This window comes from Chrysemys picta, chromosome 24 (genome assembly GCF_011386835.1).
Source record: "Chrysemys picta bellii isolate R12L10 chromosome 24, ASM1138683v2, whole genome shotgun sequence".
Taxonomy (NCBI): Eukaryota; Metazoa; Chordata; order Testudines; family Emydidae; genus Chrysemys; species Chrysemys picta.
Window position 1 is genome coordinate 3,205,044 of NC_088814.1, and position 140,930 is coordinate 3,345,973.

Below are 140,930 nucleotides of genomic sequence, written 5' to 3' on the forward strand. Positions count from 1 at the left end.
GCCCCAGCCAAGGACTTTGCTAATGCAGGAGCCTGCTGTGCCCTCCTACTGCCCCAGATCCCACGGGGAGCTGGGCCAGGAGCCTTTGGCTACCAAAGAGCAAACCCCCTGGTACTGGAGACGCTCGTGTGTTTAAATATTAAACAGTAACTCCATTGCACGCACATGTCAAAATGCACAACCAGCAGCCCAGGCCCTGCTCCCGGATTTGCTGATGCTGCACGACATTCAGTGATGATGCCCGGGGGTCGTTATAAAGGGAATGGAGTTGGACTTTCAAAACATACCATAGACCAGTTGCACTTAAATACGTCTGCCAACAGCTTCCACACCTCTATAAATATATTAAATAGTGATAAATATTAAATAAGCCGGGCAGGGTTTGCATTGGGGCTGTGTGTGTGGATGCACCAACCAGCGGTGAAGCTCACGAATGAGAAATAAATAACCTTTAAATAGCACAGGGTGACCAGATATCCCGATTTTGTAGGGACAGGGCCAGTATTTGGGGCACCTATTACCCCCCACCCCTGTCCTGATTTTTCAAACTTGCTATCTGGTCACCCTAAAAGAGAACCATGCCCAACCTCAAACCCTGGGGAATAGTAAACGGGTTTGGGGCAGGGTTTGCCATTAACCCCGAGGGGGGGGGGCAGCTGCTGCTGATGCCTCAGTCCAATAGTTAAGAGCCTTGGTTGTTGCTTTGCAGAGTGGAGGTGGTGGGGGGAATAAGGGAGAATCTCCGGCTGGGAGACCTCCCCCGTAAAACTCCCCCTTAGATCTCAAAGTCCGGAGCCCCTCCCCAAGGCATGGGACTCCTCAGGCGCCAACCCCCGCGCCCCTTCACACCAGCGTGAGGTGGCGGAGGGCCCGCAAGGACATCTCCAGGAAGCGCTTGAAGTTGGCGAGGATGATGAATCCGCCGGCTTGTTTGTCGAAGTCGGACGAGAGGCTGGGGAGGGTGTCCTGGCCCTCGGCCTTGGGGTACGTCACCGTGTTCAGACCACCCAGATCCTCCATCTAAAGGAGCGGGAGACAGCAAGCACCATGAGCAGGAGCCCAGCGGAGCCAGCGCCTGGCGCAGCCGGGGAAGCTTGGGCCAGCTCTGAGACAACCGGGCTCTGGCTCGGGCCCTTCGTGCTGGCGAAAGGAGCCCGAAGCCTCAATCTAGGCACAGGTCAGGGCCGGCATGGGGGTGAGCGCCCCGCACCCTGGGAGGCCCCGCTGTGAGGCTGAGGGCGGGTCGCTCTCCCCGTCCCATTCAATCCTGCACAAGCGCGTCGGGCCCAGGAACGCAGCAGGGCTGTGGCAAGCAGGGATTGGCTTCACCTTTTCTGCCAGGCCCTGCCCTGGCTGGCTCCCCGCCTGAGCCACTTGATCTGGGTGAAGGCCGCCAGGATTCTGGCTGCCCCCAGGGGCCCTTACCCCCCCCCCACCGCAAGGGCCTGGTCCCACCCACCGGGGGAGCAGGAGCAAGCGGAGTGGTGTACCTGCTGCTGGATGTTAGTGGACAGGTTCGAGACGTCCAGCTGGAGGGCATCCACTAGGCTGGAGTGAGCCGGCAGGAGCTGGAGGAGGAGGGCGAGGTGGCCGTGGTAGATTTGGAGCCCGTCCCGGATCTGGCTGAAGCAGGCATCCTGTGGGCACGAGAAGGAAGGAGTTGAGAGAGGAGGCCGGAGCGGGGACGCTAGCTCTTTAGTGACCCGATTGGCATCAAGTTTCCTGTGCAGTGTCTATCCCAGTGAAACACCTTGGCTGCGGTGACTGTGCAGCACGGAAGGGGTTAACTGTAACTGAGGTGGGCCAGCTGTTCCCTCCCCCCCCCCCCGGGTCGGAGCTTCCCCTGGGGCTCCTTCCTTGCCGGGGACTCCCCTCGAGCAGGGCTGGAAAACATGACCATCGAGCTCAAGACCCTGCAAGGACCGGAGACTCCCCCGCAGCCCCGGCTGACAGATCCGTGAAGCTCAGCGGGGCAGCACGGACCTGGGCCTCTCCCTCCCTCACCGCCGGGCCGGCGCTGGGGATCACCAAGGCCGGGAAGTGCTGAGTCACTGCAGCGTTTGCCAGGGCTGTGAGGAAACCTCCCCCTCTTTCTAGCTCGCTGCCCCTGCCCGGCTATTTTGGCCTGGACTATTCTTAGGGTTGGGTTTATCAGCCAGGCCCTGGCCTGGGAAGGCTTCGGATGTAGCCGAGAGGCGTTTGGGTTCTGGGAAGCTGGCAGAGGAACAGGGTTGAAGGGGTTCCATTGTTCTTGTTTTGGAGAAGGCTGCCGTGGCTGGAGAGAAGCCAAAGCTGAGAACCAGCAGCTCATTGTAGGAGTGCTTTTCCTTCACCCCGGGCCGGGAAGCACCGCAGCGTGCTGCTCCTCACTCCTGCCCCAGGCACAGACCTGTTGCTGGAGTCAGTCCGACCCTGCGGCTGAGACCGCTGTCAGTGGGAGCAAGCTGGGGTCCTTAGGACGCAGCCCACGGATCGCTCCCGCCGCCCCGCCCCGACCTTGCTGTAGTCCCGTGCGGTCAGACTCACCACTTGGAAGGTCTTGCTGTGACACTGATCCAGCGGGGCCTGGGAAATGCCCAGTTTCTGCTTGACAAGCATCAGCTCCTCCTCGTTGCAGAGCTGGAGGGTCGTGCACTGAGGTGGGATGAGAAGAAAAGGTACACTCAGGAGGTGGGAATTATAAGCCAAGTATTGCCTCGGCGACGGCTAGCGATTGCTGTTCCGGGACCCCAGTCTAGGCCGAGAATGCGATGGCCAGGGTGGGGTCCAGACACCAGCCCCAACCCTGCAAACACTCCTGGGAGTAACTTTACCCACTGAAGTCAAATGCAAAGTTCTACACTTAGGGAGGAAAAAAAAAATCCAGTGCACAACTGCAGAATGGGGATCTAGGCAGTGGTCTGAAAAGGATCTGGGGGGTGAGTCACAGTTTGAATATGAGTCAACAGTGTGATGCTGTTACGAAAAAGGCTAATACCCTTTGAGGTGTATTAACAGGAGCATTGTATGTAAGACACGGGAGGGGACTGTCCTATTCTGCTCTGCATAAGGCTTCAGATGTATTAAGGGTTGTTATAAAGACAACAGGGATCAATTGTTCTCCGTGTCCACTGAAGATCAGGCAAGAAGTAATGGGTTTAAGCTGCAGCAAGGGAGATTTAGGTGAGATATTAGGAAAAACTTGCCAACCATCAGGGTAGCTAAGCTCTGAAACAGGCTTCCCAGGGAGGTTGTGGAATCCGCATCATTGGAGGTTTTTAAGAACAGGTTGGACCAACACCTGTCATGGATGGTCTGGGTTTGCTTGGTCCTGCCCAGAGTCCCTTCCAGCCCTGCCTTTCTCGGATTCCGTTATTCTCGCCTGCCTTTTCCCAAGCACTGTTTTTCTGTTTTCATTTTTGCATTGTCCTTTCCTTTGGCACAACCCCGGGAATAGCAGGAAAGGAGAGGGACTCCGCGCTGCACATTGGCTGGCGTGGTCGTGCGAGACCTTGGAAACTGGACCAAAGCAAACAAATCCACTGGCTATGTGAATAAGACTGGCTGCCCCACAGGGTTAAAATACTGACAAGCACGAGCTATAATCTCCAGGAAACATGCCCATTCGGATTCCCCGGGCCAGCGGGCTGGCCAGCGTCTGCCTCCCAATTTAACACCATCAGTGCGAAAAACTTTTCTGGGCCAAATCCTAAGGGCCCGATCCTGCAAACGCCTCGGTGTGGGAGTAACACTGAATAAACAGGGCTGCTCGCCTGAGGAAGGAGACCTGCAGAAGTGCATGAGGATCAGGCCAAACAAACTGCAGTCCAAAGCAGGAGGAGGATTCACCATCCTCAAATCCGCTCTCTGCCTGCATCAGGCAGGGGCAGAGTGACCAGAAGGGGAAGGCTGCAGTTTGCACTGGCTGCGTGGACAGATCCTCTACCTAGCGGCTGGGTAAATTGTCAGGCTGGTCCCTGAGAAGACACTTGTTCAGCAGCCTGCAACTCGTCTGGGAGGGATGGGTCCCTGTTTCTGGTTCTTGCTTTGAGAGAGGCGAAGACACACAGTTCCTCTTGCTCCTGTTGTGTATTTCCTGCCAGGGGTTGAAGTTTGCTACGTTTGCTGGATCAGGAGGGCCCTTGTCTGTGACCCTGCCAGCTGGAGGTAGTGGGGACCTGGTCAGGTGTCTGTCCCTGGGGAAGATCAACAAAGCTTCACGCTGCTCTACAGCCGCGGAGTGATCTCCCAATCCGTCTCGTCCTGCTGCGAAGTCCTACCGCCCAGCCCAAGGCATAGCTGCTGGGGAAGCCTGTCTGTCTGGGAGCCTGGGGCTGAGATCCTCAGCAGAGATGAAGCCTCCGGATCAGAATGTCAGGGCCCCACCCCTGAGTGCTCAGGGCCCGGCTGCTGGCATCCTCCCTTGTTACAGTTTAACCCACTGCGCAGCTCTCCCCTGAGTCCCCTCCAGCCAGGCTGCAGCCCCCCAGAATCACTGCTGAGCGAGAGACCTCCAATCGCCAGGGAGGCGGGTAGCTGCAGCTTTCTCGTCAGATGTCAAGAAGCCCCTTTGTGCAGGTCATAGATGAACCTCTGAGTGCGTTGCATGGCCCACCCCAGACCTCTGCTGCCCTCCATGCCTCTCCCCCTGGTTCGTGTCGAGCAACTCACCACAAGCTCCTGCACCTGGGCGACGTCCCCTTTGATTTTGCGGATGTATTCCAGGTCCTTCTGCAGGAATTGCTGGAAATCCTGATCCCCGGAGAACTCTGCCAGGGGAGCTGCGTGCAGCATGGTGCACCCCAAACACAGCACAGCGCTGACTAGCAATGGCAGAACAGCTGGGGGCGAAGGAAGGAGAGAGAGGAGCAGAGTCAGGCAGGTAAGTGCAGAGGAATCCAGCTGTGGCTGGAGATACAGAGCGGGAGAAGCGCCCCCTCTCTGTGTTCGGAGGAGATAGTCGGGTTAGTCCAGAAGCCCCAACTGAGGTTGGGGGCCCTGAAGGCCGGGCACTGCACGTACACCTAGTGCGAGACAGGCCATGCCCAGGAGAACTTCCAGTGGAAACTGTTCTCATGTAAGTATCACCCCAAACTGTGTTGGTTCCCCCAATCTCTGCCCAAGGAGCTTAGTCTAAAGAAACACAATCTAGGCATTAAAGCTTTTAGAGTTAACGTTAGAATGAGACTTTGATTTAAATCCCCTCTGCTTTCAGCTGCTCATAACTCAGAAATGTTTGTAGCGAGGCAAACTCACCCATAACGTGCAGTAAGTAAACCCCACCTGTTTAAAACATAATCCAACCTGTATAAAACACATGCCTCTTAAATGTTCTGCACTTGTCCCCACAGCTTTTCTTTTCCTGGTTATACATAAATAGGCAAATACACCAGGAAGAAGGAAGAAAAAAAAATTGTTTTTTGTTTGTTTAAATCAAACAACCCAAACAGTAACTGTGGAAGTTGCTGTTCCCCAAATCACACTTACCAGCCCCCTCACCTAGAATAAATCCAAGCAGTTTGCTATTAGGAAATCAGTGGCTATGGTATCTTGCTGTCGAGTGCAGGTTCGTACTTACTTTGGAGAGATCTCATTCTAAATGCGTGGAATCTTCTCAGTATCTCCTCCCCTTTTGAGTTTATGACGGTTCCCGGGAATGTGAATAAGACAGACGCAAAAGCTGCACTAGTCCCTTTCAGTTCACGAATGCTGAACCTCTCATCAATACAGGGCATTTATAGTCTTGTCAGGGAAAATTCACTCTGATGAAATAAGTGTGACAAATCGCTTGGGCAAATCATTCCTAGAATTTGTATTTTCACAGATTTGTATTTTCAAGTTTTACAAAATGTAGATTTTTAAATGGTCCCAATTGATTCTACTTGGGACCCCAATCTTAGACCACTGGACCTGTTCTCCAGCCCACTGGGGCAAGATCAATAGAAACTCATTAATTCTCATTGCTCTTTAAAGCCCAGAATGACCCCAAAGGCAGCCACTCCCCAAAAGATCAGCCGTTTCTTATTCCCCATCAGAGATGTAATTGTGAGCGAACAAGACATCTCAGTCCTGATCAAACTTTGTTATCCTTACAATAGAAGCAGCTGCTTTGTTCTCCAGCAACTTGAGTAGATTGTTTGTTAATTTAACCAAGTAATTAGGTCCTGATGAAGAGAGAGAAATCACCTTTACATTCCTCTCTCCTTGTAGCTGTGTTCACTTGCCCTCAAGTAGAACCACTAACATTCCCTCATGTGATATGTGCTTCGCCTAGGATTAAAACAGCATGTGTCTGCTTGCTGAGAGATCCTATGCCTTAAGTCTGGAGGGGCCCACACCATGGTATCTGGGCCCCAGACCGTCATGAATGATGGTGATCCTCACAGCACCGCCTAGGGAGATAGGTAAGGATCACATGGGGAAACTGAGGCACAGCAAGGCTTTAGGCCAGTTTTCCAAAGTGGTTAGTGATGGTAGATGCTCAACTCAAGACCCTAAAATTCAGGAATTGTCCTATGAAGATCTTCATAGAATCATAGAATATCAGGGTTGGAAGGGACCTCAGAAAGTCATCTAGACCAACCCCCTGCTCAAAGCAGGACCAACCCAACTACATCATCCCAGCCAGGGCTTTGTCAAGCTGGGCCTTAAAAACCTCTAAGGATGGAGATTCCACCACCTCCGTAGGCAACACATTCCAGTGCTTCACCACCCTCCTAGTGAAATAGTGTTTCCTAATATCCAACCTAAACCTCCCCCACTGCAACTTGAGACCATTGCTCCTTGTTCTGTCCTCTGCCACCACTGAGAACAGCCGAGCTCCATCCTCTTTGGAACCCCCCTTCAGGTAGTTGAAGGCTGCTATCTTGGTGTAAGGAATGTGACTGGGGTCACATGGAAAACCCGTGGCTGTCTCTGGCCTGCCTTGTCTATTTACATAACAAGCTCGTTGAGGGCAGGGACTTTCTGTGGGTGAAATTCAAGTCAGTGGGAGTCTTGCCATTGATCTCGGCGGGCCAGCGGTTCACCGTGTGTGTGCAGCACCTTGCTCTCAGCGCCGCTGGGATACAGACACCACGAGGCCTCTGAACCCCTCTTTCCAGCAGCGTTAGCTGGCTCGGGGTGGGGAATGGGCCTGGGAGGAAAGATGTGGGTGCACCACAGCGGTAGGAGCTCCAGCCCCCTTGGCAAGGTCCTGACGGGAGCGATCCTGCACCGGTCTCTGGCGATCGTTTCCCAGACTCGGGGGATCTGACGCGGGCGCTGCTTCCTAACTCCTCAGTGTTCTTTTGTTGGCAGGCTGGTGGGGAAAACACAACGCACATTTCCAGCTTGGGCTGCCTGGCCCAGTGCCAGCTGAACCAACTCCCGCCCGGCTGCGGGCAGGGGGACGATTGCTCGGAAATGGAGCTGGAGAGGGGCTTTGAGCCCAGCCCCTTGGCAAAGCGGCTGCGGCACTTAGTGGGATGGCCTGGAATGTATTGTCCTGGCTCCTTTCAATCACAAGCTCCACATTCTACCTGCCTGGGAACAAGGAAATGGGATTCTGGGCAAGTGCCAAAGTAATAAACAGTCCAACCCGCCTCACCGAATCCCAGCATGGGGATTTAAACCATCTGTCCCAGCATGACCTCTCGGAGAGGCAAAAGCTGGGGGGGGGGGAAACCAGATCCTCCTCATTCTGACCTCCCCCCCCCAGACACACTTCCCCTCTGAGGCCTTGGTCAAATCACTTCACCTTGGATAATCAGCCGGGCTCGGAATGTTCCACGGTGCCTCAGATGCCGCCCTCACTCCCCCCACGTGGATCTCTGAGCCCGGCGGGTGTAGGTCAGCCTAAGGCAACGGCCTGTGCTGAGTTACACCAGCTAATGGTTGCGAATGTAACCGTTACACCAGCTCTGAGTGCAAGCTGAGCCAGCCAGCGCCAGGCAATTGCTCTGAGAGGCATGAATCAAGCCATCCACCTCAATGGGGTGTTAACTGAACCCGAAGGACCTAACTCCTGCTTGTTGTGCTCTGAGCGGGAATTGCTGCTTTGGAAAAGGGCAAACTTAGGAACAGAGCGGGTCACACAGTGGGTCAGTATACGAGTGGATCAGTATACTTCTGGCTCCGTCAGCTCTCAACCACCAGAGCTGTTCTGAGATGGCTCCTTTAAGGGAGCTGGGTGGAGCCCCACCTGCTTCCCAGATGGTGAGAGGAAAGACCAACAAGCAGCTAACTTGAGGGAGAGCGTAAGGAGGTGGGAGGCTTGCTACACTGGCTAGGGTTCCCCCTGGGGAGGAGCAAGGCCACATGAGCTGGTTACCGGTTTGGATTTGTGTTGAGCTGAGTTTGTGTTTGAACAATCAGTGAAAGGGGCTGAAACATGGACCCTTGAGGGGGTTGGGGAGCGGGCTCACTGATGCACTGGCTGGCGGCTTTCAGGAATGTGGGGAAACTGAGGCAGGGACAGGTCTGATACCAGGTTTGAGGTGTCCCTGTTACAGAACCTGACTGACAATTCCCTACTCCGCCCACTAGACCAAATTAGTCTAGGGGGTTAGAGCAGAAGGGGTTGGGGAGTCAGGACTCCTGGGTTCTCTCACTTGCTCCGTGGCCTTGGGGTTGTGGCTCCGCCTCTCTCTGCTCCCTGGACTGGAGAGAATTTGTTACGAATGCCAATTGCTCTGAGGTTCTGCTCCAGCTCCCTCAACCGGCTGCAGGGCTGAATTCCGTTTGCTCCACAGACATTCCTGGCAGATGGTCAGCCCTGCGCAGGGGGTCAACACTGTCTGGGGCTCCGTGCGACTGGAGCCGGGCGGGAGAGCCCTCAGCTCTGCAGAGCTGGCGCCCAGGGGAATTTCACCTCATGGGAGGCAGAATCTCCCGATAGCCTCTCGTGGGAAGGCTGGTGGCAAAGTTTCCAAGCTTTCAAGAGTTCCTCCTTCCGCAGCGAGATTTCAGGCCGGGGCACAAAGCTGGGCTGTGAGGAACAGTGCCGGGTTCACAGTGGCGCCATGGAGCCGGGCCTATGCTCAGAAGGGTTCCCCGGCCTGCTCCGCTTGCACTGGGCCGAGACCCCACCAGCCTGCTCGCTGCTCTCCGCCCATTACTTGCTCCTCTCGGCCTGCCTGCCGGCCGCCTGGGGGCTCCTCTCTGCCTCCTGGCCGGACCCCTGTGCCCCCCTGGCTCCAGGCAGTCTCTGCTTCCCACCACCTGTGGGACCCCGCCTGTCTCCCCGGGCCTGAGCTGCCTGCGGCTGGTTCAGAAGCAGACACAGTCTCCGCCGAGCAGGGCTGGTGCGTGTGGCCGGGAGGCAGGGGTGGGGGAATGGGTCTCTGAAGTGTCTGGGGAGCTGTGAGGGGACGGGGAAGATCTGTGTGTGTTGGGGCACTAGGGAGTGAGAGCGGGGCTGCCCCTGCCATGCCCTTGGCCGGCCCCTCGCTGCAGGGACCGACCCCCCCGCGCCATGCTCCATTGCCCCCATGGGGACCCACAAATATATTTGGCACTGGGCCCCCAAAAGGTTAATTCGGCCCTGGTGAGGAAGAAGGGGAGAGGTAGTGACATTTCCCAGGGAGTGTTGGTCACTGAAGGCCAGGGGCGGGGTGGGATCCCATGGACTGATGTCACCTCCTTGGAAGTGGTGAAGATGGAAAATGCTGGCTCAGGGGTGAACAGCTGGGCATGGCTGGGAGTCAGCAGGCTTTTATTTTCAAGAATTAGGGCTATTAAAAAGAAAAGAGTGAGTCAGAAATAGGAAGTTATAGCTGCTGGCAGGAACTGGGCGTACGCCCAGAAACCACGGGGATAGGTACGAGAGGGCCCAGGAGTGAGCTTTGTCATGGTTACCGAGAGTGGTGGAGTTTCCACCGGGCTTGACCAATGTGTGCGGAAAACGGGGCCTTTCTTAGCGCAGCTGCCACCGGTCAGCTCCATTTTAGCTGCTCCTGTCCCCACCCTGGGCAGAGGCGCTCCTGGCTAGGCCCAAGGCTGAGTTGAGGGTGGGCTAGCCCAGTGCCATGGAGCGAGAGGAGCACTCTGCGCCCCCCGACCCCGCCGTGTGTGGGACTCTCTATTTGAAAATGGACTCCAGTCCGACCTGCCCCCAATGCCCACACGCCGACTCTGCTGTGCCCGCTGTGCATAGACACGGGGGACCCTGTCCTGCCCGCGGAGCAGCGACACAGCCTCCTGAACACGGCCCCGTGGGGCCCTCTCTGGGGAAGGGGCTGGGCCCATCCCTTTCAGCCCATTCTCTAAGGGCGTCGCTCAGCCCAGTTTGAGCTGACCCCAGTGCCGGGGCGGCTGCGTCTCTTGGAGCGATCGCTCTCTGGCTGGAGATCTCACTGCTCAGGGAGGCCCCTCTTGAGACCAGGCCAGGATGGGTCTTTGGCCTTGAGTCTGTCTCTGCTGTGAGGCACTGAGCCCACCCCAGAGGGCTGGGGTCCGGCCAACAAGTAGGATTCCCAAGGGAGAGAACGTTTGTGTGTGTCCTGGGGGGGCAGTTACGTAGAAAGCTGCAGGCTAAGGTCTTCCTGGTTCCACTGCCTGGGCCTTGCTCTTGACTTACCCTGGGGGGAGCGAGGGCAGGATGTGACCCAGCCCGGTTTGGAAATCCTGGATGCTCTTAGATTTCTCAAGCGGGAGGAGCTGGGATGAGCTTGATATGAAGAAACCACAGATATGTCCATCACACTCGGACGGGTTGGTTCATTCTCCCAGCTCGTCACTGCAAACAAATCCAGATGTGCTAGCCCTGGGCTCTACCTCAACTCCTCTGGAAAGGGAGGCAGGCTGGCGTAGTGGTTAGAGACCTCGGTTGAGTTCACAGCTGCTTGTGTGCCCTGGGACCAGCCACTTAGCCTCACTGTGCCTCAGTTCCCATCTGTGCAATGGGGACATTAGCCACACTCTGCTCCACAGGGGGGTGAGGTTACAGCTGGTAAAGACTGACAGGCTGGGGACCAGATAAATCCCTTAGCGAGCTAGAAAGTGCTGCTTTAATGGCACGGCCAGGGCAGAGTCAACCCAGACCTCTGCCCCCTGCAGACAGGCACATACCAAACTGTCCGGCTTTACAGGGACTGGTGCACTGCACAGGACCGAATTTCAGCTTCCTTCAGAAACGACCCAGCGTTGCTGTGTGCTGTTCAGCTGCAGTGCTCTACCCCAGAGCTGGCTGCATTTTAGTGGTGGGTGAGGTGAATCCTCTGAGTGTGTGAGACTTGTAAAGCAACTGAGGTCCCTTCGGGATGAAAGTCCCTGTTATCTGGCCAGCTAGGCTATACTGGTGCCCATCACCGGAGTATCTGGGCTCCCCATGTCAGATGCTGCGAGGCGGGCCCCTGGGATGTGTTTTCTGAGAGGACCCCTCCTGGGTGGAGCAACCTGCATTCAACCTGAATGGGAGGGATCCCTTCAGCACCCCTGTTCATTGAATCAACTATTGGGGCTGGAGGGGACCTCAGGAGGTATCTAGTCCCACCCCCTGCTCAGAGCAGGACCAACCCCCCAAGGGCCGTTCCTCCAAGAGTCTGACTGGGCGGGTCAAACCCAGTCCTGGAGCCCCGGCCGGGCCCGAGGGGCAGCTCTGGCTGGTCCATAGGATCTGGCTGCAGCGCTTGCTCCGTGGAGGCTGGAGCCAGCCCCTGGATCTCGCTTTTCAGACTCTTATCGGTTGGGGGCTGTCCCCGATACTGAGACCAGGAGCAGCCGCCTAGTCTGAGCTGCGGCAGAGCCCAGGCCGGAGGCCCCCCCCCTCCCGCCATTCCTGGGGTTCAGCGCATCTGTCCCCTGCCCAGGCAGGTGCCTCTCTTCTGGCCGCTCAGCTGGGCAGGGGCCCTGGACATTCCCCCCCCCCCAACAGCTGGGCTAAGAGCAGTGGGGCACAGCCCTGCACTGCCCCCCTGTGGCCATGGCCGGGATGACGCCCACCAGGTCTTCCCCCCAACACACCTTCTTGCCCCAGCTGTCCCCATTCAGGCCTTTGCTGGGGAGAGGCTTTCAACACCACCCTGCACTGAGGCCACCTGAGGCACAGACCGGACAAGGCCAAGTGGGTTTTGCAACAGCCTCAGCAAAGCCGAGCGTCCTGCTGGGGGCGGGGGGGGGGGGGGGGTTAGGAGGGTGTGGGGCTCATGCCCTGACCCGGGCAGGTTGCAGCACGGCTCCCAGCTGGGCGTCTGGCTCTGTGCACTCTGCCTGAGGCTAGCTGGCACCTGAGCAGGTCTTCCGTCGGGTGTGGGGCAAGGCCTTTAGCCCCAGGCGCAACGCGACCTTGATGAGCTGGGCTTTAAATCCACGCGGCAATGGCTGTTCTGGTTCAGCGAGACACCAGCCCCGGGACAGCGGGGGTTTTGCCAGCCTCCGTGTCCTGCTCGCCTCACCCCTGGGATGAGGCTATGGGGGCTGGGGTGGAGAACAGCAGCATTGGCTGAGAATTCCTCAGTGATACCCGAGCCAGAGCTGCAAGGCTGGGGTAGCTGGGGGCTGTGGGGCGGGAGTGAGGGGCACCCACAGAACTGTGATGGTTGGGGGGAGGAAGCCCAGGGCTGAGCTAGCAGGGAGCTGCAGAGCTGTGGGGGGAACTCAGGGCTGGCTAGCAGGGGGCTATGAGTCGGGAGTGAGGGGCACTGGTAGAGCTGTGCGGGGAGCCCAGGGTTGGGCTAGCAGGGGGCTGCAGGCCAGGAGCAGGGGGCACTGCAGAGCTGTGCGGGGAACTCAGGGCTGGCTAGCAGGGGGCTGCAGGCCAGGAGCAGGGGGCACTGCAGAGCTGTGGGGGGAACTCAGGGCTGGCTAGCAGGGGGCTGCAGGCCAGGAGCAGGGGGCACTGCAGAGCTGGGGGGGACGACTCAGGGCTGGCTAGCAGGGGGCTGCAGGCCAGGAGCAGGGGGCACTGGCAGAGCTAGGGGGAGCCTAGGGTTGGTCTAGCAGGGGGCACTGGCAGAGATGCACCGGGGGGGGGGGGGGGGGGGCTTTGCAGGATGCGCCCTCCCACTTGCCGTGTGCCGGGCTCCAGCCAGAGCCGTCCGTCCCACCATTGCGGGACGCCAATGCCTGGCCTGGCACCTGGGGCTCCGGTAGCTTTACTGCTGGCTACCGCGGGTTGTGCCCTCTGCCGGCTGGCAGCACATGTGCTGCCCTCCTGGGAGGCCAACGGCCCCTCAGACTCAGGCCCAGTCGGCAACGGCTCAGGGTTAATGGGGCTGATGAAGAGCCCACAGTCTGTGCCCAGCGGGACTCTAAGGATCGTGCCTCCGGCTTGAACCCATTGCCCAGGTGGACAGAGGCTGCAGTGGGGATCCTTCAGTGACGTGGCGCCCTCTGGTGGTGCAGTGTAGTCAGGGCACATTACTCATGCCAGAGAGGGGCCCAGAGTGCACCAGCAGCTAGCTGCCCTCCTCTCTCCCAGGTTCTAGGAATGGCTGTGCACGCTAGGTGTGCACTAAGTGCATGAATGGCTGTGCACAATAAGTGCATTAATAGCTGTGCACGCTAGGCATGCACTAAGTGCATTATTGGCACAGTGGCATGGGAGGAGCGTTCCCTCGGCAGTTTCTGACGGAGGGGGCAGGACTGGACTAGCAGGGGGCTGTGGGTGGGGATTGGGCAGATCCCCCATGTTGTGTATAAAAGGGAATCACTCCCGGACTGTCCATGGCTCTGAAACCAAACACAAATCACCCACGGAGCCACAACCCAAGCCCCAGAGTCACTCCAGCATTGGCTTCTTCTGCGAGGAACTGGGATTAGTTCACCGGGCTGGGCTTCACTGACAAGTAGGCTCAGCCTGTCTTTCCTAGCAGCCCAGTCATTTCTTCCAGGCCTTTCCCTGCATCACACCCCTGTGGCAACCTTCTTCTGTCTCTCCCAACTCAGTAGGGGGACGTGGTGGCCTGTGGTTAGAGCAGCTTGGCCCAAAAGTTGGGGACCTGTGCTGCACGTGCACCAGGCAAACTGGACTCCAGTCTGGGCCGATCCCTAGGCACGACCCCTATTGACATGTTTAGTTTCCACCGTGCAGGATCAGGGCTTGACTGACTAGCACATCCCTTCCGGGTTTCGTTCTCTGCTTACGGGACGCGAGCCCTGGCTCCCTGCACATTGGTCCTGCCAGAGGGTAAATCTCGAGAAGTGGTGCCAGGGAAACACAGAGGGGTGAGGTAGGTTAGAGAAGCCCCTCGGGCCCTGGTTTAGAGTGGTGCAAACTAGGCTGTTCTGGGTATCTTGGCCCTGTTTCAGGCCAGGCCTTTAATGAAGTCCTGTGCAGGGACAGTGCACATGCGTGGGTCTGGTGTTGCAGCACCCCCTGCTGGATACAGGCAGCAGCACCAATACCCTGGGCTGGCACATAAGAGTCCAAAGTTATTGGTATTGAAGTAATGACTACCGGCCTCAGTCTAACAGAGCCTAAAGCTGTGGGATAAAGAACCCTGATCAACAACTTCCCTCCTCTGGCACAAGGACCTCCGCCCAATAAGGATAAAGCACGTTTGTGCTGATACCAGAACTTTTGCAGGGCTGGCCTGAGAGCAGAATGAACTCCTCCATGAGGTAAGAACCATCACAAACCACCCACCTCCTGCTCCGAGCGCCTGGTGTGTTTGTCTTCTCCCACAAACCCAGGGCATTGATCCTAAAAACCTGCCAAACCAAGCCATTCTCCAGCACATGCTTCTCCTGGGGAGCAGAAGGGAGAACCACCGTGACAGATGTTAAGCAACGTGACTAATGCACAACTGGACGGCACTCATACCCTAGAGTGAGGAGCAGGTTATAAGAACTGCTATGGAACAGAACAACTCCGTGCAGTGCAGCACAACACTAGTTTTGAGGGCTGCCTGCTGCTGCCTTGAAATATTTTCTAGCAGAGACACGGCAGAGGGAGAGGATGTCTGAGAGCATCAGACCACGGCCACATACGTGGAAAACAAGGGAAAAAGTAGGACCTCACCGAAGCACTTGCTGCTCTTGTGGGCACTGCGTTCATACACAACAGAGGTCAGGTGTATTACCTACAAATGGGGCAGAGGACAGGCTGCAAAGAGCAGTTTCAGGGAGTCTTAGGTTCATCTAGTTATGTTGGCTCTTGTTCCGCAGCACACAGGTTGGCACCGCTTCACACACGAAGAAAGCCGTAGCCCCCTTAGAGGGAGGGAGAATTGCAGAAGGATCAGTGCTGCACGACACACTATGTGATATCATCTGTATGCCTGATGCCTAATTAGTGGTTGAGGTTCTCAGCCCTGTGCCACGCAGGTCAGATTAGATGGTCGTTGTGGTCCCTTCTGGCCTCAAACTCTCTGAAGAAACCTGAGGGTTACTTGATGGAGCGAGCCTTTGATCTGGCCAGAGTCAGTTTTTTACAAAATGCCTTTTCCACCACCAGGGAGCTGGTTACAATAACTAGAGCAAGGAATCCCCGACTGCCGCTCTTGGGAGGAAGGTCTGACCTCGTGAAAGGTCCCTCCCTTCTCTCACTGCATCAGCATCTGAAAGCTTCGGGATTTCCAAGCTGTTCCACCTCCCCCCGCCGTGAAACTTAAAGCCGCAAAACCACACACACGTGCGAGGTTTTTTTCCAACTTTTATTTTAAAAGTCATAATTGAAGCTTAACAAAGTCTTAACCCATTATTATTGTGAGAGCTGCGGCTCAGACATGGTCTGTGTAGCAGTAACCACCACCCACCCAGCAGCAGGTCACACACGAGGCACCCAGAAGCGGCTAAGAGGTTTGGTGACAGAGCTCAGTTGGTTTAATTCATTAACCCCTTGTATGCTTCCCACGCCGGGTGCAGCAATGACTTCCACCACAAGCAACCTTAAAAGAAGTTTTATTGGGAATTGGGAGGGTGGGTTTCCCTTAATATGCTGATCTCTTGGGTGATGGTTGTAGGGGAGCACTTCCCTCTGCAATAGGCAGAGGGCGATATAGAACCTGGGGGTGTCTCCCCTCCCCACCCCAATACGTACATGCAGAGAGTTTATAAAAGAAAGGCAGATTCTGGATTGTAGCCACCAGAGGTTGGTTTCTATCAGACAGGATATTCCCTGTGGGAAAATAAAAATAGACTGCAGTCCCCAGAGGATCATGGGAAACCGTCATCGTCATCCTCTGCCATTTCCTTCGCGAATTCCAGGTCCTGCTGCTCCCGCTCCCGGCGCTCCTGGAAGGCAAAGGCAGGGCACGTTCCTAACAGGCCAATTGCAGCCGTGGGACTGGGATGGGTCAGGGCACTGAGCTGCTCGGAGAGGCTGCCAGGTGAGCAGTGAGAGAGAGAGAGAGGGGGAAGTGATGGCCATTTATGTGAAATGAGTGAAGAGAAGGCTCTGTCCAAACCACAGCTGGCACCAAGGACTGACTGGGGCCCTAGACAGAACTCCTGGCTCGCCACAGAAAGGTTCCCACCAGGGCAGGGATGGGGGGGAGGGGTCTCAGCACAGGCTAGACAAGGGCACACAGCACTGGTAGGGAGGCATGTGTCACTCCCAGGGAGGGTTGCTAATGGGGAGCTCAACCCCCTCTCCCCACAGGCAGGAAGCCCAGAACCCAGGTGGGATCTCACCTCTGCAGACTCCAAGTCCTTGTTGTAAGACTTAGGTGGGAACCTCATGGCCTGGAAACACAAACAAAAGGGGATCAGTGAGGGACTGCCAGGGCCACAGGGCAGAGGCAAGGAACCCCCCAGGCTGTAGCAGACATTTCCAAGCACACACGGCAGCCAGGGGTCCTGCTCCTTGCTCCATCAGCAAGTTCCAGCATGGCCAGGTAGGTGGCCCGACTGACACGCTGACAGGACAGCAACCTTCAGTTGCACCTTCCAGGGCAGTGGAGCTCAGGATGTGCTCACAAAGGCAGCGCGTGTTTTGAGGCCTCGTGAGGCCAGGGAGTCAGCTCTCGCTCCCGGCAGCTGGAGCTAGAGTGCTGAGAAATTTGCCAGAGATCAGGCCCTTTCAGCAGAGGCTGTCACAGCAGTTTGGCATGAATGAGGCCTCCCAGCGCCCACGTGGGGGAACTTGCTCCTCTCCCATTTTACAGAGGCAGTTCAGTAGAGTGGCGAACAGAACCCAGGAGTCTGGTCTCCCAACCCCCAATGTAGTGCACTGTATTAGCAGGCAGAGTACAGAACAGGGGGTGTTTAGATAAGAGAACGTGGGGCGCTCATGGAGGGCAGAGGGACCATGCTTTGAACTGGTGCCCCAACAAAGGATTTGGGGGTGCAAGGGAGAGGAAGGAGAAGAGCCAACCCATCACCCCAGAGGGGCCTGGAACCTGCTGGGGGAGCTGCTGAAGGCCCGAGGTGTCTAAATCACCCTGCTGCACTCACACATCTCAGGAGAGTGGCCCCCAGGACCCCTGACCCAGCACCCGGACAATGGGCAGAGCCTGCGCTGCAGCCTAGCTACCTTGACAGACATGTTGTGGATGTCGAGGCAGAAGGAGATCCTTTGATGGAAGGCCAGCTGGGGCTCCCGTGTGGAGTAGATGTCAATCATCTCTTTGGACTGGACATAGCCTTTCTCGTGGTTAATGCTGGCTTCAATCACGCCGTCCCGGATGGCCTACAGCCCAGAAGCAACAGTCACGGCAAAGGGCCAACCTTGAAGGCTGGTGTTCGCGTGCGCAGAGTTCCCGGGGGTCAAAGCCGCGGATGGCAGTGTGAGCGCTTTGCACTCAGGAAGTGGAGACTCGCTCCCACAGGACAGCGAATTGGTCTGTCTGTTCTCTCACGCCTTGAGCCCCACATCCCTCTTCCACTCAGTGGGAGCACCTCAAGTTTTTCTTGGTGCAACATCCCTTGGTAGCGACTGCTCAAAGAAATGACAGATGTAGCGAGATGGGCAGGGATAAGGCTATGCTCTGGGTCAGAGCACCCTGGCATGAAGGGGTTAATTGGGATGCAGGAACTTGGAGCTGCTGATGGCCCAGATCCCAATAGTAAGAGGCTGGTGACAGATCCTTTTGGAGGAGCAGAGACCTGGGTCAGTAGGGCCTGAAAGATACAGGACCAACCTCTCAGGAATCTGACGGTTAGTTGTGCGGTCCCCGAGCACCGCAGGGAGAAGGGGCCAAGGGCTAGATTTCCTACACTGATCCCTGAACTGTACTTCATCCCAACGACCCACCTTGGCAACAATGAACTCAGCATCCTCCGGGCTGTCCAGCTGCAGTTTCTGAGCAATGTCCGCCAGTGCGATGCGGGAATAGGACAAGCTGATCATGCGAACACCTGGAGGTGAGAGAAGGAACAGGAGCTGGAGCGTGTCATGGGGCCACAGAGTGAGGTGGGAAGTGGGTGTGATAGCGAGAGGCCTTTTAAACCAAGAAGCACAAGGAGACTTAAATGCACATTGCTCTCCTTTGCTGCATTAAACGACAGGAGCAGCCACGGGCTAGTTAGGCCAAGACTTCGAATGCTGGAGTGTCAGCCACGACACCACCACACTGCATCGGGACAGGATGCCCTGGCCCCAACGACATGGCATTGGCAGCTTCCTACCTGTTTTAATCACATTGTGTCTCAGCCTGATGATCAGGGTATAGGTCCCATCTGCCTGAAATTTGTCCGCAAACTGATCCAGGACCTGGTTGAACTTGGCTAGGTTACCTGTCCGAACAGCTGTGGGAACATATAGGAGAGGGTTGAGAGAAAAGATCTGCTTAGGTCAGACAGTGAGAGCAGGAACAGAACCCAGGAGTCCTGTACACCCACCACTCAACAAACTCCTTCCTGACATGTAAAGGTTACAGTGAGTGGAATTTTGAGGTTAGATCCATAAATGCCAGAAATAAAACAGGAGACAGTGCCCTTTATTGATGAAATGTTAAAAACATGTTGCTCCTTCAAAGAGCAGAACATTATCTCAATTTACAATGACTTAGTGACTTCTGGAGACCAACAATTTCATAGATTCCGAGGCCAGAAGGGACCACTGTGATCATCTACTCTGACCTGTGTAACAGAAGCCAGAGAACTTCCCCAAAATACTTCCTTTTTAACTCGAGCATGTCTTTAAAAAAAATCCAGTCTTGACTGAAAAATTGGCAGTGATAGAGAATCCACCACAACCCTTGGTAAATCATTCCAATGGTTAATTACTCACTGTAAAAAGTAAATTTTACTCCCCCAGCCAGTGATCCATTGAGATTAGAACCCAGGACCATGGGCACTGGAAGCAGGAGCAGTGTCCCTTGGTCATCAAACCAGTTAACGGGGCACAAAGTTACTGAAAATTATCTTCCATTCTGAAAAATGTGCACGTGTGGCTCTGGAATCAGAAGTTGTCCATAGCAACACTAGCACACATTTTTTAAGTGCACTTTTATCTTTTGCACCACTATTTTGCTAGTCTAAAAAAATCTAACCATGAAAGTGACCCTTGTTTGTGAAAAGATAGTTATGTAAAAAAAAGTCTGTGTCTTATGTAATGAAAATGTCAATGTTCTCATTGTCCATACTAATGACTAACCTTTTTTAAAAATCAACCTACACCTTTGGTCTCTGATGTCTTGTGGCCATGAGTTCCACAGATTATAACCCACATTTCCTTATAACTACATCTTTCAGTTTCATAGAATTTCTTTGTTCTTGCAGTATGAGACAGCATAAATAAGAGTGTGCAATTTACCTGTTGCTGTCACTATTTTTCATGAAAATTTGAGAAGCTGTAGTTAGACCAAATGGTAGGGCACAGAACAGAAAGTTAGGGGTTCCTAGATCATCCAACAACATATCATGAAGCTCTGGGGAGAAGCCAGAGCATCCTTACCCTGCGTCAGGAGGAAGTAGGGCATGAGTGACCTCTTGAGGGAAGGCTGTCTGAACTGGAGTCTGTCCGGGATCTCGCCCAACAATAACTCCACCACGATGAGCAGCTTGTGGACCTTAGGCAGAAAGACAGACACAGGAGACTATAAGAACGAGGAGTACTTGTGGCACCTTAGAGACTAACAATTTTATTTGGGCATAAGCTTTCATGGGCTAAAACCCACTTCATCAGATGCATGCAGTGGAAAATAGAGTAGGAAGACGTATATACGCAGAGAACATGAAAAAATGGGTGTTGCCATACCAACTAACGAGACTAATCAATTAAGGTGGGCTATTATCAGCAGGAGAAAAACAACTTTTATGGTGATAATCAGGATGGCCCATTTCAAACAATAGGAATCTCTTAGAACTGCCCTAGAGACCCAAAGGAAGCAAATTCTTCATTAGAATAGACCGGCCAAGAAGCTGGTGAGAGACCCAGATCCTACCCTGTCTCTGCTCCTCTCCATGCGCCTGATTACGCATGGTGCCTGCACAAATGCCTGACGCATCCACCCAGAGGTGCCCCCTGGAGGATCACGCACCCACTCACCGTCTGTTTGAAGCCAACCGCTGTGTGCTGTGGTGCCTTCCGCAGGGCATTCGTCATGGTCCTCCGTGCTTCGGAGTACTCCAGCTGAATGGCTTTGATGCGACCTGGAAGGGAAGGGGAAAGGAAGTTACAGAGGGACAGAAACTGTTTCAGAGAGAAGTTGGTTTAACGGACAAAGCCCAGCCCAGGCACGGAGATCTTCACCCTACCTAGCACAAACTGCTAATCAAGCCGACTGCTCCATGCCTTGCCAGCTGTTTGGCTGCTTTAGTTTGGTGCAGTTTGAGACAGACACTTGAGGTCACGTCAGCAACAAGCAGATCTGCGTTCAGTTGCCTCGGCTCCAAATGACTAGAGGAGCTCCAGTCTTTCAGAGATCACACGCTTATGTACTCTGTGTAGTCGGGACATTCTCAGCAAGGACAGCAGGACGCGAGCAATCTTTACCTCACCCCTTCCCTGCCCAGGGCAGCAATGCGAACACCTCTTTGCATATCCATGGCCCTTCCATCAGCTCTCAAAGCCTCACACCCACCTCTGCTCACTAGCATGCTGATTATTACCAAGGCCCAGTGCACTCCCTGGCAAGATGGACATGGTCTGTGACACCTGGTCTGGAAACCGGGGCAGCTTCATTTAAAATTTTAGAACAGAGATTTTGAATGTAATTAAACATGAACATTAACACGATCAGCACAGTGGCCCCTCCGTTCTCCAGTTTCCATTCAGTTCAGTTTTACTTGCCCTGCCACTTCCACTTGCCAACGTTTGTACTGGTGACGCTGCACTGCAAGAGTCCAGGGCAAAGCTGGAGGGTCTGGCAGCTGCAGAGGGGGCTGTTGGGGAAGGTGGAATTGAGCCCGATAGCAGTGAACAGTGCTGGCATTTCCACCACTCCCTTTGTGTGCAGTTATCCTCGCAGGTCAGCCCCCTCAGACCTATCATTTTGGACCTGCAGACAAGACTATCACATTTTATCCTTGGTGCATGTTGTCCAGTGTTTTCTTCCCATTTACTAGGGCAGGATGTGTCGATGGTGGAACACAATTCTGTGGCAAGGGGTGGATCCTGTAGCAAATTGTGACACACGCATTGGGCTAAGTATTAGCCCATTTTACAGGTGAAGAAATGGAGGCAGCGATTATGCGGTTTTCCAGAGGTCACAGGGTCAGTGGCAGAACCAGGAGAAAACCCTCAGAATCCGGACCCTGGCCCTAACCACTTGATCACACTCCTTCCCTGGCCCCAGGAACAGAACCCAGGAGTCCTGATTCCCGTCTCCTGCTCTAGTCGCTAGACAACACGACAGTAAAGCAGCGTGCGGTGGCACTGCTGCCTCTCACCTGTGTAATAGAGGTACCTGGCCCACTCGTTGTTATTGGCCTGCTCAGGAAAAACCGATTTGGAGACGAGCTTTTCCGCCTGGTCGTAGAGGTTATAGTGAAGGTAGTTCCTCAGCAGCAGGTTCAGGAGGGTGGCCTGACCATCTGCGTCATGACGGAGGGTTGCCGTCCTCAGACGGGCATGCAGGAAACTTCAAAAGAGGGTGGAGAGGAAAGAGTGTGTCAGGGGGGAGGGAGGAAGCTGCAAAAGGGGAGCGCACAAATGTCCTCAGCAAGGTTTCGATCCTAGCTAACGGCCGCCATTAGGCACCAAGGGCCCTTTCATTTCTGTATAGGCAGGCTCCGGGCGAATGCAGCACACAGCACTGCAACTGACCTATGGGACACAGCAGCAGCCAGTCCTACCTCCTGACCACATCAAGTTTATTCAGGAACTCGTAGCTGCGGGAGTGGTAGTAATAACACTTGGCCACCACCAGATCAAGGGCTCGGCGGTTCTGAGGACTGATCTTCTGCATCAGGTCATCAGACACTTTCTGGGCCTGGGGAAGGGAAGGAGAAAAGTCAAAACAGATAAGGCTACAGAGACAGAGAGAACGAACACTCACTTGTGAGGAAACACAGAAGGGGAAGTAATCAGAAGCATTTTGGCTGTGAGAACTTGCATTAATCCAAATCCCCAGTCCCTGAAGCATTGGTAGCTTCCATGGGCTGCATCTCGGCCAATCCCTTTGAGATGCAGTTAAAATAACTCCAGGGAAGCTCTCCTAGCAGAGCAGTAAAACGTGAGGTAACTAAATGGAGGCAGCGGTATTTTGTTTGCTGGCTAGCTGCTAAGCCTCCACCTGTGCTAGGCTAGGGTGGGACACAAAGCTTCTCTGCTCTGACGCTCTACCACCATCTACCTGTACTCAACTCATGGGAACAGGGAGGCAATGGGGAGGCCACCCAGGTTTGCCAGTTTATTCGTCTGACCCTACAGCCTCATGGGCCATACACATCCAGTCCTTGAGTTTCAGTAGTGGGATGGATCTCCCCAATGCAGCATGCAGGACAGTCCTGGAGTTTTACCTCTGGGTATCGTTTACTGTTCATCAGGTAGATGACCAGGAGCAGCTGGAGATAGGTTTCCACCTCTGGCAGGAGGGGGGCTGATGCTGCCTTTCCTGTCCGGGGACGGAACTGCAGCTCTGCTTCTGTGTCCATAGGCTAGAGAGAGAGACCGAGATGTGCTGGATCCACAGCTCTGAAGTCCTCTAGTAATTCACAGAGGAAACTCAACATGGATGTGCCATACCCATCACCGATGCCCGTACCAATTTCCCAGCCCACCCAGCGTGCCTCAATCTTGACCTGGAGGATTCGCCTCTAGGAACAAAGGAAAGGTCAGTCTCCATGGCCCACTCAGTCTTTGCTCTCTCTGCTGAGGATGCCAACACAGGCCAGCAAATGCCATTGTGATTTTTTCTTAGATACAGACTCAAGCCAGCTGGGAACTAGATCGAGTCACTGCTCTCAAGTCACTTCCCAGGAACTCCTGAACAGTCAGGTTGTAATGTCTGAACACTCCCTTTGGTGTCTCTGCTCCCCCTCCCCTCCATTACGACAACACGTTCTCTGCTACTAAAAGCCCCAGCATCTGCCAAAGCAGAGTCACCACCCCAACTTCAGCAGCCTCCTCTGCACCCATTGCGGACTCACCTCCTCCAGAAAGCCCAGCAGGAAGTCCCGCACGGTGCTGTTGGAAGTGAAGAAGCCATTGATGGCTTTATGGAGCACGTTGGGGTTGAGTCGGCGGGATGTGGAGGGCAGAGCCCGTAGGGCACGCAGGACGTAGCGAGGCTCCTTCCCAGACACAGCCTTTTCAAGCTGCTTCACATGCTCTTTGATGTCTGCATCAGCACAGGGAAATCCTGCTAGCACTTCGCCTCTGCCAAGTGCTCTCACAAAGGTGGCCAATCCTAATACTTAATGGTCATACTGGTGATACCCCTGCTTCTTGTCTGAAGACTGATGCATGCTTCTACCTGCTCATTTTAATATCATTTTAAGGAGAAAGCCTCAATACCTCATAAGAACGGCCGTACCGGGTGAGACCAAAGGTCCATCTAGCCCAGTATCCTGTCTACCGACAGTGGCCAATGCCAGGTGCCCCAGAGGGAGTGAACCTAACAGGTAATGATCAAGTGATCTCTCTCCTGCCATCCATCTCCATCCTCTGACAAACAGAGGCTAGGGACACCATTCCTTACCTCAGGACATAAGAAGGCATACTGGAGTATTATTATTTATATTACAATAGTACCTAGGAGCCCCGGTGATAGACAAGGACCCCACGCACGTGGCAGGAACTGTGCAAACACAAACCAGAGTAGATGGAGGTTGGGCTGATCCAGTTGGGTACTGCCTTCATCCTAATTACAGAGCAATTATAAGAATCTCATGCTTAGGTAGCAGCTTTCACACTGAAGTGTCCCACTGCACTTTACGAGAAACCTGACAGATAAGCTAAACACTGGAGTCACTTTATGCGCCACTTGGGGTGGAGGGGACACAGACGGTGCTGGCTGTGGCCGAGAGTTCAATTCACCCAGATCGACTACAGACCTTCTGTCACCTTAAGCGAGCCACTTGGGGTCTGATTTTCAGGAGTGCCGAACATCCACAACTCCAGCTGAAGTTAATGGGAGCGGACACTGCTTAGCACCACTAAAGAACCAGCCCCTGTATGTCCCTGTGCCTCTGGGAGATAGCGACAATGACACTTCCCTGCCTGGCAGCAGGGGCCAGGTGCTCGGGTGTGCGGCGGCGGCGGGGACCTTGGCCATACCGATGCCATTTCCCAACCGAACCATCACCCCCCAAATATCCCTCGCCCTACAAAGGCTTCCCCTGGGACTCAGAGAAACGGGGCAATTCACAGAGCAGTGGGGAGGGGCCCATAGGGAAGAGACCAGGGCTGGCTTTGGCCTCGCAGAGGGAAACAGCCCCTGTGATTTGGTGGGCACCGAGGTCCAGCCCTGCTGGGTCCCCCGGTGGGTCTCCCCCCCTCCCGTTCCCCTCTGCCCCCCCCTCCCGCCTCGGGTCCCTCCCCCCCCTCCCGTTCCCCTCTGCCCCCCCCCTCCCGCCTCGGGTCCCTCCCCCCCCTCCCGTTCCCCTCTGCCCCCCCCTCCCGCCTCGGGTCCCTCCCCCCCTCCCGCCTCGGGTCCCTCCCCCCCTCCCGCTCCCCCCCTCCCGTTCCCCTCTGCCCCTCCCCTTGGGTCCTCCCCCCCGCCCGTTCCCCTCTGCCCCCCCCTGGGGTCCTCCCCCCCCCGCCCGTTCCCCTCTGCCCCCCCCCGCCCGTTCCCCTCTGCCCCCCCCCTGGGGTCCTCCCCCCCCCGCCCGTTCCCCTCTGCCCCCCCCCGCCCGTTCCCCTCTGCCCCCCCCCGGGGTCCTCCCCCCCCCGCCCGTTCCCCTCTGCCCCCCCCCGGGGTCCTCCCCCCGCCCGTTCCCCTCTGCCCCCCCCCGGGGTCCTCCCCCCCCTCCCGTTCCCCTCTGCCCCCCCCCGGGGTCCTCCCCCCCCTCCCGTTCCCCTCTGCCCCCCCCCGGGGTCCTCCCCCCCCTCCCGTTCCCCTCTGCCCCCCCCTGGGGTCCGCCCCCAGCCCGATCCCGTCTCCTCCGGGTCTGCCCCCCCCTCACCCTCCAGCGTGACAGCGTCGAGCTCGCGCTGCGGCGGCGGCTTCTCCCCGGCGCCGCCGGCCCCGTCCGCCGCCTCCTCCTGCATCTCCACGTCCGGGGGCCCGGGCGGCGGCTCCTCGGGCGGCGGCTTGGCCTTGTCGGCGCCGGGGCGGCGGCGGGACGCGCCCTCCTGCTTCATGGCGCGGGCGGGGGGGGGGGGGAGCCGGGCCCGGAGCTCGCGCCGCTCGCGGTGACGGTGCAACAATCGCGGGAGGAGGCGGCCCGCTCCGCCGCGAGGGGTGCTGGGAAAGGCCAGGCCCGGCCAGCCGAGCCCAGAGAGCGGGGGGGGAGGAGTCAGAAGGAGGCTGGAGAGCCGAGCGCCGAGCGGGATTAGGGACCGCCTCCCGCCGCTGGGACGTCACAGCTCGGGGCCGCGCGCCTCGGCTCAGCCCCCGCCGCCGCCTGGCGTCTCCGTAATCACTCGGGTATTTCCGGCTTCGCTCGGGTATCTCCGTCCTCAACTCGGCTACTTCCGGTTCCGCTCGGGAATCTCCTTCCTAGTCGGTTATTTCCGGTGTGAGGCCTGAGGAGCTTGGCGCATGCGCACCGCGGCATTTTCTAGTTGGCTGAGGCGGGCTCGGGCGGCCCTAGCGAATTCGGGCGAGTCACACAGACACGGGGTCTCCCGGGCCTTGCGCCCCCAACGTGTCCCCCTCTGACGCGAAACCTGCTCCCTGAGAGATTAACCCCGCGTGCGCCCCTCCCCCTCAGGGACCCCCTCCCGTTAGACTCCTTTCACCTGGGGATACCCCCGTCAGGGACCCCCCCCTCAGAGACCCCTATTCCCCTCAGAGACCCCCATTCCTCCCCCAGGGACCCCCTCCCCTCAGAGACCCCTATTCCCCTCAGATACCCCTATTCCCCCCCAGGGACCCCCTCCCCTCAGAGACCCCTATTCCCCCCCAAGGCCTCTATTTCACCCCTCCCCTCAGAGACCCCCATTTCCCAGGGAAGACCCCTTCACCTGGGGAGATCCCCCCACAGGGACCCTTTCCCTCCAGTGACTCCCTCCCCCACAGGGACCCCCTTCCCACAGGAGGATTCCTTCCCCCCTCCTCCAGTGACCCCCTTTCCTCAGGGGAAACTCCGCAAGCCCCACTGCTGCTCCTGGTCCCCGAAAGGGTGAGGAACTGTTGGCCCCTCTCCCCTTTCACCTTCTCTTTGTTATGGGGGTTGTGCCCCAGCCTGACCGCGGCCCCATTGTGCTGGCCACTGCACAAACACCCAGGAAGATGCAGCCCTTGCTCCAGTGAGTTTCCAGTCCGGGTCTCAAGAAGAGCTTGGTGCCTCCGCCCAAGGCAGCAGTGGCGCCTAACAGTAAGCGCTCCTGCGTGGTACTGCAGGCGTTCGAGCCATTATTAGGATATGTTTTTTCATCTGGGTGCAGAGCTTTGCGTGCGTCTCCGTTAAAAACATAAGAACGGCCAGACTGGGTCAGACCAAAGGTCCATCTAGCCCAGTATCCTGTCTTCTGACAATGGCCAATGCCAGGTACCGGAGAGGGAATGAACAGAACAGGTAATCAACAAGTGATCCATCCCCTGTCGCTCATTCCCAGTTTCTGGCAAACAGAGGCTAGGGACACCATCCCTGCCCATCCTGGCTAATAGCCATTGATGGACCTCAAGTATCAGATGGGTAGCCATGTTAGTCTGGATCTGTAAAAAGCAATGGAGAGTCCTGTGGCACCTTTAAGACTAACAGATGTATTGAAGCATAAGCTTTCGTGGGTGAATGCCCACTTTGTCGGCATTCACCCACAAAAGCTTGTGCTTCTCCAATACATCTGTTAGTCTTAAAGGTGCCACAGGACTCTCCGTTGCTTTTTATTGATGTACCTATCCTCCGTGAACTTATCTAGTTCTTTTTTGAACCCTGTTATAGTCTTGGCCTTAACATCCTAATTGGGTTGGAGTCCCAATTTTTCCTGGCCTGGGCTGGTGCTGGAGTGAGGGGATGCAGGGTAGCAAGTCACCCCCATGCCAAAAGCCACAGTATCAGTGTTAACACTCCTTATGGTCTTGTGGAGCTTTGATCACAGCTTCTGCCCATGTGTCATGGCATATTGTAAATATGGCCTGATCTATGTTAGAAAAGTTATGCCAGTATAACCATGTGGTTAGAAGTGTGACTTTGTAAACCAATATTGTTATACCAATGTAAGTGCTTGTGTAGACAGTTATATCAGTATAAAGGTTCTCAATAATGGTATAGCAAATTTCACTTCCCAAACCAGAATAGGCTACACAGTGTAGGCCCTTTAATACTGGTATAACTGCCCAAACTAGGGAAGGGTTTGCTCCTTTAACTTTATGGGTATAGTTAATGTGGTGAAACTTTCTAGGGTAGACAAGCCCATGGGGTGCTTTATACAACAGACTTGAATTCACCCCCCAGGGACCTCAGGCCCTCTTCTTCACAATATTCCCAGGGGTCTCGGAAGGAGTGCAACATATGATTAGACAGGCGTAAAGTACCTGGAATTCAGAAGTAATCTAACATTAAGAAAATATTTTGAATTGCTCAGCTTATCAGTGAATAGATACTTGTGTTTAAAAACATCTGCCATAAACCTACAGAAAGGGATTGTTTTTATTTGTATTGTAGCAGTGTCCAGAGGCTCCAGTCAGGATCAGGGCTCCCTGCTATACAAACAGTCAAAAAAACCCACTCCAGCCATAAAAAATCCCCAAACCCAACCACCACCAGTGCAGTACAAAAAGGAGGAGGATATAGAATGTAAAAGTAACTAAGAAGGTTTTCAAAGAGTAGTAGAAACACAGACAAAGCCTGTCTTTATTGAGCATTATTTAAGGGTCAGTTTGTTTGGCCTTTGTTGCCTTATGATTAATTTGGGGTGCAAAATGCACTTGTTACTAATAACAGGTTCATTTTTTGGCAGCTACTTAAAGATTAAGTGTGAAGAAGATGATTGGTGACACACACAGAGACATTGAATTTTATTAATACCATAATCAAAATTACAGAACTAGAAAATTGTAGGGTTGTAGTTGTGTTTGTCCCAGGATATCAGCGAGACAAGGTGGGTCAGGTAATAAATATCTTTTATTGGACCAACTTCGGTGGGTGAAGGAGAAAAGCTTTCAAGCTACACAGAGCTCTTCTTCAGGAGGAGAACTCTCTGTAGCTCGAAAGGTTGTCTCTTTCACCAACAGAAGTTGATCCAATAAAAGATATTACCTCACCCACCTTATCAGAACTAGAAAAACAGGATAAAGATGACAGAATTTGCATCGTGTATACACTCTCAAATCCTCAGGGCTGTGAGTTTCCATTAAGGTGAGATAAATGTGAAGGTTGCCAACATCCTGTCATCCTAAGGACCTGCTGAGGGTCATGTTTGGTTACTTTTTATGCACTTATTACTCACACCACCCATTTCTTACACCCACCTATTTCTGAGACCATATTTGATTAAGTATTGGCCTCTTGTCCATGTTTGTTATTACTGCTATCTGGTTTTGGGGTTCAACGGTTGTCGCAAGCGTTTGTGCTAATAGGAATTGCCATGCTTCTTTATGCAATGCTGTTAGGAAAGTACCAAAATCTGGCTAGATAAAACCTGAACTATTACTTTGTGGTCTAACAGTCTACCACAAGATACATATTGCTAAATCTTCTGACCCAAGGTTACTTATGCTAACTTATATTAGACCTAATGTGGCCTTATGGTATCCTTCTCGTGTGAACAGAGAGCAACAATACCTGAACTTCGAAGGTGCAAACAATTTGATGTTTATTGGGGTGAACTTCCAGCAAGCTTAAATCCAAGTTCCTTTTCCCTTATTTTCAAATCCCCATTTACTTCCTGTTTGCCCCTAATTTATATAGTAATATTTTCAGCTATACCTTAACCAATCATTTTACTGAAATGTACCTAATCCTAACCTATTGTAACATGATTAGCTAACCAATTATATCCCATCACCTTAATCAGTTTACACCCAGCCAAATTAATTATACAGCAGACAGAAACAATCACAGAACCAGACCATGCAAATAAACAATAGCAAAGTGGGAACTATAATGACAAAACAATACAGAAATGAGGATTTCACAACTACATCTATCAAGGCATGCGTCTGATGAAGTGAATATTTACCCAGGAAAGCTCATGCTCCAATACATCTATTAGTCTATAAGGTGCCACAGGACTCTTTGCTGCTTTTTAAAGGCATAAGGGTTTCCCAACTATGTCTATTGGTTAGTGAGTTCTTACCAAACAGAAAACTATCAAACTAAATTTCCTTTTACATCTTCTAGGCTCTTCCCTTTCTCTGGAGGGGATGGATCGGATCCCCTTTCTTACAGCCCCAGATTGCCTGAGTTCAATACGACTGATTTGAAATGTGTGACGACATGACACTTTCCAGTTTATGGCTGCTCCCACTGCTTAGCCAAAGGCCTTAGCTTAAGAACAAGGCCTCAAACTGTCACAGTGAGAAAAGGCCCTGACACCGGCAGACAGTGATTTTGATTCTTTTATACCTCTATAACTAGCTAAGTGATAAACATATACCTACATTCTTAAAGTATAGGCGTTTACAGATAGGCCTGAATATCTATATCCTAACACTCCACCTCCCCTTTTTTCATTCCTTTTCTTTTGGGATCCTCCTGGCCAGGTATCCCTGGAAAAGCATAGGACATATGGTAACACACTTCCTGATAGGGCCAGGAATCAAGATGGAAGGTGTTGATATTCCATCTGCCCCTTGTGTAGTACTGCACCTTCTCTCGTATGGGCATACCATGCCTATTCCAATTAGTGTTCCAGACTTCCCATTACAGTGGGCCCGAGAAGGTTGGGTCCAGGCTGTCTAGTAGAGTAGGGGGGAGGGCTTACTACATTACTTATAGGTTATAATTAGTGGCTGTTCTCTAGGCAGTTGTGCCCCCCGATGTTTCCATATGCAATGTAACATTGGGGTTGGGGCACGGACTTACCTCCAGCAGCTCCCAGTCAGCGGCGCAGCCAGGGTGCCAGAGACAGGTTTCCCGCCCGTCCTGGCACTGCGGACCGTGCTGCGCCTGAAGCAGCCAGCAGCCAGCAGCAGCTCCAGCTCCTCTTGCCCGCAGCCCCCCCCCCCCAGCTCCCATTGGCCGGTTCTGCCAAAATATGGCAGGTAAGCTCACGACATCCTGGGCCATGGGTTCTCGTGAGAGAACCTGTTTTAATTCTTGGTTCTGGTTTTCGCTTCCTTTGGCTGCCAGGCAACTTGCAACAATCCCCTTCTCCCACCTACTGATCTAGAAGCAGCATTGAGGAGATATGAAGAGAGTCTCATCCAGATCAAAGTGAGGTTGCTACAGTGTGTGGATGTGTATAAAATTGGGGATACTTTTTGTAGAGAAAAACTCACTTCCCATAATCAACCTCAGGAAATATTTTTTCAGTCTTTCTATTGACATCCCTTCTAATGTGAGGAAAGGTGTCCTATCTACTCTGATCTAGACAGAAGATGTAAAGTATACAAGGCTACATACAATGCACTGAGGGCTGAGAAAGCAGCCAGGTCTCCAGTCCCAGTGAAAGAAGGTCCATTTCTCTGCAGTGTTACTCCACCCAGCTCTATCATTGCCTTGGTTATGTTCAGTTCCTCCTCTTGCAGGGAGGAGACCAGCTTGGCATCCAGGGTGAAAGCGTCTTTCAGGTGGAAATCTTGCTTCAAGATGCTCTTGACCTTTGCAACAACAAAGAAGCAAAATCAGAATGTTAAATCTCTGGCTGCTACAGGAATAAGCCTCTGCCAGAAATCACCCGCAGAACTCAACCGGAGTCACTGCAGTGGATGTAAAAATGATCTCTGTCTTTCAGTTTGCAAAGTGCTCTGAGATCCTTCAAGGTGAAAGGTGCTGTGGTTAAATGTGCATTACTAGAACTAAGATTCTTATTTTCTGTTAAGATCATGATAAACACTTATTGATTTCCAATTTTTCCTGGATTAGTTGTTCCCTAAAAGTGAGTATTTTGTCTTTAAAGCAGGAGCATGACATACAAATGCAACCCACAGCTAGGTTCTCCCAGTAACTGCTGAGTGAGGGTAAAACTGGGTGTGATGGGACGACTAGGGCCCTGAGGCCCCCTGCTGGAGGCCTTGTGGCCCTGCCACACCCAGCCCCAGAAAAGGGCAGTAGATAGGTCCTCCAAGCTGTCCAGAGCAGCTGTGTGGGAAGCAGCCAATCAGGGCCCAGCAGGGCAGTATAAGAAGAGCTCCAGGGCCAGAGAAAGCTTAGTTCATTGCTAGAGCAGGAGGAGAGTGGCTGGTGCTCTAGGCTGGCTGCTGGGACTCTACGAGGACAAGGCCCTGAGGGAAGGGTGAGGAATGTGCGGGAGCCATGGGAAAGTGGCTAAGGGAATTATAGCAGCAACACCGTTTCTTTCAAGGGATGTTATGGATGGCTGCTATCTATAGGGTCCCTGGGCTGCGACCTGGAGTAGAGGGTGGGCCTGGGTCCCCCTCCGCCACCAGCCACTGGGAAAGTAGCCTGGACTTTGAGGCACCCCAGAACGGGAACAGAACTGTAGTGGCCCAGCTGAAGAGTTGGGGCCAGAAAGGCCCTGGGAAGGCGAAGACACTGCCTCCAGCGAAGGAGCTTTGGGGCACTGCTGTATTCCGGACAAACTGAGAGAGACATTATAGAGGGCACTGAGAGAAGCCCTGTTAGACTTGTACCACGAAAAGGGTTTGCTTTGCTTTTATCTCACAGACGGACTGTGTATGACTTGGCCGGTGGGCTGAATCAGCAAAGACCCACCACAAACAGAGAGAGAGAGAGCATTCGGGCAAGGGGTGCTCATGAGAGGTGAGTGCAACCCCGTTACACTGGGCAACAGCACAGCTAGAACATGCTGAATTCAAATTACAAAGTAATTTCTGTTCATCTCTTAAGGAGAATAAAAATTCCAACAATTGGTAGGGTTGCTTCTGTTCAGTTTTTTAGGCATATCCTGTATCTGCAATCTAGGTGCCACCCATGGCTTCCTGAGTAGATGCCATGTGGCCCTCAGTGTCAGAAAATTTGGGCCTCTGTGTTTTAGTGGATCTCTCTGAAAGTGGGCAGTTATGATCCGGGCCTTGTTTGAAGCTTGTAGTAACCCTTCCTCCTTGCATCACTTCAAGCTGTGGTGTTGCTGCTTATGCCCTGATAGCTTTGCTTTAATACCACAAAAGGGAAGACTTCATTGAGAGATGTGTGGTGCTGTATTTCACTGGCGTTCTCTCTCACCAGCTCGAGCTGTTCGGATACAATCTGCTTCTGCACAGACTGTGCCAGCCGCAGTAACTGATCCTCAGTTAGCTCTGGAAAAGAAGAAATCATGTGAGAGAAGGGTTTCTTTCTGGGCGGTGAGAGGGCAAGTGCAGAGGGTGGACAAGCCCAGGTGTATAATCATCAGTTGTCTGCACTCCCTTCTGATGATCTCAAAGCACTTCAATAATTGGACTAAATTAAGTTTTACTATCCTTGTGAGGGGGTGAGTGGTTGAAATTACTATTCCCATTATACAGATGGGGCAGCAGAGGCACAGACAAGGGAGGAAGTGGCTTGCCCAAAGTCACAGAACAAGCTGCGGCAAAACTGAATAGAACCAGAGAGTCCTGATTCCCCCACTCTTGTTACTTAACCACCCTTCCTCAGGTTCTTGCTGAGGTTTCAGGTCCTCGGTGGGCTATGTTCTGGTTCCCCAATGCATTGTGTTTCCAGATGGGTGCCGCAATAGGATGCCATAACGGGATGCAAACTCCATCACAATGCTACGTCTGGCAAATGGTACACTGTGTTAGCTGGCAATGGCTGCCAAAAGCAAGTCCAAATTCTCAGCAGTCTCTGCACCCTGCCCAGCCAAGAATCTAAGGAATGTCTGAACCATGCGAGTTCGCCTTCCTCATTCATTCTGTTCTTCATAGGCAGACGCATTTCTTATATTCTGGTGTGGTTGGGTGCCCCCGTTAAAATACCCAGAACTTATTCTTACCACCAAATGCGTGTAGAGTGTAGAGAACTGGCCCAACAAGGTAAAGATGTATGCTTCCTGCAGAATCCTGTAAATTGTTTAGCAAGTCTTCCAAGTCTGGATTCTCACTCTTTAGCTCACATTTATCAGCATCTTCAAAAGCCTCTTCTAGCTGCAGGTTAGGGGAGGGGGAAAAAAAGCTTCAGGACTGAGAGTTGGAGGCTACTGAGATAACTAATCCAGCGTGGTCATGTGATGTACTGAAGTATGCATCTGACTGTGCTGGGAGGAAAGGGGTGTTGGATGACCATATTTTTCCTAACCTCAGCTATCTACTGTAGCACAACTGGGGATTAGGGGAGTTGAATATTCACATTTGCTGCTGTAAGATACAGGATACTGGATGAAATGGTCCATTGGCATATTCAGATGTAGGAATATCTGTGCTCCTTTTTAAAAGATACTCATAGAAGTTAGATGGAAGAGGCCTACCGAGTCATTCTGTCTATCTTCCTTCCAGAGCAAGGCTGGGGTTGTGCGTTTAGTTATCTACTTATATGGCGATGGGGGCCAGATCAGAAGGTGCTGGACTGACAGATGGTCACAGGATAGGAAGGAACTCCAAGTGGGGGAGTGGGGGGGAGGGTGTGTGTCTCTAAACCCATAATGACTGAAAAAAGGAGCTTTACCTGGAGTGTGAGTTCTTGCAAGAGGTCGCTGTTTATTATCACGGCTATGATTGATTTTAAGAACTTGGCACGCAGATCTGTGGACAACTGTGAGAGCTCTGCACATTCTTTTTCAACGTCGGTCTGCAGGTCTTCCATTCCTCCATCTGAAAACAACGGAGGAGAGTCAGAATGCAGGATTACCTGCTAGTCCCAGTTCAAAAGTGTCAGACAGGACTCAAAATTTAGATTTGGAAAACTTAAATTTGGAAAGGCTTCTGTTCCAAGACATATTCAGAGAATCACATGTTACTTTGTTCTCAGTTAATGCCTCCTATCCAAGGATCTTGATACGTTTTCTTATTAAAGTAAATATTTTTCCATGTTACAGAAATAACTTGTCCAAAGTCACATGATAAGTTAATAACCGAGCCTAGAATAGAATACAAGTCACCTCATTCTAATTCCTTCACTGAAAAAAAGATTAGTCCATTAAAATATTTCCAAGCCATAGTTTAAGGGTAGCCTATATGAAATGCACAGCAGCATAAACCATTGCTTTGTCAAGAAATTTTGTACGATGATTGTCAGGTTTACACCACTTTACATTGACAAGTACAGCGAGAGATGAAATTGTTACACAATGACATCAAATTTTTGTTTACAGACATTCTGATGCTGCTTTCTGATAAGTGAGAAATACCCAAATCACATGAAAGTCAACATAAATTGTCACAGAGGGTCCTGTGGCACCTTTGAGACTAACAGAAGTACTGGGAGCATAAGCTTTCGTGGGTAAGAACCTCACTTCTTCAGATGCAAGTGAAAGCTTATGCTCCCAGTACTTCTGTTAGTCTCAAAGGTGCCACAGGACCCTCTGTTGCTTTTTACAGATTCAGACTAACACGGCTACCCCTCTGATACATAAATTGTCACTGGCTTATATAAGCCACTTAAACTGTGTCAATTTTGATTTTCATGCTGTGGCATCTGGTGAAATTTCAGATCCTGCATATGAGATCTCTGTACGAGAGATGACAAAAATGTACCTTGTGAGCATGATTCCCCACTCCTTTGAACCTTGTGTCATCACTTACACCTGTGCAAAATGGATGTAAAACATTTCAGTGGGTATGAGTAAGTTCTGAATCGGTAGCATTTTACATCCATTTTGCACAGGCATTCGTGACTGTAAAGGTGCAAAATTGGGAAGCAGTCAGACCCTGAAACTCAGTATACAGTCCAGAAACAAATCTTTATAACCTATGTGGTGCGGACAGCTCTGGAGTAATATTTTTCAAGCTGGCATGTGGATAAATCCATAGTCTGTGGGGACCTTTCTGGTAGTTTAGAGTGAAATGTTCTGAGACTGAAGCAGTGGGATGTCAAAAGAGGTGGGTCTGTGAGAGGATTTCTTTGTTATGAAGTGCTCTGCAGAGTGAAAAGTCTGGGAAATCTACGTATCTCTAGGTGGCTTCCCTGAGCAATGACTTACAAGGTCAGAACCACCCTGAAAGGATTTGTCTACATTGTATCCTGATGTTGGATGAGGATGTTATAAAGAGCTACCTACCTGGGGAGTACTTAGATTGCGCTGTTGCACCTGTGAAGGCAGAGAGGTGAAGAAAAATTACCATTGAAGTTGAGCTCTTGTAATTCTGAATTGTTGTCAACACCAACGTGCATTTATCTTACCTCCATTTTACTCCACTCCACTGTGTCAGTATAAAGGCTACGTATATTTGAGGAAAGCCATTATCCTTGTTAATAAATTTAATTTGTCATGAACTGACTAAAAGAATCCCTCTGGACTAGCTTTGTTTACACTGGAAATTTTCAAAAAAATTCCCACTGTTGCTAAGATTGGTTCAGCCACATCTGTATTAGCAACATTGGGGGCTTGTCTACATACAGATTGCACTGGTTTAATTTAAGAGAATTTAAAAACAGATTAAACTGGTGCAAGGGCCTGCAATGGTTTAAAACTGGCTATATCAATTTAGTTTGCTCCTATAAACGTACTGGTGCAAGGTAAACGGTTCTAAGCCAGGATTAAATTGATATGAGTGTCCATACACAAAGTTACACTATTTTAACTAAACTGATTTAAAAATCACGCTTTAGAGAGAGAATTAACACAAATGAAGATGGCAAAATGTTCTGTTTACCGTCTGCAACAAATGTTTCATCATCCGGATGATGGGAAATGCCTGGGAAGATAGAAAAAGGGAAATGACCATTTATAACCTTTGAAGAGTTATTTGGTGCCTCAGGTTTGGGTTTTTTTTCTTCAGATTTTGACCAGCAGTATTTAGGCCTGAAAATACCACTACCAAATATCTGTAACACACAAGTTACATCTTGGGAAGTTCATTTCTGGTGTATTGCTTTTTTCCCCCCTAGTGGATGAGCTGGAGTTTTCTGGATGATACTTACCCCATGATTCACTTTGAATAATTAGCGGCTTGATTCTGAACGCTAGGACACAGTCCTTAGGGATAATTATGACACGCTTGCTGCCTCTGGTGCCCTGGTTCATGGAAAGAGGAGTTAGCGAGCTCACACAGCACAGAGATGTGCTAAAAAGAGGGGGCTATTCTCCCCTCCACACACACATTTCCTGAATCTAGATAGAAATGGAACCTTTAATGAAAAATGGACACAGATGTCATTCAGAATGTTGCCTTCCATGGTGTTGGCCTTGTATAATGTGCTCTCCTCCAAAGTCTGTACCGCCTCGTTGATCACATACAAGTTCTCTCTGCGCTTCCGTAAATCCTTAATGATGGAATGGTCCATGTTGATTTTCCTAAAAAAAAAAAAAATAAAAAAAGGGGACTCTGCATCACTACTGAGTTTCTTTCTGTAGGTTAGTGTAGAGTCTTGATACCGGCTCCCTTTATTCTTGGATTTGCCACTCTGGGGGCAGAAATCAAGAGGAAAGCTGGCTTAAGTGTCCACCAGGTAATTCCTCTGATCTAAGCAGAATCCCTGAGTTGCACAGAGCCATGGAAGCCTCTATTCCATCTCCTTTCATAGTACTGGTGAGAGGTGCAGCCAGGGGAAATGAGATGTGGCCCTGTTAGAGCTAGTCTCAGCAGCTGACACGGGCCCATGGGTAGCTACAGTAACTCCTCACTTAACGTTGTAGTTCTGTTCCTGAAAAATGCGACTTCAAGCGAAACAGTGTTAAGGGAATCTTATTTCCCCATAGGAATTAATGTAAATGAGGGGGTTAGGTTCCAGGGAAATTTTTTTCACCAGACAAAAGAACACACACACACGTTTTAAACAAACAATTTAATACTAGTACACAGTGGTGATTGTGAAGCTTGGTTAAGATGGAGGAGTCAGAGGGTGGGATATTTCCCTTACTGCTAAATGATGAACTAGCAATTGGCTGAGCCCTCAAAGGTTAACTCTCTCACTCTGCAAAGCAGCAGGAATGGAGGGAGATATGTGCATTTCCGTTAAGTACACTGCCTTGTTAATTAGATCAGCATGCTGAGACGGCAGCCCTGGTGTGTCCCCTCTGCTCTATGGAAGATGGGGTAAGCAGGGGTGCAGGGGGGAGTGGGACACCCTGACATTAGCTCCCCTCTTCCTTCCCTCCCGGCACAGCAAGCAGGAGTCTCCAGGAGCAGCTCCAAGGGAGAGGGCAGGAGCAGCACGTGGCAGTGGGGGGAGGGACACAGCTGAACTGCAGGCAGCTGCTACACAGGGAATTTAGGGGAGTGGGGAGCTGATGGGGGGCTGCTGGTCCACCCGGGTTCCAAGCCCCCACCAGCTAGCTGTAAGGGGCTGCTCTTCCTGCAAGCAGTAGACAAAGCAGGCAGCTGCCAAACAAAGTTAGAAGGGAGCATTACACAACTTTAAACGAGCATGTTCCCTAATTGATCAGCAACATAACAACATTAACCAGGGTGACTTTAAGTGAGTTACTGTACTGCATAAGTTAGAGATTTCCTTCCTTCTCCCCATTTCTGCCAGCCTCACCTTTCTCCTTGTAGAAACTCGAGATCTGCTGGGCTGACCTCTGCTCTTTTCACCTTGATGGACTTCACTTGGTAGCTGCCAGCATCTAGCGTCAATTCCGTACTCACAAAGTCTTCAGGCAGCTTAATAGTCCACTTTACTCTGCCATCAGTGCAGTCCTCAACAGTGAATGAGTGTGAATCCTGGATATCTGTGGGGAGGGGGGAGAGAGAAACCCTGCAAGAGTTAACACATTCTCTTTGTACCATTAATACGTAATTCTGGCCCATAGCTCCTGTGCACACAGGAAGGATGTGGCCTGACAGAGCTCAGACACAAGCCGCATAATTCCCTGGCCAGTCACTAAAAGAAAACAGCCGCTCAAGCCCAGGATGCTGCAGGCAGTGTTGCCACACTGGACGGGTAAATAACGTGGGAAGACTGGCATTACCTAGATTTCTGCTGTCCTGTCCAGGTACCAGAATGGCACTGAGCTGAACTCCTGTTTTGTAGTAGCAGTGACGAGTCATCCAGAATACCTTTTTTGGTTTCTTTCGAACGAGGTATAGGGGTCTGAAGTGATCTTGGTCAATAAGGCTGGTAACTGGGAGCAGATCTCCATCTGGAGCCACCTGCTTTACCAGGTCTTTGGTTGCCTTGTGAAACATCCTGTCTGCAGCCTGATGTACCTTGAACTGAAGCAAAATGTACTTTTACCTTAGGAGGCAGAGACAAGTGAAATAAACACATTTGAAATCTGAACTGGAGGTTGCAGCAAGGTATTTTGCTCTTTGACAGCAAGTTTTACCTGCTCAGAGCTCTTAAAAACAAGCAAAAAACCTAAGGCCGTGTTGACCAACATTGTTGATCTAGCTTACGCTAGCGTACAGCCACTGTCATTATTATATCACTTGTGTGAGTGCACACTGGGGTCGTTGTGTCAGCAGTGTGTGTCCTCAACAGCAGTGCTTGTATTGATTGCATTGTCAGGGGAAGCATTGTGAGACTGCTCCTGGAGGCCAGTAACAGTCGATGTAAGCAGCACGGTGTCTACGCTGACACTGCGTTGACCTAATTACATTGACTGTGACTCTACACTGCTTGGCAAGGTGGTGTTACTAAATTGGCGTAGCGACGCACTTACAGTGGTGGGAGCCAAATTTAAGTGAAGACGTTGCCACAGCTAGGTCGACACAAGGCCGTGTAGACCAGGCCTGAGCTCCACAAACGGCCTCTGAGGTGGGCTGCTGCTGTTACACCCAATTGGAGAGAGAGACATGATTTGCCCAAGATCAGATACAGTGAGTCAGTTCAAGAATTGTGAACAGGACCTAGATCTCCTAAAGTAGGTTTGTTTAATCGTATCCTGTCACACGGTATGCTTTCTGATCATGGGCGGGGAGTGGAGCCCCCCTTAGGGGAGGTTAGCCCCTGACTGTGCCCCCCCAGGAACCCTCCCTACAGCCAGAGCCCTGAGACCCCCTCCCCTGCAGCTGGAGCCACAATTCCCCGAACCCCCCGCCCCACCTGCTCAGAGGAGCCCCAGCCACACCTCCCATCTCCAGGCCCCAAGCCTCTCATTCTTGTCCGAAGACACTTTTGATATGCCCCATGCAGGTTCTGGGGTGGCTGAGGAGGGGTATTTGCTACTCAGCTTCCTGGATTCGTCAGTAATCTCTCTCAAATCCAGGGAGATTACTGATGAACCCGGGAAACTGAATAGCATATATCGCCTCCTCAACCGCCCCGGAACCTTCATGGGGCATAATAAATCAAAAACTTCCTCCAAAACCCCGCAACCGGGGATCTGGCGGCACCAACAGCGCCAGCCCTGGCCTATTATACCCGCTGCCCATGTTTTTGATCATGTAAATTGTTTAGGGTCAGAGAATGAAATTAGTTTCTAAAGGAATTTGATCATTACTCCCCCATGATGGGTGAACAATACAAATGAAATTTCTTGAATGATCTCAGATTAGTTGAAGAGGATTCTAGACAATGTTGTCCTCTCCCAGTGCTGGGACGCTAGTAGACCACTATACCTTATCTTTAAAACCAGTTGTCACCAGCAGGCATTCAGATTGAACCATCAACGTCCATATTTCACAAAATATAGAGCTAGAGAAATTTCTTGCTGCAAAGAGCTTATTATCTAAGGAGGGCAATAACGAGCTATTATGCAGGTACTTTTCATCAGTAGATCCAAGAACACAAAGGCAGGTTGCTGTCACTGGCATTTCACAGAGAGGGAAACTGAAGCACCGAGTAGAAATAACTTGCCCAAGGTCACAGAGTGAGTCAGTGGCAGAGCTGGGAATAGACCCTGGAAGCTTTCACTAGTAAAAGCAAATAACATTTTTTAAATGTTTAAGAAGCTTCATTTAAAATTAAATTAAAATGCAGAGCCCCCCGGACTGGTGGCCAGAACCCGGGCAGGGTGAGTGCCACTGAAAATCTGCTCATGTGCCCCCTTTGGCATGCGTGCCATAGGTTGCTACCCCTGCACTAGACTCAGAAAGGCAGAGCAGTCAAAGATGTGGGTCAACAAAGACGGATTAATGGATGCTGCATATAATAATATGTATGAGTAGGGTCCACAATGTAATTAACAGTCCCTGTCTGTGCTGTATTCTGATCATTCAGAGGTCAAAAGAACATCCTAGCGTTTAAATGAATTGTAAACACGGGATACCTCGGTATTCATCTCTCTTTGAAATGTACCATGAATGGTGGAGGAAAAAAGCAAATGGCCTTATGTTAATTCCTATAACTAAGTCCTCGTGATGGACCTCCTTCAAGGTCATCCTAATGACCTTTTTTTCTTGAGGAAATCCCAACTTGTCAAAGAGGACATTAAATTGTATAAAATATCAGATCTGCTTAGACTTCATCAGGGGAAGTTTGAGTCACAAGACTGAGGTCCCAGTTATGGTGGTACGCCCTGAATATGAGATTTGGACATTGGACTATGACCTGAACTCTAAAGGAACTCTTTGCAACTACAAAGCTCACCCTCTCTGCTGTGAATCTGAACCTCAATTAATTGAACTTCTGTCTGCATGTGTATAGATCTTTTAACCATGCTCTCTTTTGTGTTTTAATAAATTTTAGTTTAGTTAATAAGAATTGGCTGTAGCGTGCAAGATCTGAAACATTCATTAACCTGGGAGGTAATGTGTCTGATCCTTTGGGATTGGTAGACCCTTTTCTTTTATATGATGAAATAAGATTTACAGAAGTTTTCATCATATTTGACGTGGGTACCTGGATGGAGGCCTGAGGCTGGATCACTTGAAGGGAACTGTGTTGTTTGGACTTCTTAGTAACCAGTAAGGTCATAAAGAAGCTGTTTTATGCTGGCTTGGTAAATCTAAGTATTGGAATATCCACCAGCTTTTGGGGGTTTGGCTGCCCCATTCTTTGCAGTTCACCCTGATTGAGTGACGGTAGCTGGTTTCTCACTCGGACCCTGGTCACAGTGGCGTAGTCGTGCGTGGATACACATTACCACAGGCTAATTGGGTTTTTGGATCAGAACCGCCTGCGTGTCAAAATTTAATTTTGATATTGGAGAGTTTAAGGGTTAAAAATCAGTTAGTGAGTGACCCATGATCAAGATCCTGATTGAAAAAGCCTGGAAGAATTGTGCTCACAGAGAGGATTGTATTTTAAGCAAAAGGCCGCAGAACAGGAACTGAAAAATCTGTTAATTGCCAATGATAAGGAAGCAGACTCAGCGAAAATGCTCGCAGTGCAAAGCCAGCAGCTAGAACTTGAACAAAAGCAAACAATAGCTGATAAGGAAGGAGAAGTTGCAGAAGGAGAATACCTGGGTTTTGAACAGGAACAAAAAATGGCAGATATTCAATTGTAGGAACTAGAAGCTAAGGCAAAAGTGGACAGACTTAAGCTCCTACTCAAGAGGATAAATGAACATCCTGAATAACTGTGTCATCCTGAAAAAACAGCTCCTCTAGACAGCAAAGCTGGGGATAGAATCTATCCAGTTTGTAACGGTGTTGGTATGTTTGACTCTAAGCCGTTGTGTGTGTAACTAAGTTTACCCCAACACAGCCCCCTTTTATGTAAATGCTTTTACTGTGAGCTTGGGTGAAGGTAACCCCGTAACTTGTGCAGAGAATGTAAAAGTCAATGGGAAAAGCTGTTTAGGGCAAATTATAGCTTCTAACATCACTCCTGTTAAAGCGGATCTTGTCAGAGTGAATATTGTAATCCTCTGAGTTTACTGTAAGTGTGCCTTTAGCCTGACTCCATCTGAATGGAATGGTGTTAAATGTGAAGTTATAGCTGGGGTAAGAAAGTTATTGCCTAAGGATCTTTTGATTGGGGATGATATTAAAGCTTTGTTCAGTCAAGCTGATGACATAAACCAGTCACAGGAAAGAAATAATCCTGAACCTGTGTCTACTAGGGGCAAGGATTTGCCTATGGAGGGTTTCTCCAAATGTTGGGATGAGGAAGGTAACTGTTTATCTGTGCAAAGAAGCAGTGCATAGGTGGAAGAAATTCCTGAGTGCGTGTCTGGTATCTCAGAAAGTTGTGGTATGTTCTATGGTGACTCAGGACAAAGTATAATATGATTAGTGATTTACAAAACTAAACCTGCCCAAACAGAAGAAAGTTACGTGCTTTTTCTCTGTGCCCAGTGAAATTTCCCCTCACAGCTAGGATTCAGCTCCTATGGAGAAGGAAGGAAGGGTTGCTCCTCCCCACCTTTATACTTCAGGTTAATACTGTCCACCCCTCCTGGAAAAAAAATCACTGTTCTTTTCTTCCAATGTTACACATAACTTGCTTTACTCATAGCCCGTAAGTGGTGGTTCTTTTAAAAACCCAACACTCCAGTAGCATGGCTTTGTTTAAAGAGCAGAAAGGCACTGATTAGAAATCAGAGCAGGAACCGGCACAGGGTCTTTTTTTGTTTGTTTTTGCACTCCAGTGGAAAAAGGAATAGCCCTCCCCCATCAGTATTACCCTAAGCTTGCATCATTATTACAGTCTCTTGATTAAACACTTACCACGCTGTCTGAAGACTGGAAGAAAGGAGGGTCTCAGAAGTAGCTAACAGGCAGCCTGTGTGCCCGCGCCTCTCTTACTGTAAACTCACTCCCACAGCAGCATACCGACGCCTTGTGTGTTTCTTGTCCTTCAATGGTGTCTCATCTTAGAAACAAACTTGGCAGAACTGTTTGGTAGTGCTGCAATCGGCTATGTTTCGTCATCTCAGCATGGCCTCATATAGTTTCATTTTTTCAGCAGTTGAAATAAAAATCCCCCGCTTCCTCTCTACTTCCTGTGATGTATGGGAAGTGTGTGCTTGTTTCTAGTTCTGCCTCCAAGCAGCTTCTCGTTGTTTTTTTCCATCTCAGCATTTTGGCAAACTTTCTGTACTTGCAGCAAACTCCTGTTTGGCATTGCTCGTCCTATGTCAGGCCCAGAGGCTGTACAGTGGACTTGGACAAAGTGCCGCCTTGAGTTCTACAATGCCACTTTAAGGTGTCATCTACAGCAACTCCAGGCCCCAGCAGCGTGCATTGCTCAGTATGGAGCCTTGGGGGAGAAGCAAATGGGCAGAAGTGGAGTTGTGGATTGCATGTTTTAAACCCCATCAGTTACATATACAAAATTATGTGTTTACTTTTGGAGGGACATGATAGAAGACAAGAACCTAGACAGAGTGACTCTTTAAACGGGCAAAAGCTGGACCCCCAACCTCAAATGGCAGAGGCGCTGTGAAGGGCGTTTACTTATGAAAAAAAAATCTCCAGGTGGTGAAAACCAAGCTCAGGAACCAGCGTGCACACTTATGATACTCCTCTCCGCATTCTCCATGATCAGGCTCTTGGACGCTGAACTCTTCGGGCAGCGTCTGTCTGTTTGTACAGCACCCAGTTAATGTCTCTGCCCAGTTACTGCTGCTTTCCCACCAGTCCCACAGGGAGGTGTAGTCCCCCACATAGACCCAGCTATGTCACCCAAAACCAACATCCAGGATCAGGCAGGGGATGAGGCAAATTCATGCGCTGGCTCCATGTGTATCACAGTGTGAGAAGAACAAACAGACCAGAACCAGCAGGAGCCCAAATGACATAAGCCAGGAGGCATCTCCATTAAGCAGGGGGCCTGGTTAAGGGTTATGGCCCCAGCCCACAACTGAGAAAATATTGATGTCAATGAGCCAGGTGCCCACCCTCCCCCCTACACACAACTAACCAACCTGGCTGGGCGCTGGGTAGAGCTTCCTGTCTTCCCCCACATGCTGCCAGATGAGTCTGATCAGACACATTCCTCTGAGTGACAGGTTTCAGAGTGGTAGCCATGTTAGTCTGTATTAGCAAAAACAACGAGGAGTCCTTGTGGCACTTTAGAGACTAACACATTTATTTGGGCATAAGTTTTCATGGGCTAAAACCCACTGCATGCATCCGATGAAGTGGGTTTTAGCCCACGAAAGCTTAGGCCCAAATAAATGTGTTAGTCTCTAAAGTGCCACAAGGACTCCTCGTTGTTTTTGTTCCTCTGAGTGTAACTTTCCAGGCAGGTCGGTTCTCCTGGCACAAATAACTTCTCTCTTCACCAGATGTGAGCCAGAAGGCTCCACGCTCATGGAGGCATCATCTGAGCTGCTCCGCATTGCTGAGGTGGATTCTCAAGAGATTTGCATCCACCCATTAACTCAATGGCCTGATGCATTGTAACCCCCCCTAACCTGCAAAGCACACCAGGGCTTTGAACTGCTGCATTTTTTCTACGTAGGTTCTCCTGCTGCCCTCAGCACTGTAGTATGCAAGTACCTGCCCGTCATGCATTAAGCAACGTGACTAACATCTGTCCTGTCCTTGTTCTCTGACCCTCGCCCTAGGGAGAGAAGTATGTGAGGGCCGTGTTTTGTTTTGGAACTTTTGGGAGATTTTTCTCAGGACCACCCCCTTCTGCTGCCACATGAAGCCACTGCAGCTGGGATCAGCTGGGACCCTTGAATTTGCCTCCCCTCCCCAGTTAAACTGGAGCGAGCTGGCAGCAGGATATTGTCATGGAATCCACTGTCCTCCGTGGCTTGCCACAGCCTGGATTTGCCAACACTCAGGCCCTGCTGCAACCGGCTTATCGCTGCTTCCAGGCCTTTCCTGAGAGGGCAAGTTGAACATGGCCTGGGAGCAGAGGGTGGGGTCCAGCTTTATTGTGGGCTGGGGGTTGCCTTTGCAGGCAGGGAGTTGAGCTGAGTGTCTGTAAGCATCTTCCCAATCTGTGAATCAGCCAGAAACCAACCAACTCACCTACCAGTTTTCAAACTGAAGATCAGACGATTTTCCCAACCAGGACTTCATACATTTTAGCCCTTTCTATGTGAGCCTGGGGTGGTGACTGCCTCCAGTTCCTAGATTTTTATGGCCAAAAGGGCCAATTCTGACCATCTAATCGGACCTCCCGCATAGCACAGGCCAGAAAATCTCTCCCAGCGATTCCTGCCTCCAGCCCAACAAGTGGCGATTGAAAGAGGACATCTTTTAAAGACAACCACTTTCCATTTGACAACTCCAAGTGATGGAGAATCCATCTAATCTCACATGGATCTGTTCCAATGACTGATTGTCCTTACTGGTAAAAATATGCATCTTATTTCCAATTTGCACTTTGCACACCTCAGCCTCCAGCTCTCGGATCTTGTTATGCCTTTATCTGATAGGGGATAGGAAAAGGCAGATTAAGTTACCGGCGTAGGTTTGCTATCTGATACTCATTTGCCATTTACTGTTTTTTCACTCTTGGCAGTACAGTTTGCGATTAAAATGAAATCTCTTCACATACATATCAAATGTAAAGCGCCCACACAGGTTGTTACATGAATACTGACCTTTATTAGTTTCTCTTAGAATCCTGTACAAAGGAGTAATAAAAATAATATTCACACTTTGTCTTAGAAAGTTCCTCTAGATGAAACTTCTTTGTATACCCAAAAAAGAGAAGGAACTGGAAAAAAACAACTAAACTTCTATATACAATGCAAGACTGTTCCATACAAAACTGATTTAGCTCACTGAAATTGATCCCAAGAGTGTATTATTATGTGCACACACTTAAAAATATATCTCTATTTTATGCACGATGGTAAATCAAAGCAATATATCTCACTGCTATTAAAGAAAATCATATGAGACTCTGACTGTGTGCTACTGCCAACAGTGACCCAGTTATTGTCCTCTCTTGGAGGACCAGTACCATTCTTTTAATATTTAAATTATGTTTAAATTGCTGTTTTAAATAAATCCTCATTGACTGAACAGCCTTAGGTCTCAGGGGGAAGGGGAAAGAAGGCTCCAATCTTGCACTTGGATCATGTGGAAGGGCTGTATAGTGTTGGGTTAAAGATCCAGCTGTTGGAATCCAATTGCAAGACTGGGGCCTTCACTCAACACCCCCAAGCTGTTGTTGTGTATCTTTCTGTGCTGTGTGGACAAGCACACAGTTCTCTCAACGGCTGAGGAAAAAGGCTTTGCAGTAACAGCAATAAGAGCAGGCAACACAAATGGTTTGAGTCAGGCCAATGTCTGCGAACTGGTCTATTGTTATAGAGTTTAAAACCCTTGGTTTCTTGTTTCTCTGTATCCGCAGCAGACAAAACTAGACTGAAAAGCATTGGCTGTACTGAAATTCACACCTACTGCTATGCAGGGAGCCAGCACAAGGCCTGGAGAAAGATTTTCCCAAGGGCCTAAGTGAGTTAGACACCTAAATCCCATTGAAAGTCAAGGGGAGTCCAGGGTCTAGTTCACTTAGGCGCTTTACACAAGGGTTGAATTTCACTCTGGCATTGCCACCACACTTGGCTGCAGCCATATTTAAATGCTCAAGACTCTAAATTCCTGCAAACTTCTCCACCCGGGGGTGCACGCAATCCCTCTTCTGCCCAAAGCTGTTTTTTATCCCCAAGGAGCTTCCTTGGCGTGTGTGTTGTTTTCTCCAACTCTCCACGGCCTGAGTGGCCCTTCATCATTTGTCTTCTGAGTCAGAGCTGCCGTGTCTGGCCCATTTCACACCCACCCCTGTTCTATAAAAGTGGTTTCAATGCAACGTTTCAGGAAATCTACAGTGTGGTTTGTTCTGTAATGTTTGGACTAGCATTTCATTGCTTTGTCTCCCAGATCACCTACGAGTGCCTAGTGAAGGGGGCTGTTCCCACTCACTGCATACTCAGACTCCCCCTTTTGAGTGACATTTTAATGGAAGCTACCCCTGCACACGGGGGGTGGGGGGGGAGTAGATCTCTGACACATAATTATGCATCGCTCTTTTTAAAAATTAACCAAAATCCCTGTTAAACTGTTAAATCCTAGGGCCTGATTCCCCTCTCACTTGAGCCAAGTAAGGCCCCGATTCAGCAAAACACTTAAGCGTGTGCTTAAATTCCATTGACTTGTTTGTGTCTTAAGCACATGCTGAAGTGCTTCACGGAAACTGTTTTCACTGAAATGCTCATAAAAGAGAAATCATTAGACTGGTCTATGAATATCACGTCTTTGTAAACCCGTTGAGGAAAGCTTACACTCCAGGTTTTAAACTGCCCCACTGAAGAGTTCATGATTTTATTTTTAGTAGCTTTACATTTCAGCGTTAATTTAACAGAACTGATTGGACATGACCAGTGTCACTGAACCCACAAACACTGCAGGTCCAGCCCCCAGCTGATGTACGTCTGCCGAGCTTCACCACTCCACAGCGGCCAAGGGTCTGGTGCCTAGCGTCAGCTTACATTTCTGCTACAAAATCACTCCAGCTTTACATAGTTTACATGCACGAGAGAGGGAGAGAAAAGGCAAAACCTACATGAATCCAGGAATAATGGTTTTAAGCAAATGAAGAAAAAAAAAAGTCCTTTTTTATTTATGGTGGGTTTTTGCAAAACACAAGGATAAAGTGATTCCTGCCCCACTTCTCTGGGTCGAGATTCCCACCTTGAAAGTAATTATTTTGTCTCTCTAGTTAGGTTTCTATTTGTCCCCAAAGCTAGATTAACACCACGCTACGTGTTCCGTCTCTTTCACTGGAGAAGGTTCAGCATCAGCACTATAATTCTGTGGCCTGCCAGACCTGAATTGGTCCAGCAGTGTGCCCCTTAGACTAGGCACATCATCCCAGCAGTCTGGGTGAGGGTACTATCACTGCCGAGTGGAAACCTGCCGTCTCCCCATTGCCATCTGAGGCACGTATCTACAATGTTCATTTCTGAATCCACTCATCAGGAAATAGCACCAGCCTGAAACTATTTTTTTCCAGAAGTCACAGGCTAGTAGCTTGAAAAGTGCACTAGTCCTGGGGTATACAGTACAGTAACCGAAGCAACAATCCACTCCCACCCATGTCAGGGATGGGAAAAAAGGAAGAGCCTTGTATTAAATAAATTAACCTACATTTGACAGGCTCCTTTTTTCAAAAACTCAAAGCAGGTTCTCTCCTTCTCCACCATCTTCCTTTTCACTAATACTTACAGGAGCATTTCCATCTTTGAAGTGCTTAAGAGACAATGGCTAAATAAGCCTCACAACAGCCCTGTGAGGTAGGTTATTTCTCCCCCCTCAGCGGGGTACAAATGATGAAACTGAGGCAGAGAGGTTAAGCAGTTCACCCAAAGGCAGGTGAGGAGTCAATACAAGGGACGAGATTCAAATTGGGGAATTCCTGTCTCCCAGTCCTGTCTCGGACCATTAGATCAGGTCTAAACTCTATCGATAGTATCCACTGTACCCCCCGCTCAGTTCCAAAGCTACATCTGGCTAATGCAGGAACCAAAAATGTCTTATTTCAAATGTTTGCATTGTCAGAAAACTCCAGACAATCAAAACACTAACAAACAAAAATCACCTTCATGAATGTGCAAGGGTGTCATGAAAAATATAAACAACGGCATAGTTCAGCCAGCATATTGACCCTCTAGAAAATGCTGCAGTTACAAAGAGTGGACAGCTACCCCAGCCACTGGGGCCAGTTCTGCTGCTAACCCTTCGCTCTAGCTGGCAATTTTGAGGGGGGGGGGGGGATTCAGTGTTGCAACTATGCTTCATCCTCGGTTATCCAAACCTCCCTGTTATATTGGAAATCCTCCCCCCCCTCCCCCGTCTACTAATTACAAGTCTGTCATTTACCCCAAACAATGATTATCAAAACTTTATTCAACAATCTCCTTCCACACTGGGATTATTGCATTTCTATTGCAGGTTATAATTAAATTAAAAATCCCACATTGTCCTCCAAACCAGCTCCTGACTCTGTGGATAACTAGCTCATCTGCTAACAGCCCCTTAGTAGAAACACACACACACGCTCTACTAGGTAGGGTTCCCTCCCACACAGCAATGCAGGGTGCAGAAAACATGATCGCTCCACTGAGCAGCCTGAAATAAGCTCATGATGCATAAACAAAATCAAAACGAGTCAGAAACAGAAGGTTGGTTAGCTCCCCTGGTGGTTTAACTGCCCCCTGCAATGCCCCATTGCCCCTCACTTTCTTGGGGTGCAAGTTCCACCCACTAACTGACATGTGCCGTACCCCACCTCTGGATCTAGCCACCAGTTCAGGGGCAGAACAGCAGGGCTTTGGATTTAAACAAGTACAACAAATCTGGATAATGAAGAAGGCAGCAAAGCAAGAGTTGCTGGTCTCCCTGCTGTGCCAAACACCTTCACTGTCCAGACCCGGACAGGCAGGTAACCTGCAGCCATGGTCTGGGGATGCGACAGACTGCACAGCTTGGATTTTCTATGCCACTGATAAGTTAAATGCTTCAGCGACTGGTCAGACCCGTTGCCCTCTTGCCGGCCAGCCACATTTGCCGTCTGCTCCTGCCTTCACTCAGCAACGCAGCACTATTGCAATATTCCTGTTCTACACCTCGCTTGTGGCCCATAGTCTGCTGCTGACAGGTCATCAGGCCCAACCAGAAGTCCGAGAATGGTTTTCTGCATGGGCTGTCACATGCCGAGATGTGCCCACCACTGATATTTGGCAAAGGCCACTGATCTAGATTTAGACATTGGAGTCCTGGGCAAAGGGGGTGGAAGAACGAGACCCATTTAAACCAGTCATGGTCACCTCTCTGCCTGTACCAACGCCCCATTACCGTACCTGACGACGCTCCATCCTTCACCTAGAGCAAACCTATCCGTCATCAGCCTTTCCCCTCCCCGATCTCCAAGTCAAGTGACTCCGATCACTCTGATGGGCAGTGTTAACATTTTTAATCACACAACTAACAAGCAGCACCATCACACCTCTTAGCCCTATGTGGCAGTAGGATTAAGGGTAACACTGCAGGGCTGCATGTGATGGGGGATAATACCCCCCATCACACACGCTTTAAAATATAACTACTTCCACTTTAAACAAAGACATTGGTTATAGTTTAAATTAACAGAAACAATTTGGAATCCAATTCCTTCCCCCTGAATCATACAAACGGTACCTTGGAAAACAAGAAAGCTCCTTCCTGTTTTCTCATTAGAAAAATGATTCCCTCCCCAGCGGGAGGAGAGAGGTTTAAGAATAAAATCCACCTCCCAAAATTAAAGTGGCCAACTAGTTTTTCACACCTGGGAAATCTGGCCATGTCCCCCTTTAATTTCCCCACGTAGCCCTTCGCGAGTGCTTCTAACCTCAAAAAGGGCCAATGTATTTTAAAGTGCATTTGCCATCGTAATAACTACTAGCTCTTAAAGCTTTCTCCCCACCCCTGCTCTCTCCATTCAGTGTATTGGCCTCTGGATGGGAGTCTCCCCAGAAACTGACCTATTTGTACCTCAACGTCTCACTCTATCTGCATCTACTCATGATACTGGAGCACAAGAAGTCCACCCACCAGTCTCCTGGCTCCATGCTAAACTCTACTCAGGATTCTGCTACTCCAGAGTTTGCTTAGATTTATTGGGCACGAGGATCCTGCATGTGGTATACACGTCTATTGGATACTGCATTTAAAGAGCCGCTGTGAAATTATATCCCGGATTTGGCGGGGGGTGGTGGTGGTGGTGGTGAGGGAGGACTAAGACGACCGGGTTTCCCCTTCCACTTCAGCTCACTTCATCCAGGGGGCTCAGTACTTGTTGATCCCAAAGATCCGGACTCCGTGGAGCTGGGGCAGCTTGGGGATCAAGACGCTCATCAGGGAGATGGTGTTGATTATGAAGTGTATCCGGTCATATTTCGTATAGAAACTGGTGAGGAAATACCTAGGGGAGAGAGAAGCGGAAGTTGAATCACAGCTACCCACAGCTCCCATCACTCCCCGGGGCCAGTGACGATCTGAGGAGAGATACTGGTTGCAAGTGACTCACTGACTGCTTTTCCTGCTACAACCTATACTGCTCCCTTGGTGTACAAGTTACACCCACTAGCCGACCCCACCTCTGAATCTAGCCACCAGCTCAGGGCAGACACACAGGGCTTCAGATTAGCACAACACAGCAAAGCCGGGTAAGCCAAAATAAAAAACAAGGATCCGGTTTCTAGCAGCTAGTGAGCCCTGATTCCAAAGTGGATTTAGTCTCACCCTGGGGGATCTCAGTCTCTCTCTCTCCTTCTGGCCATGAGCTCTGGTCCCAAAAGACTTTAAACAGCTGAGCATCTTTGCAGCAGCAGCTTGTGTGTGCTTTTGGCAACAGACACAGCAGAGACTGGCCCTTCAGAAATATCTTCAGTCGATGGTGATGGAGCCTATCCGCCACTCCTCGCACTGTAGATGGCTGGAAAACAACATTTCCCAGCAGCGATTACATGAGTCAGAACTGCAATGTGGGTGGCAGGGGAGCCAGGGGACAGAGTCGGGTGAAAAGCAAGATGTTCCTCTTGGTGATGTGATTTTACAGTCTGATCCAGCCTCCAACACGTCACTCCACTGGGACTCTGCAGACTTGGGATGCTCTGAAGAATTTCTCCATCACGTGAAATGCAAACTACTTGTCTTCGCTTTCAGAGCCCTTCGTGGCCTCTCCACCCTACTTCTCTCTCATTCCCTCCTGAGAGGTTGACACCTGCTTCCAGTAAAGCCAGGGTGCCAGCCTGCACTGCCCACCTGTTAGATTGTCAGACGAGCACCTTCATGCTTCTCCCTTGCTGCCCCTTGTGCTGGGGAGGAATTCCCCATAAAAATCCACAAAGCCATTTCATTGCCCTCCGCCAAATCCCTTTTGCCATGAGGCCAAATCCAATGCCCCTGGTCTGGGGGCAAGATTCAGCGGTGGGGTCAGTTAGTGAGTGTAACTTGGCAACAGTCAGGCTGCTGGTGGGCTGAAACCACTGCCTGTCGTTCTGGTCCATACGGTCTCATAGAGCTTGCCCCAAACCATCCCTAGAGTAGCCACTTGTTGTCTCTTGTCTTATACGTAGACTGTTCACTTTTGGGGGTAGGAACAGTCTTTTTGTTCTGTATCTGTGCAGCACCCGGCACAATGGGGCCCTGGGTCTGTGACTGGAGCTCCTAGCTGCTACCATAATACACATAAATCATGTTAATGTTAATCAGTGCCAGCCCTGGTGACTTGTGAGATAGTGAACCTTCGAAGCACATCAGGGCTGCACTGGTCTCTTTCTAACAGTGCTTTTTATGGGCACTGACCCAGGCTGAATAGCACCTGGACACAAGCTCAGAGCAGATCCCCAAGACATCCACGCCATGAGTGGTGGACAGCAGCACAGACACAAGTGGGCTATGGATACTGTGAATAAATCTGGTATTGCAACATATGTGGATCTGCTTTCAGGCCCCCGAGCTAGCATTGTTTTTGGAGGCCAATGGAGGGCTTTAGCTTTAGCTTCGTTCGACAGGGTGCCGCTGTGACCAGCCCGCCCGCCCCCCTGAAGTACTCACAGCACGATGGGCGTGATGGTCAGGAACTTGCGCGATGCCGTGAACTGCACCCCATAGTCCATCTGCTCCCAGTGCGTGAGCAACCGGGCTTTCCCCTGGTCCGGAGTCTCAAAGGGCGTTCCTTTCACGGTGTGCAGGAAGATGTACATACTCTGTAGCAAACACGAGCAGAAGGTAAAACTTGGGCAGCTCTCTGAGACCAGGTGTCTGGAGAGATTCCTCTGACCTTAGCCACCCACAACTCATCACTAGGAAAACTCTTACACTTGCAAGCCACGGCTGTGCCACTAGGGGGAGCTATTGTCATCTGATGAGATTTTATTTTTTTTCGGCATTGGCAATTAGGGTCCCACGGGACGAGCTGGTTACAGCCTGGCTAGGAAGCCTGGGCTCTTGAGCTCAAGTTGTAGCAGCTCCTGCGTTTAGTGCTGGAGCTCCCTGGTGCCCTGGCCAAGATGCTGACGGTCACGTTAGGAAACGCAGCTCCCCGGCATCAGAGGAGAATACTGGAGTTTGATTCCGCTCCATGTGTATCGCATCTCTTCCTGTTGCACAGACTTAGGCGTGAACATGGCCATACAGTTGCACAGACCATACCAGGTGCTTCCTGCCTGTCAGAGAAAACCTTTGAAATGGAACAGCCACAGACTCGCTGCCCCCAGCCCTGTATTGCATTGGGGGTGTGTGTGTGTGTGCGGAGAGTGGCACCTCCCAGGCTCTATTCCCAGTTCTAACCTCAACTGACTTTCATCCCTACGTGCCACAGCTCCCTCAGTTGTGAAAGCGTGATAATATTGACCCCCACGCCACAGGGGGAGAAGGGTAACGCATTGCTGATGCAGTGAGCGTTGAGATTCTAAACGGTGCAGCTCTAGAGGACGGCAAAGGGGTAGCAATGTTATTTATGGGGAGGCAGGGCTGTCCAATGGACAGAACACTGCCCTGGGCACTCAGGAACCCTATGTCCAGCTCTGACCTTGGGCAAGTCAGCCTCTCTGTGCCTCAGCTTCCCCATCTGTAAAATGGGGATAATGACACCAACCTCCGGTGTAAAAGACTGTGAGCTCCACCGGTGAGACGCACTAGATAAAAGCGGAGTATTATTATAACCAGAACTTAAGCAATCTCCTGGAAAGATTCCAGGGACACACGCTCCAGGTACACACAAGCAACAAATCCTTGGAGAAGCCAACGACAAATCCGTTGGGATTGTTGTTTATGAACAATTGCTGCTGGTCCTTTAAAAGCCTCCTGCTCCTAAGACTCACCACTCTAAACTGGACAGAGGCCAAGGCACGGAGGTCTGATTGGCGGGAGAGCAGAGCGCACCAGTGCTGATCTCAGCCCTTTTGCTCTCAGTTCTAGCTGCCGATTGCTCGAGATCTGGATGGTTTTTATGGGATGGGGCGTCAGGAGCCCTGCGAGGGAATCAATTCCCAGTCTCTGATTAATCTCAAGCCGAGAATCACTTTAACCATAGGGCACAAATAGACCAGCTGCTGCGTCTGTGCTAACGTCTGGGTTTCTCTGACCTGGAAATCAGGGAGCAAGCTGCTGCATGGAGCCACGGTCTGATCTCCGGGAGACAGACAGACTAAAACAAGAGGGGAGTCAGGAGCGGGAGAATATATCATCAGTGAAAAGCATGGGGCGTTTTTCTCAGCCCCAGAGGAAAAGGTTCCACTGAACGGCTGCGGTTGTGTCATGTCCCAGCAGAGGGCAGCAATGCGTCCACTCACCCGCATCCCCAAACCCATCCCCTGAAAAAAAAAAAATAAACCCACACACTCCAGCCCACACCCATGAGGAAAACTGACTGTTTCATTTCTACGATACACCCGAGTCAATGACCCCCTGTTCACATTATGCACTTGCTCCAGATACAGTAACATTAGACTCAGACAAATGGCCAACAACCCCCACCCCATCCCTCAGCTTTGCACCCTGGTCCTCTCATCTGGGCCCAGCCCACTGTCAGCTCACAAGTCAGCAACTGATTTTTATAAACCCTCCAACTCCTGGTACAAAAACCCACCTTGCCCTTCCTGCCTCTCCCTTTGTTGCCAGTAACAGCAGAGGATTCCTGGGCAGCAGCAAAGTGAGCGTAACCAGCGGGCAGCAGGTCCCCCTCTGGGCCTGACCCTCGGAGGATGTGAGGCTGTCATAACTCCTAGTCCTTGATAGCTCAAGCTGTAGAGACTCACACTTCCAACCCAGGAGGTTGCTAGTTCAACCCTCTGAGTCAGCCAAGAGGACAGTCGTCACACAAGGCTCCCCCATCTTGCACTGCTCTCCATGTGTCCGGGCGCTAGACAGTAGTTTACACCCCACAGCCTATTCCCGTTCCTGCGGGGGCCTCTTCGGGTGGCTTTGGTGATGCGGACACTTGCCCGGATGGGAGCTGGTCTGAGACCCAAAATTAATTCACGTAGGGGACGGTGAACACCAAACGTTTGGTTGTTACCACCTGGGCTGGATTTGAACCCATGACCTCAAGGTGAAAGGGGGCTGAGCCTGGGATGTGGCTGCTCAGTCAGCCAGACTGCATCCCACACACTGGTGGGAACTCAGGACTTGGGGTTTGATTTCACTGTAGGATCCCTCGGCAGCTAACCACCCATGTGACCATCGAGCCCAGCTGGGGGTTCCCCCTGGGGCCAGTGAGCTGTGGCGCCCCCTTACCATGTTGTGGATGATGTTGGTGAGAGTCCAAACCACGGGGACACTGAAGAAGGGGATGCTGAGGAGGACCACATGCAGCAGGCCAATCCCCAGCACGTAGGAGAGCCAGATGCCCCGGCTGTTCATGACCCGGGTGTTGGGGTTCACCTCGCTGTGAGCCGTCCCCACGTTCATGCTGGCTCATGCGTCGGCTAGACAGTCCTGAACTGAACCAAGAAGAACAAGAGGCAGGTCAGCGCAGGGAGGCAACAGACTCTGCCACTCCACTAAGCTGCAAGCTAACAAGAACCCTCCATGCAAACGGCCCCATCCTTCCCTGTCCCTGCTACTCAGCCAAGACCAGCCCAGGATGGAGCATTGTCTTGCAGGTAAAGCAGCCGACAGGAAGTCAGGTCTACCGGATTCTGTCCCAGACACTGCCACCCTCTCACCACAAAACCTTGGGCAAGTCACTTCACTGCCCTCTGCCTCAGTGACCCTAGTTATAAAATAGAGACAACACTCTTGTGTGGGAACTAAATCCACTCACGTTTGAGATTCAGGTGGAAGGTGCCAGGAAATGAGAAACATCTCTACAATGGGGGTATTTCTAACGCTGGTGGTATATTCTGGTGGAACCGGGGCATATGGATGATTTCAGTCCTGTGACTCTGCCAGTGAAGAGCCAAATGGGTAATTTCACAGCATAACATGGACCAAATTTTCTTGTGCAGGACACATTAGGGCCCTGGTCCTGCAAAATCTGGAGCATAGTTACCCACATGCTTAAGGGTTTGCAGGATCCAGGCCATAACATGTCCTGAGAAAAACTTCAGCCCCGATTCTGCAAAGTCTTAGGTGTGTGTAACCTTACACCTAGGATTAGCCCCATTGACTGCCACAGGGTTCTGCGAGGCTGCAGGAGCCTCCCCACACTGATCCACATCACAGAACTGGGCTCTTGTTTCATAAGCAGGACCAAAAAAGATCTTTGGAGAGATCATTACAGCAACGGGAAGGAGAAATGAAGAGTTCCAGGAGAGAGATCCTTTGACACCGAGGTTAGAAAAGCCATGGTAAGGTAACGATGCAGGGAGGTTGCTTCACTAGGGGTGCCCTACAGGAGAAGGCTCCCACTCTGCTGTGGGGTAGAACGTGCAGACCCCAGGAGCAGCACAGAAAGAAGCATTTTCAAAGCAATTCTGATAAGGCCAGAAAGAGAGACTCACTGCTGGAATGGAGAAGATTGTCAATGACTGGACTGAGGTTGGATTTGGTGCCATACCCAGCAATCCATGAAACCTCAGGGCCTAGGGCTGCTGCATGCATTCGCCTGCATAATGAAACAGGTTCAACAGCAAACACCAGTCCCAGGATTCAATACAGAGCACGCTGACTGAACTTTCAGCTAATGATGAAACACACAAGGAGCGGGAGCAGAATGGAGCTGGACAGGCCTATCTGTGGCTAAGGTTCGAACGCTGCCACCACCCTACAGGGATAAAAACCACCATCACAAAGCGAACAGGAAATGAGGGTTTCCACTCACCCCTCAGCAGATCTCAACCGGCTGCTGTCCAGCCGGTACACTCCAAAGCTGGCTCCAATTGGAAGGCAGATTGTGATGTCATTCACTCAGAGCAAGATCACAACCAAAAAAACCTCAGATTCCAGAGACAGCCCAAAGGTGCTAATGATGGGCCCAATCCTGTGAGCATATTGCTCCCAGACGGTGGGATAACTCGTGGTACTGAGCAATGAAGTCACTGCTAAGCCAAGTCAGCAAGTATTTTCAGGCTCAGCTAGAGTGACCAGATATCCCGATTTTATAGGGACAGTACTGATATTTGGAGATTTTTCTTATACAGATGCCTATTACTCCCACCCCCTTGATTTCTTACACTTGCTGTCTGGTCACCCTAGCTCAGACCTTTGTGGGACTGAAACAAGGAACTTCATCGCCATCTGTCTCCCAAAGGTGCCGAGCACCAAGGTGCCACCATACCTTCAACAGAGCAACAGGAGTATTCTCCATCACTTGACGTCTTGCTAAGAGACTCGCTCCAGTTCCTCCCTCACCACTTCCTGGGCTCAATGCAGGAATCACTGGGAGGGAGTTTTGGGGCTGTGAGATACAGGAGGTCAGACTTGACTATTAGAAATGTTCCTTCTGGACTTGAAACCTGTATGTGCCTAACCGTTTGGCACATAAAACCCTGATCCTGCTGTCACATGCATTATGTTGAGGGTGTATGCAAGGCCAGGGTCAACATTTGGAAATTTTTGCCCATCCTTGCCCAACATTAATTCCTATGTATTTGTCAGCCTTTATTCCAAAGCTGCTTTGTTGCTTTTTGGCCGATTTTTCAAAAAGTTGACCAATTTTTGCATTAGTAGGAGCACACTTCCTTTTCATTCAAAGTTTAGTAGCTACCAAAGTACAAATGCAGAAATAAAAAGGCCTAGACAAGCCAGGCTCTCCCTTCCTGGTAATTTTCTAGTGTTGTTGCTGGTTTAGCTCCCATTGCTGGGAGACGGATTTGCTGCTCTTCTCCAGCTCACAGGCCTGCGTTGTGTGGGAGGCGGGTTGCAGCCAGACCTATTGTGTTCTTTACACAGAAGCCAGATGTTCCAAGTTTCCTTACATAGAATCCTGGGCCTGGGTTATTTTGCAGGCTGGAGCTCTATCTTTTTTATTGTCCTTGACAAGGGTTATTACACAGAACAAACACTATCCCTGCTGCAACTGCTGTTGGCCGTGCTGTGTCCTTCAGGCCTCCTGTAGTCACCCACGGGTGTGCCTCAGCATCAGCCATCCAGCGCAAGGCAGGGCTGCTATCCGACAAACACACCAATTTCTCTGCCACTCAGAAACCTTGACACCACAGGCCGACAAGTGGTTATGGTTGGCGAGGATTTTGGACCTGCTCTGTTGCCTGCAGACAGGACACCCCAAATGTGCTAATCGCTCAGCTTCTCATCACCACTTCCCTGGATCACAGAACATCCCCCGCCCCCGGGGTCTCCTTTTTGTGCCTCAGTTTCCCATTTGTAAAATGTGGATTAGACTTGGTTGAAATCTACTTCATGTGGACACCGTGGGGATCACGGCACACTGAGGATGTCAGCCACTGAGTAATATCAGAAAAATTTTGCAGGTTCCATTTCAAATTCTCTCTTCTCCTGCCTAAAATACCCCCCATCACCCCTTTCATCCAGGACACCCCTCTGTTCCTGGATCGATATTTACATCTCTTGTACAGAAGTCATCCCTAAACCCAGTCTCTCCACGGCTTACAGGTCTCTGCATCTTATTTCCAAGCTTACTTAAGAGCTACTAACCAATCAAAGCCAACGGCCCCTCCCCCCACAACACAGCTTATTAGCTTTACAGATGGGATTTGTTCAGGAAAAACAAAGCACATGAGAAAAGCGATGGAAACTTTGCTCCAACCTCCTCCCCCTTCTGAAGCAGATGACTGCTAAGCTCCAATTTCTCAGGACACCCAGCTGTGCCAATGCTCCTCAATCCCGACCCGCAGCCCCCTGCTCTCCCAGCACATGCTTTGCGATGCCACTCAACCTCAACTCACAACCCCCCCCCCCCCCACTATCCCAGCCCTGCCCCCTGCCGATGCCAGCTCTGGCCTGCCACACACATCCCTTCAGACTCAAGCTGCAACCAGAGGACAGGACCCAGGTCTCCTGACTCCATCCCACGCTCTATCAACGGGGCTACGCTGCCTCTCCTTCACCTCAGACCCACACTAGATACGAACCCAGCTCACAGAGGCTAGTGCGTGAATTCTCAACACCCAACCTTGTCACACACACACAGAACAACCCGCTGACAGCCTGACTCAGCCCAGGTCAGCGGTAGGCACGTTGGGCTGACTAGCGCCTTGTGGGGCTCGGCTCAGGATGGGCGGTAACGGGCCGCCGTGCTGGGAGGCCTAGCACTGAATGGGCCACCGAGACTGAACTAGTCTTTTATTCGTTTGGAACGTCCCTCAGGCTGGGCCGGTGGGGGAAGGAAGCTGTCTGTTCTGCGGCTACAGATCTCCGTCTGCAGGGCTGTCAGGCCAGCGTCTGAACTGGCAACATCGCCCCAGTTCAACAGGGAAGAAACCAAACAGCATCGTCGGTTTTCTCCTTGTCTTGTCAGCCACCGACCCTGCGGGGACCTTGCTGACCCAGGGAACTAGCAAGGACACAGCCAGCTCCCTGGCTTCACACTCTCAAAGCCCTGCACTCAAGGGGCGGGACAGAGATTGGGAGCCAGCCCGATTCCTGTCCTGTGGCCGCTCAACTGAGAATGATGCTGACTGGTGTCTCTTGTGACGGGAGAGCAAGTCAATTCTCAGTTTTGTGCTGGGCCAGAGCAAACTGACAAAGGTCACCACTGATGTCACTTGTCCCGCAGAGTCATAGACGGGAAGTGTCACAAGAAAGTGAATCACTGCATGGCTGAGCGAGCAGGGCACTGGAGCGGGAGCCAGGACGTCTGGATTCTGCTGCCAGATCTGCTACCGACCTGCTGTGGGATCCCCAGCAAGTCACTTCCTCTCTCTGTACCTCTGCGCTCCTGTGCCGCCCCGCCCCCCCACACTTTGTATGTCTAGTCAGACTGCAAATTCTTCAGAGCAGGGACTGTCCCTCTCTTCATGGTAATACAGCACCCAGTGCAACGGGGCTCCAATCTCACGGGGGGGGGGGGGGGAGGGAGGACCCTGTGCAAAGGGGCCCCCCAAACTCAATGGAGGCGTCTAGCTGCTACCACAATACAAATAATAACGTACGAGAGGCTGAAATCTCCACCAAAGTGGAAGAAGTCACAATTTCCTGGGAAAATGAATATTTTAAACCCTTCCCCACAGGAACATTATTTGCTTCTTTGCTCACCAGAGGACCATCAGAGGTAGGATTACACGGCGAAGATTTCAGGGATGATGGAGACACTGCTATATTGAAAGGAAACCAACATCTGAAGGAGCCAAGTGATGTGTTGAGAAATTGCCATTAACCTATCTCTGGGACCCAGGTTCTGATCCTGGTTTAAGGCACAGATGGAACGAACTTGGCAGATCTCAGCCCAGTCCCAAACGGCCATTTCTCCCTGCCACTAAACCATCACACAGGGCAGCCTGCGCAGGGGGAGGCTGGGATTAGAATGGGGGGGACGGGCTGCAGTCAGGAATGAGATGCAAAGGCAGAGCTGTGCAGGGGACACCAGGAATGAAAATGCAGGGGGTGCTGAATAACTGAAGTATATTGATAAGTACTGTGGATCAAGATTGAGGTGCACAGTCAACACAGACGATGGGAAGCCTGCCCAACCCCTGGTTTTAACCTCAGCAATTACCCCCCTCATCTCCAAATTCACAGAGAAGTCTCTGAGAAAAGGGAAAACGCTTCAAATGTAACTTCCTATTGTCCTTTCAGGAGATCAGCAACAGGCCATACCCAGAGCAGAGCCATTGTCATCCTTCCTGCACAGAAGAGGGACCCAATTTACAAGCTGGGGCTGAGGGGAACATGCCTTTGGCTCCAGCCGAAGCAGCGGAGGGATGATGCCTGCAGCCAGAATGTAACAGACAATCCCTTTGAGCGTGTTCTGCTCACCCCTAGTCGGATGGACTTTGGTTAGCTGCTTGATCAGCACATGGTCTGCTGCTCTCTGCATGAACGGCAGAGACAGAGAGTGGGACCATTTGGCCACTGAGTTTGAACCAGTCCCGTTCAGCAAACTGAATCCCCTCTAACATCCCAGCTGACAGCCAGATCCACTCACCTCCTTTAACTTCTCACGCCCTTGAACTAACTGGCATGCATCCTGCCAGGCAGTCCCTGCGTGACATGTCAATTGTGAGAGGTGTGGTGCCCAGGGAAGCCCTACATTGCTGCTCACAAGGGGTAAAGTCTCTTACATCCCTTAATGCAATTTGTTTACTATGCTGCAGCTTGTCTAGGGAGGCAAGGGGGCGTATATCCCCTGCGGGCGCATCTCCTCAGGGGAACCCTGCACGGCAGGGCGGCCCTGCGGGCGCATCTCCCCCAGGGAACCCTGCATGGCGCACAGATCACACGCGAAAGAGGCAGCAGTAAGATCTGAGGTGCCATACAGAGTCTGAGCTATTGTCTGCAATCCCCACTCCTAGAAAGCGCTGGGGTCATCAACTCTCCTCATCACGAAGGATCAGATGCAGCTCTGGCCCAAAGCAAACATTCAGCTGGAAGGAGAGAGAAGTTTGTGCTGGTGAAGAGCAGAGTTCGTTTCGGAGGGTAGAAAAGCGACTGCTCACAATATTCAGGGTGTGGGCGCACCACTAATGTATATATATATATGATATGATATTTTCTGTCTTATTATCTATGCCTTTCCTAACCCATTATTATTCTGCTTTTGTAGCCTCTCTAACTTCCCATACCGTTTCACAATCACTGTCCCCACCCTGGTCAGGTGTTCAGTAGTGTATTCCTACTTCTCTACTCTTTTTATTCAAGCATGGAATTTCTGTCTATGGAGATTCCATGGTAGAGTTTGTTTCATGTAAGAACCTTATTTGACTCTATGTTTTAACATATAATGCCACTCCCCCACCCACAACCTACACTGTCATTCCTATATATTTTACACCCTGGTATTACCGTGTCCCATCATTATCCTCATTCCACCAAGCTTCCCTGATGCCTATTATATCAATATCCTCATTTAATGCCAGGCACTCTAGTTCACCCATCAGAGTATTGAGATTTCTAGCATTTGGTACATTTTGCCCAAAGGCCCTCTAAATGAGAGCCAAATTAAACCCTGCGACTCTGGCTGAAGCTAGCAGGAGTTGCACCATCCCACGCCAGGGCCATGCTGGTCACGGACTCCAAAGGGAGGGGCCTTTGGAACCAACACAGACGACAAACAACCAACACATTACGCAAGACATTATCTGGGACATCAGGCTGTTAATGGGCCAATGAGGCAGTGAGCCATTTGCTGGGTGGATGGACATGATGCCTTCAATATGCGTGGGCTGGCCACTGGGGAGCTAGCAAGTTCCCCACCCTCCTTAATGGGGATGGACGTGGTCTCCTAAAACCGGCTCTTCTCCATAGCGCCCCAGTTGAAGGGCCCTTCCAAACACACCTGCCAGCCATAGGATCGGTTGGAAGATGGGGACCATCCTACCACATTGCCTGAGGTGTACCGTGCCTGTTCGCTGCAGCGTTATATGGGAAGGGGCAATGCCCCTCCCCCCTTGCCAAGAGACATACCAGCACCTCCACCCCCTGCCATGTTCATTTTCAAAGCACTTAATATTAGCTGATTAGTGCCAGGGTAAGTCTAATTTAGGTGATAGGATGATACTGAAAACCCCAAGAGATCATTAGGTCTGCATCATCCACTTCTTAGCACCTGGCATTGTCTTTTTACGCCCACTTTACACAGGTAGGAATGACCAGAAGAGGGGTGAGGCCGTGGGGAAATCAGGTGTGGGGTGTGCTATGAAGTGCTTTCCAGACAGGTTGGAGTAGAACACAGCAGATTCCAACCCCAGCCACCCTGGGGACGCCCAGAATGACTCCTGTGAAGTCAATGGGATCATCTGGGGTTTACACCAGCCTCAGTGAGATAAGGCTCCTGCCTTACAGCCGCAAAGAGCTCAGGGAACGCTAAGTTGCAAAAAGCCCGCGGGTTTGAATGGCGATGTTTTGTACATGACCCACGAGTGCCACAACATTTGCTCAAGCTGAGCGTGTGTCAGTCTGTTCCACTGAGTAGCAGGACCAGGGTCACCAGGTTTTTAGAGGAGGGACTGGAACGATAATTACCGATCACACCCCAGAGGCACAGAGCTCTCTACGCATTTACAGTAATAGATGCCGTCTAATCAATCCCCATCTGACAGCAGCAGCAGCCTCGTTCTATAGATGATGCCAAGGTTCTCCAGAGAGGGGAAGTCACTTGCAATCAATAGCAGAGCTAGGCTAAGGACTCAGGGGGTTCCCAGCTCCCAGTCCCATGCTCAGACCACATTTAACCGCTCACACTAGTTCTGCTTTTGCCAGTCTCTCCCACCTGCGCCCTCTTTAGCTTGTTACCTAGAGCAAAGGGCCTGAATTAAAATATACAAGCGGGATCAAATCTGGATCCATAATTTGCAGCTTCCAAGGGCCATTTCCAGAACACATCATCTGAACAATCCTGCGCATTGGGGGAATATCCGGATCCCTAGTTATGACCGTGGGGTGATGTGGGGAGAAGGGGTTGGCAGCCATCCGTGGTTGCTGCCATTTGAACAGGGTTTGCTGTTATCAAAGCAAACACTGCACATACAAGCTTTCAATGGGAGTTCCCAGACGACGGCTATTCCTCAGATCATCCAGTTTTATTCCCTGAGCCACTATGGGGACCTGGGACTTTTCATCACTTTTCAATGATCTTCTCTCTTGGGAACCACAGGGGCTCCCACATCATACAGCACAGCTGCCAGTTGCTTGGGTTTCCCCGTGGAAATAGCAATATGGCTGCACAACAGTATTATTTATCTGTACGGTGGTAGCACCTAGGATTCCCAGGCATGGACAAGGACCCGGATCCTGTGGTGCTTAGGGGCTGTACAAGCGCAGAATAAAACCGGTCCTTGCCCCAAAAAGCTGGCAATCTAAGTAAAGCGAAGATTGCAGGCTGTCCTGGAGATGCGTGTGCCCTGAGGCCTCTTCAGTGCTGCTTGGGATGCAGGAGGAAGGGGAAATACGTACCCAAGCGAGAAGTGAACCCACCATATGGGACTCATGCCCTAGCTTCTCTCAGCCTACAGACTCCCTAAGAAAAGGTCCCAGCCACACACATGCCTCTGCTGGGGATTTCTCGCAGCTGCGCGGAGATCCCCACGGCTTCTTGGCAGCGGGTATTGAGGGCTGCGTTGCCTATGAACTGCAGAAGGCCTCTGCTCCCCCCCCAGCTCCAGCTTCACCCCCACCTCTGTTTGCACAGAAGAATTTGTTCCAGTCTGCACTTCCCCCATATGCCTCCCACTATTAACCTCTTCGTGGCAACTTAGGGACCTGTTGCTTCCTAGCTGCGCCAGCTCATTCCACTACATTGTATTATAGGAAACTGCTGCAGGAGTGGACGCCTTGCTCTAGTCACACAATTTGATTTTATCCAACAGCTCAGCTAGGAGGCTTTGAGAGAGCCAGCAAGGGGAGGACAAAGCGGGGATGGGACACTGAGTCTTTCACCTCGAGGTCACCAGTTCAAATCCAGCTCAGGCTGGCAGAGCAGTTGGGTCTTTGGACAAAGACCCAGATCACAATGGAGATGACAGCCTCAGTGGAGAACCAAAAGATGCTGTCAGACACAGGGACCAAAGAGCCTCTACAGGTCAGTAGTTGTGGGGGGATGTGGCTGGGGATTTGTGGGAGACTTCCCCATAGCCAAGACTCTAGGGCTGCCAAGCCAGCAAGTCACCTCTTCCTGGAGACCTCCCTTCCATCACCCCCCTCAGAAAGCCTGGGATGCGGCCACTGAATGCCGGGAATGTGCTCACATCTCCAGGAACGCCCCCTCCGTTGTATCTGAAGAAGTGAGGTTTTTACCCACGAAAGCTTATGCCCAAATAAATCTGTTAGTCTTTAAGGTGCCACCAGACTTCTTGTTGTTTTTGTAGATACAGACTAACACGGCTACCCCCTGATACTTGATACCCTCTCCCTGCTGAAATCCCGGGGTGCTGAGAGTTGGCTTGTGGCTTTCCAGGCTCCCCAAAGAGCAATTGTTCCCCTGGAGACCCCTCTTGTGCTGCTTGCCTGCACAGTTTGGTTAAAGGCAGCCTGGAAGCTCCCTCCCAGTCCTACCCCCCAGGTCCCGGTCACCCCAAAGACTCAGCTGGACAGAAACAATACCCTCTGGAGTGCTAAGAAACGGTCCAAGGGCCTAACCCCAGACGCACACAAAAAAAGGTAGCCATCCCGCCCTGGCAGGCTCCCAGCCCCACTCCCCCAAGGGGGAAACAGGCGCCTCTCCCACCGGGCTCCCCAGCTTCTTATGGCCCTAGACAGCAGATCCCATTATTCCAGAGCCCAGCACCCCACACTCCCCGAGCCCCTTGCCCCTCCCATCACGGGGGCTTTCCCCCAAGCCTTGCACCCCCCCAACAGGTCTCTGCTCCCCTGAATGCCTGCCCCCCCCTCCAGCTCCCTGCACCCCCTTTCCCCCGCCCCTCTCCTTGGCCCCGCCCCCTATCTCTGCCCCCCTGCAGACCCCAGGCCTGCCACACCGCCCAGCCCCGGTGCTCACCGCGCTGCGCAGCCGGCTCTCGGCCCGGGGGCCTCTCCCCGCAGCCCGGCTCCGCTCCGCTCCCCGCCGCCGCCGCGGACAACGCAGCAACAGCTGCAGCAGCTGGCAGCTCCGCCCTCCCCAGCATCCCCCGCGCCCGCGGGGCGCGCTGGGAAATGTAGTTCCCCTGGGGCGCTCGGGACTCCCACATGTCCCATGAGGGCCGCCGCTGGGCGGGGGGCGGCGGCTGCTGTACATTCCCTGTCAGCTCGCTGTAGATGGTGTTTTGCGCTTGTTCATTTTTATTACATTTCTGTGCATTGGTTCTCATTCTCTGACTTGTTATTGTTTGCAGCACCTGTGAATCTCTCGTGAATTGTCAGCAGCCCAGGCGTGTCCTTTTACTCAGTTATGGTTTGCTGACCATCGGCTGCGTGCGTGCCCGACACTGCATGGGACACACAGGTTAGGCATTAGGCTGGCAAAGACTACAGTCCTGATCCTACACAGGCTTCACTTTCCCACCATGAATTGTCCCACTGAAATCAGTGTAGTAGTAAAGTTAAGTGTTGGAATAAGTGCTTGCAGAATTGGGGCTGTACGCGTGTGCTTAAACTTTGTGTGTGAGTAAATGCACTGAATTCAATGGGGCTAAGCGCATGCTTCACTCTTTGCAAGGGACAATAGCAAAACAGTCCCTGCCCTGAAAAGCTTACATGTTCTGTGAGCTCAGCCCCTTCAAACTCTCATATCTTACTCCCATGAGCTAGCCTGGAGCTTGTAATGGAAACAACATGGGTGGATTCTGTTCCCAGATGGAGCCCAACTGAAATCAAACGGGGCTCTGTGTGGGCATGAGGATCCAATCGCAGGAACGGGGGGGGGGGGGAGGCTGAGAAATCAGATAAATAAAGTTATTCACATGTGTAAGTGTTTGCATGGCCAGCTTCTGTTTGTCCTGTGTTTCAGCAAGAACTACGCATTGCCAAGAAGCAGACACTGTGATATAAGTGTGTGATTTTGTGCTGAATAGAGAGGTGAGATGGGCCTTATGAATAGCAAAGTGGACTGAGCCTCAGGAAATCTGGGTCAGTTCTTGCCTATGTTAGTGATCTGGGGGCAAGTCTCTCTCCTCTGTTTCCCACTTATCTATGTAGTCTGGGAACTCTTTGGGGCAGCGACTGCCTCACTCTCCTTTTTTCTCCACTTTCCTCCAAAAGGCTCCCCTGCTCCCATTCACGTCAGTCCTTATGTTCTCCCCCATGTTATAATTATTATTATGGTAGCACCTTGAGGCCCAGCTGAGATGAGGGCCCCATTGTGATAAGTGCTGTGTATATATACATAATCAGAGACACAGAACTTACAGTCTAACTAGACAAGACAGACAAAGGAAGGACAGTTACCTGCTTTGTACAGAGGGGGAAATTGAGGGCTGGAGAGATTAGATCACTTTGCCCATGTCACTCCAGGAGTCTGTGGTAGAACTGAATCCAGCTTGCCTGAGTCTTAGCCCAGGATACCAGCCTTTCCAAAATGTCCAAGTTTCTAGCTTCCAGATACTGGCAGAAATATACAACGGGGAGGAAGGAAATTTGGCCTAAGGACACTGGGGCAAACTCTTGATCTTATGAAAAGTCCCTCATGGGTTCTTTCATGTCTGCACAGAGCAGAGTCCGGATTTTTAAGGTTGTTTCAAAAGATACCCTGACCCCACCCAATGCTTAACTTGTGTGTCCCAGGCAGTTTTCTAGCTGAGTTTCTCTGATGAGACCTTAAAAACTGGAGCCCTGTCCTTTCTGCTTGGGTATTAAAGAACCCATTGCCCTTCTTGTAAGAGTGGGGAGTTGGCCTTGAAGTGTTTGGCCAAAATTCCCCTCCCCTTCCCACAGTTGTGTTGTGTGTTAGTTGTCTGTTGGCCTCCACCCCAGAGGTGGCTGCACTTCAATAGTGCCATGTGCATACTGTCTGTATGGCACTTTGGGACTCCTGTGGGATGAGAGGTGCTATAATAACATACAATAATGAACATCAGCTCTTAATAGCAATAATAATCACATGTAATGTAGCATACTCTGTGGGGTGCAAGTATAATACTATAGGGGTAGGCATAACATGTTCATAGCCAGCTGCAAACCGAGGCTCTGATCCAGCAAACACTTAAGCATGTGCCTCATTTTTAAACCCATGAGCAGTCCTGTTGACTTCCAGGGAACTACTCACTTGCAAAAAGTTAAGTAGGTGCTTCAGTGGCTTGAGCATTGGCCTGCTAAACTCAGGGTTGTGAGTTCAGTCCTTGAGGGGGCTATTTAGGGATTAGGGGCAAAAATCTGTCAGGGGCAAAAAGGCAGTGATTAGTCCTGCTTTGAGTAGGGAGTTGGACTAGATGACCTCCTGAGGTCCCTTTCAACCCTGATATTCTGTGATTCTAAGTGCTGATCAGGGTCTGAGAGTGTGTCTGTGAATAAGTGGCACCCATTGTGCTACTGTAACCCACACACCTCCTGGGTGTGGTGTTCTGTCCTATCTAGTGGCACTGAGACTACTTGAAGAGAGAGATAAAATGACTCTGCTCTACAGCCTTAGCTAATAGCCAGTTGGCTTTTAGCTCATGTGGTAGAGGCTTATGCACTAAGCTCCAAAGGTTCCAGGTTCGATCCCACCTGCTGATGACCAGGGTCTGGCGGTGTTACACTACCAATGTCCAATAATCCTATAATAATTGTACACACTGTGACATCTTGGGGGTCAGGATCCGGTCTCCACTCTGAATTCTTTGGCTTGTGCATGGCAAGGGCGTCTGCTAAATAGCATTAGTCTGCTAAATAATCAAAGCTAAGTACCTTGCTGCTCCAGTCCCTCCGTATGCATGGCCAATTTGCATGCTGGCTATATTTGCTTTGTGCAGCGTGTGAGCTTTTCCCACCAAGCAGCAGCAGAGGGGGCCATGCTGTTATTTGGAAACCAGCTCCCAGGATGAGTTGGTTCTCTCCCTGGCACGGGCTAGTTTACTGTAGTATCTGCCTTAACTGACCAGGATCAGAGAGGGAGGAACAGAAAGCTGAAGACATCAGTGCCCCCTATTCATTGATCTGTGACTTGATCAATCACTGCTGCAGCGGAAATTGAGGAAAAGCAAATGTAACTCACTGAATGACTTACACATTCCCCTGTGTGTCTGATCCACAGGGATGTAAATCTTTTACAATCTACAGCTGCAGAACCTACTTCTTTGGCCCACGCTGTTCCAGCTCCTGCATTTAGCACTGGTATGCCTTGGTTCAGTTCCTGATGGTAGCCAGCTCAAACACTTGAGATCCCTGTAATGGTGGAGAGAAAATCCCTTCCTAAGCTCACATGTGGGGCTTGGTGGAGTATGGTGCGTGTGAGCCAGAGTCACTGGAGCTCAGCAGTTCTTCCTCGTTACCCCAAGGTAACGCCTGTCTCTTCCTCCAACCCTCCAGAGCGATGCTCAAAGGTGTGGGAACTGGGAGCTTAACTGCCAGATGTGCCTTGGAAAATTCCATCCTAAATCCACATTTAGGCACCCTAATAAAGTGGCTTGATTTTCAAAAGTGCGGCGTGCCCAGCAGCTCCCACTGAAACTCATACTCTACATGTCTGGCAGGGGGGGTTGTAATTGTCTTACCATGGTGTCCCCCTAATTACCGCTCAGGGGGGCTCTGGTGGCCTAGAGGCGTTAACGCTATCGCACGTGGATTGCCGTTTTAACCACTACCCAGGAGTTTGGAAAAGCATTCAGACCCTCCTACCCACTTTGCCTCGAGAACTAACCCAGCAGAGCAGCTCAGATTCCAGGCTGCAGTTACCAGTCACTTCCTTTCCTTTTTTATAAACACAGGCAGCAATCAGATGAATGTAGGTGAAGGTGCAGCTCCTGAGAGTGCGGGACTCTGAGCTCTGTATGGCTGGAGAGAGACCCATGGATGCTGGGCTAAGGTCTTGGACATGGCTCTGCAGATGCACCACAGCCCTGACCCACAGCACCCCCTGCTGTTTTGATTGGGAACTCCCTCAGAGCTCTGCCAATGCCCCTCCATGCTGACAGGCCACGCCATCTGATAGGCCAGTCCTGGGCCTCACATACCCAGCTCTGCTGCCTAGCACCCTGGGCTCAGGTCCGGGGTTCCCCGCAATCCTGACTCGCAGCCCCACCACTATTCCAGCCCTGGGCTCCTGCACGCTGTACTGTCAATACCCCTCAAGCCCAACTTGCTGAATTTCATTTCAGCCCAGATTTCCCCCCACACTCCGATTGTGCAATAATTAGCCAGAGAAACCTTGTTTTCTTTGACTGGAATTTGAGCAGCAAACATAAGAACATGGCGAGCTTTCCGGTGGTGCTCTGAATAGAAGTAATTGAGGTTTTCCTGTGCTGTTACCGGCAATCAATGCCTCTCTGCCATGTTATAGCCCTCTAACTGCTGAGTGTGAGCTCCCAGTCAGGCGCTCAGGGGCACATGCAAGGGGTCTGGCTCCTCATTTTTTGTCTCTGAGCTGTCAGCTGGAGTCATACTAGCAACCTGAGCCAAAAAAGCATGGCTGTTGATGGGGAGCAAGGTTTAATTTAGGGTTAAAAGCAACAGAGAGTCCCGTGGCACCTTTAAGACTAACAGATGTATTGGAGCATAAGCTTTCGTGGGTGAATACCCACTTCGTCAGATGCATGGCATGTGTCTGACGAAGTGGGTATTCACCCACGAAAGCTTATGCTCCAATACATCTGTTAGCCTTAAAGGTGCCACAGGACTCTCTGTTGCTTTTTACAGATCCAGACTAACACGGCTACCCTTCTGATACTTAATTTAGAGTTGTGTGTGAGAAGAATGTGTTTGTGCGAGTTAGTGTGAGAGTATGGGAGTAAATTACATTTGTGTGTGGGTGAGACAGAGTCAGTTTAATAGGTGTGTGAGTGAATGTGTGTGTGTGTGAAAGGTACATCTACTACACTGCAGCGGCTTGGGTAGACATCTCCTTACCAGCTATGCTTGAGCGAGCAGCATGGCCGCCACGGCTTGGGCTCGTCATCTGAGCATGTACCTAGGGGCTCAGTGAGTAAATACGTTTGTGAATGTATGTGGGTGCGAGAATTGTTTATGTGACTGTGCATGCAAATGAGTGTGTTTGTGTGACAGCACAGCTCTTTCCACCACATTAATTACACTTGACGTGACCATTTTGATCTGGGAGATTTATTTGTACCAACTGCCTAATTAACCCGCCTGCGTGATTAATCTGTAATATCATCCATTACATCACGATGTAGTGCTGCCTGGGCTAGTGTTTTCTGTGATGTGAATAACTCTCCACTGAGAGCTGGACTGAGACCCCCCCAAACCATCACAGCTACTTCACTGAAGTGCCATGCAATGGAAATACTATTCTGGTTACTGCTGACGTGGGCTGGATTTAAGCTGGTGACCCAGAGGTGGCTGCATTTTTATGGCACGCTGGATGTACAGAATGGAAATCTCCATGACAGCCTCTAGCACTACAGAGATATTACATTGGCACCTCCTGCAGCTGCCCTCATTGGGCAAACCCAGAGCTATTGCCCTCCCTGTTTATTATTAATTGTATTATAGTAGCAATTAGAGGCTCCAACTGAGATCAGGGGCTGATGACGCTAGGCCCTGTATTATTCATAATGAGAAACAGTCCTTGCCATGAAGAGTTTACAACGTGAATAGGCAAAAGGCAGGAAGGGAAACTGAGGCCCAAAGCTTGCCCAAGGTCACACAGCAGGTCAGTTGCAGAGCTGGAATAGAAGACAGCTCCCCTGATCCCTAGGGCAGTACCATACCCACTAGACCTGGGCACGCCTGGGTTGCCCCTACCTTAAATCTCTCTCCTGCATACTTTTTCCTCCTTGTAATGTTGCTAAATGAGGACCCTCAACTGTCTCTGACTTGGGTGGCTTCCATGATGCTAGGGCGCTGGTTCTCCTGGAGTTGTAGCTCCTAGTTTTCTTCTATTAAGCAAAATTCAGGAACAAATGAAAAGATTCAGGGAGGGAGGAGAAATAGCTCAGTGGTTTGAGCATTGGCCTGCTAAATCCAGGGTGGTCAGTTCAATCCTTGAGGGGGCCATTTAGGGATCAGAGGCAAAATAATATGTCAGGGATAGCACTTGGTCCTGCTGTGAAGGCAGGGGAGTGGACTCAATGACCTTTCAAGGGCCCTTCTGATTCTATAAGATCTGCTTAAAATGATGTCAAGTATGAGAGGGGTAGCTGTGTTAGTCTGAATCTGTAAAAAGCAACAGAGGGTCCTGTGGCACCTTTAAGACTAACAGAAGTATTAGGAGCATAAGCTTTTGTGGGTAAGAACCTCACTTCCTCAGATGCAAGAAGTGAGGTTCTTACCCACAAAAGCTTATGCTCCCAATACTTCTGTTAGTCTTAAAGGTGCCACAGGACCCTCAGTTAAAATGATGGTTATTTGGGATTGGTTTTGCTGGATTGCAGGGGCACTGGAACCATTTTTACAGCAGGGAGGGGGGGCTCAGAGCCACTGAACCAAACTGTAAACCCTGTATATACTGGAACCCACTTCAAGCCAGGGGGTGTGGCAGAATCCCCAGCACCCCTCATTCCAGCCCCGCTTCTTGATTGTGAAATAATTGGTCCGAGTCTCTGATAAATGCTCCTTGAAGGGACTTTGGGCAAAATCCTCAGCTGGTGTAAACGAACCGCATTCCCTTGAAATCAATATAACCACAGTGGTGGACGCCTGCCCGAAGGAGCTGGCTCTCCCTGCCGGACTTGTACAGCTGCTGCATTCTCAGGGTTCGCCAATAGATGGCAATACGCCCTCTGGGCACTGCTGGGCTAAGCTCTAAGGGGCTGCTAGGAATTGCTGGAGCGTGCATTACTCAGGATTGCCTATTTTATCAAAGACTGGGCCTGCGTGGCAGTGCAGAGAGGTGAGCTCCCTGAGGCAGCGATTTCCTCACAGCAGCCGCTTGTTTATGGCCTTGGCAATGTACGGGCACAGCAGAGGAGGCCTCCCGTGTACGTATTTTTAAAGGAGGCAGCAGATGGGCAAATTTGGTCTGTCGGCCGTGCTGTCAAGAGTTGCAGGCTGAACGCACTGGTGGATCTGGCTACGGCTACAGCTCAGGGGCGATATTTATAGTGGGGGGGTGCTGAGAGCCATTGAACCAAACCATAAACCCTGGATATAATGGAGACCACTTCAAGCCAGGGGGTGTGGCAGCACCGCTAATTCCAGCCGCTACCTCCAGGTGGGACTCACCAGCTGAGAGCTGGGGATCTTCCCAAGCCCACCCCCTTGATTTCAGTGGAATATTATTGACTGACCGCAGCACAGCCAGGGGAGGGGCAGTAAGGAGCAATGAAACAAATTATGCCGACATAAACTGTAGTGTAGACGTAGCCTCGTCACCCTCCCTCTGGCAGGGAACTCTCTCCAATGGGCCTTGTGCCCCACCCTCAGCCTGCTGCTCTTTGTCTATCTGTCTTGCACAGCCCTCACCATCTTTGAAGTATTTACCCTCACACGCCCCTGGGAGGCAAGGCAGGGCCAGTATCCCATGGTACAGAGGGGTACTGAGACCAGACAGACTGACCCAAAGTCACACAGGGCATCTGGAGCAGAGCAGGGAACTCCAGGCACGTCTCTGGAGTCACAAGCCAGCACCCTGACCCCCCAACCATCCCTTCTTTCTTTCAATGCAGTTTGGTTAGACCCTCAGCTGGGGAAGTCGAGCAGCGCACGAAGATTTACTGAGCTGAGGCGCTGGCTCATTTACTTTCCCTGCTGACATTTGGGACTCAGTTTCCTTTGTGAGATTTTTTTTTTAATTCCTGCCCTTGCCATGTGCACACAGGGGCGTGATCCCAGCCTTAGGGAGCTGGAGGGTTAGATAACCATTCCTGCTGGGAGGGACGATTGTGTCACTGTTTACTTGAGCTCCACCCAATAGACAATTACCAAGCACCATTCTTCTGAGCCCGGCTGGTCCGGGAGGTCAGAGACACGCTACAGCTCGATTAAGAAAAAGGGGCTGGACAATTTTACTTCCAATAACAACATTGTTATATATGAAGCTTGGTCCAGTTTCATGCTTCAGGGCATCAGCTGATCACTGCAGGGGGCAAGAAGGAATCTAGTGGTTAGACTAGGAGGTTGGGTGTCAGGGCTCCTGGGTTCTATCCCTGATTTGGGGTAGAGGGTGTGGTTAGAGCCATGGGAAAGAGGGAGCCAGAGCTCCTGGATTCTGTTCCTGGGTTGGGTAGGGAGTGTGAGGTTAGAGCAGAGGACCTAGGCACTGGATTCTGCTTCGAGCTGGTAGACATCTTCTCAGAGACATTCCAAGAGCTTGAAATGTTGCAATTTGTTTTTGCTTTTTATCACAAATCAGCAGAAAGGCTCCGATTTTGTGTGAAAGACCTACACCTTTCCCTGCTCAATTATTTATTGGCTTGGAGTATCTCTGCTCTAAAAGCAAGAACAGTGCATGAATGAAAACAGACCTGGTGCTAGAACAAAGGGGATGGCGCAGGGGAGGAGGATGTGTTTGCAGCAGAGCTGGGGGAGCAGGGGAAGGCACTAGCTTGCTCAAAGACAGGGATGCCTGATTGGGGGAGGGAGCTCCCAGTGGAGTTTGCCCTGTTGTGTAGGAGACACATACACATACGCAGAATCTATTTTTATCCCTTCTTCTGCCTGAGCGAGCAGAATCCCTCTGCACTGTGACATCTAATTTAGCAGCTTCCCCGCATCCCGCTGGCTCTGCACGTGAGTGGGAAACTCAATGCGGCAGCTATTTTTAAATCCCATAAATATTAATCCCCTTCAGTCATTTATCAGGCAGCCTGGCTCAGCTGCCTGTGTGTGAAAGCACCAGGAGTCTCTCTCTCTGGGTATATGTATGCTGGGCAATCTGCTAGCACTTGCCATGAGAGGAAACAGCACCTTCCTCCAGATGTACCCCACACCTGCAACCGCATGCCAGGGATCCACAAGTGTTGGGGCAGCGGCTGGGGTTCAGGGAAAGGAAGGAGAATTTTTTTTAACCTCCTGAGGGGTGGGGGAGAAGGACCCTCATTTCCCCCCCAATTTAGCCATCCCCCACTCTTCTTCCTTCACGTCAAGGGGTTGGGTGGGGATGGAGGTGAAGATGGGCTATGAGGTGGTTCTATCACGGAGAGGTACCATACCAGCACCCACAAAGTGGAAGCAAAGAGCACGGATTCTGAGCCGGACGCACAGCTGATTAAATGGGCACTGCCACATGGACTTCAGTGCAGCTGGGTTGTTTTACACCAGCTAAGGAGGAGGCCCTGGGTAAAGACGTCCGGATTTATTGCAAAGACCTTGAGCCTCACTGTGGTGGGGCAATAGGGAGGGGTCGTGGGCTCTTGGGAGATGGGAAAATAGATTCTACACATCGATCGGTTTCCTTTGTTTGTTACATTTTGCTCTGTTTTCTTCTCCTTATATAGTGCACTGAAAACCTCCCTGCCCCAAGGTCTCACTGAGCCTGGGAGCTTTGTCAGATTCCTTGCAGGATTAGACGTTTCTATGGAGAATAAGAACATCTACAGTGAAATACAAGAAATGTATAAGGAAAATAAACTCTCCTGCTTCAGAGCGTCAGCCCAACCACTAACTGCATGGGGTCAGGAAGGAACTTCACCCCTGGCCAGGGTAGTCCATAAAATGTCTGCTAGAGGGAAACTGCTGAAGCATCTAGTTCAGGTGGCTGTTGGCAACCAGAGGCCAGAAGAGATGGGCTGGATAAGGGCACTGGAGCAGGAGGAGGTGCTAGAGCAGAGAAAAAATGTTGTTGCTCTTTGTTATTTATTCTTTGTGGGGTGGTAGGTTCAGGAGCCCAGTCGTGGACCAGAACCCCACTGGGCTGAGGGCTGGACAAACAGAACAAACAGACTGTCCCCGCCCCAACCCACTGATGATCCAAAGCCCTTTAGAGTCCCCGGGGAGCCTTTCTGCAGACTCCACTGAGCGGTGGCTGACTCCCCATGTGACTCTACAAGCATTCAGCCGGCTGGCTTGGCCCCAAAGGGCCCCGGCGCCTTCCCAGCATGCTGTGCATCGTTGGCTCATCAGACTCAGCCAAGTGGAATGAGGTCAGTGGCACATGCTGGGGACAGCAGCTTTTTGGAAGTGAAGGGTGAGAACCGAGTGTCCCAGGTCTTCCCAGGGTGGTGCCCCCGCTCTGCTAATGAGCGTCTCCGGTACATCCAGGCTACGACTCCTAACGATGCATCAGCATCAGGGGATGAGAGATGAGGACCTCGTGCCACCTCCCAATTCTATGGGCCAGATCCTCCACTGGGATAAACCAGGGCATCCCTAGCGCTTCAGTGGAGCTCTCCTGCTTTACGCCAGCTGAGAGCATTGCCCTATGTTCCTCCTCCCCCATCCTCACGCCAAAGCAGTCCCTTTCTTGCTTCCTTGCTTGCATTCCTTCCCAAGTGGCCACACTTCCCCATGTCCCCGTCCCCACCTCCTCCCCAGAGGTTGCCATTTCTGCCGCTGCTTGCAGTCTGGGTCAATAGGTTGCTATATTTAGCAGCGGCGCTGCAGCGAGAAGTCTCATCATCAGCTATTTTTAACCGGCTGCGGCCCCGTTTCTGTGCAGAGCGAAGGTCTGTGCTGGGATGGTATCGCCCGGCAGGCTCGCACCGGGGGCTGATTGATCTTCTGGCAGCTGCCGAGAGCTTTGTGGAGCCCGTAACGAGGCTGCCAAGTGGCCATCGAGGAAAATAAATAACTGTAATGAACTGTGACTAGCGGAGTGAAAGCCCTCGGCACTAGCAGGGCCGTGTCGATGTACAGCAATGGCTAGTGCTCTCCAGGCCTCAGAGAGCCAGGGCTCTATGCTGCCATGCAGGACGCCGGGGTGCCGTGCTATTGTCTCTCCCTGTGCCAGGGTAACAGTGCCACAGAGTCCCCATGGAGAGGGCAGAAAGACAGCCGGTCTTGCATGGCAGCTCCCCCGGGGGGCAAGGCAGGAGCAGTGCTCCTGGGATGTAAAGGGAGCCCCATCTCTCCTTGGAGAAGGGGCAGGAGAGAAGGACAAACCCTCTGTTCAGGGCCAGGATTCATCGCCCTCAGTTTAAGGAGGGCTGGCCCGCACACAGCGATCACCCCCTGCCCTGCAGGCTCGTGCATCGGTGCTGACTGCCCAGTGCAGAGCAGAGGGATTCCCCGCCGGACAGACGTCACCCTGGGGGAGGAAGCGGGGCAGCGCTGAACTCTGACTCCCCCTCCCCAGCCTGCCCAGGGCAGAGGAAGCAGCTGGCTCCCCAAGGCCTCCCCCTTTGCCAGGCTTAGCGCTCTGCATTCGATTGCATGAGAGAGCGGCATTAGCTCTGCCTCGCCAGCTCGCCTGCGCTGGGGTCCAGGCCATCGCGCCTTGGGACTCATTCGGTGCGGCTGCTGCTGTCCTTAGCAGATCGAATTTTGGCTCCTGCTGCCCAGTGGGAACAGGGCCGGGGGCTGGGGGCCGGTTCTCGGGATGGTTCACTCCTTGCGGGCTGGAGATTAACTTCTTGGTCAGTAACAATAGGGCTGAGGAGGACAAAGGGGAGAGTGATGCAACACGTGGCCTGTAGCCGCACCAGCCCTCACACGCTAAGCTGGGCCAAGCGTGGTCAGCACTTGGATGGGAGCCCTGTGAGGGAATCCCAGCCAGCTGCAGGAAGACATGGCAGGGGTCCGGCTCTGGATGCTCTCCCCGCTGAGCCCAGTGGGTACCACCTCTCCAGTACAGTGTTAAATTGCGGTCCTGGCTACCTGCCCTGGCCTAGGGCAGTCCCCCCAAACCCGGGAGGGGTATGTGGTGCTCTGGCGCTCTGGCCTGATTCCAGCTGGGGTCATTGACATTGTCTTCGGTGGTTTCAGTTGGGTATGGGATTCTTTCTCACTTCCTGTTCTAAACAGTAGTCGTTGCTGCATTCTCCCCAGAAGTGGCTGCATTCCAGTGGCAGATCCTTGTATCCTAGTCTGTCTATAACTAGATATCTCATCTGTCTGTCCCTAGCTCCCTGTGCTGCACTGTCTTTAGCGATCTATCACGAGTATAATGCACCCATCGCCATGGCATCTAGACTCCCAGTTCTCCTAACTGCCCTAGGATCCCATCAGCTATGCTGCTGTCGTTTCCCCTAGGGCACTGAGGGGGATGAATTCTGTTAGCCAGCTGAAATGGAGGGTATTGCTTTTGGGAGCCGTTCCCAGCCCCTCTCCATCTCGTCTGGAATGGCACCGGGGATCAACATCAGCGTTTGGGTGCAGACGGGTGCCTAGCGACAACCAGGTCCCACAGCCACCCTTTGCCTGGGCTCGTTCATCTTGCAGGGGAATAATGAGAAAGATTGAGCCACTTGGTCCTTATATTTAGCAGGGGATTTGGGGCCCGGGGAATTGCTAAACTAAACAAAGTTGTCTAACACCATCTCTCTGTCTCCTTGGGTGATTCTCTGCCCTTGGACATATCAATCTAAGGGGCATGAGCTTCTCCTAGCAGTGCCGGTAGAAGGCATGGAGAAGCCTGCAGCAGTTGGATCTCGGGTGATACAAGATTGATTCTGCAGGTGCCTCGGTGTCAGGGTGAAGCCAGTCTTGGGTGATGGGCCCGGAACAAGAGTCAGCGGGAGGGGAGGCCCCTCCGGACCCACGCTTGGGACAGACCCAGAAAGAGTGAGGCAAAACTGCTCTTTGGAAACAGCAGCATGGTCAGGGAGCAGCATGATGCAGGGAACAAGGCACTGGACTGGGAGTCAGGACACTGGGGTTTTAGTCCCACCTCTGCCACCGACCTTGGGAGAGTCTCCGTACCTCAGTTTCTCCCTCTGTAAAACGTGGCTGAGGGCACTGAGCTCTGCCAATGACCAGTGTGTCCCTGTTGTAGGGAATGGCAGCCCATGCCCTGCTGTGGTTTGACACTGGAGGAAACCCTTTGTCATGCTATGTGGGGTGGCACCATTGGCAGAAACCTACTTCCCTGGCTGCTGACATTAGCAACACCCAGAAACCAAGGAGGGATTTCTGCTTCCAGAATTAATTTTGTGCCTGTTTAGAAGACATGGGGGCTGGAGATCCCAGGTGCAGCAAGGGATGGAGAGAGGGTGAGGGAGGGGCCAGACTCGCCCCTTTTCCCTGAGCACAGGAACTCGGGTTGCTAATAAATGAGGAGCAATGAGTTCCCAGCAACCCCGCCCCCACTCCTAGCACCGGCCTTACGAGCACCATGAAATGAGATGGGTTACTGTCTCTCCAGTGGGACAGACTGAAATGTCCCTAAGGCATCTTGCCTGCAGCTAGCGAATATTTCCCAGCAAAGGGGAAACGGAGCCAAACCCCCTGGCTTTGACTGATCCCCCTGCTCCCGCCCAGCCCTCCCAGAGCTTGAAGCTGCTCATATGGCAGACGGTTTTCCTCCTCCAGGACGAGGGGCAATTGATGGCTCCTTCTAATGGCTACATGACCAGCCTGGGTCGGGCCAAGCGCCTGGCTGGTAGTGTCCTGCGTCGGACTGGCCACGGTCAACTTTATAGGGAGCTGCATTACACGGTGTAGTGGGGGGTGATGGGAGGACCGGCCTCCAGGGACAACTGTCCACAAATCAAATCTCAACACGGGACCTTCCCTGTGGGTCATTAGACAGGAGAGACTAATAAGGAGCCTGCAGGGAACATCCCCATGCAGGGCCAGTGTGGCCAGGCCCACCTTCCTATGCCAGGACTAGGGGCACTGAATAGCAATAACGAAGGAGCTAGGGATTAGGGCCGAGGGGCATCCGTGCAGCTGTGTGTGGGGACTGAGCGAGGGCTGGGCAGTGCCGTCACTTTCACGGGCACCAACTATTTCCAGTTCTTTCACTGAAAGGCCTTATTTGGAAGGGAAAAATCCCCAGGAAAGCAGCCTGGGGGCTGGAAGGGTGCAGCCGTCCTGTCCCATTGGCAGTGAGGGCCTCCTGCAGGAATAGGGGTGGAGCAGAGAGTCTCCGGAGGCGTCACGAAACCCAGGCCCTGCCTAACCCTGGGCACATGCAGGCTGGGGGTCACGCTGTATTCGGTGCGCTACGCTGCCACAGATGCTGCTGCGGCATTCGAGCCCTCTCACGAGGCAGCAAGGCGACGGCGCTCAGGGATGCCCACGGGGGAGCCGTTCACTTGCTCCTCGTGCACACGCTGCTCCTGCAATAGGGCCGCTTCCAGCTGGCTGCAGACCTGCTTGGAATAAACATTGCTCCTGAATGAGGCAAACCCAGCGAGGGAGCGCGGGGAAGGTGACGGATGGCCGCCTCGCTTAACCGTCAAGGGCAGGTGGGGGTGGAGAGCGGGTCGGCACGGAGGCTGCTGCAAAGAAAGGTCGTTCAACCCCCCCCCCCTTCTCTGGCTGGAACTAATGGGGCACTGGAGTGGTTGCAGGTGGAAGAGGAATGACCACAGAGAAATACCTCAAAGGTGCAGTGTGGTGCAACCGATAAAGCAGTGAATGGGGTGTCAGGACTCCTGACTTTTATTCTTGGCTCTGCCACCATCCTGCTAGGTGACCTTGGGCAAGTCCCTTCCCTTTGCTGTGCCTCAGTTTCTCCTCCCACCCTCTGTCTATTTAGACCATGATCTCTCTCATTGCGTGTCTGTGCAGTGACCAGCTCAATGGGGTCTCTAGCTGCTGCCATAATCACAGTAGAGCAGCGGGTTTGCCAGGGGGTGAGAGAGAGTCTCCATCACAAGAACTCCCCCCCTCCCCCGTCTAGCAGCAAACACTCCCCAGTTCCCAGGCAACAGCAGCCCCGTGGCCCCCATGATGAGCTCTCAGCAGGGGAACTCTGGGCATCTCAGAAGCACACACTTTCGCCCGTTGCCAGGAGACCAGGGATTAGCACGGGGAGATCAAAAACTGTTTGTGCCTACTGACAGCCATCCCCCCTCCCCACTTCCCCACCTCCCTGGAAATGGGCCAAGCATGCTAAAAATAGCCAGGCTCTCAGTGGGACTGTGGGGAATAGAGGGAAATCCTAATGAGATTCTTCTGAGGAAACACCTGGGCCTTTAATTGCTCCATTTTTCATCTGTCTAAACAAAAAGAGAGTCAATTTGTATGATCCTGGACCCAGGCCACTGCCAGATGGAGCCTCTCTGCTCCGTATCCCAGGTATGTCCATGGAGATGCACCTGCGTCACTGCTCTGTATCCCAGGTATGTCTGTGTAGATGTACCTGCCTCATTGCTTGTATCCCAGGTACCTCCCCAAAGCACTTTGTTCTGAGGTATTCTCGAGTGGAGACTCCACTGCAGGGAAATTTCCCTCCTCCAGTACCTGGAGTCAGGGATATATTCTGACTCTGAAGCCCCTAAACTCCCTCCTCTCTGACTTGGCTCAATCATCCCAAGGCGCAAAGCCCTTCTCCTCTGCAGCTCTGGATTCCAGCCTGTTTGCTGACCACATGTTAGAGCAGCGACCTGTTCTGGCCTGCTCCTTTATGCTGAGAAATCTAGACCCACCTTCATCGCCTCAGAGGCTGAAGGGTCGTTTATTTCTTCCAGGACAGCTTCTTGTGAACATTCCCAAATGCTCTTAGATCGCAAGGATCTTAAATGAACAAGGCTCATTAGGGAAGAGGAAGAGAGGTTTATATTGAAACAACACAGCTGACAGAGAGACTGGAGGGACCTCATCACCTTTTCTTCATATGCAGCTGTTTTTTTTTTGGTTTTTCTTGCAAGTGTCAGTTTTTGTTCTTCTTAATTGAGCCAAGATCCAGGCCGGTCACCTGGTAAATAGTTGATCATTTTAATGGAGCTAAAGGAAAGGAATATAAATACACAAAGCTTACAATGTGGTTTTGGAGCCGCATAAAGACAATCTAATTACTGGGCTTCATTTCACCACCAATCTACAGTGAATGTTCACCATGCCAGGCTCTGTAAGGGCATAGTGCAGGGAGCATTTTGCCGATGTCATCGCCCAGCTTCTGGGATTGTCCTGACAAGCTCCATAACATTTCCTTTTTGTCTTTTTCTCTGTGCGTGATGATTTGGGAGGGGAGGATGGTCTAGTGGTTACCGCAGGGGCCTGGGAATCAGGACTCCTACATTCTGTTCCTGGCTCTGGACAGGGAGTCACATCTGGTGGTTAGCCCAAGGGGAATATGGGTCAGGACTCCTGAGTCCTATCTCTGGCTCTGGAGAGGAGCCACGTCTGGTGGAGGAGTTCCCTGTAAGATTCCCTGGCTGTGTTTTCAGCTCTGGGAGGGGAGCTGTTGCTCTGGGCTTTGAAGGGCTTGCCCTATACATTTTGCAGGATGGAATATAACCTGACTGCAGGGACATATGTTTAATTCATTCCCTGATCTGCTTTATTTATAGCACAAAGTGGCCCAGCGACGCATCGAAATCATTCGCCGGTGGCATGGACAGATGGAGGAGCTGGGTTCACATTCCCCCGCAGTGACACTTCTGACAATGGGCAACGCTTCTGCAATTGGCTCTTTCTCCTTGGCAGAGGGGATGAGCAGGACGCTCGGTTCTCAGCAGCCTGGCTCCCATCAATGGCTGTCGTTCTCCAGGGTTCTGAAAACCGTGGTGCGTTGAGGGCTTGCACACTCACTGGGGTTCGGGGAGAAAATGCTTTGGGTTAGAATGGACTAGCTGTAAGTGAAGCCAGAGGGAGTGTTGTCTAGCAGTTACAGCGGCAGGAGGACGCCTGGGTTCTACTTGTGTCTATGCTGCACACTTAGCTCGGAGATGTGGGGCTTGGTGTTTCCGAGCCCACGCTTGGGCGTCCACACGGCCTTGTAAACCTGTGTTAACCATGGCTGGACCTGGGCCTCACGGACGTGCTCACACATCCACACTGCACTACACAGAACTCCTGACTCGGGCCTGTGGCTTGAGCGGCGTCCACACTGCACAATGACAGGGCTCGGACCTGAGTCAGGGCAGAACTCGGCTCTGACCACCCTCCCCCCCAGCAGGGTTCTAGGACCTGCGTCCTTAGTGCTTGCTGACCCAAGCCCGACTGATTTGTGTGTGGATGGAAGGCGGTTTCAGATCTAGCTTGAGTCAGAGCCCAGGCTTAGTGTGCAGTGTAGCCATACCCTTGGTGACCTCGAGCAAGTCACATGGCTGCTTGGTGCCTCAGTTTCCCCACCTGTAAACCAGAGATAACAATACTGCCCTGTCAGGAAAGTATTGTCACAACAGGTTCCTATTGAAAAGAGGAGATGTCACAACCGAACCTGGGGTGTCACATGATCTGGTGGGATTCACCCTCCCCTGGGCCAAGTCAAGGGATATCCTTGCCCAAACCATTCCCCGTGTGTCGCTACACAATGCATCCCTAAGGCCTGGCCTGGACTAGGAATTCCTGGAAGGGATTGTTGATGATGCTATAGTCACTTGTCTGCTGGTCATTTATTATTTGTATTACCATGTCGCCTAGGGGCCCTAGTCCTGGAACACGACCCCATCGTGCAAGGTGCTGTACAAACACAGAACAAACAGATTGTAAGCTGCTTTGGGGCAGGGACCATCTAAATATTAGGCCTTATAGCTTTGTATTTGTTGGTCAGATTGGAAAGTTAATTGCCAGTATGGGGGAGAATTCCCTTTCCAACGCCTAATGGTCTCAGAAGAGCTCACATCTCACTGCTCAGACATGCACAAGTATGTGTCTATGTGTCACGCTGGCTCCTGTGCTGGAGCAGAGAAAACGCCTTGCAAAGGAGATACCACGCCCCTTCCGCTGCTGCATACGACCACGACTCTTCATGGGCAGCTGGGGCGGGGGACGACGACTGGCCCTTCAAGAGGGTCAGGGCTCAGCCTCACCTGATCCAGGTGTAGCCCTGCTCCCCCCGTGAAGGGCATGAGTCCAGGGGCCACGTGACGGGAGCATGCGACTCAGAACCAGGCCCTGCTGGGAGATATAAAAGGCAGCCTGAGATCAGCTAGACAGTGAGATCTGTGGGAGATGGGGTCTGGCCTAGTTGTTGGGTTTACATTGAGCTGTTTTGATCTGGAGAAATCACTCACCCCTGAAGCAAAGGGACTGAAGCAAAGGGACTGAAACCCTGCTGTCTGGGGAGTTGGCCCAGCTATCTTACACAGCCGTAAGGTCCGATTTACTGTAAAGGCCGTGCAATGAGAAGGATGGTCTATCAGCTGTATCTTAACTATGTTTATCCATAAACTCCAATACACCCAATACCATGGACTGTAAAAGAAACCCCCTGTATTATTAAATGGGTGCACAGGGCGCTGGCTGTACCTTAGGTGACCTGCCACAGACAAATAGCCCACAGAGTCTGCTGTGGAAAGGCATACTAGGAGCAATACAATAGAGAGCAAACACGGCCGCCGTGTTGCTGAATAGGGTCTGTATTATCAGCTGTATTTGGAGGAACAGGAGCTGCTCGCTGGGAGCAGGTGTATAATAACAAGGTACTTCTTCAGAAAAAAATCACTGCCCTCCTTCCCACATGTCCACATTGTAAAGAGAGCTAAAAACCCTCAACGCCTCACATATGCTGAGACTTAGTTTCTGCTCTCAGCTGCCAAAACTCAGCCCTCGAGAGCTATTTCATGACGATGGGCTGGGTCCTCGGCTGGTGGAGACTGGTGCGGTGCTGTTGACTTTGGTGGAGCTGTGTAAGTTTACACCGGCCGGGGGTCTGTCCCCCTACATGTGCTGTATCCCTACGTACAAAGAGCACCACATGCACATTCCTTTCTAATGCCTCTCTCATGGGAGATGAAGGAAAACAACCAAGAACCCACGTAAAGTCTCCAGACAGGAGCACTGTCACATATGGCTTCCTTGCAACAGGGAGCAGCGGCTGGAAGCCAGGGAGAGATCTGAGGGGTGGATGGAGGTTCTCAGTCTTTTCCATACCAGGACTCCACCCCTTCTCCTGAGGATCCCCCCCTTCCCCCAGTAGCTGGGATCCCCATCCTATTAACAATCTGGAACCCACATAAGGGTTGTCTCTCCTCGACAGTTTAACCTTCCTGGGCTTAGAACCCATGATTTAGACTTTAGAGGGAATAGCTACATATGCTGAAATGCACAGCTCAGTCTACACCAGACTCCTAGGAGACAGGCCTTGATTATCCCCCCAAAGGTATTGGGCTAAATTCATTCCTGGTGTGTAACGCCATTGAAATCCGTGTGGATTCAGACACACGTGACCCAGTTTTGCCCACTCCTTGGGCACACTCATAGGAGTGACGACTTGTCCACAAAAACCTTCCTGGAAAGTGAATGATTGGGGGTGAGTAGGAGCAGTTTATGTACTCAAGGTCATCAATCAGAGTGTCATATGATCCAGATGTCATCCAATGAGGGAGCAGAAGCCTTGCCACATGACTCAGCTGCGGTGAACTGCAAACAGGTCAATCATCAAATGCCGACGACTTCACTGCATTGACTATAACCGCCTTTAAAAGAGAACTGGATAAATTCATGGTGGTTAAGTCCATTAATGGCTATTAGCCAGGATGGGTAAGGAATGGTGTCCCTAGCCTCTGTTTGTCAGAGGGTGGGGATGGATGGCAGGAGAGAGATCACTTGATCATTGCCTGTTAGGTTCACTCCCTCTGGGGCACCTGGCATTGGCCACTGTCGGTAGACAGGATACTGGGCTAGCTGGACCTTTGGTCTGACCCGGTATGGCCGTTCTTATGAGTGCTGGCACCAAACAGTTTGTGGGAGACCCCGGAGCTGGAACGGACGTGTAACAATTATGCATCAGAAAAAGTGACCAGTGAACTAGCTGTGATCCGCGTACAAGAGCTGAAGACGATCTCATTTCCACCAGCTCTAACACTGAGCTCTATTCCTTCCTATTGCCTGTTTCCACTGGTGTAATTTATCGAGCGTTTAGGAGCAGGCAAATGAAGGCAATAAACCAAAGAACGCTTGTGATCATTTTTTATTTCCTCTCTGTTTATCACTAGGTTGGCGGATTTGGGGAGGGAGGGTGAGGCTGTTATTATTTCAACCCATTTTGATTTTACCAGCTGGGGGGTTTCTCTGTAGGGGATATGGCTGTGGCAGATGGAAAAAGAGAGCAGTAGGGGGAGGGAGGGATGGAAAAGTCTCTGGTAAATCCCTAAGGTAGGAAGGAGTGGTTGTTTTTTTTCTCTTCCAACAAGCAACAAGCTAATGAAACATTTGGCTGCCTCACTGTGGAAGTGGGCCCTGAGGTCTCTCTTGAGTGGGACTTGGCATGTGATCCAGGCAGCAGCAAAAATAGTTTACAAATCTGGCCTATGGAGCCTGGCATGATGGCGAAGTCCGTCTTTCTGCCCTGGCTTTGTGTTTCTCTCCACTGCCTGGTTCCTTCCCTTCGCTGTAATGAAGCAGACAGGTTCACCGCCATTTGCTTTTCCTCTTTGGAGGCGCAGCTACCTGACACCCCTCAGACTCAGAGCCCGGCGCATCGCTGTACCGACCCTGATCAGGTGGCCTGGCAAGGCTCGGGTTTCTTGCCGAGTAAATGATACGTGAACCCCAAGCTGCTGGAGCGGGGAGGGTTACAGATGTCACCCTGACCAGTTTCACAGCTTCGCCAGTTAGAGACAAGGGAATGGAGCCTGAAAGGGGCCTGGTTCTTGAGCCCGTTAGAGTGCAGCAGAGAACGTCCCTTCTTTCCCTACAACACGTATTCCTGTCGTGTTCCCACAGAGCTCTGCCAACACCCCTCAATCCTGCCCCATAGTCCCCCCCACTCTCCCAGACTTGGGCTCCTGCCCCACAGCCCGCCCCCGCTCTCTCACTCCTGGGAGCTCCCCCACTCCACAGTTCTGTCAGCGTCCCTCAGTCTGGACCTCTACAAACAAACCAAACCAACAAAAATGATATTTTAGATACTAGGGCAAAATAGCATCAAAGATCGTGACGCTGCAGTAAGTATTGACCCGTGAATGTCCAGGCTGATTTACCAGCCAAGGGAACAGTGCGGAGCTTGCTTTGAAGGTCACATTTCACTGGGGCTCTCAGGCTGATAAGGCGGGGATCAGACCGCTAGGGCAGAGTGGACGGACTGCATGAGGGGCTCAGCCAGTCCCTCATGGCCCCCCCCCCCCGGCCACCAAAAGGTCTCTCCCTGCAGTAGCAGCTCCCCAGGGAGTTGTGCTCGGGGATGGGCTGGGAGGTGGACCCTACGGATAAACGCTCCCACACGCAGGGCAGTCACACTGTATTGCTTTCAGTGAGGGAGCCCAGGGTTGTGCTCTGTAGATGGATGGCTGTTCCCAGCAGAATGGCAGCACCCTCCGGGGAAGGAGTAGACTCCTTTACTGCCCTCACTTCGGCACACCTTCGGGTGCCCTTGGCAGTTTGGAAGGGACTGCGAGTGCGGTGTCTTCAGCTAAAGTAAACGACTCGGCATCCAGCTCCCTGCGGCTCCTGTGAAACCCCCAGCCAATGTTCTGAGGACTGGAGGCTGCACAAGAGAAGTGGGGAGGATGCTAACCAGGGTAGGGGAGTCCAAGGCCATCCGTGAGGGCAATGGGGCAGTCAGGCACGCAGCAAAGCTACAAGCTCAGCACAGCAGATCTCCCTGGGCACCTGAGTTCTTGCAAAATGCTCCCCTCCATGTGTAAACCCTGCTGCTCCCTTCTCTGGAGTGCAGATAAAACCTTCCCACCCCAGCTGTTTCCTCACCCTGCCTGGCATGAGGCTGCCAAGGTCACGATTCCCACTGACATTGCTGAGCACACGGCCTGCCCCTGCCAGCAGGCTCTGGCGCTCAGGGCCTCGCTTTTACATAAGGCTGCTCTAAGCCCCTTCTTCCATAAGGGGCACTCCTCCACCCTGCTGCCCAAACCTGCCCCCATGCCAAGGGTAGCGTGGGGGGAGGCCCCCAGCCCGGGCATTGCCAGTGACATGCCTGCCAGCTGGTGAGCACACACGGCATTGCTGTCGCCCCTCAGTGGAACCCACCTCGGCCGCCCCGATGGCACCTTGTGCTACCTGAGCAACGGCTCAGTCAGGACCCAACAGGCTGGACCTAGGAGTCCGTATCTGATGGGAACTGGCCCCACTGCCCTGTGCTTGAGGTCAGCTCAAGGCCCAGCCAAGAGGAAACGTTAGGAAACAATCATGGGAGGCTTCATGTCGGCGAGTGTAGGAGCTACCTCGGTGGCCTGGAGCCAGGCAAAGACCGCAAGTGCTTCGCATTCAGTGGGGTTACACGCAGGGTGAATTTGGTCCCAAGGGAGGCAGGAACGTGGTGAGTAACTCAGGGTGGAAGCTTATCCGTGTGCCTGGCTGGAAGCTGGGTGGGGTTATTTTAACTCAGTGCTTGCAGGGGAAGAGGGGACCCTGATTTCTGCTGATACCAGGACCTGCTGAGCTCATTTCTCCTTCTCTAGGGATCTCTGTTTGGGTCTTAAGCAACTTCCCACCCCACCCCAGAGCGAAGGGCAGGAAGGTGGGAAACGACAAGCCGTGGCTGGAGAGTTTAGAGCCGACACCATCACCATTTTAGAGACAAACATTGCTCAGATTGTGAGACGGAAGGGTCTGCATCTTGTACAGCTCCAAGCACTCTGCCAGCACATCACAATCCATCTCTAGTAAGCAAGAGATACTGGCTCGGTTAAAGGATGTTCAAAACAGAATGCAGGTCCCAGTGTGTCGCCTGCAGGTGGCTCAGCAGGGAGTGGTGTCAAGTCACTGCTTGGCATAATGCCCTGAGCAGGGTGGCCAAGCCAAGGCATCTGGGCTGTTCCTGTGCAGGCTCTGAAGCCCGTGCAGCAAAGTGGCTGTACAAAGCCGCCCCCAGGATCCTCTCTCTGTGTTTGAACCAACTAGGCCTTTGTCTACACTGGGGTTTTAACCTGCACTGTGCAAGCCCCCAGTGTAGACACAACTGAATCAGTTGCACCTTACAGCATGGCTACAAATCAGCTGTACGGGGGGGCTAAAATCCCAGCATAGACAAGGGGTAACTCACATTTCCAAAAAGCTTTTAGCTCTGAGTTGCTGGGGTGGGTGGTGGCAGGGTTTGTAATATGCCCTTGTGAGTTTCACAGTCTCTGTTTCACACCCCACACTTGGGTTAATAACCACACGTTACCTTTCTGCAGTGACTGGTATCCATGCGTTCCCAGGGAGCCCACAAACTCTCATTCATTAGCCTTTGCAGCCCTTCTGCGAGGTGGGTATGATCACCCCACCCCTTTTACACATGGGAAAATTGAAGCAGGGAGAGACAAAATGGCTTCCCTGCAGCCACAAGTTGAGTTGGCACCAGAACCCAGGAGTCTTGACTCCCAATTCTGCCTCCCCTTTCATACTAGACCCCACTTCTTTCCCAGAGCTGTGAATAGAACCCAGGAGTCCTGAACCCCAGTCTGCCCCCCTCAGCCCTAAACCTTCCCAGAGGTGAGTCGAGAACCCAGGAGTCCTGGATTCCCAGTCTGCCCCTCTGGCTCTCAGCATTAGACCTCCCCAGAGCTGGGAATAGAACCCAGGAGTCCTGACCCCCAACAACTGGGTAACACTCCCTCCCTGCTGCGATGAATGTAGCAGCGGCCTCCAGGACAACTCGAGTAACCCGGGGGGAGAGCGTGACGACATCGGAGAGCATGTAGGAAAAAGCACCGTGGTGGCCTGGGAGCCAGTTTGCAGCAGCAGGCGACAATCCACCTGCCTCTGAGTCAGACTCCTCTGAGGAGCCTGCAGTGGAATAAACAGAGCACACCAGGCCGCCCGTTGCTACCAGCCAGAATCGCAGGAACAATGACGGCCTGGAGTCACCACAATGCCACTACTGGGACCCATAACACCCACCAGGCACCAGGAGGCTAATGAGGCTAATTAGCCCCATCATTAGATTTGGCTTCCGGTGCTAAATAAAACTCCCAGGACTAGGCTGTCAGCCTCATGACTGCTTTAATTCTGAGCCCAGAGCAGGCTGCACATGGCCTTGCATTTCCTCTGATGCTTAGGGGTGGGTCTGTTACCAAGCAGGCTGCTGGGCTCCCTCTGTCTCACCGTGCCTTGTCCTGTCTGCACTGCAGATCAACCCCCCCAGGAAAGAGGAGCCGCAAGCAGACGCCACACTGCAGGTGGAGGGAGGGGGGGCAGTGCCAGTGACTTCACCTCTCTAATGCATCTGGTTCCTGCCAGTGCCCAGGAGCCCAGAGGTTGCCCCCTCCTCTGTGCGATGGCCTCACATCCTTCTTTGGTGCCAACGGGACAGCTGCCGTAACAAGTCAGTGCCCACTAGCAACTGCATGGTTCTCACTGTGTCACATCCAGTGACTTCTTAGAGCTTCGCAGCAATAGCAAGGCTAGAACTCAGCACTTCTTGATCCAAAAGCACAGTCCCCTAAAAGCTAAAGGAAAATCTCTGTTCGCCGTACAGGGCCTATGACACACAGGGGAGAGGTTCTGATTCCATCCAGTAGAGGGCAGTGGGGGGACTAATGTTCCGAGCTGCTCAGTGCAATGCAGCTCCCACTGGGTGTCTTTCAAATAAACATGCACTGTCTCTCTTTAGTTCTCTAGGCAGTCATGTTGCATCATCTGATGGTCCTGGCTGCAGGAGGTTTTTTTTTTTTTTTTTTTTAGATGAGTTGGGGAGAATGGAAATGCATGATTAAATTTTTTTTGCTCCCTGCAATGAAAGGCAAATGAAGAATTTAAGATCGTCCTTAAACCGAGCCAAGCTCACACAGCTCCTCAAATGCCCCTCCCTTGCTCCCAGGAATGGGAAAGGATCTGGACAAGATTAGCAGTGACCTAAGGGAAGTCGCTCCAGTGCCTTTCACTCTGAAGTTAAGGGACTTCAACTAGCAAAGCAGCCCACAGTGCCTGCAAATTCTGGGTGCTTGTAGTATCCCACGTGGCCCTTAATTCCTTCTAATGAGAAGAGAGTTTTCTCCTAAATCAAAAGGGATGAGAAAAAAATCTGTATATCTGAACTTTAGCAATAACTATAATCTCAGTCCAAAGGTTTGGGGGGAAATTGGGAGTTCCCGGAATCCTTTTTTCACCAGCTAGTAAACATAATAAAATAATAATAAAAAATAACTCCAAGCAAATAGGTGGGATTTCATAATGATATTGATCAATAATGATCACACTCAGTAGTCAATTGCAGGATGCCTAGAGTCAGGGCCAGCTCCAGGCACCAGCCCTCCAAGCATGTGCTTGGGGTGGCACCTGGAGGGGGGCGGCGCTCACCCGGGGAGAGCGGGGCCGCGGCCGGGCTCGCCGCCCTCCCCTGCCGCGCTCCCCGCGGGGGTGGCGGGAGACTTTTTTGCCTGGGGTGGCAAAAAAGCCAGAGCCGGCCCTGCCTAGAGTAACTTCATTTTACCTAGGGAGGTGGTGGAATCTCCTTCCTTAGAGGTTTTTAAGGCCCGGCTTGACAAAGCCCTGGCTGGGATAATTTAGTTGGGGATTGGTCCGGCTTTGAGCAGGGGGTTGGACTAGATGACCTCCCGAGGTCCCTTCTAACCCTGATATTCTATGATCCTATGATGCAGGGCCTATTTGGGGTGGTACCAGGGTGTGATCGGTGTCGGCCCACCTACCCGCTAGCGGGCGGTGGGGAGCTACGAGGTCACTGGCCGGCCTGGGTCACGCCACCGTCAGCGGGGAATTAGCGGCGGGGCGGCCGCCAGCCAGAGTCAGTAGCGCGCCCCTCCGGCAGGGGAGCGCCGGCAAAGGTCAGTGGCGCGCCCCTCCGGCAGGGGAGCGCCGGCAACGGTCAGTGGCGCGCCCCTCAGGCAGGGGAGCGCCGGCAACGGTCAGTGGCGCGCCCCTCAGGCAGGGGAGCGCCGGCAACGGTCAGTGGCGCGCCCCTCAGGCAGGGGAGCGCCGGCAACGGTCAGTGGCGCGCCCCTCAGGCAGGGGAGCGCCGGCTAAGGTCCCGGCGTGGCTCTGCCGGGTAGGGGAGCGCAGGCCCACCCTACACCACTGCGCTCCAGCCCAGGGCCCTGACAGTGGCAGAACGAGGGTCCCACCACTGGGTCAGCGGGGTCGTCCCGCTACATAGACTCACCACTGTGCAGCTCTGTCCCTGGGCTACTTCCTACCCGATTGCTCGCCCGAATCCCTCTGGTCCCGTGAGTGCGTCGGGGTAGTCCGCTGCTGGCAGCTCCGGCTCCCCCTCAGGCTCAGGCTCCTCCAGCTCCTCTGGGTACTCGGCTGCTGGCAGCTCCCGCTCCCCCTCCGGCTCCTCCAGTTCCTCTGGGTACTCGGCAGCAGGCAGTCCTGGCAGCCCCAGTCCGTCCTCCAGGTGAGGTTTCCACGGGTCCAGGGCCTCCCCTGGTGTGGCAGCAGGCTCTGAAGGGAGCAGCCCGCGGTCTGCGTCTGCCTCCCTCCCTGGTGCTGCCCTAACTGAGCTAAGGGCCCCGCCCTTTATACTTCCTGTTCCGCCCCTCCCCTTCCTGGGGGTGGAGCGAGCTTGGGCTGGCCCCGCCCACTCAGGCTGAGGGAAAGGCACTTTACCCTCAGGTTCGGAGGGAAGCCACCCTGGCTCCCTACATAGGGATATAACGGGTCACACTGGCACCCAGTCCTAGATGTGCAGACTTTTTTTTAAAGTCCCACAGGACTCTTGGGAGCTATATGACGTGTTCGGTGCCAGAGATCCATACTGGAGACTACTGATCTACCAGTCTCCCTCCACCCCCAGGTCTCCCTACACCTGGGCCATGTGGCCAAGCAAGTCCAAGCTCAGCAGTTTGTGACAGAGGCTGTCAGCACATCAGGGACTGGAGAGCAAAACAAAGGAAGGACCTTCCCTGTGGAAGATAAAGAACAAACCTACAGGCACAGCAGAGGCCCTCGTTAGTGCAAGAGCTTCCCCAAGGACTGACCCTGCACGCCTGGGTGTGTTTGCCAAACAAGAAATGACATTGAAGGGCTAAAAGGAAGATGCAGATGGACACAGGTGCAGTCTGCAAGGAGATGCTGGGCATGCAGGGAGCAGCAGCTGGCTCCGTCATGGGGTTGTTATTCGGTCAAAGGTTAAGGATCTGCTGCAGCAATGTGACTATGCTTCACCTGGCAATGGTGCAGAGCTGCCTGTGGGATCACAAAGGAACTGGCAGGCAGGCAGGCAGGCCTCTCTCTAGGTGGAACGATTTATTTTCTATAGGTCTATCTATTGACCTCCCCGCCCACCCCATACGCATCCCTCTATCCCTCATGCACTCATCACTGTGATATCTGGGCACTTTCACAAATATGTGAAGCTAAATTCAGTCTGAACAACTGCCTTCTCCACTTTCCCTTTGGTTGTGGCATTATGACATCAGCTGGGTCTATGGATGTGCCCGGCATTTTGTGGTTCTTGTTGTTATCCTTTATTCCCATGGCTCAGCTCCAGGGAATTATACACTGGATGTTTTCTCCCAACATGGTTAGTGCAAGATGACTTTGGCAGAGAAGGAAATGTCTTGTCTTTCCTTCTGAAGGCGTGACAATCTGGGCTTGTTCTGTCTGGTAGTGGAATGGATTTCCATGGTGAGGTGGCCTCTTGCTGTGTCCACCCTGCTCCCAGAGCACTGCCCTCAGGTGATGAGATTTGATCACAGACAGCAAGTCAATGAAACCAGAGGCAGAGGAGGTCAATGGAGAAGATGGTGCACCAACCAGGGGCCAGACTGAAGGAAGGCATAGTGTGTGCTAGCTGAGTGTGGCTTATTCATTATGGTAGACTTCTTGCGGAGTGTGTAAATTGTCCTGGGGTTCAATGCCACGCAAGCCGTCATAGCACCTGTGAAGGTTATGGTTATGTCCACAGCTTTCACCCAGAGAGAAATTAGATTAAAAACATAAAAGACTGTTGCTGAAAGGTTGCAATGTAACACCACTTCATTGCCTAGAATTCAGAACAATAACACAAGGGAACCCCAAACAGAAAGAGACAAAGCAGGCTACTCTTGAAAGCAGAGAGGCTCAGCTCACCCCATTGTTCTGTAGACTGACTATCTGATGACTGACTAATCTTAGGCTTCCTGCAAGCAGGACCAAGAAAACCCCCTGAAATTTGAAGTGATAACCTACAATTTTAACACAGTTTTAAACACACTACAATGGTACTGTTATCCTTTTGAGCTGAGTGAGGTTTTGCAGGGTTGCTGCTGTTAGGATGAGAAATTGGTAGTATGAGTCTGGTCTACTCTTGGTGTAATTTTTTTTAATAAAAAACGTACACAAAGTCCTGTTTCCCTGAACACAATAGGAACAAACAGCAGCAGGCCGTTTCCTAGTCCCCAAGTCTGCCCCTCCAGCAATCTTTGTCCCCAAGAAGCTCTGTCTTTCTGCTTCCTCTCAAGGGCATGCTTAGAACTCCTTGTCCCTGACTTTCTGCCTCCAGCAGGTGCCAATTGCATCCAATATGCTACTGGCTGCGTTTGCAACTTTGGAAACCCTGCAGTTCACATGGCTTAGCTCTGACCTAATGTGGCTTCGTCTTTGGGCAGTCGCCTCCACTGTTTGACACTCTCTTTGCTACATAAAGGGGCTTGATTGCGCCTTCTGTTGATCCTGAAAGAGAGTGCTCGACCACCCACTGGCTTTAATGAGATCTGGTTGGTTTTGGATCCAAGACTCCACTGGTAGCAGCTATTAGCACCTTCCAGCATCACACCAACTCCAAGGCTTGGCAGAGGGAGGACAGTCTTGTGGTTAAAGCACAGCACAGGAGCTAAGGACACCTGCATTCATTTCTGGGCTCTTCCCTAGATTTCTGGCATGACCCTGGTCAGGCCACTTATGGGCTGATTTTCAGAAGTTCTCAGCATTCATCAATGCCCTTGCAGTCTATGGGAGATGCAAGTACTCAGCACTTTTGAGAATGAGGCCAGTCGTTCTGAGCCCGAGTTCCCCATCTGTACAATGGCGAAAATAACATTTCTTTTCTCCCACCCTTTGTCAGACTTGTGTGGTCAGAGCACTAGGCCGGGAGTCAGGTTACCTGGGACTCAGGAGACTCCCAGCTCTGCCACTGGCCTGACGGGTGACCTTGAAAAAGTCATTTCCCTGCTTTGTGCCTCGGTTTCCCCATCTCTAAAATGGTGATAATGACACTGAGCTCCTTTGCAAAGTGCTTGGAGATCTATGGATGAAAAGTGCTGCATAAGAGCTAGGTATTATCATTATCATGTAGGGCAGGGACTGTCTCTCACTGTGTGTCTGTGCAGCGCCCGGCCTACAGGTCCTCTAGGTGCTACCAGAACCCAACTAATAAATAATAGTGAGATGAGGGAACGAGGTGGAAACCGAGAGATAAAAGTTTCACGAGATGGGATGGAGTGAGTCCTCGAAGGGCCCTTAAAGCACGGAAGGAACCGAAACCCCTGGCCTTGAGGAAATCAAATACCAATATTATTTTAGTTATTTATATTGCAGGAGTGGCCAGGAGCCCCAATCACAGACCAGGATCCAGTTGTGCTGGGTGCTGTACAAACACAGAACAAAAAGACAGTCCCTGCTGCCCTCAAAGATAGATTATATGAATCTAAGGCTATGTCTACCCTACACTACAGATTTCTGCCACTGTAGCTATGTCCGTCAAGGGTGTTAACGAGGCGTGTGCTCCAAATGCAGATGCAGTTATACCAGCAATACTGTGCTTTTCCCAATATAGCTTGTTTCATTCAGCGGGGGTGAAATAAACTACCAGTAAAAGCATCCACACTTACTGATATGGTAAACCTAAATATAGATGATCGGTAGGGAAACTTTTCTTTCTTTATTCTAAGAGCAGCTCTATCAACACTGATATGAAGCCAATTAAATCCACCATCCATCTTGGGTCTTTCCTGACTTCCCCACTTTAGAAAGGGTTGAAAGCAGATCTCCATCGCTGAATGGGAAAATAAGGAAGCAGACAAAGCCTGTTCTCTGCACCTTACAACAACTCCTCTGATCCTCAGGGTTACTCTGTATTGCTCTTGGTACAGATTTTTTTTTTTTAATAAAATGTTTAACCCACCTAACCCTCTGCTATCTCTGCCTCCCATCATTGGAGCAGAGGTAGCTAAAATCTCCATCTAATCCATTTGCCAGTATACAGGGGCCAGATATCTGGATAGATCTCTGAGAAAAGGGGTGTTGAGTTGATTCTGCTAAAATGAACCCTGCAACTACTGTCTGAGTGCTTTGCTTCGCCAAAAACTAATGGGCTTTCCCCCCTGGTTGCATGGAGACACACAATATCTCTCTCGCTCTCTCCAGGCGGAGTTTTCAGTCCCCTGAGGACGGATAGCAAAGCATTCTCCGGCGAGGAAAAATCCACCGGTTTTTCTCTCTCACACACATACAGAGTCTCAGATAGATACGCACACCCCCAGCATCTGGGCACCTGCTTCTTTCCCTCTAGCATCTGTAGCTTTGCCAGCGATTTCTTTATATAACGGTGCTGAGCCGGAAGGGTTATTTTTTGTATCGCTCCTCTTTCTTTGCACATCTGGCTGCACCTTGCAGCCCCCACCCCCTCCTCATGCGCTGGAAGAGAGACCTATTTCCAAAGATCAGGATCCCCCAGCCTTCAGCCTGCTTCCAGTTCGGAGACACCTAAGCCAAGGAGGGGTACCGTAAAACCAGGAGCTGCTGTGATGCCTGCTTTTGTCGAAATCGTAGCTGGTTTCTTTCTTTTTCTGTCTCTTTTCCCCTCTCCAGTTCCAGGACTTTGAGTAGATGCAGAAAGATGCAACGGACTAAAGGTGAGTCAATTTCACTTGGCGCGGTTAATGCAATAAGGTAAGAGATGAGGCTTCGGGGTTGCCTCAGACATGCTCAAACCAAGAAGGAAAGAAAGAACGAGACAACATTAGATTGGTTCAGGAAAAAAGCGTGATGGCCAGATTCTGCTCTGGGTGGCACAGGTGTGAATCCGGAGTGACTTCCCTAACTTCCTAGTTACACTGATCAGAATCCGGCCCTGTGATCAGTCATCCGGCAGAACCCTCTCAAGATCTTATTTCACGTGTTCCTATACAAGGTAAAACCGAAGAATTAGGTAGAAACCTGCTTGGCTGCTTTGACCTTCTGAGAACGGCTTTGAAAATGAAAGGCGGCGGGAGGGGTGGGGAGTGGGGGGCAGGGAGAAACATGTTTCAAATCAAAAGCGAAAGGTTAAAAAAAAAAGAGAAGGAAGGGGGGGGGGAGTCTGCGGATTGATGCAAATAGCTGGACTCGGGGGAGGGAAGAAGTTGTGTGTGTTAAGTTTAGATCAGCTGCTCTCTGAGTCTCAGTATTCGGAAATCAGATGAAATCTTAGCTTACCCAAGAGAGGGGAGTTGAGTGTTGTACGTACATCCAGACCCCAGGAGGTGCAATTTTAAATATATCCCAAGTTAACCTTTTGGCGGATTTGCTTTCTCCTCATTGCAAGCAGGGAGGGGGTCTTCCTTTGCCCTAACTTTCATTGAGGTGGGGGGGAATCCCGTCCATACATTCTCAGGGTTTTCTTTTCCCCAGAGCTTCAAGACTTCACTGTATTAGGTCCGGAGCAGATCTGACGCCCTCTTCTGGTGATGGGGAAAATGACACGGTCTTTCCTGAGCAGCTAGAGGGCTTGAATAGTCAGGAAAGATGAGAGAGTCATTTTTCTTCCTGTCATTTATTCGAAAGCTGGAAAATCCCCAGATCACAGAGCTGTTGTGATTTATTCCAGCACCCATGCGTATGCCAGACACTCTCAGTACAGAAACACAATCCCTGCCCAAGAGAATTTGCAGTCTTTCTGTCTCCCTGTCTCCAGAGTAAACTGTGCCTTGTCAGGGTGCTGTCCCCCGTCAGCTGTATAATCCAGCGATGCTCCCCACTCCCCCAACCATGCTCCCTGCGCTGCCGTTGTGTTTTCGGTCTAGCTTTACCTGGAGGAGCCTCGACTTTCTTTTCCATGCACATCTAAGGCGGTAATAAATGCTGCTCATCATATGATAATAGTGGGACAGTTTCTTTCTCTCTCCTATTAGTGGGATTGACTGCTGGCAACGATCTGCTTGCTTGAAAGGCGGGAGATGGGAGGGGCGGGGGACACAACTTCCCTGGTTCATCTCAGGAAATTCAAGAGCAAACTGCCTGATAAAACATACAGAAGTATTGTTCCACTTATCCTGCAGAAGGTTTTCTGATCTGCAAGGTGATTTCCACTGAATATCACTGGGTGGCTGTAGAAAAGCAATTTTCTTCCTGAAGGACAGTGGAATATTAAGGTAGCAGGTATTGCAGTTATATTTGTTTTACATGATATAATATTCTTTCTTTCTCAGCCAGAGAAGGGTTCATGCAAAAGTGATTCAGCATGTCTATTACACTACCCCTTTCTGCCTATTTTCACTGCTCAGAAGGGGGGGGGGGGAAGGATTTGGCTTCATTTGAACACTGGACAGATTGGGGATTTCAGGAATAATTCACAGGTGCACCTCACTGCTGGATGTGCAGCCATACGCTTTGCAACTCATCAGAATATATGCCTTGTTTGGTCTCCGTGCTCTGTCTGGCTGCAGGTATCAGGAGACAAAGGGCTCCTCACCAACACGAGACAGTCAGTGTTTGGGGTTACCAGGTCTCCTCTATTTTCCATATTCACTTCACATTCCCCAGCTAAAATATCCCACTGGGCAGTATCCCCTTCTTCTACCAAAGACGTCTGGATGTGTCCCCTTCTGAACCTGTCAATGGTCCTCTGACCACTCAAATGATGCTGAATGCTCCTGTCCCGTGCAAACCTAGGAATGAGGGCCAAAGTTAGAGGGGAAGGATGGTGCAGTGGTTCAGATATTAGCCTAGGACTTTGAAAACCTGCATGCAAGTCCTTGCTCTGCCACAGACTTTCTGTGTGACCTTGGACAAGTCACTTAGCTTCTCTTGGCCTCTGTTCTCCCTCTGCAGAATGAAGAACAGGAGTACTTGTGGCACCTTAGAGACTAACAAATGTATTAGAGCATAAGCTTTCGTGGACTACAGCCCACTTCTTCGGATGCATAACTCTGCAGAATGCAGATAATAGCCCTGCCCTCCCTCACAGGGATATGATGAGACTAAATACATGAAAAATTGGGAGGTGCTGAGATGCCATGGTAATGAGGGCCGAAGAAGGCTCTCAGACGCTGTTGCTAGGTTGTTTGGTCAGCCCCAGAAAAGAGGGAGCTGCAGTCATATCATCAGAGATCATTAAATAGCAACTGGCTAAGTAAGAACTAACATGTCAAGAGATGAGTTTTCAATACTGGTATTTAAAAACACCTGCCGCTGCTTCGTGACCACCACCACTGCAAATAGTGCTGGTGCCTTTCTTCAGGGGAGCTGCCTTTTTACAGAGGTTTCCCAGCAGGAGCTCCGTAAAGCTGCACTGCAGCCTGAGACAGGCACTGGGAAACCCAAACCCATCCAAACAGCATGTCTGTGGGGGATGATTATCAACATGCAGGTTTCAGATTCACATGTAAATGTAGACGCTCAGAACTGGCGTGGGGTGTGGCTGGAAGATACCTAAGCATTGCCAGTTAATTATTAATCACCATCTTTGCCATCAGGAGGCATTGTACATCCACCCAATGCTGTTCCCTTTCAGATTGCAGGAATGAAAACTGGGATGAAAGTTTCATTGATCATTGCTAACAAAAAAAAAAATCATGCAAGCAAAAACCAATGAAGCAGCATATAGGTGAATGCAAGTGCTGAATGTCTGTCACCTACTTTGAGATCCCTTGGGATAAGCTACTCTATAATATCTAGAAATTTACATTTCATAGACGTTTAGAGCTGGGTTGACAGCCCTGGAGACTAGTCATCCTAAGAACAGGAGAAGTCCAGGCAGAGAGTCTGCAAACTTCCACATGTGGCCCCATTACTGAGCTGTCGAACTTATCATGTCTAGATAATACGTAGTCCTGCCTCATTGCAGGGGGCTGGATCAGATAACCTATCGAGGTCCCTTCTAGTGCTACATTTCGATGATTCTATGATGGAAGTACCACCAACACTGACAATTCTGATGATGGGGTTTGCTGTATAGACAACTCTCAGGCAGAAATTGAGTCGAGAGCCCCAGCTGGAACAATTCACCAAAGATTGTGGTGGATTCTCCATCACTGGCAATTTTTAAATCAAGACTGGAAGTTTTGCTAAAAGATCTGCTCTCGTTCTAACAGGAATTATTCTGGGGGAGTTTTCTGATCTGTGTTATACAGGAGATCAGACTAGATGATCACAGTGCTCCTGTCTGGCCTTAGAATCTCTGAATGTCTGCAGTGAAGGGAGTTGTTTGCACAGCCCATTCGTTCCTTGGCATCCCTCCCGAGGCTGCCAATAAGGGGCCAATTGCCGTGGTGGATTTCGTAATGGGGACCCTCTGCCCAATGGGAACAGCAAGCTGCTTTTGCACAAATCTCTGAGCAGGCATCAGGGGTTAAAAATCCTCACTCACGACCAAGCTGGGCTGGATTCGAACCAGTGAAATACTCTATAGCCCAACACCGGTTCACCGAGCCATCCGGTACCATGATAACAATAAACTGCTTGGATAGATTCTGTATCCCTTCCACGCGGCAATTAGCCCTCCGTGGGTGGGCAAGTGGGAAGAGGGAGCAGAGCTTACTGCTTAATGTGAAGTGCGCAGCTACCACTAGACCGGGGAGTGAGGGCACTACATTGGTTCATGGCAGGGCTAATCATGCAGAATAAAGAGTGGGAAGGAATGAGGTGAGAGTACAGGGCTAGCATCCGGTCTGCGTCTGCAACCTTTCAGGGATCAGAAATACCGTATGCCCCTCACCCCTCCACAAGCCCCTTTCTCCACTGGAAGTTCCAGATGGATTCTGGTTAATCAGCCAGAATTCTTCCAAGAGTTCGCAAAAAGAACAGGAGTACTTGTGGCACCTTAGAGACTAACAAATTTATTAGAGCATAAGCTTTCGTGGACTACAGCCCACTTCTTCGGATGCATATAGAGTGGAATAAATATTGAGGAGATATATATACACACGAACAGAGAGCATAAACAGGTGGGAGTTTGAAACCTTCCAAGAGTTCGTTTAGTAACATGTCTTTTCCTCAGCCCCACCCCAGTACAGCCAGTGGCCTAGAAGCACTGGGCCCTTATCACACAGGGTAATTTCTCAGCCTTAACACTGCCACTGTCCGCACAAACTCCTTGCTGAATACATCCCTGTCTGTAGCATTTGCTTCCAGCTTGGAAGTCTGTTTTGCATTTGTCTACTTGTTTTTGCAGATCAGGTTTCCTCTTGCCATTCTGCTGCTACAGTTTTTAGCAAAACCTCTGTAAAAGGCAGCCAGTTCTGGGAGCAGCAGGGCACAGATCTCGAGGGGCCTGTATCTGGAAGAGATCAACTCACCAGGCAGCCCACCTCAGCTTTTCAAAGCGTGCCTCACCCCTTGCCCCATTTGAACCATTCCTGGGGGACCCCACCCAGTTTTTAAATTCAGTGACTAGGTGGGCACCCTTTCGTGTAGGTTCCTTTAATCATGGGATGAATCAGGCAACAGTTTCTGTGTCTCGTTTGGATTGTTAGTGCTGGTGTGATATCGAAGTTGCTGTCAGGCTCAAAAATATGAGGGCTCTTTCTGTGCAGCATGGAGGCTGGTGTTGACAGGCTGGTAGATTTCACAGAGCGCCCCTTATCTGCTGTATCCACCCTGGGAACATATATGCAAGTTCTGCTCAAGCAAATTTCCTTTTTCTGTTTTTGTTTCTCCCTTGCTGACGTTCTTCCCTTTTGGAATAAAGAGCTGGATGGAGAATGCGATTACAGCACGTCGTGGGGGCCACCCAAACTTGGTGACACAACGGGATGTATTGGCCAAAAGCCAGCCTTCCCAGTGTGTGAACCAGCTGGGTTGGGGTCAAAGGCAATCTGGAGGCTAATTTTTGCTAGGTCCAGGATCAAAAGCAAATGCACCCACCGAAGTATTTGCTTATGCTTGCATCTTCCTGGAGAGATGAATGGAAATTGCTTGTTTGAATTTGTTGGCATTAAAATCCTCGGAAAGGTCAGCTGCAAGCTCCCACAGCAGGGTGATAGCAGCCCTGTAGATGAATCTTTGGACCCCCAAATCAATTTGTAAGAGACCACATAATTAAAGAGCAACAGACAAATCCTCGACAACTCTGGGGGCCAATTTTGCTTCTGTCTCAAGTATTTCTGCATTCTGGTCCCCTTGTGGTCTCTGTTAAGAGGATGATTGCCTGAACACAGGACTTTGCCGCTACTGCTTATTCCCCACCTGGAGTCCCAGGGTGAAATCCTGGCCCCACTGACGCCAGTGGTAAAACTCACATTGATTTCAGTGGGGTCAGGATTTTACCCCAGCTTTGGCTCAGGCTTAATCCTGTAAATTCTTTGTAGCACCGGCAGCTTGCGAAGAGGAGATGTGCGTCCACTGAGCTGTGCAAATGTACTCAGCAGGGGGCTAATCCGATCTCGGTGAAGTTTTGCCATTGATTTCAATGGGAAGCATCATAAGAACATAAGAATGGCCGTACTGGGTCAGACCAAAGGTCCATCTGGCCCAGTATCCAGTCTACCGACAGTGGCCAATGCCAGGTGCCCCAGAGGGAGTGAACCTAACAGGCAATGATCAAGTGATCTCTCTCCTGCCATCCATCCCCACCCTCTGACAAACAGAGGCTAGGGACACCATTCCTTACCCATCCTGGCTAACAGCCATTAATGGATTTAACCTCCATGAATTTATCCAGTTCTCTTTTAATCCCTGTTATAGTCCTCGCCTTCACAACCTCCTCAGGCAAGGAGTTCCACAAGTTGTGCCCCTATGTGCAGATGCATTCAGTCACCATGCAGTGCAGTGCAAAGCACTATGCATGGAGGTTCACTAGACTCAGAAGGGGGTGTGCTGGAGGAGCAGACACTGGGCATGCCTGGGGCAACAGTGTTGAGCCTTTATCCATCTTATGGAAATGAGAAATTAAATACCCATTTTTGGGGCCAAAACTGGTGCTCTTTTTAGGGCCAGGAAGGAGTACAGCTCAGGAGCACTGGCCTTTCAGGGAGGTGAACAGCCCTGATTCTCCTGCCTCTCTCTGCTCCCAGGCATCACTGTCGTTTCCACGGCAACCTGCTAGGATGTCCCAGTTCTGACCTGGTTCTGTGGATAGGACATGGGACTAGGAGGGCAAGACGACCTTGGCTTCTAGAGTCAGCTCTGCCACTCATCTGCCTTTTGCAGGTCAGGACTGTCCTTTTGTTGTATGTTTGTACAATGCCTAGCACAAGGGGGTCTGGGCCAGCGACTGAGGTTGCTTGGCCCCACAGTAATACACATCGATAATAATCAATATGATCTTGGGCAAGTCGCGTCACTTCTCTGTGCTTCGGTGAGATGGGGATCTCCAGACAGAAGTTGCTGGGTGTGGCTGTTATTCAGGTAAAGTGCTTGGAAATGCTGACCACAGATCCAGGTTGGAGAGCCATTGCCCTACAATACATGCACACGCTACTTTTTCAGTGGCTCGAGTTCTGGGCCTGGACACTTCTGATGTGTCAAGGACAGATCTCCATGTCAGAAGCCATAATTCATCTGTTGTGTAACAGGAAGGGGTGCTTGGGTACTACAGTGGTGGGTGCTGTTATGAGACACCAGATGGAGAGAATAAAGGACTGGGATCACATACAAGCCACACTGTTTCTCCCTGTCTAGCGTGTTTTATATTTTCCCCTTGCTATCTCTTACTCAGATACGATGAATCCAGCGGCCCGCTTGAGAGAGAGAGACAGCTGATAAGCAAGTGGCCACGTGATTATGCAAACACCTCATCATGCCTCTAGTAGACTGGTTCCTCCGCCACTCGGTTACCATGTGGTTGCTGCTCCAGAGCTTTGTTCTGATGACCTTTTGTTTCCATTCGGCCACTACCTTTCCCAAGGGCTGCTACCAGGCAGAAGAGGACGGTTACAAAACCTTTCGGTGCAGCAACGCTCAACTCACAGAGGTCCCTAAGGACATACCCAACGACACTAACAAGCTCTACCTGGATTTCAACCAGATTGCCTTCCTCCCCGTTGACGCCTTTCGGAACTTGCCGGTCCTGCTGGAGCTGGAGCTGTCTCACAATGCCATCGTCAGGATAGAGAGTGGGGCTTTCCGGGGCTTGTCGGAGCACTTGCATTCCCTGGATTTGTCCTCAAACAAGCTGGTGTCAGTCAATAAGGATGTCTTTAGCAATCTGAAGGCCAAGGTCAATCTCTCCAGTAACCCTTGGCTGTGTGACTGCAGGCTCCAGGAGCTGATCAGGACAGTGGACCTTGTTGCTGGGTCTTCTGGGAGCATCGTCTGCGACTCCTCTGCTAAGGAGGAGCACGTTGGCAAGCCCTTCCTCCAAGTGGTCACAGACATGGACTTCTGCAGCGTTTACAAAAAGACCACGGACATAGCCATGCTGGTCACCATGTTCGGCTGGTTCGCCATGGTGATCTCCTACCTGGTCTACTATGTCCGGCAGAACCAAGAAGACGCCCGTCGGCACCTTGAGTACCTGAAGTCCTTGCCCAGCAAGCAGAGAAAGTCAGAAGAGTCCTCCACCATCAGCACCGTGGTGTGACTGAAAAACCGCTCCCTCCTGCCCCAACCCCAGCAAACGTAGGACCCCTGGGGGAGTTTGTGGACAGATCCCTGCCGAGTTTCATGGGTATTCAATCAGCTCCATAGACACACAAAGGCTGAAGAGGCTGTTAGTTAACAACAACAACAACAACAACATTAGTTTTGCTCTTTGGAAAATAAACAGCTCATTTCAGGAGACCCAGATCCGCGTGTTCAGAACAAAACAGGAGCAAGGAAGGCTTGGGCTCTATCCACAATTCTGCAGAACAAGTGCCAACAGGGCTGTGATCTAGAGCAATTAGTGAGGACTCAGCGGCGCCACAAGGGATTTGGGCATCTGTTTATTGTGTTGAACAACAGAGGGAATAGAAAAAAAAAACAGTATGTCTCCTCAAGCATACAGTAATTACTCAGATGATTCCCCTTTCAGACGTTAAACTTAATTTAAAAAGAATTTTATATACTTTACAGGAATCCATTAAGATGTTAAAAAAAATCAGTGGTTCAGACACTCTCTGTCTACTTCCTTCACTCTCAGGAAGGGATGTTTCCAGCAACCCCAAGAAGACACCGCAGAGTCTCAGAGAACAGTGTTGTACCCTTACTATATGGTCCTCCTGGCTTTTGAGGAATATTGGGAATAGTGGGTATGACATCAAACTAAAGAGATTAAAGCAAATCCCAACTGCTGGAGGGTGGTATGAGCAAATTCCCCCCATAGGATCTTGAGTTAAAGTTCTACCCAAAATATTGCCCCTTCTTCCATCAAAGGACCAGTAAGGTCAGTGGGAGCTGAAGCTGCTCTGCACCTCATAAATGTGGTCCCTAACAGAGATATGAGGCAGAAAGGGATTTTATCATTAGAGATGGATGAGTCTGTGAGGATCAAATAAAATCCATCTCCCTGCCCCTAAAATATCCCCGTTTTAGAAACAAATCTGAAATGAGCTTTTTGAGGTTCTGAAATGTTTACTTCATTTCTGCTCGCCGGGACTAGAAATGTCAAAATGCCACCAGGCGAGCCATCCTCAGAGTTTTTCCAGCCACAACAGCACATGCTGAGAGAGCCCGTCCCCGTGAGATTGTCCACAGACCTGGAGGGTCCCCCGTGGGGTCTCAGTCATAGGTAGGATACAGGATATACACATAGCAGGTCCAGCCACTGGATGGAGGACTCTGTGAATTGGTAAAGTCCTGCTCCGGTGTGTCTCTCCACCATTGGCACATGGAAAGGAAGGGACACACCTTGTGGCATGAGAGAATCTTCTCATTTGCAGTCACGGTTCCAAACCAGAGATGTGACTAGCATTCAATGGCCGAGCCTCAAATCTTACTCCCCTGCCCCAACCACATGAACTGATTTATAATGTACTTTGGGGGTAGGCTCTCTGTAGCTTAAACATTTACAAGACAGCCCGCTTTGGCCCAAACCACTCAGCTGGCGCCATATGTAGAACCCTTTGGGTCTCCCAGTGGATACTGGGTCATGGCCAGAAGGCATTGCCTTGAAGTGGGGAGATTCCTCACCATCTTGTATCTAATTGCCTCCCAAAGAGAGGACTTTGGTCATCATGTTTACTTTAGGACTCACAAGTTTGTCGACCTATCACTGTGACATGTTGGGAGAAAAAAGGATGTGGTGGGTTAGAGTGAAGCCACAACTAAGTTTCTTTTTCTTTCTTTCTCTCTTTCTTTCTTTCCTCTGTTGGCAAGTGGCCTCATCCCTCACACTCAGAAAAAAAAACCCAACATCTCTTCTCTATGTTTCCAGTATTGGGGCATAGAACCCCCCCAGCCCCATGTTCAGAAACAATATTTCAATATCTAATAATTAGAGAGGGTCCTGATCCACTACATTTTGGAACTTGATTGGACTATCTCCAAAATTTGGGGGGGGGGGGGGTGGTTGGATCAGAGGTTTGGGATGGCCTTTGATGGAGGACAGCTGCAAAGTTTGAATCAAGATTCAGCTGCTGTTTAAAGAAAGAAAAGCCAACTGGAACCAGAATCTTAAAATTTAATAGCTGGATCTACCTCTGGCCCAGGAGGAAAAGGCTGTAAAGCTGTTTTGTTTTGTTGCATCCAGTCTAAACAGACTAAAGGTAAATTGCCTTAATCTGTCAAGGTCATGCAGGGCCACCCAGAGGATTCAGGGGACCTGTTGCAAAGCAATTTTGGGGGCCCCTTCCATAAAAAAAGTTGCAATACTAAAGAATACTATATTCTCGTGGGGGCCCCGGGGCAAATTGCCCCACTTGCCCCCCCCCCCCTCCCGGGCGGCCCTGAGGTCATGAACCAAAGCTCTTTGAACTCAATCTTTGCTTTGATTTGAGTGGGTTTTGGATCAGGCCCCAAGTCTCTCTCCTTTCTTGTGTAATGGTTCTGACAGCAACCAACCATTATATTATATTACTATTAGAGATGACCCTACTGCAGCAAAACCTGGATTCAGATCCTAATGATGAACTGAACTCTCACAACATTTTGGGGGTGTTTAGATGTTGGGTCTAGGTTCAGGCCCCTCCCTGACAAGCATGAGACCAAATTATCCAGAATCATCAACAACAACATTTGAGTACTGGGGAAGGGGAAGTTGGTGAAATCTCCAAATGATCTGAAAGAGATTTAGATGTGGGAAGCAGCGAAAGTTCACTTGGTGCTCGTGAGAAAATCTGATGTCCCATGCACAAATGCCTTCAGAGCTGCTAAGATATATTCAGAAGTGCCTACTTTCCAAACATCCGCAGGGTTCCTGCATCACGCACAAACACCTTTTGACTCTGTCTGATGCCACCTTTGTGCATTGACAATAAAGATCGTTTAACAAGTTTTCCCTTTACAAATCTATCTGATGTGCTGGAAAATGGAAGGCTGAAAGCAGCTAATTCAGTGACCTGGGTTGTCCAGATGTCCACATTAAAACCAAATGTGAATTAATGAACTGCATATTTCCCCCCCGCCATCAACCCCATGTACCCCTGACATCTATGCTCTGTAACAAAAGTCCAGTAGAATTGTGATCTTCTGGGATGCCAGGTTTAAAACATGGTGGTCAGGGCATGCTCACTGTGTGGGATTATGTCTTGATAACATCTGACCAAATGATGTGCTTAAACAGACTGTTCATGTTCTTACTTTATATGAGAATAAAGTTGACTTTTACTTTGGAGTTTGTGTCCCTCATCTGAACGGTATGAAATGTTGCTCTCATGACAATTATTCCACCTGACCGGCTAGGCCAGGATTGGAGCTAGACATTTCAATGCTTTAGGTGCAGCGTAGACATAGTGCTGGGATCATTCCTAAAGGGGAAGACTTTCCCACTCCCCTGGATGGGGAGGAAAGTTGTGGGCTGGAGCTATCCCTAAAAAGTCACCACCCTCGGTAGCTGCCTAAGTGGTTTGACCCTTATTGAGCAGAGAAAGAAATAATAAGAACCCATGTCTGGAAGCAGAAGCCAGACACATTGAAATTAGAAATAAGACAAATTTGGAACAAACTCTGAAGGGAAGTGGTGGATTCTCCATCTCTTGAAAGTCTTCAAATCAAGACCAGATGCCTTTCTGGAAGATGTTTAGCCAAACATAAGTTATTGGGCTCAATACAGTGCAACTGGGTAAAATTCTGTAGCCTGTGTTATACAGGTTGTCAGACTAAGTGAACTAATGGTACCTTCTGGCCTTAAACTCTATGAATCTGTGCATCTTACATCCACTCCTGGTCTCAGCACTTTATCCCTATCAGGACAAAAGCAAAAGGTTCTTATGTTTTAACATCAGTGTCACAGTTTTGGTGACCGGAGGTCATTCCACTACCAACCCTTGAGAGCAAGACATGGTGATGGTGCCGTTTACAATTGTGATTTCCAGGAAAGACATGGCAAGATTTGTTAAATTTGCTTTTGTTGCTATTTCTGTTTTAAAGGAAAAAATGAAAATCTACCTCGGGATGGAAGGAGATGTGGACGTATGATCTGATCTACTATGGCAACTCCTACACTCCTTGGAGCTTCTCTTCCCAGGGCCACTATCTAACCCCATCCACTTCCTAAGAGGCATTACAATCCAGTGCAGGATTTGCATGTGGCCGGTGAAAAATCCCAGTGAGCAAGCTGTGCACTCATGTCAGACACTGAAAGGGAATTTTCTCAGTCAGTTCATCCATTTGACATAAATAGTAGAGGAAGTTGGACTGGATTTTTTTATGTCCTCATGGAATCCAGTCTGGTTAGAGCCCCTGGGAAGACATTTCTTTGCCTGCCTGGAATGTACTAGGTACTTCCCCTATATAGAAAGCTGGGGCAGGAAGCGCTAAGCATCCCTTGAAGTTGTTTACTGCCTATGTTTGCAATAACAAATGAGTCACTAATTTTTCCGTGATCTGGTGATGGAGATAAGTGGAAACCTTTTCAATTACCTGGTGGTGTGTATGTCACAGCTGACTTTGTGACCTTAGAATTCACAGCTAATTGGCTTCTTTTTGAAGTGCCACACCTGCTGCTTCGGCGGCATTGTTGACAAAAGAAGGAAAAAAGATGAACCAGTCTACTAAAAGGCCCCGTAGCGATCGCAATGATTAACACACCCACAGAATTTCAGGGAGGCTGAACAACAGTCGTTGCTTTTGCCATATCTTTTTATACACCACTGTACCTTTTGTGACACCATCGGGACCCCTGGGCAACTTGCCACGAAGTCAAGGGCAACACCATTTACTTGTATATTGACATAATTTTAAGTACCACATATAAAATATATACAATTATATTTGCTTGCACTTCTATCTTCCTTGGGAGGGCTGAAAAAGAGCTCTGTAGATTACTGTAAAGAATACCTTTCCCTCTAGAGTGTTTACACCCTTCCAGCAGCTATGGACATTTGCCACGTTTCGCCACCATTTAGCTGTTGTTTAGACGAGTCATAACTTCCTAACTTTTTAAATCTTTCCTCATTCATCTTTCCTGATCATTTCTGGAGCTCTTCTCTGAACTCCTTCCATTTTTTTTGGTCAACGTTCTGTTTGGCACTGAAGCACCCTGACTGAATACAAGATTCCAGGAACTTTCCCATTCAAAAGTGACCCTGTGAGTTAATGCTGCTGTAGAGGATCGTGTTTTGGGTGTGTGGGATAAACAGTAAGGATATAGTGGAAGCTGGGAAGAACCAGAGAGAGCTTAGTAGCATTTATACATGCCCAGTGGTTATTCCACAGCGTATGCTGCACGGTATAAGCTGATAGCCTGCTGTGGGAATTGAGGAAGGAGCTTCCCCCCCACTCATAATGGCCAGAACCAAAGTCAATGGGAGTCTTTTCATCTGCTTCAATGACATTTGGATCCAGCCCAATTGACCTGGTGTATTTGGGGCCTGAAGAACTGTTTAATGCAGAATACTGGACTATGGGTATGTCTACACAACAAAAAAAACCCTCCAAAATAACCCAGAGTCTCAGAGCCTGGGTTTGACCAGGCAATGCTCTGTCCCTGTTCTCAGATGCCCCAGAGACTGCTCAGACCCACTTTTTTTTAAGAGTTCAGTTTGTATTTTATTCTAAACCCTTCTACCACCACCAGTATAGTGCAACATCACAGTTTTACATCCATGTATCTTTCACCCCCTTTTTACTAGGGCCCTGGTAGAAAAGAGATCTCCCTTAGGAAGCTCTTTCATTCTAGTCTCAGCTAGCCCTGTCCTCCCCCATAATACTGCCTTCCTGGTTTTTATCAGGTTAGCCAGCTGAGGGCTAATTAGTTCATTACCTCCCCATCCTCTCCTTCTGATTACCTAATTATTCAATCAGCCCTCACTGGAAGAACTAATTGAGGCTACCCTGATCAGAGGGTGAACCCACCCGTCAGGTCTCAGCACTCTGCCACACCAGGTTAACTGACTTGGGCTCTCAGGACTCATGCTACAAGGCTAAAAAGAGCAGTGTAGACTTGTACTATGCTGGAGCTGGGTTCTGAAAGCCAGTGAGTGGCGTGGGTCTGAGCGTGGGAATGGCTATACTGCAATTTTTAGCCTCAAAGAGCAAACCTGAGTCAGTTGTCCCAGCCTGGCAATTTGCTTCTGTGGGTTTTTTTTTTTTTTTTTTTTTTGCAGTGTAGACTTACCATATACAGACAGCAGCATTCTCAGTCCCTGCCTGACCTTTGGAAGATGGAGGCCCAAATTCAGAAGATCTGTCCATATTTTAATAAACCCTTCTTCTATTCATTTAATTTAAAACTAGCAGCCAGAACTTGCTTGTGTGTGTGTGTGTGTGTATAAACCCAGTATAGTGCCCCCAACCCCTCTATCATTTACTTGGGACTTATTGAACTGGGTGGAAAACCAGTTTGGGGTATTATTTCCTGTTGTTTCTGTGAAGGGACGCCTTCAGTTACAAAGCAAAGCAACAAAGTGTTCATGATAGTTTATTACATAAGCAAGTGAAGTGTTAGAATTCAAATGAGTTCTATGTTATGTGTTAAGGTGAGTGGAGCAAGGGCAAGAGTAGAGTCTTTTGGAGTTGCTCGCAGTATGGCTTTAGAAAACTTTGCCAGAAAATACATTCAGGAACATGGAGGAAATTTAGAACAGCTAAGGAATAGCAAGATTATATCTAAGCAATGTATCCCATGCAGTTTTGTAAATGATATATTTAATGTAGAAACGAAGCAGAAAAAAAAAAGAGAGGCTAAACTGGTGAAGAAAATAGCTGTTAAATGTCTGCTCGTAGCTTATAGTTCGTTGGGAAAGCAATTAAATTAAAAAAAATTAGTTACTCAGGAAAGCCCAGCAAACTTTGGATGCCAGCTTAAAATCACTGGACGGCTACAAATCAGACCATGGTCGGTTGTTAAAAAGAATTGGAGAGTTGAAAAAGATGTGTTAAAGGAGGATAAAGAATCGGTTCCCATCCCTATTCGCCTGGTGGAACCGACGGAGATAAAAAAAATCTGCAGGGCCAATTACTAGAAGTAGGGCAAGAGAGTTAGCTCAGGCTGATACAGTACCTTTAGGAGCGAAGTTGAAGATTGGGTCTGAGGACCCACCGGGAGAGTCAAAAGAGGAAGTTAGCAGTGCAGAAGCTACCAGCAGTCTGCTGGTAGAAAGGAAGTCTCAGGGTGGCACCACAGGAGGTGGAGCAGAGCAAAAGGGGAGAAATATCCTCTCCTCTGTTAGTGTCCGCCCCGATAGTAAAGATGGAGTGCCTTTAGAAAATGTAATTGTTCAGGGACTAAAAAATGTGGTGTCACAAGTGACATGGGTAGCTAGTGCCTGTGATGTAGTAATCTCTAGGTTACAACAGAGATACAACAACCAAGGGTTACATGGCATCATATAGATCAGGAGATCCAGCCCCTTTGGGTGGACATTTATTAACATTTGGGCAATCATTAACATAGCCTAGGTCCCTAAAATTTTGTGCACCCTCTACACCCCCCAGGGGTATTCCTGTTGCAATACTTCAGGAACCACGAGCTAATCCCACTGTGAGGATTGAGGAACCCCCAGGGTTAGGCCAAGGTGTTCCTAAATTCCCTAGGTACCATCGTTGGCAAAATAACCCTAACCCACGTAGTAACCCTGGACCTTTGAGTGGGTGTGCCCCTCAACAGGGGTTATGCGTTTGAATCCCAGATAGGGGCCCGGGACCGTGTTCCTTTCTTTTCAGATGCTGCACAGAACAATTCACGTCTGCAGAGACCCAAGTCAAAGATGAGGACTCAGTTGTAGTGACGTTTAAGCAGATGCTTAAGGCTCAATGATGGGATATTCGGAAACTCCGAGCCCGTATGAATGAGCTAATGATGGAAGGTCAAGGCCTGGCACCCTTGAACCACCCAGTGGCCTCAGTTGACCCATTTCCTTCTCTCCGGTGGACAGCCTCCGGAGAGATAGAAGGAAAATCCTTAGATATTTGTCTGCATACTCTACCAATTACTTGGCATAATGCCAATAGGCCCCGAGTATTAGTCATAGCCCCTTTAGGCAGCGATGCAAGAGGGAGACCCACAGTATCTGCAGTGGTAGGGAGCCGCCACAGGAATTTTATTATAGATACTGGGGCAGCAATTAGTATTATCCATGTTAAGGATCCTAGATCCTTAAAGCACTTGCAACTTTTGCAAGTAATCGGGTTGTTACCACACTTCCCAATCTGTACCCATTGAAGTACAGATAGGTCATCTAAGAAAGGTTCATACCTTTGTATTGATAAAATTAGCAAAGCCAAGGAATTGCCTATTAAAATGGATTTCCTATACAAACAGGGATGCGGTCTTGATTTGGGTGACCAATTGTAGAACAGGCAAAGGATGACTCAACAGTAATCATGCCTAAGTGTGGCATGGTATCTCCAGTGGAGGACTCTGAACCAGAGGGGTATGATTTAAACAAAATAGTGGCTAATCATGCAGACCAACCTGAGTTACAGGCGTTACTTCACAAGCATGTAGATGCCTTTTCTAATGTATGGCAGTCATTATTGTTGTAAAAGGAGGAGATATATCAGCCCCAAAACAATATCCTTACCCAGAACAAGCAAACTCATACATAGAAAAGACTATCAAGTCTTTATTGACATAGGGAGTGCTGCGTAAATGTACTTCCACTGCCAATTCTCCTATTTGGCCTGTAAAGAAACCAAATGGTTCTTGGCATTTCACAATAAATTATAGACGCCTGAATCAGGTCACACCCACTTGTGCCCCTACAGTGGCCAGAATGCCAAATCTAATCAAGTCCTTTGATCCAAAGGCTGTGTGGTTTACTGTCCTTGACATCAGTAAACAGCTTTTGGACACTATCATTGGCACGCATTTCACGGTACCATTTTGCATTTAGTTTCCAGGGAGTCTTGTAAAACTTGAACAAAAACCAGAGAGAGAATACTTGGAAAGTTAAAAACCAAGTAATGTTATTTATAATGTTGTTGTATAAATCACCAGAACATGGGCTGTGTAACTGATGAATTGGACCCTTCCGAATCATCGATAAACTCAGTTTAACAGTGTATAAGATTAAAATAACTGGAGAAAATCTCTACAGCCAGACTGAGCAACAGGCAGACAGCAATGGTGGCAATTTCAAATCCTCCCTTAGAAATAGGGTGACAAGATGTCCCGATTTTATAGGGACAGTCCTGATTTTTGGGTCTTTTTCTTATATAGGCTCCTATTACCCCCCACCCGCCGTCCCGATTTTTCACATTTGCTGTCTGGTCGCCCTACTTAGAAAACATTGCCTCTGTCTGTTTCCAATGCCTCCCACAAAGCTAATAACATAACTTTAACATCATAGGCAGGAAAAGCTGGTTAGTTTCCTTTGGGGTAGTCCTCATGACATTTAGAGAATGCAAATACCCCTATCCTTCATGCTGGTAGAGCCCTGCTCCCTGGCCCAAAAACCCTACCTACCCTACTTTTCTGGATCATTGTTGGCATTCTGCTTTCTGTTAAAAGGATGGAGCTTTTAGAAATAAGATCCCCTAATCCCAGGTTGTCACCTCGTGGTAACCCTACCTTAGCTTTGAATTAATGAACACACAGCAGTTAAATTTCTGCAGACAGGAGACCATGCACAGGATCAGAATAATTCAGGTCACTTAGAGGTTTGAAATTAGATAGGCAGCTCTTGCAGAAGCAGGGGGTGGGAAGGTGAGCCAGCCAGATCAGCAGCATTTGTTTAATTTGTTCTAATTGTAGTTGGCCTACAACAACTGGACCGAATAAATTCTATACCCTGGAGGGGACATAGCTTGGGGGGACTCTCCCATGTGTTAACACCACACAGTGGCATGCTTGTTTGTTTATTTATTGTTGTTAGTGCCCTAGCAACTATCACTGCAGTGATGATGTTCACAGCAGAACTATTGGGCTACAGAAGGGGGAACTGGGATCCTCATTTTTTATTGGACTGAGGTGTGTCTTCTGAAGCTGGATACAAGTGAGCATTGGCCCACAGAGGGGAGCCAGTCTCTGTGATGGTATTCTCCCTCTCTTTGCCTCTAAACACTTATACTATGCTCATCCATGCAGTGGCATCTGAACTACCCACAGACAGAGTATGTACATATATATAAAATCTGGCTTCTTTCTTCAGTGACTTTGCCTCTAAGCAATTCTTCTCTCAGACTGGTGCCCACAGGCACTGCCGGACCCCAGGGAGGCGGCTGTAAGGTTTACAGTCATTGATATTCCCCTCTCAGAAAGTGAGCATGCCAGCTATCACCATCAGTTCCTCTGTACCGTGCATAGCTCTAGCTATGACATCTGTTCAGAACTGTTAACTATAGGTCCAGGAAACCATTTGTTTCCCCCCTTTGCAATTCGTATACATAGAGGATTCATTCTGGTTTCAGCCACATGTGCCCAATGCATTGCATGGGGTGGTGGGATAGCTCAGTGGTTTGGCATTGGTCTGCTAATTTGTGAGCTCAATCCTTGAGGGGGGCCATTTTGGGAACTGGGGTGAAAAAAAACCAACTGTCTGGGGATTTGTCCTGCTTTGAGCAATGGGTTGGACTAGATGATCACCTGAGGTCCCTTCCAACCCTGATATTCTATGACTGCATCTGATCGGTATACAAAGGATGGAGAAGGGAAATGGGGCAGATTTTGAAAGGTATGCAGATAGCCACATAATGGGATATTCAAAGCTCCTAGGTACCTAATTCACATTGCAATCAATGGGAGTTAGGCCCTGACATTAGGGTTACCATACATCTGGTTTTTCCCGGACATGCCCGGCTTTTTGGTCCTCAAGTCCCCGTCCGGGGGAAATTTCCAAAAAGCCGAACATGTCCAGGAAAATACTCCCAGCTTTGCCGGCATCCCTGCCCCAGTCCCAGGCTTACCTTAGAGCGGGCTCCAGCAGGCTGCGAGCTGCAGGCGGATTCCCCCCAGCGGCAGCGGCTGCTGCTGCTCCGAGACACCTCAGCTCTGTGCAGCTGCCGAGCCGGGCGCTTCCCCAGCACAGCAGCAGCCGGAGCCCAGGAGGGGAAGCGCCCAGCTGGGGGCACAGGGTCTGGAGGTCTGGGGGCTGCCCGGCAAACCGTGAAGCCGGTAGCGCTCGGGCAGCTCGGCTCTTCAACTACACAGAGCTGAGGTGTCTGGGAGCACCATCATGGAGTTTCTCATTTATTTTTTCTCAGTGACTTTTCCAGCTCATGTTTGCTCAGCTTATAAGTCAAAATTCATTTTTCTCCTAGCTCCACAGATCCAACCTAGGCTGTGAAAATTTGTTCAATCTGCCTCATACGGTAGAACATGTAATAAAGATTCTGCCGGTGGAGTTTAGGTGAAAAGATTGTTGATGATCTGAACTAGGGTCTCCACAGGTTAAAAGCCAGTTCACTGTATCACCTTTATTTATTGCTGTTGTCTCATTTCTTTAAACCAAAATCTCCTGGAGAGTTCTTGGGAATTGTTCTTTTAAAAACACATTTATGGCTAATGGTAAGTGGATGTGCATTTATCCTGCAGTGGAAACGCATGCTTCTGTAGTATCTTCGGTTCCTCTTGATATCTAATCCGCTTCTTTGGCAAAGTAAATAATAAGAGACACTCTTACAGATCAGATTAAGCTTCCAGTCCCTTTTTAAAAGGATGGGAGATCAATACCATTACCAAAGACATTAAACAGTCCTTAGCATTTCAGCTGTGCTCTGTGTACAGTAAGAGAGCAGAGAGGTACTTCTACTATTATACAGACCTACACCTTCACTGTATGGGGGTGCTATATGCTGCCTCCACCCGTCCCCCTCCGATGTGACTGACTGTGCCCAGTATCAGAGAAACAGGGTTGGTGTTGAACTAAGGAGCCTTTCACCCTTTGGTCTCTGGTTCAGGTCACTAGTATTGTCCATTTTTAGGCTGAAACCTGTGAATATGGCACCAGGATGGCCTGAGAGAGCTCCAGGTTCAAGACAATGCTTTTGCCTTATTCAGAGTTAATTTTTTATCCCAGATCCCACTAAATCAGGAAGAGAAGGAACTTGAACCTGGGTTTCCCACATCATAGGGCAGTGTTCTATCTAAGCACCAGACTATGGAGTTTCTCTACCTTGCTCCTGTGTCTCCATGAAATGTTTCCCTTTCAATGAAACAGCGTATGTCAACAAAATCACCAGCTGTAGATACAGCATTAGGCCAGTCCCTGCCTCAAAGAGCTTACCATGTAAGTAACATCACACCACAGTCCGCACTAATTAGTTCCTCTCTTGGCAGGCTCAACAGAGAGGTTAAGGACTAAACAGACCGTGGAGTTTGAAATCCTCTGTCATCCTGAGAGATGGTCCCTCTAGGTCAGGACTGAGTCATACCAGCGGAACTGAGAAGGGGAAGTGGACGTTGCTGCTGCCCAAGCTGTTTTTCTTCGGTGCATACATAGAGGACTCCAGATTTTATGGCTTTCAATCAGCTATCATTCAGAAGTACTAAATTCACTGCATGCTGAAGCAGTAGGGGATAGCAGTTTTTGGATGACTATAACCTGCCATGTGTGTTGTAAGACCTGAGGCAGAGGGCAAATTATTACAATGTGCAGTCATCTTCTATAAGTTCATAGTGGCTTAAGATGATCTAACTGCTGCCATGGAAGGGAGGAAGGTGTGGTCTCTTGTTAGACCAAGCTACTAGAAGCCAGAATCTGGGGTTCTGTTCCCAGCCACTGACACACCTATGTGGCCAGTGTGAGCTGCGTGTCCTGATGGCTCCTGAAAACTGAGCAACGGGGCAGATCCTCCACTGGTGTAAACTGAGCAGCTTCATTAAAGTCATGGGAGTCTACACTAGTGGAGTGCCCGACTCTAGAATTGGTGCAGCTGTTTCGTGTGGCTGGGAGAGAGGAGGGGAATGCGGGGCGCTCAGGGGAGGGGGCGGAGTTGGGGTGGGGAAGGGGCAGAGTTGGGGCAGGGCCAGGGCCCCGTGGAGTGTCCTCTTTTTTCAATCTTCAAATATGGTAACCCTAACTGACATGCTTTTGAAAATCCCAGTAGGCACCAAATTTTAGGTGCTTAAATATCTTTAAAAATCTCACTCAATGGACCTAATTGAACCATATTGGGCTGCAACTTTGCTACCCCCATCAAGGGCTGCAGAGAAGTCAGCAGGTGGCGGGAGAAATTGCGCCACGCAAAAGAACTGTTCTTCCAGGTTCCGTTGCGTGACTGCTTCCTTTATTTGGACACTCGTCATCTGAGAACCCTCCCCGTTCTGTCAGAGCTCTGGAGAGGGAATTTTGCAGAAGAATCTGCAGAACTGCACCATAACCAAAGACACTCACATGTCCATTTGTTAATAAGTTAATTTTCCTTTAACTTCCATCAATAGTTTTGTTGGGTTCCCCCCCCCCAGTTTCAATTCATTGTTCTTGGTTGCAACCCCTTCTCCCTGTGGAAGCAGAGAAAGAACTGACAGGAAGGGGGTTGCAATGCATGACAGTTTGTTAGCAAGAGTCAGGCTAACTGTAACCCTAATAACGCGAGATTTGTAGAAGCAAGAATTGTGTGAAGCGAGTGGGAAAGAACTGTGTGAGAAGTTGTTGCGACCTTGTGTAGATAATAATATGAGTCTACATAAGTGAGAAAAACTAAGAGTCTACATAAGTGAGAAAAACAAGATATCAGAATGACCTATGTATAAACAAAATGCAGCTGTTGCTTTTCATTGTCTGTAACAAAAGGTATAAATGCTTGCTGTAATTGTTTACCTGTTGAGAGACCTGCCTAGGAGGGGGAGACCCTGTGTCCTAGGGCACTCTCTCCCTCTATGCAATTGATAGGGAGAGAATAAAGTATCTGACTTTGTTGTACCCAACTAAAAGAGTGAGAACTATGTTATTCTCCGACATCCCCCTCATAGCACTCTAAACAATTCCCCTTTCTCCTTATTGCCTACACCTTTCATATACCCACACATAGTTATAACATGCCCCTTTGGTAGCTCTTTGGCTGAGCAATCCATATTTTATCTTGTTTCTGTTTGATAAGCATTGATTTTTTTTTTTTTTTTTGCTACAGAGCAGCAGTAAAACAAAGCAGGGGCATAGTTCAGAGGCCCCTTGGAGGAACAGATAAGTAGCTAATAAACTGTTGTCTTTACATTACAGGGAAACTTCCATCTCCAGGCCTATTTTGCAAACATTAATTCTCATGAGATGTGCTTTATAACACTTGTAAACTAAAGCTGAGACTTATCCAAGAGACCCATCAATTGCACAAAGAGTAAAAGAACACAGGAGTCCTGGTGCACAGTTCCATGCTCTACTCACTAGATCCTATTGTTCTGTGCACCAAAGCATAACCAATTTGTCAGATTTAGTACCGAAGGATGCATGAGGCCAGCAGCCAGGCTAAAGAACAGACATTGTACCACTGTACTCCCTCCCTCCCTGGGATTTCATAATTTGGAGGTGTCTACACATGGGAGGAAAAATTCTTTCCTGACCCCTGCAGTGACCCAGTGCAGGGCTGGAAAGACCTTTGGCTGCCAGTAATGGGCAAGCATCTTAAGCGAACATAGGGCATTATACTAGAGCTTACAGTAGAAGAAGGTATTGTTGCTGGTGGCAGATCCATTGTCATCTCTACTGCAGTTTGCAGGTGACCTTTCCTGGTCCCACAAAGGGTAAAACTCATGACTTTATGTGGAACAACAGCTCCCATTCATGGGAAATTAGCCTCCTTTATCACATGGCTTGCTCCAGACCATGACGTGACTTGTTTTGACGGCTGCACTCCTGCAGATGGTACACTCCCAGACAGATGGTGGTTGTTTCCCTTCTTGTCTACACAAGTTAGCCTCTCAGGCACTTTCCTCTGCCCTTTTAGGGATCAGCTGTGGAAGGAGGGGGATGTGTGTATGTGAAGGCACCCATCTGCCATCACTGGCCTGCCCCACTTGGAGGTGGAGATGGAGTCTTAGAGAGGAAAGGTCTATGAGCTCCCCTTCTCCCTCTCTGGGTCTTCTGGCACCCATAGCAATGGATGGCACAGAATCTTGGACCAACAAGATATTTGCTGGGTAATTAGCTTTGAAACAACATGCTCCTGATCAGACACCGTGGACTCTGCACAGGTGAATTCCCTGTTGGAATTTGCTAGCTAGCAACCAGTTTAATTCAGTCTCAAGCAGGGAAGGAGTGGAACCTTTTTGACATACCCTGGTCTCTTTCACTTAGTGCAGGGGGTGCTGTAACTTTCCCCTACTGAAGGTAACACTGCCAACCCGTAGGAAATCCTGTGAGCTGCACCTAATCTATTGTTCCAGTGCTTAGAACCTTAGGTCACTGTCTCCTGTTGGAAAGCAAATAGACTTGTTTGATTTTACACTGTCTTCAATTAAAGGGACCCTGTTTTATTCACTGTGCCATTGGTTGTCTATATAAAAGAACAACCGTACTAGCTCATTCATGGAAAAATACAATAATCCAGATCCTATAAATGGGATTTATTACCTAGGATAGTGGTGTTACTAAAAAGATATTTGACTTAAGAACAGTCTCATCCATTTCTCCTACCCAGTCTCCTGTCCATTACTCCCCATGTCTATTTAACTACTCTGTCCTCTCCTCATCTTTGCAAACAATCATCAAAACTCCCCCCCCAAACCCTTAACCCAATTGTGGAGTTCCAACGGAAATTTGCTAAGTTTCTGAGTCGTGTAGCCAATTCTTTTAGTTTATTGTTCATTTATTGTGTGATGTTATAATTAACTAACATGTTATGTTATATATAATCATTGTATGCTAAATAGAGTTAAGTTGTAGGATTATAGAAGTATAAAACTGATCAGTAGTTAGAAGGATAATCATGTATTAGGTATCTAAGTGAAAGTGAGTAGGGTTGAAACGCAAGGCCTGTAGGCTGTGGCCTGCAAGATTTTAGCTTAGATATTTTAGGCCTTAGAGCTAAGAAATGCTGACATAAGTAAAAAGAACAGGAGTCCTTGTGGCACCTTAGAGACTAACAAATTTATTAGAGCATAAGCTTTCGTGGACTACAGCCCACTTCTTCGGATGCATATAGAATGCATATAGTCCATTCTATATGCATCCGAAGAAGTGGGCTGTAGTCCACGAAAGCTTATGCTCTAATAAATTTGTTAGTCTCTAAGGTGCCACAAGGACTCCTGTTCTTTTTGCGGATACAGACTAACACGGGTGCTACTCTGAAACCTGACATAAGTAAGTGACCAAAGAATAACCCAATGCCCTAAGATTACATGAAAAGATGATGTACCAATGCGTGATATTGCAAAAAATTAACAGTTAGAGTAAGATACCCTGTAATCACATTTTTCTAACACATGCCCATGCAGGGTGTACAATGTCCATAAATGTTAATGAGGTATAGTCAGAATTACATTATAAAAGGGGATGCACAGAGCAGGAAAATTGAGCTCCCTATGGGAGACTCCATCAAGAACCATCCCTCTACTGATGATCAGTCCATCAGACCCTAACACTGTTGTTAAGGATGTGAGTATAACTATATTTGCAACTTGTGCATAGGTTTGTATAGACTTTCGATATGCTTGGGTAATCATAACTTTAATTGTAACTTTAATAAAACTTGTAAAACAGATACCTTGTACTTGTGAATATATGTGTGGTCACTACCCTTGCTCTTTATGTGTTCTTACAGACTCTACATCTAAAGCAAGCAGCAGAGGTGACTTTTTCACTCTGTTAAGCTTGAAACTATAGTGACCAGAGCTGACCCCACAGTGGTGCAATACTATATTACAAAATTAACTTTAAATAAAAGGCTACAGTCATGTGGAGAAAATAACAAGTGAAGCAATCCAGTGCCAGTAAACTACTTCCCTTTGTGGGGAAGCACAGCCTAGAACTTAAAGCAAGTCTGCTTGGTGATTTCAATTTCAGTGGCAAAAGTTCGCTGGTGGGAACCTATTGTACAGTCTGGTGCCATCAACGTCTCCTCACAGTTAAAACCATTGGGAACTTTCTCCACATACAGGACAAGTGAGGCGTGAGAGTCCAGGTACGTCAGTTTTTTTAAACATGCTGACAGAAATCTCCTTTTCATTCCCATTTTCAATATCTGTGTTTTCAGTCCTGGGACTCTCATCCACATCTCCTAATGCATCTCAGTCCTGATTCCTTCCCACACTCCACCCTGCTATTCCAGTCCTGGGCTCTCTGCACAGCTCTCTGCTGGTGCTCCTCAATCCTTCCTGACCTACCTCTTCCTTGCTATTCCAGTCCTGGGCCCCCTACATACAGCCCTATCAATGCATCTCAGTCCTGACCTGCAGCCCCTTGCTATTCCAGCTCTGGGCCCTGCTTCTGTATCAGTGTGCCTTGGTCCCGATCTGCAGCACCACCTGCTTATTCCAACCTATTCCAGTCCCGGGCTTCTCCTGAGCAGGCACTGAAAGACATGCCACATTTTGCAGGAAATAGTTAATTTGCAGGAGGGGGACAAAAAAGAAAATCAACTATGGACTCCGACAAGACCACGATATACATCTCTTGTATAGGTAGTCCAGCCTGAACCCAAATTTCCATAGGAAATCATGTGTCACGTATCGCTCTTCAAACAGCAGTGTTAACAACTCTCATTATATTTGGTGGGTTTTCTTTAAGGCTGCAGTTAAGCAACTACCTGAAAGGGGTTTCCAAAGAGGATGGAGCTCGGCTGTTCTCAGTGGTACCAGATGACAGAACAAGGGCCTATGGTCTCAAGTTGCAGTAGGGGAGGTCTAGGTTGGATATTAGGAAACACTGTTTCACTAGGAGGGTGGTGAAGCACTGGAATGGGTTACCTAGGGAGGTGGTGGAATCTCCTTCCTTAGAGGTTTTTAAGGCCAGGCTTGACAAAGCCCTGGCTGGGATGATTTAGTTGGGGTTGGTCCTGCTTTGAGTAGGGGTTGGACTAGATGACCTCCTGAGGTCTCTTCCAACCCTAATCTTTTATGATTCTATGATTTCAGAAGCTCTTCCTATGGAATGTAAGTAATAACAATGAAAATAATAATAGATCACATTTATATTGAGCCTGTCAAAGATTACAAACCACTATGTAGACATTAAATAACCTTCAGAACACTCCTGTGAGCGAGATAATGTATTGATTATATTATCTATTTAGAATGTAAACTCCTTGGGCAGGGACTGTCTCTTACTATATGTATGTACAGTGCCTAGCACAATGGAGTCTTGATCACCGCTGAAGCCTTTAGGTCCTGCCATAATACAGACAATAACTAATAGTAGCCTCCTTTGTAAAGTGCTTTGCAATCTACAGATTATAAGAGATGAGCAGGATTATTATGTTAACTTCATGTATTCCAATAATTTACCTTCAACAGACGGTCCATTGTTAACCCATCAGCTTCCCCCTTCTGTCCCATCTTTAACCAGATTTGGCTACAAGTGGCTGGAAATGTTTGCTAGAGCGGCCAAGGAGCTCACAAAAGAGCTGGACTCTGACAGGAGGTTCATTCCTATATCCAGCTTGGCTAGTGCCGATAGTTACAGACCCTTCTCTTTGGTCATGAAGGAACAGTCCAGGCTGCCTTGGCCACCCAGAAAATATCTCGCCACCTCCTACAAACTTACAGACGTATTCAAAGAAGGAACAGCTATGGATGCAGGTATGACTTGAATTCAGACGTAAAGGGCTGCCGAGTGATCACCAGTTATTTTGGGAAAGGGTCAACTAATCAGGGCTGCCCAGAGGATTCAGGGGGCCTGGGGCAAAGCAATTTCGGGGGCCCTTCCATAAAAAAAGTTGCAATACTATATTCTCATGGGGGCCCCTGTGGGGCCCCCGGCCAATTGCCCTACTTGCCCCCCCCAGGCGGCCCTGCAACTAATAACTGTGCCCCTCTATAGCATCTTCCATTCAAGGATCCCAAGTGCTTTACAAACAGTCGTTCATTAAGCCCTTGCAACCCTCCTTGGAGGTACACTAGGTAAGTATTTTTTATATTGTTTCCTCTGATGGGTAAACTAAGCCACAAGGAAACAAGCACAAGACCACATGGTGGGTTAATCTCACAGCCTGGATTAGAATTCAGGAGATCCGAGCTCTTCAGTCTTATGACCTGACTGACCACTAGACCTCACAGGTCACTCACAAATCCCTGCCTGGATTTTGGTGCTCACCTGCAGTGTACACTGGGTCGACTCCAACTTCCTTGGGAGAGACTAGTTTCCAGCCATCTAAGAAAGCAGTGGTTTTGTTGGATATACTGAGGGTTCGTGGAAAGCCACCAGTGAAAGCATGAGGTAAATCTTAAAGAAACAAGTACAAACAAGAGTTTCTGCAATAAATTAAACCTGATTAAGTTTGTTTCCCAAAAGGTGAAATATGATGCTCCGTTACGATACTCCGAGACCACAGACCAGAAAGTAGGAGTAAAGATCAGCCTTAAGTTACAGCCCATTCTCTGTCTCTCAGATAACCGTGAGAAAAGCCTACCTGGTTAAAAAAGGGCAGTGGTGAGTATGGATTTTTATTTTACCTCTTCTGGGAGTGACTTGCCTTTGCAGCCTTGAGATCTACTTCCCACAGCCAGGCACTGTTGCAATAATGGACTTGTAAACTGACTAATTGTGAGCTCAACGGTAAAAAGTGAGTGAAAGTTTATAAAATGTCACAATGACCTGTTGCAACAAATGTTGATGGGAAAGATACAAAAGGGAGACAGACAGACTGAATTATTACAAACAAAATGGCCTACTAATATAATTCAAGGAGTATGCAAATATTAAACCTGATAAATAAGGGAAGTGTGAGACCAGAAATCAATAAACCGAAATGGGTGTGTCAAAAATTAGGCCTAATTATGAATGAAATAATGAGGCTGAGGGGCTATTCCACCCACCACTCCCATTTTGGGGTCCTTAAAAGACTTTGGGGGAAAATCAAAAGATGTTTCACAACTGCTGTCTGGGAGACGGGTGGACAGAAGAAGTGAGCTTTATCATCATGGTTGTCACCTCCACCATCTCCTGGGAACCCAGGATCCACTGTGACATCTTTGGGACTTTATTGTCCTAATCTCAAGAGACGTCCCAACCAGACTGGGCCAGAGAGAGGGACCCAGATGATAAATCCCAACGCCACCTGGGATGTGAGACTTGGTTATCCTCCCTCCCCGGACCCTGGTGTTCTTTTCCCTCCCCATCTTATTTCTTTTCTTCTCTCTCTCTCTCTCTCTCTCTCTCTCTCTCTCTCTCCTTTTCCCTTCTGTCTATTAAGAGCCTGGCTTAGCCAGCCTAGACTGCATATTCTGCAACGCTGCTGTAAACCTGCGATCAAAGAGGTAGTTAAAACCAATGCCCCAAACAGGCCGAGGTTGGTATATGTTTGCCAGGTCTTGGAGTGGCTAATAAAATCATGTTCCACACCTGTGTTTCTTCAGCAGGAAGAGTGCAAATAAAAGTCAACACCAGAGGCAGAAGTTTCAGAGTAGCAGCCGTGTTAGTCTGTATCCGCAAAAAGAAGAACAGGAGTACTTGTGGCACCTTAGAGACAAACAAATTTATTAGAGCATAAGCTTTCGTGGACTACAGCCCACTTCTTCGGACTAAGACCCTTTGTAGTAACAGCAGATGATGTTCTCATTGTTACTCTGTGTCCTCTGCAGGAAAATTGACACGTCGCACAAGTTCATAAAGAGGTTCTCAGGATCCCATAGGATGAAGCTGTATGTCGTGACTGAGGCTTTTGAGATAAAGGAACCATTGCTCATTGAGGAGACGAGCCAGGGAGGAGGGAAAGTCATGATCACAGCAGGGGAAATAGGTGAAATACAGGTTTGTGCATTTGTACTGTGTCATTTCAATCGGATCTCCGACTCAGCTGTGGTTGGAGCCATTGTATTAACATCTGTGTTCCTACCAGCTTGCAAAGAGCATGATACTGGGATCACCTAGGAAGGCACCTGGAGCACTGAATTAGTGAAATATACAAATGAAATCAACAGTAAAAATAAATGTATCTTTCTTCTAATTCTATGTGCCCGCCAGAGGTGTTCATTTCCAGGAACAGCCTCTTCCGTTAGTCACTCACTAGCAGCGTGGAGGAAGTGGCGGCTGGTGTCATCCGCACCCCACACACTGAAGCACATATTGCACAGAAGTGACCTAGCCGTAGAAAAACTTCATGGGCGGGTGTCAGTATAACATTGGCACTCACTGCCATTGGTGGCTGTGTTCTGTATGGCCATCATGCATGAGATTCTGGTTTAATTTCCCATTGTGGTATCTTGCTGCCCAGTCTGGGAGTGCTGCCTGGCACCTCATGTCTCCTCTGGCCAATTAAAGGTCTCTGAAGGTCACAGAACCAGATACGAATGCAGCAACAGCCACACCAGGCCTCATGGAGTGGGAAAAGACGTGATTGTGGGGGAAAGGAAGGCAGGCTTCTCACTCCAGTTCTCAATGGACAGGTATTGTGAAAACCAACACCACGATTGGTTCTAACTGGCCCACTTACAGGCAGACTCCAAAGATAAGTCCATGGCTTGAATGAGAACTCCTCTCATTCCAAGGGACTGTCTCAATAGGTGAGGTTTGAGGCACACCAGCAGGGGGCAGTGTGGAAGCACAGCCCGGGATGCTGCTGGTGCTCATCATGTCCAAGGCTCTTGAGCTATCCACTGGCCATACTTCCGCCAACATTTAAAGTCACACAAAGATTTCGAGATGGGGGAAGAGAAGAGACTAGGTTTACAGGGCATTTTGCTCTGCTGAAATCAGGCACGTAACAGGAGGCTATTTCCTGCTGCTTGTTCCTTCCTCCTGACAAACTTGCTCCAAAGCAACCTTGTCTAAAAGCCATAAATAAGCAAAAGCCTGTTTCGGATGAAGGAGCTGGAGAATTGCCCCCTTCCCCCCATAGACTCTGCCAAGAATCAGGGCTTGTCAAGTACCCACTTGAGGATTTATTGACCTGCCTTATAGGAATCTTACCGGAGTCCTGTGTCTGTGTTTGACTCCACAGGGGCAGGGCGAGAGCATTAAAAAGAAGACTATGGAGATTCCTCAGGGCACGGTGGTGGCATATGTCGTACAGCCCCTGGATATCTAGGAGAAAATATTTCTCCGTAAGTGATCGAAGCTAAGCGTTGAAACCATTAATTCACATGTGGCGTGGGGTAATGGGTCCAACTTTAATGCAGTTATATTCGTCTTGCTTTCTGCAGCCCAAACCACCGCGCATTTTCTCTTTCCTCACAACAATATTAGAAGAAACATGGCAGTTGTATCTTGTGGCTAGAGCTGGGGGCTGAATGTCCCACCTGGACTAAAAGTATAATTCTCAGAAGCGCTGGAAAGGGATTGGTCTCTGTTTCCTGGCCCCGATTACATAACATGGGTCAGGGTTGCACAAGTCTATACCACTTTCATTTGGTAGGGGTCGAATGTCCTCTGACTTCAGATGCTATCATTACAAGGACTCCTGGCTTGTATGCCACTGAGTTACTGTGACCTTGGGCGAGTCACTTACCCTCTCTGTTCCTCAGTTTCCTGATCTGTTGACATGAGGATAATAAAATTTACAGGGATTCCACGTATGCTGAGGTCCTAATTAGTGAGTGATTGGAAAGCACTTTGAGATCCTAGCATGAGAAGGTCAAAATATCATTAATAATAACAACTTCTATTTTCTTCTCCAGGTGCCAGTGCGCATTCATTTGTTTTTGATGGTAAGCAATTTATTTTATTGTCCTACTCTAACTACAGGTAACTTCTAGCTTTCTTAGCTCTCTTTTTTCATATCATTTATATTCCCCTCCTCTCCTCAGCATCTCTCAACTAGTGGTTCTCTGCAGCGCATCTCAGGAATGTCTCATAATGGCTGAAGTCAAAATGAGTCAGCCTGGGTATTTTGTTGAGCCAAAAATTAATTTACCAGCCATGAGACATTCCAGAAAATGTTTCTGGGACAGGAAGAAAGGGAAATTTGGAGTGGAGACCTAGAGGGATAATAGAAAGACACTCTCAAATCAATCACTGTGGTTGAAAGAATGACATCTGGACTTGGGTTCTTAAGAGGGATTCTCATATGACAGCACCAATGGATAGAGGTAAATGATCAGTTAGTAGATTTACTATGAGTGAAGACCCCATAAAATACAGCTGTAGGATAAAGCTACCTGGCACATATCTGGACTGTCATTAGAGGGCAGGTCTAGTGGTTAGTGAAAAGGAAGGGGAGTCAAACTTCTGGGCTGTTCCTGGCTCTGCCATTGAGTTGGGTGGGTGGCCTTGAGCCACTTAACTTCTCTGGATTTTGGTAAACTCCGGTGTAAAATGGGTATAACCACAGTCCCCCGTGACTATTGCTAGCTCCTAAGGGGTTGTGAAGCTCAGTTAATGGTTGCTTGTAAAGTTCTCTGACAGTCTTGAGAAAGGGCCCCAGAGAAGGACATATTATTGTTAAGCTTCTGTTTCAATTTAATTGTAGTACAATGATAAAACTGGTGTTTTTCTCATTTCAGGCTTCAAGGATTTGTTAAAGCCTTCACTAACAGGCAAGCAGCATGCTGTTAATTCCTTTCTCCATATTTTGCTTCTGATTTTCTGATCTCAGAAGTCTTGGAAAGGGGTTCTGCAGAAGTAATAATACGTTTAATATATCTAGCACCACACAAATTGATTAACATAGACCAATTAGTCAACACAACACCATTATGAGGAGGATATCAGCCTCCCCGTTTTACAGATGGAGGAACTGAAATGACTAGCCCAAGTTCCCAAAATGAACCCATAACAGAACTGGGAATGGAACCAAGGAGTGTCCTGTCTCTCAAGTCACAGGTGCTCAGCACCGCTCAGTATTTGGCTGTCTAGTATTAGCTCTGTTATTTTTATTTTACTGTGTTTTGATTTTAGTTCACATTTTTTTCCCCAAATAGGTCAGCATCATTGCAATGAAAATATAATTGCTTGACTCCCCTCTCTTGCTTTAGCACTAGACCACATTGATGTATTCATCACACCATTGTCAGACTTGGTAGAGTAGCCTATTGACACATTAGGTGAGTAGGTTGGCTGAGTGCTGATGCATGTTGCTTTTTACCCGCCACCAGTATTTCAGAAAGTGAAGGACACCATTGAAAGAGTATGTGAGCCGCTGATGTCTCTGAGTCAGGATTTCAGGATCAAATTGCTGGGAACCTTTAAGAGCTTTCTGCAGGATGGTGATGTTATATCAGATATTAAAACTGTGGTATGTGCTCTTTAAATTTAATTTGACAAGTTCACATTAAGCCAAGAAACACATTGATTGTGCATTTGTGAAATGAATGCATGCCAAGTGCCACTTAAATAGAGATTACAGACACATTCGTCACTCCAACTGCTTGGCCACTACAGTACTCTGTAACCCACCACAGATATAACAGAGCTATGGGCTAGATCAGCAGTCCCCAACTTTTGAGGGTCACACCCCCCCTCAACCCTGTCCGTGCCCCCCGGAGCCTAGGCTGGGAGCAGGGCCATGGCTTGGGGGGGAACATGGACAGGGGTAAGGGGGCTGAGGCTGAGACTACAATTGTGGTGTGTCTCGGGCCAGGAGCAGGACCAATGCTGGGAGCGGGAGCAGACCCACAGCCAGGATGTGGTGGGGGCCAGCAGCTGGGCTGCTCCCGGCCTTGCCCCCAGCCTCGGCCCTGGGCTAGGAACGGAGCTGCGGTCAGTGGCTGAGGCTGGGGGCTGGCGCAGGGCTGGGAGCAGAGCCACGCTGAGGCTGGGGATGGGAGCAGGGATGGGGTCGGGAGCTGGGGACACGTCTCGGGGCGGGACTGGAGCAGACCTGGGGGTCGGGAGGGGCTGGGTGATGCTCCCTCCCCACCTCTGTGGAGGCTGGCCTGGGCCCCACTGCACCCTCCTGGACGATTCTCCATACCCCCGTAAGGGGGCGCTCCCCACACTTTGAGGACTTCTGGGCTAGATCATGGTGCTACATGGAAAATCCCACACAGAGGTTAGGAGGCTGGGAGGAAAATATCTAAGCTGATGGGTGTGTCTACACTACAGCTGCTGTAGTGTCATAGTATAGACACTTCCTATATTGATGGAAGGGGGTTTTCTGGTAATGTAGTTATTTAATACACCTGAGAGGTGGTGACTAGGTCAATGGAAAAATTCTTAGCTGCACCTACAGTGGGGGTTAAGTTAATTTAACCACCGCGCTCAGGGAGCAAAAATTTTCACAGCCCTGAGCGACATAGTGAAGTTGATCTAATTTTGAAGTGTAGACCAGGCTGTTAGACAGTTGTGAGCTACCAAAAGGAAGGGTTTAAAATATAGAGCCTGATTTGCATTTGCACTCAGACTCCTTTTACACCATGTTGGCAGTGTAAATATGCCTTAAAGTTGATGTAAATGAAAGGAACGTAAAGGGGCCTTAATGTCAATGAGAATCCGGGTCAAAAATACTTTAACCATTGCACTGACTGTGGGACTGGATGGTTCAGGAAATTAGTAATGGGATTTAGAGTCACAGTTTTGCACCCTGCCTGATGGCTAACGGCTGAGAGTTGTTCCCATTTGTCTGGTGGTCCCAGTACAGTGATAAGGGGACAGGTATCTATGTCATACATGTTTGCAGACACACACACAAAATGCCAGTCTTCTAGGGGAAGGAACTAAACTTTGACTGACAGCCGTCCCTTCCCCCCCCTTTTATTCATTTTACCACCAGCTGGAGCTTTTCTTGGCGGGGGGTCAACCTAAGCACTCAATGCTGGACTCGTTGGATGAAATTCTCCGGCCTCAGGTGGAAAATTTGCTTCATGATTTAGGAGTTTTCTGTGAGGATCAGAGAGAAGAATCCCCTTCATTATTGCAACCGGTACACCTCCTGTGTTCTTCTTTAGAAGGTATGGAGACTTCAATCAATGCAGAGACAGTTCCAAAGTTGCTTGAAAAACTTATGGCTTAGGGAAAGCATGAACAATTGTCCTTATCCATGAAGAACTAGGTTTTCCACATAGAGTTCTGTAGTGTTATGTGTTGGATCTAAATAAGCATATACCCATCTGCTCATCTGAGCTTCCTGGGTTGATTTTTTTCAGTGGGATGTAGAATTTCTATTGGCCTTGTGTTTTCTCAAAATCAGGACTATCTTGTATTGAGAACTTGAGAAAACCCAACCTGAAATGTCTCTTCTACTGATTCTTTCAGCAACTGATATTGCTGTTCAGCCAGCATGGTCTATATTCAAGTAGTACACAAATCTGGCTGAGTTTCTGGGATATGCTCAGAAGCACACGCAAGATATTCCAATCCATCTTGCAAGAAGTCCAGCCTATATGCTATCATGGAATCTTACTAGAAGTATCAAGTTCTATAGTGAGCAGTGTTCACCTTATCCTTATCCCAGGAAACTAGGCTTGGAAGCAGCTGACTTTGCACTACTGTTACATCATGTCAGGAAAGTACAAACCCAGCATAATGAGGGAGTGGAAGGGTCAGCAGGATATTGACCATCAGAGCAAAATTGTAGAATCAGAGAAATGTTGGGCAGAAAAGGACCTCAAAGGGTAATCTAGCCCACCTCATTGCGCTGAGGCAGGATTAAGTATACCTAGACTATGCATGACAGATGTTCATCTAACCAGTTCTTAAAAACCTCCAGTGACAGAGATTCCACAACCTCCCTGGGTAACCTCTTCCAGTGCTTAACTTAAAATGCCAGGCCCTATTTGATGTTTTCTGCTTCATACCCCTGGAGTTATTACCCCTGCCGATGGCTAGTGGCCTATGTAAAATGTGTTTGGTGGGTCTCAGTCCAGTTCCTAGTGGACAGGAATACACATCACTAACACCACCATTTAATTATAACCAGACCTGAATGGATATTGGAGATTGAATTCCTCTCTCGTATCAAGTAGTGGTCCCTTCAGATCAGGGCTCATAGAATATCAGGGTTGGAAGGGACCTCAGGAGGTCATCTAGTCCAACCCCCTGCTCAAAGCAGGACCAATCCCCAACTAAATCATCCCAGCCAGGGCTTTGTCAAGCCTGACCTTAAAAACCTCTAAGGAAGGAGATTCCACCAGCAACCTAGGTAACCCATTCCAGTGCTTCACCACCCGCCTAGTGAAAAACTTTTTCCTAATATCCAACCTAAACCTCCCCCACTGCAACTTGAGACTCTTTATTCTGTCATCTGCCACCACTGAGAACAGTCTAGATCCACCCTCTTTGGAACCCCCCTTCAGGTAGGTGGAAGCAGCTATCAAATCCCCCCTCATTCTTCTCTTCTGCAGACTAAATAATCCCAGTTCCCCCAGGCTCTCCTCGTAAGTCATGTGTTCCAGCCCCCTAATCATTTTTGTTGTCCTCCGCTGGACTCTTTCCAATTTTTCCACATCCTTCTTGTAGTGTGTAGGGCTGAGGCGCATCAGTGGGGACTGGGGAGATGTGCACAGAAGCTTGCACATTGCTGCCATTTGCACTCTACCTGTTCGAGAAACAAAGGGCGTTCTAAAGACCTGCTCTCTAGGCCGCATGCTGAGGACGCTGGTTCCTCCAGGGCTCCCGAGCCCACCTAGGGGAAAGTCCCCGGACCCCGGGCAGAGAGTGCCGCTCGCTCCGCAGCGTGCAGTGACCCGCCTCGCCGGCTCACGTTCTGCCCGCCAAGAAGCCCCCCGGGCTGAGCGGGTGGGTGCGGGATGGGCTGCCTGTCACTCCCACAGGAACACAGGTAGGATTCTCAGCCTCAAGGGCTGATAATCTGGCATTTTTCACCTGCACTGAACTATTGAGAAAAGAAGGTATTTTGCATTTTTAAAAGCATGAATCACATTAATGAATTATTACAATGCACCCAGAACTTTCAACAGCTCCACTCTAAAGCACACCACACCGAGCATTTTTCTTTTTCTGACTCTCCCTGAGGTTCTGATTTAATTTTCACAGATCTGGACTTTAGAGTGCTGCCCCTGCTTGTGACCTGCATAGAGAAGAACATGGTGGCCAAGCAGCTTGCGCTGGTAAGATCCTCCCACACTCGTATCTTTGAATATTTACTAGTTAACACTGCAAGAAAGCTGATTGATACATAGAATCATAGAATATCAGGGTTGGAAGGGACCTCAGGAGGTCATCTAGTCCAACCCCCTGCTCAAAGCAGGACCAATCCCCAACTAAATCATCCCAGCCAGGGCTTTGTCAAGCCGGGCCTTAAAAACCTCCAAGGAAGGAGACTCCACCACCTCCCTAGGTAACGCATTCCAGTGTTTCACCACCCTCCTAGTGAAATAGTGTTTCCTAATATCCAACCTAGACCTCCCCCACTGCAACTTGAGACCATTGCTCCTTGTTCTGTCTGATACAGCCCAGGACAGCATCCAGCAGGATGTTTGGCAGGCATGGTACATCTGAGATTCACCAAGGTGCTATATGAGCTCAAGATGCTTCCTTTATAGTCAACACAAACTGCAGAGCAACCATGCCGAGCCATTTTGACCTATGTCCTCACAGCTGCCTCTTGTGTGGATCAATATGTAGGAGTGGATTTTTTAGCAGGAGGTTGAACACCTGTAGGAGGTGAATGTTTTAGTAAGAAAAAGGCCCCATTGTTCATTTTGTGGGGCCAGATTTTAAAAAAGCTGGGCACCCAGCAGATCACATGTGTCACACTGGTGGACGGATTTTTCCATGAGCTCAGCCCTCAAGGTGCTGACCCCTTCGAAAATGGGAACTGAGCTCTACAAAGTCAGGCCCTTAATCTCCAGTTTATCCTTGCAGGAAGCCATGGACTAAGATGTGGACAGAGACTGTGATGGGTCAGAATCCACCAAACCATTGCCTCCACCTCCACTAAAATAGATTCATAGATTCATAGATTCTAGGACTGGAAGGGACCTCGAGAGGTCATCGAGTCCAGTCCCCTGCCCGCAATACTTCAGTTGATTTCTTCCCTACCCCCATGCGCACCCCCAGTGAGAGCCAGCAGTGTTTGCCAAGCATGTTAGCCAAGCCAGAGTTATAGGACACCCAGTCACTTCCATTTCTCCACCTCCAAACACACACCCATTCTTTTTCTAGGTGTATACCATGACATGACTCAAAGTGGCTTGGGATGCACTATGAATTCAGGCATTTCCTGTTCCCTAGATCTTAAAACAGTATCAGGTGGCTAGAAGGCGGTGATGATCTGTGTATCCGTCTGACTAATTCAGGGCTGCATTAGGTCTCCAATAACAGATCTCCTCAAAGATCTCCTCCCTCAATATTCCCAGTACAGGTTATAGACTGTTGCGAGTTGTAGCCTCTCCCACAGTATTTCAGGCATAAGGAAAAGACTTAATCTACCCACTTTGGAATCTGTCTCCATGTATCTTCTGCTAGAGATGGTTCCTTACATCCGTCACTACTCTATTGCCGACATATCTGCAGTAAAAAGTGATGGACTGAGAACATTCTGGATTTATGCTCCTCTCTGCATCTGTAGTGAGCCTGTTACTTAAAGAAACAAGAGTAAATACCTAGTCTGCTCAAGAATAGCACACAGCAGAGTACAAAAGTGTTGACTGTCCCTTGCTTGGTTAGAAAATGTTTATCAATGCTGTCTGTGATACTATCTTTCACACTAGGGCTGCTAGCTAGCTTTTATTTATTGTTCTTTGGGATTAATTTAGTGCTGGCGAAAGGCATCAGATAAGCAGTCCTAGAGGCTGAAACTTTTAATTCTGTTCTGTGAATGGTAATACCTTAGAAATATCAAAGATCCAGGTAGATACACTGACAGATAAATAGTACAGTGGCAGTAAAACCTTCCACACGCTCCGGTCTCACCATTATTCTGGTCACTGATACAGAGCTTGGTAAGCTGGACTCAAGCAAATTATATGCATTTATGGCTAAATGTAAATGTATGCATCTAGGAACCAAGAAAATAGGCCAGACTTACAGGATGGGGGACTCTATCTCGGGAAGCAGTGACTCTGAAAAAGATTTGGGGGTCATGGTGGATAATCAGCTGAACATGAACTCCCAGTGCGATGCTGTGGCCAAAAGGGCTAAAGCAATCCTGGGATGCATAAACAGGGGAATCTTGAGTAGGAGCAGAGAGGTTATTTTATCTCTGTATTTGGCACTGGTGTGAGCTGCTGGAATACCGTGTCCAGTTCTGGTGGCTACAATTCAAGGATGTTGATAAATTGGAGAGAGTTCAGAGAAAAGCCACATGAAAAGGGGGAGGGATAGTTCAGTGGTTTGAGCATTGGCCTGCTAAACCTAGGGTTCTGAGTTCAATCCTTGAGGGGTCCATTTAGGGCTCTGGAGCAAAAATCTGTCTGGGGATTGGTCCTGCTTTGAGCAGGGGGTTGGACTAGATGACCTCCTGAGGTCCCTTCCAACCCTGATATTCTATGAATGATTAAAAGATGAGAAGACATGCCTTATAGTGATAGACTCAAGGAGTTCCATCAATTTAACATAATAAAGAAAAGGTTAAAGGGTGACTTGATTATAATCTATAAGTATCTACATGGGGAACAAATATTTAATAAGATCTTTTCAATCTAACAGAGAAAGGTATAACATGATCCAACGGCTGAAAGTTGAAGCTAGACAAATTCAGACTGGAAAGAGAGGAATAGCTCAGTGGTTTGAGCATTGGCCTGCTAAACCTAGTGTTGTGAGTTCAATCTTTGAGGGGGCCATTTAGGGCACTGGGGTAAAAATCTGTTTGGGGATTGGTCCTGCTTTGAGCAGGGGGTTGGACTAGATGACCCCCTTCCAGCCCTGATATTCTATGAAGACATAAAGTTTTAACAGTGAGAATAATAACCCATTGGAACAACTTACCAAGAGTCGTGATGGATTCTCCCTCACTCACAATTTTAAAATCAAGATTGGATGTTTTTCTAAAAGATCGGCTCTAGGAATTATTTGTGGGAAGTTCTATGACCTGTGACACAGGAGGTCAAACTAGATGATCACAGTGGTCCCTTCTGGGCTTAGAACCTATGAATCATACTTTAAACCTGACTTGGACGTATCACTTTAGGAAAAATAGCCCATTCCGTCTTTGGCTTTTCTGCTGACACTGCCAACAAGGGGACCAATCAGTGCCAGGTGATGGTGCTATTTGTGGTGTGGATTATGAGCTCATTAGGAACTGGACTATTTCCACCAGCTCACTATTGTACAGAGGTGGGATTTTTGAAGGAGCCTAAGTGAATTAGATGCCTAAAACACATTGGAAATTAATGGGATTTGGGCACCTTACTCCCTTAAGTTTATCATACTAAAAGAAGTAAATCCTACAGTCTTTTCTCAGATAAACCTCCTACTGAAATGAATGTAAGGAGTGCAGCATTTCCCCAGGTTTGACAAAAGGAAAAATAATTTTTTCCTAGTGATTCCAATCTAATAAGGTTATGCATGAAATGACACCTGACCTCACATGCGTTAACTAAAGGAATTCTCACATGCTTGTCATGAAAACCAATATACTAGCGAATGGTGCCCTGATAGATTTTCAAAAGCAACTAGTGATTTTGGTTGCTCAGCCTGAAACACCGTAAATGGTCCCAATTTTCAGAAAGCGCTGAGCACTCGCCCTCTGAAAATCAGAGCCTCTCGTGATTTTGAGTGCCCAGTTTTAAATCCCTTAATCACTTTTGAAAACTGTGGCCCATTGCTCTCTAAAGATCAATATAACTGCTTCTGCTCTCCTCCTCTCCCTGCATATTTGATACAGTTACAGACTCCAAACCAGCATGGTTTAGGGCAGTAAACGGATGTCCCAGCTTATGAACAAACATTTCATTTGCCTTTTCAAGTCATTTTTACTGTCTTCCCTTACCCTTTGTTTCATGGTTCCTTTTTTTTGTGTGTGTGCAAAGATGGATGGCATCATGGAGTGGATTCTTTCCAGTGACAAAGAAAGAATCTTCAGCCTGGCCTCTTCTCTGCCAGAAGAAGAAAAGGACGTAACTGCAGAAATGATGAATACCTGCGGATTGATTCCACAGACAGACAGACCCTCTCTCACCTACCTGTGGAATGAGGAAGCCCAATCAAACCTAACTGCATTGTATGCAGCCTTATATGCTTTGTGGATTCTAAGCGAGTGATACCAGTTTAAGTAGGCGGGTGTAAATATAAAAAATGTGGATCAACAAAGAGCTACAAATCATCACCCTAAAGCAGGGTTGGGCAAATTATGGCCCATGGGCCTCATCCGGTCCGTCAGACCATTTAATCCGGCCCTCAGCTCCCGCTGGGGAGCGGGGTCTGGGGCTTGCCCTGCTCCCGCCCTCCAGCCAGGGAGCAAGGTTGGGTGCTTTCACTACTCTGCTGCCCCATCTGCAGGCGCCGCCCCCGCAACTCCCATTGGCAACGGTTCCCGGCCAATGGGAGCTGCAGGGGTGGCACTTGCGGATGGGGCAGCGCACAAAGCCGCTTGGCTGCGCCTCGCAGCTGGAGGTGGGACATGCTTCTGGGAGCTGCTTGCTGTAAGCATCCGGAGCCTGCATTCCTGAAGCCCACTGCCCCCCGCATCCCAATCCCTGGATCCCCCTCCTGTCCTCCGAACCCCTTGATCCCAGCCCAGGGCCCCCTGTGTATCCCAAGCCCCTCATCCCCAGACAGAGCCCTCACCCGCCACCGTCCCCATCCCTGATCCCCCTCCTGCCCTCCGAACCCATTGGTCCCCGCCGGGACCATCGTCCTGCACCCCAAACCCCTCATCCCCTGCCCCATCCCAGAGCCCACACCCCCAGCCGGAGCCCTCACACCCCTCCCCTGTACCCCAACCCCCTGCCCCAGTCCTGATCCCCCTCCCGCCCTCCAACCCCCTCGGTCCCAGCCTGGAGCCCTATCCTGCACCTCAAACCCCTCATCCCCAGCCCCACCCCAGAGCCCTCACCCCCCTGCACCCCAACCTGGAGCCCCCTCCCACACCCTGAACCCATTTCTGGCCCCACCCCAGAGCCCCCACTCCCAGCCGGAGCCCTCACCCCCTCCTGTACCTTTACCCCCTATTTTGTGAGCATTCATGGCCCACCATACAATTTGGCCCTCAGGCCAAAAAGTTTGCCCACCCCTGCCCTAAAGCATGATATTCATTAGGATTGCTTGAAATATCTGTCCAGGAGCAGCTCAAGACTAAAAGTTTCTTTTGGGGTACTCATGAAAAGAAACTGATTTCTAGGGGCCATACCTGCCATCCTTAACTCACTATTGATTTCAGTGGGAAATTTTGCTTAAATATGGATGACACGATATCTCTCTGGGCACTGCAGGTCTATCAGACAAAGGTCTAGAAATTCGATATAAAATACATTAGTTGTCTGTAAAAAGGAATAATTTCCCTTATCTCAACATGACTTTACTGTGGTAAATTGCAAGGACTCTCTTTCTTTTTGGTGTGCAGTGTGTAACAGTGAGGAAAGGGACAAATTGCCCCATGTGCTACCGAATAAGGGTGAAAGACATCCCCAAATCCTCTATGGAATGATCCTGCACAAGTGCACAGCAAATTAGATCACATGGCATACCATCTGAGCCCTGGTACATGCCTGCCACTCTGTGCAGGAAAAGGTGGTGAGGTTGTAAGGATAAGGCCTTTGTCTGCGGCCATATTGTAAGGCCTAAAGCCTCAGGCCTTTGTCTGCATCCAGATTAAAAGAGCAGCCGAGCAGTAGCCATTAGAACCATAGAATCATAGAATATCAGGGTTGGAAGGGAACTCAAGAGGTCATCTAGTCCCACCCCCTGCTCAAAGCAGGACCAATTCCCAAATAAATCTGCTGAGACGCAGAAAGTCACATCCTCACATTTCATCTAAATTACATTAAAACAATGTAATATCAGACTGTTAAGAAGGAGACCCCGTCCTAATGGCAACCACTATCACCAGATACAGAAACAGATCTTAAGTTGGCTAAAGAAAACTTAGTTTGATAGCATCCTGTTGGTCAAGAAATCACTTATCAATAGTTGTGGTTGTGAAATCCTCATTTCTTTGTTTTGTCATTATGGTCCCCACTTCCCTATTGTTTATCTGTATGGTCTCTGTCTGGTTCTTTAATTGTTTGTCTGTTACATAATTAATTTTGCTAGGTGTAAATTCATTAAGGTGGTGGGGTAGGATTGGTTAGAGAATTTTGTTACACTGTGTTAGGATTGGTTAGTAAAATTTTAGTATAACGATTGGTTAAGGTATAGCTAAAAAGGACTCAAATTTCACTATATAAACTGGGGTCCAAAAGAAAGTTCTTTGGGAACCAACTCCGGGACACAGCCCCAAAGATCAGAGCTGCCAGACGTCAACACTCTGCCAATAACACTGTGCCGAAACTGGAGTCCCCCAGATGGACCTGATCCTGACTGGCCATCAAGAAAAGTTAATTTGTTTTATTGGGAGAGGTGAGCATTGTATGTGTAGCATGTGCATTCTGTTTTTGGTGATTGTTAATAAATAGAGGTGATGTAGTATATTACTGTGTAAGGCTCTTTCACTGGTAAAAGGTCCTGCACACCTGCAGAAGTAGTATACACCCAGAGCCCTCTGTATTGGGAAAGAATGTGGGTACTTAAATTGACCAGGTTAGTTACACCCTGAGCCCTACGAATTGGGTAAGGGTAGGTGCTTTTCACCTGGAGCCCTACAAATTGGGTACAGGTGAGGTGCCCTAATGTGTGCAGGTAACAAAGTCAATGTACATTTGAGTGTGACCATAGGAAAAGAGGCAGCTTGGTACCAAACCCAGCAGAAATTAGCCCAGCGGAGCAGCGTACCTGGTGCACAACTTAAACCAGCTTCAAGTTGGTATGAATTATCCTCACTCCACAGTGCACAATGGAAGATGAGAATCAGAGCTCTAAGAAGATGGGAGAAGCATTTAAAAAAAAAAGTGGATGCAATGACCAGATGCCTTGGAGCCTTTTCCAGACTGGTTTATTGTCAGGCCTCGGGACATGGGGGGCTGGGGATGGACAGTGCTGACAAAAAGGTGTGTTTATTGGGAAGGCGAGGGTATACATTGCAGTTATTATTGTGACTGCTGGACCAGTATAGGGTTCTGGTGGTGATGCTCCTTAGAGCATTTTCCCTTCCTTAGAAAGCAATATCTAGCTAAGTAAATATTTCCTTTGTAGATCACCCATTGTATATATTATATACTCTCTCACTCAACATTTATACCACACACTTCACTGTGGATGCTAAGTGTGCTCAGCATGATTAACTAAATTATTTAGCAAATATTGTATGAGGATTTTTTAATATTTGTAAGTATCATCAGTTTTCTTACTTACCCAGGTTTTTTGGATCAGAAATATATATTTGATGTCAATAATATTCAAACAGAGTGGAAAGTTCAAGGTACTCAAGCTAGACTGTGTTTTATCACTTGTAAATGTCTCTAATTTAAAATTTACTCCATCCTTTGTAATTTAGGTAAGGGTTGGCATCTGAGTCAAATCTGAAACCAGCACGACTGGTACCGCGTGTAGCTAAATACAGGAAATTGCCAAACATATGGACAAACTTAATTCCAAGGTAAAATTATCAACCAGGTTGATATTGTAAACACTTTTCTTTGAACAAGAACGTATGTTAATCCATTTTAATATCATATGTCTCTGTAGTTTTATTTGCAATTATATTGTATATTTATCTGCTGGAATCAGTAACAAGAGAATTAGAAGCATGATCTCTGAATGTATCCTTTCATCACACAGTTAAATCTTGGTTATTAACTTCTAAAGAATTCTTCTTCACTCAGATGAGCGGGTAATCAGTTTGGCACACCCAATGGAAAGCAATTTTATTCTGTGGCTGAGGGAGAATGTATTATTGGAAAGAAATAAAAAATCATGACATGGCTAGCTGTGAGCTAATCATCACCCTTGCAATCCTAGAATTCATGGCTTATATTATCCCCACAGATAAAAATCAATGTGGTTAGATGACTACTGCATATTGTGCAAGATCCTGAAATCCTTACTTAGGGTCCTTACTTATAGGGAAAACCTTCACAGGGAGAGGAACCTCTACAAGTTGAGGGAACTCAGATGGTGATTCTCGCCTGCAAAAGAAGTTGGGGGCACCACTCCCATTAACCAGTGGATCTCCCATGACCTGTGTAGATCCCTGGGATAAGCAGGAGCCTCCTGCCTGGATTGCCCTTGGTTTACTTCGTCACTCAGTGTCACTAGTTTCCAATGGCCCCAGAGTTGTGCTTCCAGGGACTACCTTTGTTATGGGTCCTCCCAGATCTCCCTAAAGGCTTTATAGGTGTAGAGTGAAACAGAGTATTTCTACCAGTGTACACATAATGTAGCAGTGTGACAACTTGAAAAGACTCATTCTCGAAGTGAAAATAAAACTATTTTAGTGCATCCCTGAGCTTAACATTTTTAAGGAAGCGGGAATTTTGCAAGATGTATGGAAAAAAACACTTACATCTAAAAATTCAGGGTGTCGTGTCCCCCCGTCCCCGGAACTGTAAAGCTTCTAGTAAGATACAGGTCTGTCTCATCTTATGCGGGGGTTATATTCCGCAGTCAGTACCTAAAG

General features: G+C 49.7%; 5 protein-coding genes, 1 long non-coding RNA gene and 1 pseudogene across 9 annotated transcripts; 3 read left to right on the forward strand and 4 right to left on the reverse strand.

Moving 5' to 3' along the window:
• Positions 1–700: 700 nt before the first annotated feature.
• CSF3 (colony stimulating factor 3) lies at positions 701–5,841 on the reverse strand. Of its 3 annotated transcripts, none has more exons than XM_065577489.1 (5): positions 5,558–5,841; positions 4,651–4,820; positions 2,527–2,634; positions 1,491–1,637; positions 701–1,020 (listed from the first exon to the last, which is right to left on the reverse strand). In XM_065577489.1, exons 1-5 carry the CDS (start codon positions 5,712–5,714, stop codon positions 844–846), a joined length of 759 nt encoding a protein of 252 aa, XP_065433561.1. In that variant the 5' UTR covers positions 5,715–5,841; the 3' UTR covers positions 701–843. The 3 variants fall into 3 exon arrangements, with proteins under 3 accessions (XP_065433561.1, XP_065433562.1, XP_005294193.2); XM_065577490.1 differs by having other exon boundaries at positions 5,479–5,573; XM_005294136.3 differs by having other exon boundaries at positions 5,467–5,573.
• A 9,944-nt stretch (positions 5,842–15,785) lies between these two features.
• Positions 15,786–25,635, reverse strand: PSMD3 (proteasome 26S subunit, non-ATPase 3). Its single transcript, XM_005294137.4, has 12 exons — positions 25,354–25,635; positions 23,377–23,567; positions 22,747–22,884; positions 22,081–22,217; positions 21,676–21,866; positions 20,333–20,436; positions 19,739–19,853; positions 18,469–18,588; positions 18,095–18,198; positions 17,375–17,530; positions 16,534–16,584; positions 15,786–16,134 (listed from the first exon to the last, which is right to left on the reverse strand). Exons 1-12 carry the CDS (start codon positions 25,529–25,531, stop codon positions 16,057–16,059), a joined length of 1,563 nt encoding a protein of 520 aa, XP_005294194.1. The 5' UTR covers positions 25,532–25,635; the 3' UTR covers positions 15,786–16,056.
• Positions 25,636–28,150: 2,515 nt separating this feature from the next.
• On the reverse strand, positions 28,151–44,158 carry GSDMA (gasdermin A). Of its 2 annotated transcripts, none has more exons than XM_008162728.4 (11): positions 43,053–44,158; positions 38,465–38,708; positions 38,035–38,224; positions 36,682–36,847; positions 36,475–36,568; positions 36,207–36,248; positions 35,612–35,641; positions 34,060–34,205; positions 33,392–33,542; positions 32,644–32,717; positions 28,151–31,097 (listed from the first exon to the last, which is right to left on the reverse strand). In XM_008162728.4, the coding sequence occupies exons 2-11, from the start codon at positions 38,679–38,681 to the stop codon at positions 30,855–30,857; spliced, it is 1,353 nt and encodes a 450-aa protein (XP_008160950.2). In that variant the 5' UTR covers positions 38,682–38,708; positions 43,053–44,158; the 3' UTR covers positions 28,151–30,854. The 2 variants fall into 2 exon arrangements, with proteins under 2 accessions (XP_008160950.2, XP_042700515.2); XM_042844581.2 differs by having other exon boundaries at positions 28,340–31,097; positions 32,581–32,717.
• Positions 44,159–45,873: 1,715 nt separating this feature from the next.
• ORMDL3 (ORMDL sphingolipid biosynthesis regulator 3) lies at positions 45,874–65,991 on the reverse strand. Its single transcript, XM_005294138.4, has 4 exons — positions 65,851–65,991; positions 55,575–55,780; positions 52,893–53,044; positions 45,874–51,255 (listed from the first exon to the last, which is right to left on the reverse strand). Exons 2-4 carry the CDS (start codon positions 55,746–55,748, stop codon positions 51,120–51,122), a joined length of 462 nt encoding a protein of 153 aa, XP_005294195.1. The 5' UTR covers positions 55,749–55,780; positions 65,851–65,991; the 3' UTR covers positions 45,874–51,119.
• On the forward strand, positions 64,807–69,152 carry LOC135977311 (uncharacterized). The gene is made up of 3 exons (XR_010594747.1): positions 64,807–64,935; positions 66,185–66,294; positions 69,019–69,152. It is a non-coding gene; the product is annotated as an uncharacterized LOC135977311 (long non-coding RNA).
• A 26,918-nt stretch (positions 69,153–96,070) lies between these two features.
• LRRC3C (leucine rich repeat containing 3C) lies at positions 96,071–107,583 on the forward strand. The gene is made up of 2 exons (XM_005294139.5): positions 96,071–96,547; positions 103,549–107,583. The coding sequence occupies exon 2, from the start codon at positions 103,630–103,632 to the stop codon at positions 104,410–104,412; it is 783 nt and encodes a 260-aa protein (XP_005294196.2). The 5' UTR covers positions 96,071–96,547; positions 103,549–103,629; the 3' UTR covers positions 104,413–107,583.
• Positions 107,584–121,216: 13,633 nt separating this feature from the next.
• LOC112058849 (gasdermin-A2-like) lies at positions 121,217–138,846 on the forward strand (annotated as a pseudogene).
• The last annotated feature ends 2,084 nt before the right edge of the window (positions 138,847–140,930 follow it).

What these genes read in the sequence shown, in the direction of transcription:
- GSDMA (XM_042844581.2), bottom strand. Translation starts at nt 38,681, where the DNA reads ATGTTTCACAAGGCAACCAAAGACCTGGTAAAGCAGGTGGCTCCAGAT. An exon ending in ACAGGACAGCAGAAATCTAG is followed by an intron (nt 38,225 to 38,464) that starts GTAATGCCAGTC and finishes CCCTCCCCACAG; the next exon opens with ATATCCAGGATTCACACTCA. An exon ending in TGCAAGAACTCACACTCCAG is followed by an intron (nt 33,543 to 34,059) that starts GTAAAGCTCCTT and finishes CCTAACCTGCAG; the next exon opens with CTAGAAGAGGCTTTTGAAGA.
- ORMDL3 (XM_005294138.4), bottom strand. Translation starts at nt 55,748, where the DNA reads ATGAACGTGGGGACGGCTCACAGCGAGGTGAACCCCAACACCCGGGTC. An exon ending in CCAACATCATCCACAACATG is followed by an intron (nt 53,045 to 55,574) that starts GTAAGGGGGCGC and finishes TGTTTGCTACAG; the next exon opens with AGTATGTACATCTTCCTGCA. An exon ending in ACCATCACGCCCATCGTGCT is followed by an intron (nt 51,256 to 52,892) that starts GTGAGTACTTCA and finishes TCTCTCCCCTAG; the next exon opens with GTATTTCCTCACCAGTTTCT.
- LRRC3C (XM_005294139.5), top strand. Translation starts at nt 103,630, where the DNA reads ATGCCTCTAGTAGACTGGTTCCTCCGCCACTCGGTTACCATGTGGTTG.
- CSF3 (XM_065577489.1), bottom strand. Translation starts at nt 5,714, where the DNA reads ATGCCCTGTATTGATGAGAGGTTCAGCATTCGTGAACTGAAAGGGACT. An exon ending in TAGAATGAGATCTCTCCAAA is followed by an intron (nt 4,821 to 5,557) that starts GTAAGTACGAAC and finishes CTTCGCCCCCAG; the next exon opens with CTGTTCTGCCATTGCTAGTC. An exon ending in ACAGCAAGACCTTCCAAGTG is followed by an intron (nt 1,638 to 2,526) that starts GTGAGTCTGACC and finishes TCGTGCCCACAG; the next exon opens with GATGCCTGCTTCAGCCAGAT.
- PSMD3 (XM_005294137.4), bottom strand. Translation starts at nt 25,531, where the DNA reads ATGAAGCAGGAGGGCGCGTCCCGCCGCCGCCCCGGCGCCGACAAGGCC. An exon ending in CGACGCTGTCACGCTGGAGG is followed by an intron (nt 23,568 to 25,353) that starts GTGAGGGGGGGG and finishes GTGCTGATGCAG; the next exon opens with ACATCAAAGAGCATGTGAAG. An exon ending in CTGAGTTCATTGTTGCCAAG is followed by an intron (nt 17,531 to 18,094) that starts GTGGGTCGTTGG and finishes TCTGGGCTGTAG; the next exon opens with GCCATCCGGGACGGCGTGAT.